The sequence below is a fragment of the Symphalangus syndactylus genome, chromosome 23, assembly GCF_028878055.3.
Source record: "Symphalangus syndactylus isolate Jambi chromosome 23, NHGRI_mSymSyn1-v2.1_pri, whole genome shotgun sequence".
Lineage (NCBI taxonomy): Eukaryota > Metazoa > Chordata > Mammalia > Primates > Hylobatidae > Symphalangus > Symphalangus syndactylus.
This window is the reverse complement of record NC_072445.2, coordinates 47458543-47602721: the sequence shown is the minus strand read 5'-3', so window position 1 is coordinate 47602721 and position 144179 is coordinate 47458543. Positions and strand designations below refer to the sequence as shown.

General features: G+C 37.3%; 1 long non-coding RNA gene across 1 annotated transcript; it reads left to right on the top strand.

Annotated features, from left to right (window-relative positions):
* Nucleotides 1-41550: 41550 nt before the first annotated feature.
* Nucleotides 41551-103225, top strand: LOC134735748 (uncharacterized). The gene is made up of 3 exons (XR_010119171.1): nt 41551-41591; nt 45545-45654; nt 103106-103225. It is a non-coding gene; the product is annotated as an uncharacterized lncRNA (long non-coding RNA).
* The last annotated feature ends 40954 nt before the right edge of the window (nt 103226-144179 follow it).

Genomic DNA, 144179 nt, shown 5'->3' with positions numbered 1-144179 from the left:
TGAAAACAGAACAAAGGGCACTGTTACCTGGAAGGAGCCTTCACTGCCTAGTCCAGGGTTGAGAAAGCCCCACCTAATTGCTTCTGCTGAGAAGCAGCAGTCTCCTTCTCACTGACTGTCTGACATTTAGACATTTCTCCCCTCACCTCTTCCCGTTGGTGTGAAAAGGAACTGAATACAAAATGAAAGTCCACTTTGCTAGTGAATTTCCTACCCATCACAAAGTTAGGCCATGGATATGTGGTGTGTCACTCTAACTGTGGCATTTTTCTCTCCAATTAAAAATAATGGATGATATTGGCCTGTCAGCCTGCATGGTATTCCTGTAGGGAGAAAATTAGTTGGTATCTCTATAGAGCTATTGTCCACTAATTTGAAGTTCAAGGTCTGACTGCGATCCATCTCTATGTCTCCCTGTGTTTCAGTGTGTCACTGAGAATCTGTGTTTCTCATGGGAAGAGTCTGACAGGCACTATTATAGGTGAACCCATTTTTCCTGGAACGATTTTCATGCAAACTGGGAGTGAAGAAAGATGATCACGTCTTTCAATTACTCAACTATATTTCCTGGAACAGTCTTCTGAATTTGTTAGTAGCTACTTCATCACTGAGATGTTAATGTATTGTATTGGCCAATTTTAGATGACAATTACATTTTGAGAATAACAAAAGATAATTTCTTAATATATGAGACATTAGAAGAAAATAAAGAATATTCAGCCACCATTTAGTCAAAGGGAACAAACTATTCTACTTACGTGTGTATGTATGCTCTTTATACATTGATTCCTCAGTTTGGAGAAGGATATACAAATTTTTGGTTTGTCCTCTATTGTTAGCAGAAAAAAATGCTGACAATTTTAATGTTGGATACAAATGGTTGAAGAGGTACAAACTACATTTAATTAAATCTTGTAAGCCAAATGTGATTTTTATTAGTTAAAAACATTTCATTCCTCTTCAATTACTCCTACTTAGCCTTCAGGGTCTTCTCTTTCAAAGGGAGTGCTATTGCTGAGGCAGACAACTTTCTTCGAAGAGAATTATGTCTTGGGTTATAAATGGAGTCCATTTTAACTACTGTTTGAAAAATCACCATTATATCCTCATCTCCAAAGATAGCAAAACAAATCTAAAAGCAATATAAAAGGAAGAAAAAAACAATAAAACATTAAAAGGATAAAACAAATTATTTCAAGATATAACCAATAACCACAAACTCAGCAGTATTGCAATAACTAGAATACACAATGCTCAGATAGAGCATTGTGAATGGGGAGTCTTTGACTATGTCTACCTAAATATACAGAGGTTTTTAAACTTTATATTACATAACATAGTTCTTTAAAAATGTATTGAATTACCTTCAAGCTATGAGCTACAATTTCAAACATATAGCATGAGTAAAGACAAATTTGCAATAAAAATGTCTTTAATTCATTAGTTATGTTTTCTTATATTCAACAAATATGTTTAATATGTTTATAAAGTTGCAGCCAAAATACTTAGATACTTATGATGCTTTAATTTATTTAAAAATTATATCTTAAACATTTCTTCGTGTTCTTAAGGGTCCTAACATTTATTTTAAAGTTTACTTAAAGAAACTTAATTTTCATTTGTTTATAAGTACAGATAATTTCACAATGAACATTTGTTTGTAAGTATTATATATCTTCTTCAACTTATTAATGTTCAGGTAGATAGCCTCAGATAAGATCTCATAAATTTAAAATCTATCTCAAAGTTACAAGAATAATAATAACCTTGAATATTAGAGGCTTGTGCTACCTTAACTACCACCCGAGAAAATATTGAAAAAAAATTGTGAAATTGAGAGAGGAGGATGGAATAAACTGGTTAGACAGGCAGTTAGGATGGGTCTTCAGCTGAATTATTTCAAACAAAAGAACAGCCTGCAGGCATAGATAAGCGAACTTGCACAGGGAGGCTTGCCTGAGACATGCCCACAGCCTCATAGATAAGAAAGGCTACACAGGAGATTTACCCAGACATGCCCAAAATGGAAAATTTTGTCCCCTCACACATACACAGTAAGGGGAGCAAAGCAATATGGAGTAACTCAAGCTAAGGGACCGCATGCATACTAGGAGGATGGTGTGGAGCTACCAGAAATCTGCACGTTATGCAAATGAGATGCCTAGCCCTCATTGGTTTCTTTTACAAGCTTCTGTATTCAACTGTGAAATGGAACCCCTTTTTCAGGACCCCTGTCTGTGGCAGACAGCTTTCTCTCTTGTGATTATTTAACTTCTGCTCCAACCTCACCCTTGGCATGTCTGCATCCTTGATTTCCTAGGCCATGAGACAGAGAACTTCTGGTGGTACCCCAGACAATGAGGCTGTTTCAAAATGTTTTGAAGAGGATAATTATAGACCAATTGCTTTGTGGATTTTTCCACTATCTTTCCTAGTTTTAACAGACTAGTGAAATATTCTGTGTGAGACAAAATCAAGTAGCACTTCACAGCAAGCAGTGAAATATTTTTGTTCATGAGTTCCACATTTACCCTAAAAACATCCCAAGAGCAGGAACATAGGAGAGTAAATCTACCTACTTCAATTGTCTAATTTTACAGAATAAACTGAGGCCCAGCTAAGAGAAAGTTCTTGTGAACGCTTTGTTTCCTGCTTCCCAGTTCATTAGTCTTTGGCCTGTAACTATATTACCCCTTCAAAGAGGGCAAAAAAACTAATTTCTGTAAAAAAATGTGGTTTAGTTTTCGTTGTGTTTAGAAAAATCAGGCTATGGAGGCTGTGGATTAGATATGAGTCATTAATGCAGTAATATTATAAGAAATATGACAATGACACAGATAACAGCAACTAAGACATCTTAATATCATTTGATTCATAATGATCACAATTGAATTAGGATATAGTACCTTATTTGTATTCCACAATTGGTCTATAGGGTACGTCCATGAGAGAAAAATAAAACTGATTGTTGAATTTTCCTTACAAGTTAAAAAAACATGTTAGCTTCTATTAAGCTTGGAAATAACAAAACTGTGGCTGATTGAGGGTGAAGACTTAAGAAGACTTCAAGTATAAAAAGGAGGATGACTCAGAAGATATAGAGCTGTTACATATTACTGGGAAGACCAGAATAGGAAGTGAATTTTAAATGGATTAGAAGGGACTTAGATTAGACATAACAAAACATGGTGTAATGGATTTGAAGTACAACTTCACATTATTTTTATGTGCTATGAAAATGTATTCCCAGGAAAACTGGAAAAGCCAAAAGAAAAAAGGAAAAGGACAATATCTGGCTAAAACATTAGTGTAGATGTCTACAAAAAGAGAAGTTAGAGAATTCTGATTTCCCTTCCAATCCTGTAATTCAGATTTTCAGTGACTAAAAATGCAAAACCTCCAGGCTAAGCATATCTCTATTAAGATGTAAGTCTTCACATATTTAAGCTTAGAGCAATAAATCACATGCAGAATCCATACAAAGTCATTTAACTCAAAAATAGAAATAGAGTGGTTTCCACTCTTTCAGAAATTGGTTAGAACAAAAACGGAAAGGAATTTAATGTATAAAGTGAGAGGTAGTTGCAAGGAAAATGACTTATGGCATGTAAATGCAGATTTTTATGAGACACACATTTAGTAGATGGATTTATAACATAGAAAAAGTTTCAGATGGCATTTAATCTTATTTAGTTAAATAGGATATTGAAACACACTATTTTTTATTTTACAAAAGGAAAAGCATATTAAAAATAATACCTTTGAAATCAGATTCTCTTTTTCTAGATTAAACTAAAGTTAGATAATATTTTATGTGATACCAATGTGTTGCCATGGTTAACATTGCAGAGGGGAATTGAAATGGAAAATTTTCAAGGAGACGGTTCTTTGGTGACATGATGCTCTTCTAAGCTAGCATTGTATTTCATTTCAAAACCCTCTCTCCACTCCTGCAACTGCACCGTTACCACAGTCTGTTTGACACCCACTATGCCAATAGTGTAGGACACAATTACATAACATTCTAGGATGGAACTACAGGAAATCTTTATTAATTTCCTGTTTCCACCATAAGAACTTTACCAAAATCTTAGTGGCTTAAAATAACATGAATTTGTTATTTTACACTTCTGGAAGTCAGAAGTCTGAAATAGTCACATGGGGTTAAAAATCAAGATGCTTCCCTTTCTGGAGGTTCTAGAAAAAAAATCCATTTTCTTGCCTTTCACCCTTCTAGAGTCTGCTCACATTCCTTGATGGTGGCTCCTTTAACACTCAGCAATGGTGTGGGCTAGGCCCTTCTCACAACATGTTACTCTGACCTCTTCTCATTCATCCCTCTCCTGTTAAGTATCTTTGCGATTATATTGGGGCCACCTAGATAATTAAGAATAATCACCCATCTGAAAGTTGGTGATTAGAAATGTTAATTTCATTTGCAACTTTATTTTTTATTTATTTTTTATTTTTTATTATACTTTAGGTTTTAGGGTACATGTGCACAATGTGCAGGTTTGTTACATATGTATCCATGTGCCATGTTGCTTTGCTGCACCCATTAACTCGTCATTTAGCATTAGGTATATCTCCTAATGCTGTCACTTCCCCCTTCCCCCCCACCCCACAACAGTCCCCGGAGTGTGATGTTCCCCTTCCTGTGTCCATGAGTTCTCGTTGTTCAATTCCCACCTATGAGTGAGAACACGTGGTGTTTGGTTTTTTGTCCTTGCGATAGTTTACTGAGAATGATGTTTTCCAGTTTCATCCATGTCCCTACAAAGGACATGAACTCATCATTTTTTATGGCTGCATAGTATTCCATGGTGTATATGTGCCACATTTTCTTAATCTAGTCTATCGTTGTTGGACATTTGGGTTGGTTCCAAGTCTTTGCTATTGTGAATAGTGCCGCAATAAACATACGTGTGCATGTGTCTTTATAGCAGCATGATTTATAGTCCTTTGGGTATATGCCCAGTAATGGGATGGCTGGGTCAAATGATATTTCTAGTTCTAGATCCCTGAGGAATCGCCACACTGACTTCCACAGTGGTTGAACTAGTTTACAGTCCCACCAACAGTGTAAAAGTGTTCCTATTTCTCCACATCCTCTCCAGCACCTGTTGTTTCCTGACTTTTTAATGATGGCCATTCTAACTGGTGTGAGATGGTATCTCATTGTGGTTTTGATTTGCATTTCTCTGATGGCCAGTGATGATGAGCATTTTTTCATGTGTTTTTTGGCTGCATAAATGTCTTCTTTTGAGAAGTGTCTGTTCATGTCCTTCGTCCACTTTTTGATGGGGTTGTTTGTTTTTTTCTTGTAAATTTGTTTGAGTTCATTGTAGATTCTGGATATTAGCCCTTTGTCAGATGAGTAGGTTGCAAAAATTTTCTCCCATTCTGTAGGTTGCCTGTTCACTCTGATGGTAGTTTCTTTTGCTGTGCAGAAGCTCTTTAGTTTAATTAGATCCCATTTGTCAATTTTGGCTTTTGTTGCCATTGCTTTTGGTGTTTTAGACATGAAGTCCTTGCCCACGCCTATGTCCTGAATGGTATTGCCTAGGTTTTCTTGTAGGGTTTTAATGGTTTTAGGTCTAACATTTAAGTCTTTAATCCATCTTGAATTAATTTTTGTATAAGGTGTAAGGAAGGGATCCAGGTTCAGCTTTCTACATGTGGCTAGCCAGTTTTCCCAGCACCATTTATTAAATAGGGAATCCTTTCCCCATTTCTTGTTTTTGTCAGGTTTGTCAAAGATCAGATAGTTGTAGATATGCAGCATTATTTCTGAGGGCTCTGTTCTGTTCCATTGATCTATGTCTCTGTTGTGGTACCAGTACCATGCTGTTTTGGTTACTGTAGCCTTGTAGTATAGTTTGAAGTCAGGTAGGATGATGCCTCCAGCTTTGTTCTTTTGGCTTAGGATTGACTTGGCGATGCAGGCTCTTTTTTGGTTCCATATGAACTTTAAAGTAGTTTTTTCCAATTCTGTGAAGAAAGTCATTGGTAGCTTGATGGGGATGGCATTGAATCTATAAATTACCTTGGACAGTATGGCCATTTTCATGATATTGATTCTTCCAACCCATGAGCATGGAATGTTCTTCCATTTGTTTGTATCCTCTTTTATTTCATTGAGCAGTGGTTTGTAGTTCTCCTTGAAGAGGTCCTTCATATCCCTTGTAAGTTGGATTCCTAGGTATTTTATTCTCTTTGAAGCAATTGTGAATGGGAGTTCACTCATGATTTGGCTCTCTGTTTGTCTGTTATTGGTGTACAAGAATGCTTGTGATTTTTGTACATTGATTTTGTATCCTGAGACTTTGCTAAAGTTGCTAATCAGCTTAAGGAGATTTTGGGCTGAGACAATGGGGTTTTCAACTTTAAATACCCTTTGCAATGTAACCTAACATATTCTTACAGGCAGGCACACACACACACACACACACACACACGCACACATACAGGAAACTGAATCTACAAATAAACTTGGGGACTTTTCTCTGCCACAATTTTAGATAAAATAGGAGTTCCTTTTGCAAAACTGTGTCAAAACTATCATCATTCTCAGCAAACTATCGCAAGGACAAAAATCCAAAAACCGCATGTTCTCACTCATAGGTGGGAATTGAACAGTGAGAACACATAGACACAGGAAGGGGAACATCACTCACAGGGGCCTGTTGTGGGGTTGGGGGAGGGGGGAAGGATAGCATTAGGAGATATACCTAATGTTAAATGATGAGTTAATGGGTGCAGCACACCAACATGGCACATGTATACATATGTAACAAACCTGCACATTGTGCACATGTACCCTAAAACTTAAAAGTATAATAATAAAAAAAAACAAAAAAACTAGGGCTGCTGACTCATATTTTAGCCAGATCCCTGTCTCACAGTCATTCTCTAAATGACATAGCCAAAGTGAAAGAAAAGAGGAAATTGATATAAATCCTGAAGACCCTTTTGTGAACACTGAGTTTTCCTTTTGTTTACTGACTTTGAAATTCACTGGAAACCTGATGCTGTGGACAGGGAAGGTATGGAAGAAATTTGCAATAGTAATATTGTTGTAAAAGTGGAAGGATTCTGTTATTCAATGTTATAAAAATTGTTACCGATGAAATTAAAGGGCAAGAATCTCACTGAAATAATTTATCAATTCAATTATTTTATGGGACATGCTCAGGAATACAAAGAAACCTAGAAGAAAGACATCTGGGTTCAATTAAAGTGGTAGGCAGCACTAGTTAGGGAGGTAGTCTTTGTGTGAGCAAATGGCCAAGTGTTTGATTCATGGGAAGAGAGCTATAAATATTTTTAATGAAGATAAAAATAGCTGAACCACTTTAATATTGTGGTTTTCTTGTTTGTTTCACTAGCGATTCCTGAGGAATCTCATCCACACTACCCTCTGGACTAAAAGGAAAAGCTCTGTAAGTATATTTGGAAAGGCTTCTATGCCTTTGTAGTTGCATTTTAGTTGACCAACCATGTCGTGTCACACTGGATGATGTGCAATTTGGACCTTTTATGACCTTGGGCAATTCACTAAATCTAATTCTAGAGGATCTGGCAAAGGCAAAATTTACATTCCTGATTCACTAGATGGAGAAAATTTGACCATATATTAAGATACTAATGATTCTATCAGTAATTTATTAAAACTGGTATGGGTAAAATGGAATGTCATGTTGAATGATATGTGCTTTCTATAGTCCTTGTCAGAATATCCTGGAGAGTACCATTTTTTTTAGCATTATTACTCCAGCATTCTTAAATCCAGATTCAGACTCATTATCAGTTTTTTTGAAAACTCTACATCCATCAAGACATTTAAAAGTGTTCTATAAAATCAAATAGATTAATGATCAGTACTTTATTTCTACATCCAAAGAAATAGACAGTTATGCCAAATGATAATGTTCATCTCCTTTACATCCCACAGAGCAGGTGACATTTCAAAAACTATCCACAGTTATTGCAAAGTATACATTTTTCATATCCTGCTTGTGTTTGTATTATATTCAGCATGTTTGTAAGATACAGATTTTTTTTAATGTGTGATGTTCCTTGAAGGACATCAATAAAAGCTGATGTTTGGAGTGATTCTGATATGCAATCTAAATAATAGGATTATAGAGTCAAGACAAGAATCAGATATATGCACTGAGAATAGTAATTTTTGTACAAGATATTTTTCTATGGGTAAAGTTGAAATCTTTAAAGAAATATTAAAATCTGACAAACAGTCTACTTTCATGAATCCTGCAAATTCATCCCATGACATGCTCTCAAGTGAAGAATGAATGTCAGTGCTTTTTTCATGTGAAAAATATTTGGGCTGCATAGACTATCCGGAACATAGCAAAACATAGCAAACTTGTGTTCACAATATTTTTTGTTTTCTTTAACATAAAATGAAACATCTTGACATTTAAATTCAAGACAAATTGATCAATTAAGAGTACGCTGAAGTTTTTATTTAAGATTTAGCACCTGCTAAAGTTCCTGAGTGAAGTCTGTACTTAGAAGCTTCCTGCATTTCCTGAGCAAGGCGTTGTATTTCCTTAATGCATTCCAACATTTAAACAAAAAATTCACCTTATTTTTGGAAAAGCTATATTGAACAGTACTGAAAATCAGTGAAGAGCCAAGACTAATTTGATGTGTCCTTTTATTCATTGCAAATTACTCATTACTTTCTTATCTTTGCTGAATATTCAGGATACAATTAAAGGGACCGTGGGTGGACTTTCATCTTGTCCACTTCACTCACCATTTTGTGTTGAGAAAAACACACATTGTTAGCGTATTAGATATTTATTACCCAGGTGAGCTCTGGTCCATTAGTGTGAACCAGTGCAAACTAAAAGCAGCAAGTACTCAAAGTTATTATGCACTTGACTGGAAAACAAATTGATAAAAAGCAAATACACCATAAACTCGTGCTCAAGAGACCATTTGCTGGTGTTGCATGTGGCAGTAAGGATCATCGTCCAAGGTTCAAAGGTTAATTGGGTTGGTGAATGTGGCCTTAAGTTCTCATCACTCAACTGTGTTTATTCGATATTCCTTGGAGAGGGTATAAGGGCCAGCATTGCTATGTTCTGGTTTTGAGATACTGGATGTGAAAGAAATAGAGGAAAGTGAGACAGAGCAAGAGAACCCTGACGCAAATGTCACTTTTTAATGTGTTCTAAAGTGTAAACGATGAATATGGATACTTTGGCTGTTTACACAGCCTGAATAGTTGCCACATAAGTTACTGACATTCAGCCAGTGCCTATCGACATAAAAGCACAAGGAAAAAAATGTTTTGAGAAGTTAAAGTTCACAAATGTCTGTACATGCTAAGCTTTACTTTGGACTGGGCAACTTTGCTCATTAAATTTCAGGCCTTTGAACAGAGTTAGGACTAGATAAAGATTATTCTTTCATTGAAATATATGAATGGCTGCCTTCCAGATATATGGGTGTGCTTTTCTGGAGGGACATCTAATATATGCAAACTTGGGTTTAAAAGTATATAATTTGAGATGGAATACTATGTGCATTCATAAAATAATGCCCTTAAATATGGCATTTAAGTTGTAGTTGAATTTCCAAATTGAATTAACTATATTAAATTTCAGTAAAAACATGCTATAGCCACTGGACTCTATCTGTCTATCTATCTATCTATCTTGATCATCACCATCATTTTCTATAACTATTTTAGCTCTTTGATGCTTATTTGTTACTAAGGTTCTAGGCATTCTATACCTAGAATAGATTCGTTTGTAAACAATAGATTAATTTATAAAATAATATTTTGTCATGTCCAAGCTTTAGAACAATATTGTAATATCCTCATTTATAAGAAAACTGACTCTCAAAAAAGATAAGCAACTTGCTGAAAGCCACACAGATAATAAGCACCATGATTCAAATACTCTTGCCAAGACGTGTTGAAAGCAGTCTGCCTTCCACAAGGGACAGCTTCATCTAAACCAAAAGAAGGGAAAGGCAACTCTCTTCATAAATTTATCTATACTTCAGTTCTCTTAGGGCAAATCCAGTTTTTAATCTCGATTTATTCAGGTCGGCTTTTTGTGAAAACACAATTTAAAGGAGAGCTGCTAACTAATTCCTATTTGTGTTGTGCTGGAGCCATGTGGCTTAAGATGCTTATGATATAAAAATACGACATTGTTAAAATACATTTATTAAATGTATTTTTTTCTCCTCCTCCTCCAAGTGGAGAAAAATGATGTGTCATCAGTATTGACATGCTTTTACTATACTGTTATTCCTGAACCACCTTGAAGGGAGGATACAATGAAGGTTCATTTGTTATATGCCTACAACAATAGATAAATTTAAATGGCTTCTCTCCATTATTGTATTCACAGCAGATTTCCTATTGTGTGATATAACATGATATATACAAGCAAGGAGAAAAATTCCCAATCTTATTTATCTTTTTTTCTGGAAGGTTAAGCAGTATTATGTTTTACTACCTGTCTTGGTTTCCCATTGTTTTGATATACTTTATTGTAAATAGTGTGCTATTGTTCATTTCCAGCTTGTTTTTAATCTTAACACAAAGAAAAAAAGTAGTAGTGGTCATTTGTATACTTTATCAGAAACATTTAGCCAACTCAAATGGATTTTTAACAGTTGTGTATTTTTTTTTCTGAATCTTTATTATATATAACTTTAACTCCAAAAAAATACCCTAGAAACAAATAATTTCCCAAAGAATCAGTTAGGAAATCTTTATAAATATTCCACTAAAACTATTACTGTTCTTAAAACCAAAACATAGATGATCAAATATTATGATTTATACTTTAGTTCAATCATTTTCCCATGCAAACGTCCCACTGCTAATTTTTTCAGAACCTCTGATGGTTGATTATTGTTAAAAGCACATTTAGGGGAAATGAGAATAAGCCAAGAAGAGCTGGAAAACCATTTAGATGAAGTTGATCAATGATACAATATTCCATGCAACTTAAGTACAAGTCCTCTGTTTTTAATGATAGATTATTAAACTTCGATTATTATTTAAAATTTCTACTTATTTTTGATTGCTTAGATATGGCAGGAGTAATTGTGTTAACAAAATAGTAGACCACGTCTACTGCTGCAATCTTCTGACAATGGGTTTGCTTATATAAATAAGTACAGACACGCTAGGCTCAAGGCGATCGCCACCGGTAAGTGATCAGTCTTCAAGTGGAAAGAGCTGACAAAAAACGCCAGGCTCTCTCCCCCTTTGTTAAATCAATATTCTTGAGTACAAAGTTAAAACTCCAACACTCTGCCTAGGAAAAACCTCTGCAGCAAAAGCTTAACAGTTGAAAATGATGAAGTATGTTTTTGCCACATTCATATACCCATGCATTTTCACTTTCAAAGGATCATAAAATGCAGTTTGTGATTTTCAGCAAATGGCATTAAGAATTTATTAAAGTGTACTGCACACGCTGATAATTAAGAAGTAAAAAAAATAGTTTGCATTTTAAAGTAAATAAGAGTATAATTGGATTATTTGTAACATAAAAGATAAAGGCTTGAGGTGATGGATACCCCATTTAGCTGGTTGTACTTATTATACATTGCATGCCTGTATCAAAATATCTCATGTACGCCATAAACATGTACACTATAGTGTGTATAAACATATACACTCTTCCACTGACAAGAATTAAAAATCTTTAAAAAATGGTTTGAAGAACATTGACCAAAATATAGTGTTCATACTTCTTGGAAGTAAAACTAGAAGTCCTCAGACATCACATTAACTATCAGCTTCAAAGCAATAAAACTGAAGTTATTCCCATTGGCAGAAAAAGGAGCATATATTTATGTGATTGGTGTCTGTCTGGTCAAACAGGTTATACAGCCTAGTGTACCAGGCACCCCAATGACAGGACTGATTAAAAGTCAGTGTTTTGGGTCAGTTACTGGGAGTTGATAGGGCATGTAAAAATGTTATCATTTGAGGAAGAGTGATCAAAAGTGAATTAAAGATCTAATTAACAGGAAGTCAGGACAGCAACTATCAAGGAGTCAAAACAAAAGGAGATGTGGTCCAAGAAGTAGACAGTGAAAGCAGAGATAAGAGGGTTAAGTCCAGGACACAAGAAATCGGTGTTCTGCGTGTCTACTGCACAAGATGGAACTATTCATGCTGTAGACATAAAGTGGTTCTTAATGGCAGTGGGCACATGACATGGAGGTTCCAAGGCTCCCAACCAAGTTCTGGAATGGAAGGGGAGAAAGCTCTTCTTCTGTAAATCCTCAGGAACACTCCTGGCCATGCACACATGTGCACACATGGGAGAGAATGTGAACGCACACTCACTGGTGACTACATGGATGTGGCTGTGCCCTGGGCTGTCACACTGTCTTAGTGTGCCCTGCTGTCACACTCTCTTAGTGTGTCTGCTACTCCCCCAGGCCCAATCCCCATTGGATTATGAATCCAGCATTGTGGTCAGGGCAGGGGAAAGAGAAAGTAGGGCCAGGAGCATCCTGTTGCCCATGGCTTGTGTGCCCTGCTATGTAATGATGAGTGGGCAAGATCATTTGCGAGAAGCTAGGGTCACTGTCCTCCGTACTAGAAGTCACCCCAGCACAGAGCAGTTGAGTGTAATCCATAATACAGTAACTTAAAAATGTATTATTTGAGGAATGAATATCTTATGACCATATAAGCTAGTAGAGATCTTGGGTCAATTTCATGGTCTTAATGTCCAAGAATAGGTCACAGATCCAGGTACCATTAGAAAAGGTGATGGTTAATAGAGTATTAGGCATTCATTTCCAGGAGCAACTCATAGATGGGGATATCATTTGCTTAAGGGCCTTGTGTGTCAGCTCTGCATACTGCACAACTGTATTTATTTTTGTTTTGTTTTGTTTTCTATTCTTTAAGTATGTTCCCTCTTAATCCCAGAACAGATGCATAGTCTTCCTGCTACCTGGAGACTTCTTTCCCCATCCCCTGTCTTCTGCTTCCCCACATAAATCCTTTTCCTTCTACTGAATGCTTAAACATACTTTAGCTTTCGGCTCAAGAACCATGTTCTTGTGGTAAACCTGCCTGACATATCCAGTGGAGGCCGACGTCCTTTATTATCAGAACATAGCAGCCTGTTCCTTTCTTTCATATCAGTTTATAGCCACATGTGCACTGAGTGGTCTGTTGGCCACTGAGATTATGGAGGGGTTCCAGGTATTAATAACAAAGTCAAGGTAAGACTATGAGAATGAGTTGATGGGAAAGGGTACAATAGAATACAAGGGAATAGAGTATAAGGTTCTTGGAGGTCAAGGAATGAAAAGCCAACCTGTAGGAAGAGTCATCTCTGTGCATATTCAAATAACCATGAAGGATCATGGCAATAGTTTTGGAGAGAGCGAAAGTGAGCCAGGAGCTCAATTCTTCAAAGAATGAAGTTCCATGACTTGAAGAGGGGAAGTATTTATCTGCAAAACCAGGGGGATGGTTGATATTACCTGATGACAGGAGAGTCCAAGGTGAATGATTACATGGTAAAGAGAAGAACAATGGTCTGAAAATGGTGATAAGCAGCAAGGAAGACACTTATCGCATGGACAGGCCCCAAGGGTATGAGAAGCCATGAGAAGGTTGTAGGGAAAGCAGTTGTTTGAGGGGAGAGTCACATTTCAGTTAGAGCAAGAAGATAAAGTGAATGCTCGAAGAAGCAGAAGATATAGGAGGGTTCACTAACGATCGATTTCAAGTTCCAGAAGCTCTGTGAATTAAGATAACACATTGGGGCAAGGTAGGAGAGAAAGTCAGAAAAAGGCTAAGGTCTTGGTGGTATCAGGATTAGAGTTAAAGGGATGAGCATGAGTTCCGAGCTTCCACTGGTGACCTCCTCAAATAGGACAAGATGTGTGATGAAATTAAACCTGGGTAGTCCTCACCATTCTAAGACTGTACATGTGGAGGCGGGGGCAGGGGGCTGTAGAGTGTTCCTAAGACAGGAAGAGTTCTTGCATACCTTCTTGGCTTCTGCAAAGAGAGGTAAGGTTTCTTGAAGAGAGGTGCTCATACTTTGAATATTTAGACAATCATGATGCCTGCCAATGGTAGTCTGTAGAGGTTCTACTCCAGATATGTGGGTACCCTTCACAGTGGGCAGGAGGTCTTATTTTGGGTCATAAACTGCCTCTTACCTGTTACTGATGGCAGCCCTCAGGGTGGTAATTGGCCAATAACTGGGAATTACTGTACTACTCTGTTCTACATTCTGGTAACTCAAAGGCTGACTTCGTGGTTTCCAAGGCCCTTCATTGTGTCTTTGGTGCTGAAGCCTGGAGTTGAACTAGCCAAATTCAATCTCAGAGTAATAAATAGGCTTAATTTCTTTTTTATCAACAGTGTCTTAATATGACATCTTCCGACCTCCCTGTTTTGTATCTGCTGGGCATCATCAAACCTGTCCTGCCATTGGAATTCTTACTCCATGAATAGCTTCCTTGTAAACTGCTTATTTGAATTCAGCCTTTTGTTTATTATTTCTCATCTTTTGACTTACTTTACAATGAGAAAATGCTGACAGCAATACTGGGCTCCCCACTTTCCCATCACCCCACAATTGATTATGGCTGGATTTGATCCATTAGTACTTTCTATATCCCTCTGAAAGTAAAGAATAACAGGGCCTATGTTTCCTGTCTCACTGAAGTTCACCTAGCTCAGCCTATCTGTAATGCAAAATATGACACTTTTCCTAAACACTCACAAAACTCTTCTCTAAATATAGAAGATATGACTCTGGTGCAATACAATTCATTTCCATGACTAAACTCTACCCAAAGCCACAACAAAACAACAACAACAACAAAAATCCTATAGGGTTATTTTTATCTGGGTATTTATTTTTAATAAAGATTTTTGTCTTTTTAGTGATGGCCTTCCCCTGGAGACTTTGCTAACTCAACAAAAATTTGTCAAATTTAGGTGAAGAAATAAAATCTTTCTAATTTCTGATCTTTGTTTTTGAAAACATCTTGAACTGTTCAAGTTGCTTGCTGGTGTTGATGACTTAATTACTTGTGTTGTGAGTAGGGATTTAACCCAAAACAGCTACTGAAAACTTGGTATAAGCTGTGTATCAAAATTTTATAAATCAATTTTTAGATACTGTTTACTAAATCTGGGATTAGAAGCCGATATTGTTTCAGTATTCTTTTTAATTCTTAGCCATAACCTTCTAGGGTCATCAAGCCTATTATTAATGGCTCACTAGAGAAATTAAAGAAAACTGCTTCCAAGTTTTCTTAACTTGCCCAAATGGCCAAGTTGAGTGTTCAATGCCAGAAACAAAAAAATAAAAAAATAAAAATAAAAATAAAAATAAAAAAAGAAAGAAAGAGTATTGTAGATAAAGCAAAAGTAATATGAACTGCCTTGGCCCCCACTCTTCACTCAGGCCTGGTTCCAGGATTTTATTCTCCAGCGACCAGGCATGCTCTTCCTCCAGGTAGAAATGGCTGATAAAGAACATGGTATTATTGGCTTTTTCTGAAGTATGATTCTGCTTCCCCCAGTATTTTTCACTTGGGGTAGAGAGGAGAGATAGCTCCATCTCAATGTTTCACCTGAACAATGAAACTAATAATGGAACTCAGCAATTTCACTTCTTTATCAGGATTTATTTGTTCATTTATTCAACAAATATTTGTTAAACACTTATTCATTCATTCATTCATTCATTTATTCAACAAATACTTACCAAGTGTCAACTAGGTACCAGGCCTTCTCCCAGGTGTTAGGAACATAATAATGCATAAACTCAGACATAGTCCCTCTTCATAAATACCTTGAAGTCTAGTGGACAACACAGTAAACATAAAAATAAGTGAACAATTACAAAGACAAGGTGAACTTTTCTGTTACAGCATTTAGCAGCATAACTTTTCCTAGCCTGAGTGGCTGGGTAACGAGAGAATGGTTGCTTGCAGAAATGATCTAAGCAATGAATAAGGATTAACCAGGAAAAGGGGCGTGCAAATGGCAGGTACAAAAGTCTTGAGGTGGGAAGTAGCCTGGCATGATGAAAGAAGGAAATAAGAGAGGTCAGAAACCAAAAAAATAGTGGCAGTAGGAGCCTGCTAGAGATCTGAATTGTGTCTCTCCAAAATTCATATGTTGAAGCTCTAATCTCCAACGTGACTGTATTTGGAGATAGGGCCTTTAGGAGATCATTAAGGTTAAATGTGGTATTAAGGGTGGGATCTTAACTCCACAGGATTTGTGTACTCAAGAGGTGTGCCTTCTCTCTCTCCCTGGCCCCCTCTCCTCCCCACTCCCCATTTCTCTACTTGCAAGCACCTAGGAGAGGCCTAGTGAGGACACAGTCAGAAATTGAAGCCTTCACCAGAACCTAAACATGCTGGCACTCTGTCCAGGACTTCTGGCCTCCAGAAATGTGAGGAAACAAATTTCTTGTTTAAACCACCCAGTATATGGTATTTTGTTATAGTGGCCCAAGCAGATTAAGACAGAGCCAGATCCTATAATGCCTTACAGGCTAATGGTCCCAGAAGCAGGGAGAAGCCATGTAGGTTTTTGGCCATGGTGGGCACAGGGGCTAGGCAGGAGTTGGTGAGAGATGAGTGACAGGATGAGATTTGACTTTGAAAAGATTACTTTAATGACAGAAAGAGAAATGATTGAAAGGGAGAAGAATGAATGCAAGGAGATCATTTAGGAGGTCATTGTATAATTTAGAAAAAGGATGATCCTGCTTTGAAGCAGCAGATAAACATTCATGTATGAAATAGAGAAATAGTAAAAAATAGACAAACTCGGAGATGAGTGGGATTCTGAGAAAGGTGATGAAAAGGTGCTGCTACTCCACTCAATAAATGGTGGTGACATTTACTACAATGAGGGACACTGGAGGATCGGTAGCCTGGGTGGGTGCAGAGGAGAGACTATTGATTTAGTTTAGGCATGTTGATTTTCTTTATACAGAGACACGGAGTATATAATCTCACTGCTTACTTTTCATAAGTAAGCATAAGTAGTTCTCTTGTATTTCATAAGGGAGATCTGAACTGATTGTAAGAATTTGTGAGTCATTATCAGATAGATGATAATTGAGTCCATGGATTTAAATGAAATTGTCTAGGGGCTATAAAATGAGAAGTGAGGGGGGTTGTATGATGGATTCTTGAGTAACTCCCACACGTAAAATAATTTTCAATTATTTATGCCCCCACCCCTATTGCCATCCTTTTGCCTCTCTGTGCATGCATGTGCGTGCACACACACACACACACACACACACACTTCTGACTTTCAAAAGAAGAGCTCAATCCCAATGTTTTCATTATTTATAAAGTTGTCCCATTTGAAGTGGGGGATACTCACTGTCAATATATTTTGAAGGCCAGATCATTCTTACTGAAGCAAAATTATCTCTGATATGCGTTTGTTATAATACTTAGCGTTTCCTTTCTCCAAGGTGATGTAATGTTTGGTGGTAAATTTTCCATAAAAAAAATCATAAGATTTGTGATCTATTTTCCTGTGATGGTGAAGGACTGCTTTGGGAATGCAACAAATGGGGCAGGCACATCCCTTCTCTGAAGTGGTGGTTCATCTTTTAGGAAAATTCTATTTTTTATCCAAATATGTGGTGTATATGTATTTAAATCTCAGTTAATTTTAGATACCTCCCAAGACAGCATAGTATCTGATCCTAAAATGACTCCGAGCAAATGTTAAAAGTTCCTGAATAATTTTTATATTCTCTAAAGAAATGAAAGTCAGTTGTATCAATTGTATCAATTGTAAAATGGAGTCTTCATAATCCTGATCATGAATTAAATCTAAGCTCCTCTTCAGGGCAAGGCCTTTCCTGTTCTCACCTTGCTCTCTAGCTTCCTTCCTTTCTGTTCCTGCATGGGAATGTAAAACTTTACCAATAGCCAGTGAATTGTAACAGCTTGACTTTGCTATTGATTCCATCTCTGGGCCAGGCTCACACTAGTCCTTTTGCCTGGAAGACCCTTTCCTTGTTGGTTTACCTGATGCAGTACTCATGCGACCTGCCCTCAGGTCTCAGTGTGAGGGCAGTTCCCTCTCTGAAAGCCCCCTACTCCCTGAGTTGGCCCTGAGACATCCCTTCCCCTGTATGCCCATTATATCTTCTAAGTTCACCATTCTACTCCTCTTCACATTATAGTTAATTTTTTTTCTTCTCTACCCCTCTATGAAACAGTAGCAACATGAGGACAGGCATCAGGTCTTTTTTATTCTTTGAATTTCCAGCATCCAGCTTTTTTTTTTTTCTTACCCTATGCCCTGTAACCTACTGTATTTGTCTGTTCTCACTTCTGTAAAGTAAGAACTATACATAAAGGACTGCCCAAGATTGGATAATTTACAAAGGAAAGAGGTTTAGTTGACACACAGTTCTGCATGGCTAGGGAAGCCTCAGGAAACTTACAATCATGGGAGAGGGGAAGTAAACACGTCCTTCTTCACATGATGCAGGATAGAGAAGTGCCAAGCAAAAGAGGGAAAAGCCCCTTATAAAACCATCAGATCTCACGGAAACTATCCCGAGAACAGCAGCATGGGGGTAACTGCCCCCATGATTCAATTACCTCTTACTGGGTTCCTCCCACGACACGTAGGGATTATGGGAACTACAATTCAAGATGAGATTTGGGTGAGGACACAGCCGAACTGTATCACCTACTTAAAATAATTAAATAACAAACCATAGAAATGAATAGACCATTTGGTCATGCTCTGCCTTTGAATTGACAAATATCTGAAGTTGCCAGTGTTTAAAATTATTGTTCCCCTAAAAGAGAAAAAAAAAGGATCAATCTTGACTCATTATCTAAAATATTTAAATATAAAAATGAAGACACCATTTGTTCATCTAGTCAACATATATTTATTGAGTATCTATTGTGTACCAGGCATTGTTCTGAGCTCTGGAAAATGGAAATTTAAAAAAGAGAGAAACATGGTTTTTATCCTCATAGAACTTAGTGAGAGAGACATAAATGTATGAAAGAATTTTACAAATAAATGTAAAATGATAGCCGTGATAAAAGCTCTGCAGGATACTTAATGGACAATTACTGGGTGCTGTGGAAGTGATTAATAGAAGCTATAGATCTATTCAATGGTGGCAGGGAAGCATCCAAGGGGAAGTGAGGCTTCAACAGGTTTTGAAGGAAGGGTAGGTGGTAACCAGGCTGAGAAGGGAGGAGGGATGGGCAAAGCGAGAACGTAGACAGGAAGGAAGGGCACCCATTAGGCAGGCCTTTGCAGCAGCGGTGAGAATTTGCCTCTTTATTTTCAGAGCAATGACAGGCTGTTACAGCCACATCTTCTTAATGATGTGATCATGAGAGTTAACATTTATCTGCAGTAGAGCACTATTTAATATGTTAGGATGGTAAAATACATTGAGTTTTTCTTATACCAGGCACTGTACTGTGTACTAGAGATAAAAATGTGAACAAACATGGTTCCTGACTTCCAGAATTTCACATTCATGTGGAAGAAAAGGTATAGAAAAAAATATATTTGTGAGAAGTTATAATAACAGAAGAATATATAAATTCAGAATGTTAAACAAAGCTGAAGCTTGAGGTCTGTGAGGTTCAGGAAAGGCTAATGTCAGCAGTTATTCTCTAGAGCAGATATTGAAGAATGAATAGGTATGTTTGCAGGGGGTGCTGATCAGGCAGAGGGAACAGCATGAGGAAAGGAATGAGGGTATGGAACAGTATGGTGTGCATGTGTGTGGAGCTCAGAGTGCATGGCAAGTAAGCACTTCAAGAGCATAAAGTACACAAAGAGGATGAATCAGGCAGGAAATTCAGATCTGTGCGGGAGGTGATAAGTATTATTTGCTATAACATGAAGCTTTTCCTAAAAAAACAAAAAGAAAACTTTGCTATAGACAGTTGGAAGGGAAGTGGGTCAAGCAAGGTGATAAGAAGAAACAGGAAACAAAGTTGATAGTATAATTTTTTTCTCCCATAGGCAAAGTTGCTGTACATAAATATACTTTACTTTTGTGTTCTGGGAGTTTCAGAGCCTTTATCTGTTCTGTCTTCTTTAGCTTCCTCTGTATGATTTTCTCCTCTCTGTCCTCTCAATTTCACTGACTTTTATTCTACTTTCAAAACCTGACTCCCTGGTGCTTTGGAGAAGAGGTATTCAGCTGGAGAAGATTCAGCCCCTCTTCTTGCATTTCTTTATCTCTTCTGAATGCTGATTTCACATCCCTACTTTGTTCACAGAACACCTGGCATTCTTCCATCATATTTCCAAATTTCTCTATAAATAACCAGCTATGGGAATTTTATTGTCTACAGGACACACAAACAAAGATTTTCTTGACAGTCTACCAAATGGGTGTGAGGTATATCTGTGATCAGACCATCTCCAAGGAGTAGGTGGCCTGCATCCATGAGGGAACAATGAGAAGTCGAGCATTTGGGGGGATATTTGCAATTTTAAAAGACATGTAAACCACACTTTAAAAAAATACAAGCTTTTCTTCTTGATATGTATAACTTTCCTAACTCTCAGTTAGCTTCATACCTTCGGGCAGGAAGGAAGAAATGCAATATTGGCAAAAAAATAATTCACTAGAATTGGCTGGGAATGATGTGTTCCTGGCACTCTGAGATACTTAACACCTTTCAGAATAGAGGAAAAAGTTGCTTTGAAAATGTTTTCAGCAAGGCACACATGGAGAATATTCCTGATGAAGACAGGCTGTTAGCACTGTATTTTACCACTGCTTTCCTCCACCCAATTCCATCATTAAATATGCTGTTATTCTCCCATTTGGGGTCAAAAGTCTAGAAACTGGCTAGGGTTTCTGCCCTGTTTCAAATAAACTTATTTGTAAATTGCATAGAAAAAGAGTTTCTTTCAAAACAATACACATATACAGATATACATGGACTGGTATCAGTATCCAATTAGGCAGATGAGGATGGTACTGCATTGACAACAGGCCAGAACATACACATGGATTTAAAAAAAAAAAAAAAAAAAGGCTCAAATAAAATAACCTAAATCAGGCTCACAATACTTCTCTCTTTTAAAGACATATTCTGGTACATTTTCTAGAGTAATATTTGATCTCTTGATTGCATTATGATTTATTTTCAACAGGTGTACACTTTGACACAAAGAACCAGAGCTCAAATTGAGTGTGTTGGGTTCCATTAATTGAACTGGACCATATTTGCAAAAATTATTTGTCCAGAGAGTGGTAGGCAGCACTTTGGATCTGATCTGGTAGATTTAGTCCAAAATTTTAACGCCACACTTTGTGGAAAGTGATAAACAGCTGGGAGTAATCAAATAAGACTGAACACAACTTGAATCTTTTTTGACGAGCAGTTGTGATGTAAAGTGAAAAAGATGTTGGGCATGGAGTCAGCAGATTTGGTTGTAAATTTGAAGTCTGTTTCACGTATTAGATGCTTAATTTTGAGCAACTTCCTTAACCTCTCTAAACTCCAGTATTCTCAACTGTAAAATGATGTAATAATGCCTATCACAGAGTGGTTTTGAAGGCCTTAAATTGCTTTTGCATATTAAAGTACCTAGCAAAGACCTGGGGTACAGAAAGCTTTCAATAATTGACTATCGGATAAAAATATGAATGAGTTTAATTTCACTGTTTGGAAGCACCTTTTTCTCAGATGAAACAGCCATTAACTTGCAAAACATGGGGGGCAGTGACTGAGATGAAGACAGAGGAGCATGGCCAGCCTAGTGCAGACAGTGTATTGAAGTCCTTACAAAGTGTTTACAGAATGCCTGCCCTGTCTTGAGGTAAGAAGATCCTTCCCAAATGTCACCTTGGGTTCTCAGTGTCATACTGGGCCACTCAGAGCCCAAGGAAACTACCCAGACTCTTGAAATGATTTGTTTCAGTAACTGTGAGATGAGCTCCTGCAAAACAGGGAAAGCATAAATTGCTTCTCTGCAGATTAATCAAATGTAATCCAATCTCACTAATAATGACCAAAAGCTTCCTATGCACCAAGACTCTACTAAAAATAAACATATATGTCAATAAATGCATAATGTGGTGCTGCACAAAGCAACAAATAAAGTATATGATAAAGCAGAAGAGTAAACAAAGTTTTATTTGCTCAATGAGAAGAAGAATTAAAGAGGAAGATGGTACTTTTCTTGGATGACATTACATTTGAAGGGCAGAGGTTCCCATAAATGGAGATGCTCGAAAGCATTAGAATTTAGGGTCTAGAGTGAGTGAGCAGAGGCATGAAATCACTAAAAAAAAAAAGATCCCCTCCTAAGCAGACATTCTCAATGTAGCTTTTGTAATTTCAGCCTCTTCTTTCACTCCCTTTTATCCCTTTTATCTTTAATTTTTTTTCACCTAGAATTCCAATACAACCAACATCTGCATTTGCATCCTTTCCTGGTCTCTCCAGTCAGAAGGAAATACATTCCATAAGGTGAATTAGATTAGAGTTGCCCCCTAGGGAGGATTTGCACTGTACAAGAGGAACCCTTGGAATGGAAAATGAAATGAAACCGTGTTCCATAGTTTTCCCAAATCGAATGGTTCTGGGTGAAGGCTATGTTGGAGGCAGGGCAGTGGAGCTTGGGGGATGGGACAGAATGCTTTCCACATGGCCCATTGGGAGCTGGCTGCATCTCCAGAAATAACTTAGCCCTGTGCTTTTCCCAAACGAAGGCTGCTGAAAAGGCCTGGCTTCTTCAGAAGGGGCTAAATGAAGCCACTGAATGCTCAACAAAAACGGGCTCTAACATTTTTATAAATTTCTTTCTTTCTTTTTTTTAGAGACAGAGAGAGTCTCACTATGTTGCCCAGGCTGGTCTCAAAATCCTAGCCTCAAGCTATCCTCCTGCCTCAGCCTCCCAAGGAGCTGGGACTACAGGCACTTGCCACCATCCCCAGCTTTTTATCATTTTTAAACAGCAAGATTCCAGGTTGATTTGGCAGCCATCATTGTGAAGAGGGTTTCCTGAAGAGGGCCAGGAAGAGGGGTGATGCCTGTCACCCACCAGGGGTCATGAAAGGCTGTGCGTCAGGAGCTGAAGGGGACAGAGGGGTGCTGTTACAAAGTCCTTTCTGCATGTTAATTCCGTGTTCCAAATTTGTTCACAGAACACCTGACAGAAAAACAATTCTTACATTTCTATGATAGCAGGTTGAGATTCACACGCACCTTCACTTCCTGCCCTTCGTTGCAGTATCCATGTACTTCATTAAACTACTGTCATATTTTCTCCAGAGATGACTGCATTTCAGTTCTGGGTGAAGTGACAGCTAAATATAATGGAGCATAAATCAATCTGCAAACATCTGCTCCTGGGGCCTTTGGACGGAAAGGTGAGGGAAGTGTATGTATATATGTAAGCTCTCTGTAGCAAGACTGAATTTACCACAATGCTCCCGTATCCTTTGGAGATCCCAGGACATGAAAAATCCATTGTAACAGGACACAGGAAACCCTGCCTCTTCAGGGTCAGCCTTCAAATCATTGCATCAGGAAACATTTCATTAAAGTTTTCTAGTAGAGGAGGTAACCTTGTGTTTTAAGTAAAAGAACATAACCTAAAGCATATGTAGGGAATAATACTTAATGGAAGAATACATTATTAAATAGCTGCTCAAAAATAACCTTGGTTCTACCAAGAAAAGTATATTATGGGACACTGTATAACTGTACCCCAAGCATAAAACTCAAATCTCAATGTTCATGATTTTTTGTTTGTTTGCCTCTCTCTTTGTCTTTTTCTCTCTCTCTGAAGAGAAGAAAATTTAGGTGATTTTAAAGCTACAGTTCTCACAAAAGGTTTATGCTCATCTTTTCACTGATGCTCCTAAATGCACTGTTGTGCATTTAAGTTTCTGCTTCATTCCATCAGCATGCCAAAAGAAATCAATTTATAAGCATTACAGACTTTCTGTCTGAGTTATTGAAAATAACTGCTAATTCGTGGGAAAATTGCAAACATGATACAAGGTACAGGTAATATCTTTTAGTGCATGTTGTGAAAGTATGCTGAACCATATGAGCTGGGCTCATAGTTTTATGTACTGTGGGTATAAAAGCCCCCGGTATGTTTGCTAGGAAATATGGAGGCAATTCAGGAGGGTGCTTTGCTACAGAGCATGCATTTTATGTTTGTCTTCCTAAATCTTGCCAATAGATACTGGTTATAAGCCTCAGGATAAATTTGCAATAGAATTTTCTGTCTTACTAGAAAATCAAATTGGCAAAGCTCTTGGCTAGTAGATAGGGTTTGGGGATTGCGCAACGTTAAGGTTGTAAATGAGTTTGGAGTACATACCCATTATGATCTGTTTCAAAATCAGGAATATACAAACTTAATAAAGGACAGAAAGTAAAAATCCTGCAGGACACATATCACAAGCCAAGAGCAAAGATGTTTTTCTCATTCTTGAACTGAGTGAAGCAAGCCTAGTTTACAATGACCACTGCCCCTACTCTCACAATGCTGCTATGCTTGTAACCTCTGTGATAGGAGCTCAAATCTGGGGGACAGATCTGGGTTTAAATTCAATGCTGTCAAATCCTGAACAAGTTGCTTGTTCTCTGATTCCTCAGTTATAAAACCTTTCCACATGATTTTTGTGATTACTAAATGTGACACAGTAAATGATGTCCTGACCCAAAGTGAGCACCGGCTACTTTTCATTCTTATCTCTTGATTGGAAATTAGTCATACTTGCTCTCAAGGTACAAAAAAAAAAAAAAAAAAAAAAAAAAAAAAAAAAAAGGCAGTTCAATTAGTAATTGTTGAGCATTCACTAGTGCTAGAAAATGTTCTAAATATAGGGATATAATTGTGAAGACTATAACAATAAGAAGAAATAACATTTATCTAAGATTGCCAGACACTAATCTAGGTACTTGATACAGTAGTAAGTCTGCCTTCCAGGATCTTACAGTTTAATGGGCATACAGGTGAGAAAATGGGCAGAGGCTGCACACTGTGATGAGGGCTAAGAGAGAGTTTGTTCAAGGGCCTAAGGGATCATATTTCTATGGTCAATTAACCAGAACTTGAGAGGAGGAGGAAGATTTCTTAGAGAAGATGCTATCACTGTGACCTGCTTATGAGAAAGAGATGGCCTTACTGTCTGAATTTTTGAGTGGTAAGATAAAAGACTTAGCAGACTGCATACTGTACCCAGAAAAATGGTCTTTAGATCATTAGGGTAAGAAAGTGTGTGTCTGTGTCTTGGTACAGGGAATGGGGGGGATATGCAGATATAGAATACCCAAGACTGGCAGTCAGTGGTATGGCTTCATACAGAGAGAATGTTTCCTCTATAAATCAAATAAATAACCAAAAAAATAAGGGAAGCCCTAGTAAACAAAGAAACTATGAGAATTAGAGTGTTAGAACAAGAAAATGGGTAACATGCCATTTGAAGAAAGGCTGGCTACTCTAAAGGAAAGCCCCATAAAGTCACTTAAACATGAGAGAGCTAATGAATTGGTGCTTGTGGTGGATGGTATTACTTGCCCACAATTCTTTGTTCACTCCTTACCCTTGCCATGACTTCCCTGCACCATTGGCTCTGATCTTGAACATGACTTGCTTTGGCCAATGGAATATAAGCCATTTTGCTGTGAACACGGGCTGAAGTATGCATATGCAGTTTGTCGTGGCTGTTATACTTCTAGCGTCTGCCATGAGAAGAACATGTCCTGGACACCTCTTTATCAGGGTGACTCACATGTGGAAGATCCCACAACTTTATCTGAAGCAGAGCCATCTCAGTCAGCCCATAGGCCTGTCCACAGGAAAAAATTATAGATATGTTAATCATTAAAAACCACTTAGACGGCAAGGCGTGGTGGCTCATGCCTGTAATCCCAGCACTTTGGTAATCCTAACACTTTGGGAGGCTGAGGTGAGCGGATCACAAGGTCAGGAGATCGAGACCATCCTGGCTAACACAGTGAAACCCTGTCTCTACTAAAAATACAAAAAAAATTAGCTGGGCGTGGTGGCAGGTGCCTGTAGTCCCAGCTACTCGGGAGGCTGAGGCAGGAGAATGGTGTGAATCCAGGAGGTGGAGCTTGCAGTGAGCCGAGATCACACCACTGCACTCCAGCCTGGGCGACAAAGTGAGACTCGGTCTCAAAAACAAAAAAAACAAAAACAAAACCACTTAGATTTTGGGAGCTTTTTATTATGTAGTATTATTGCAGAAAAGAAATATAACTAATGAAATATCCTTTTAAACAAATATTCTTATTGTTTCATTGTATTTATTTAGTAAAGAGGCTGAGTGTTATGGCACGGAAGAGCAAAGAAGGTGCTCTACTGGTGGCAGTGCCTAGCTTAGATATTTCATTTAGCAAATCAGAAGTTCGGAATTACCTGAACTAACATTCCTTAGTAGCTGCTGTGTCAGATTTTTTGAGTACCATGTTTAAAAGTTCAAGCTTTGGAATCAGCCTTCCTTGGGTGAAAACTTAATTCTGCCACTTTCTCACTAAGACAACCTTGGGCGCAAATTACTTGACTTTTCTTGACGTACCTTTTTCTTCTCATTTGCATATAAAATAGTATTTCTTTTACAAGGTAATGAGGATTAAGATAAAGGTACAGTGCTTAGGACAGTTTCTAGCAAATAGTAAATTGTTAAAAATTAGGTATCACTGTTCACAATAGCAAAGACATGGAATCAACCTAGATGCCCATCAACAGTAGACCAGATAAAGAAAATGTGGGACATATACACCATGGAATAGTATGCAGCCATGAAAAGAATGAGATCATGTCCTTTGCAGCAACATGGATGGGCCTGAAGGTCATTATCCTAAGCAAACTAACACAGAAACAAAACCAAATACCACATGTTCTCACTTATAAGTGGGAGCTAAACACTGAATACACATGGACACCAAGAAGGGAACAATAGACACTGGCACCTACTTGAGAGTGAAGGGTGACAAGGGGTTAAGGATTGAAAAACTACCTATCAGGTACTATCCTTATTACCTGGGTGACAAAATAATCTGTACACCAAACCCCCACAACACGCAATTTACCATGTAACAAACCTGCACGTGTACCCCTGAACCTAAAAGTTCAAAAAATATATACACATAAGAAATCAGACATTTCTAGATCATAACTCTTCTGTACCTATGTTAAGTTAAATTTTTAGAATGTTTCATCCAACCTTCTTCTTCATACCACTGTGTCTCTTTTGTGTGCTGCCATACGACTTTTTAGTAGCCCTGGAATAATGGCACCCTGAAGAAGTGCCTGGATTTCCACTCTTTAATTTGGGTTCGGTTTTAAGGGCCTAAAAAAGTGGTTTTCACTATCTTCTTTGCTCATTTATTTATTTATTTATTTATTTCTATTTCTAAAGAGACAGGGTCTCATTTTATTGCCCATGCTGATCTTGAACTCTTGGGCTCAATCCTTCCACCTCTGCCTCCCAAAGTGCTAGGATTATAGGTGTGAGCTACCATGCCCAGCCAATTATTTACACTTATTGAATAAACAATGCTAAAATCAAGTGACAGCTAGTTGACCACTTGAGAAGACCAGTTTCTGAGATTAATTTTGGACTGTTGCTGATTTGGAAACTCTGAAAAGAAGAAAACGTGGCTGTAGCTTTCTTTAATGGAATTACCTCTGGCAAATATTCTCTTGAATTGCATAGCAGTATTTAATTCACAAAATGTCAGCGAGAAATAGTGTTAGCTCACTTGGCCCTCCAGAAGAAACTGTTTTGTCTAAGATCAGGTATCCTAATGACAGAGGCTTTTTATTAATATATATTCCTAGGCAGTACAGCCACATGTCACTATATAGGAAGGTTATGTTTCAGAAATATGAGTGCCTTATAATAAAGATATTTTCTTCATGAGGCAATGTTCCTAAAATGTATGCTGGGTAATCCATGATCCACTAAATCCATGAAGTAATGGGTCTGAGATATATGCCATAAACCACAGCAATTCCTTGATGGGAAAACTCGATGTGGATTTGTATATTTCCCTGAATGTCAAGGGTGGTCAGGATGACTAAAGTTAACTTTTTTTCGCTTTTCTCCTTTCCCTTCACAAAATAGACAAAGTTAACTCTACCTGTTATTTCAGAAGAAGAAGTTACTTATTAAAAAAATCCTTCTGCAAAAAAAGAAGCAATAAAAACAATTTCATAGTTTGACATGTGATAATCCCAACACACACACACACACACACACACACAAACCATTCACGTAAGTTCTTATATATTATTTCAATTATAGAAATGAGAAAAATTGTTCACTTTGATGGAAAAAGGCAATAATATAAAATCAAGACCAATTAATTTCAACATAAATTATATTTTCCTTAGAAAGAGTCACACCCTCACCAATGATATTCCTTCTGGAGGCACAAGTGAAGTTACTAAAGAGACAAATACATAAACATGCACATATTATACTTCAAGAACCTTAATAACCAACTGGCTGAAGCTTTTCATTCTGTAGCTGATTAGACAGAGAACTAAAGTATTTAAATGCCATCTATGGTAGTTCTAAAATAAGTCCACAAGTTTTTATAAGCTACACTCAAACAGTGGAGCCCAATTTCCCTGTCCTTGAGGGTAGAGCAGATTTAGCAACTTATTAATATTTTCAAAAAATAGAATGTGGCAGAAGTAGTGGTACAGGGCTTGTGAGACTAGGTCATAAATAGCACGGCAGCTTCTCCCTGCTGTCTCTTGGATAGCTTGGTCTGGGAGTAGTCAGCTGCCATGTCCATGTCAACAGAGAATTCTAACAGGGCCCCAAGCTTCCAACTCATTAGTGGATCATAGAATACCCAGCATATATTTTAGGAACATTGCCTCGTGAAGAAAACATCTTTATTATAAGACACTCATATTTCTGAAACGTAACCTTCCTATATAGTGGCTACGTGTGGCCAATTCTAACAGGCCCCAAGCTTCCTAACCCCTGATGTGCATGCCCTGCCCCATGAGTGTGGGCAGAACATATGACTACCATCAGACATGCATGAACAAATAACCATATATGGAAAAGCTAAAGGGACAGTTACCCCTTTGTTATATTATGTTATGTAACACTGTGATAGCAGACTGGAAGGAGATTCTCCTGCAGCCTCTGAAGAAGTAAGTTGCCACACTGCGAGAAGGCCACAGGCTAGGACCTGAGGACAGCCTCCAGGAGCTGGGAGAGATGCCTGGCCAACAATCAGCAAGGAAACAGGGACCTCATCCCTGCAACCATAAGGAACTGTATTTGACAAACAACCTGAGTGAGCTTGGAGAAGGACCCTGAGCCGAGTGAGAACACAGCCCAGCCAATGTCTTGATTTCGGCTTCAGAAGAAACTGAGCAGAGGCCTCCATCTAACCTTGCCCTGACTCCTGACCCATGGAAACTGTGAGATAACAAGTGTGTGTTCATTTGGGTCATTACATTTGTAGTACTTTGTTTTAGAGCAATACAAAACTAATACTGAAAGGCACTCAGGCCTTCTGCCAATAACCACCATCATATGAATGAACCATCTTGGAAGTGGATCCTCCCACCCCCATCAAACTCTCAAGGACTGCAATCCTGGCTGACATCTTAACTGGAATCTCATGAGAGACTCTAAGTCAGAACGGCACAACTAGGCTGCTGTATACATCCTGTTTGGTTAAAAATATGTTCTATAATGTTTTAACATCTTCAGAGGCCTAGCTGGCAGGATAAACTCCTCCTCCTATGGCTAGCAAATTCAGAGATAATAAACAACTCACAGATGATCAAAAATGCATATTTCCTATGTGAACCAGCCAATCTGAATCTCAAGTCAATACCTCCAACCACCTGCTTTATTTGACACACACACCAAGCCAATATTTTCCTGCCCTAAATCAACCCAAGGCCAGGAAGGTATCACACAACTAGAGACCACTCCTACAGCGCAGAAACCCCCATTATTCTAATCAGTCAGTGCTAAATGTTATCCCTGACCTGCTTTGCCTCTTCCACAGAAAACACAGTAAAGACTCTGGGCCATAGTTTCTCCTCCCGTCTTTCCTCTGCCTCCTGACGAACTCTGGCACTTCCCCACATGACCCTGTGTAGAGTAGCCTACCCACCTTCTCTGGGGAAATGCAAGTAATACATTCTTCCTTCAATGAATAAACCTCCCTGTGCCATCACTCAAAAAATTAAAAATCGACCATCCTGGCTAACACAGTGAAACCCCGTCTCTACTCAAAAAAAAAAAAAAAAAAAAAATTAGCAAGGCATGGTCCAGGCACCTGTAGTCCCAGCTACTCGGGAGGCTGAGGCAGGAGGATGGGGTGAACCCAGGAGGCAGAGCTTGCATGAGCCGAGATCGCACCACTGCACTCCAGCCTGGGCAACAGAGTGAGACTCCGTCGCAAAAAAATAAAAATAAAATTTTGTGGATGCATTTTTAACAAAGCTACTCCCTGATGTCTGATCCACAGAAATTATGTAAAATAAATGTTTACTTCTATGTTAAGCTGTAATTATTGGGATAATTTGTTACACAGCAATAGATGACCAATGCACCATCATTGCCACCACTCATTGACAGGGCCACAAAAGTGAATTCAGGTTACTGATCCTCCTGCATGTAGGATAAAGTAGCAAAAAGAGCACAGACTCTGACTTCAGACAGATCTCAGTTTGAATTAAAACACTGCTGTCTACTTTCTCTTTAGGCTTGGCCAAGGGCCTTTTTCCTCAGTGAGTCTCAATTTCCTTATCTTTAAAATGGAAATAATACCAAAGTCATTAGCATTCTATGAAATGTTTGAGAACTAAGCAAGAGAAAAGTAAAAAGGGCTTATCATGGAATTGGAGTTAAGTAAATATTAGATCTTCATTTCTAATCTTGTGTTCTTCTCACTGTCAGTATGACAACCAAGTTAATAATCAGTTGCTAACAGAAATAAATTTTGTCAGTCTTAAGATCCCTGACAACCTCTCTTTGTATAAGCAACTAACATTTGAAGATAATGGTAAAGGCATCAGAAGAGGGAAATTCACAAGAGATTGATATGCATAGGAACAAAGAGATTATTTTTAATGAGAATGGCAAAACAGGCTACTTAAACTACCTGATTTCAAAACATGATAAAGTTCCTGTAATGAAGATGATATGGTATTGACATCAGAATAGACATATAGGTAAATGAAATAGAATAGTGAGTTCAAAAATAGACATATATAGTCATTTGATTTTTGACAGTGTTGCCCAAGTAAATTAATGGGGAAAGAGTAGCTTTTCAATAAATGGTGCTGAAACAATGGAATATTTGTACTTAATTATACCATATACAAAAATTAATACACTATCACCATCTTGAAGAGTTTCAGTGTCCTTTCTGGTATACTTTGTAATTCTTGGTTGAGGAAGTGAAGGGAGCCAGGTGGTTCAAATAGAGCCTGAGCACTGTGCCAGAACACCACTGTGAGAAAAGGAGGAAAACATAGCGCTCTTGTTTTCTCTTATCTTTGCTAAGACCCATATCTCTCCCTCGCTGTCTTTTCCTTTCTCTTTTCTGAGAGATATGTAAGAAAAATATGAACAAATGCCAGTTGGCCCACTAATATATCCCTTCGGCTAATAAATCATGTCAACAAGCATATAGCAAGGATGATTCTCAACGTTTATATCTACTTGAGAAAAAAGTTATGACATATTGAAAAGTTTAAAATCATAAGATGAAGATATAACTAGACCTCAACATTGATAATGAAATCTCAAATAGGGGCTTCAGATAGGTTATTCTGAGATGGATTGTACTCTAAAATCTTTATGAAACAAAAATTCTGAAAAAAAAATTAAAAATTTTGATATTCATCTTCTTTTAAATGCTGAGAATATGGAAATAGTGAAACTCCACCCCATCCTATACCATATACAAAATCAGTTTTTCTCTCATATGCTTTGTGTCATAAAGATTTTTTGGCTTAAGCAAATGCCAACATTTTTTCTTCCACGTATTCTAGAAGTTTTGTAGTTTTAAATATAATGTTTAGGCCTATGCTTCATTTTAATTTAATTTTTGTATATGGTATAATTAAGTACCAATATTCTATTGTTCCAGCACCATTTATTGAAAAGCTACTCTTTCCCCATTAATTTACTTGGGCAACATTGTCAAAAATCAAGTGACTATACTGTATATGTCTATTTTTGAACTCACTATTCTATTTCATTTACCTATATGTCTATTCTTATGTCAATACCATATCATCTTCATTACAGTTATCATGTTTTGAAATCAGGTAGTGTAAGTAGTCTGTTTTGCCATTCTCATTAAAAATCATCTTGGTTCTCTATTGCTTTTGTATTGTCATGTAAATTTAAGAATCAAATTGCCTGTTGTTACAAAAATTATGTATCAATGTTGATTGAAATGTTTTTGAGTTTATATTTCACTGTGGGGAGAATAAACATCCTAATAATATATAGACTCCCAGTCCACAAACACAGTGTATGTCTTTATTGGTTTAGGTCTTCTTCAATTTCTCTCAGCAATATTTTGTAATCTTAAGGTAAATGTATTGCACACATTCTATTAAAGTCATCCCTAAATTATCACATTATGATGCTATCACAGCTGTTTTTTCAATTTCCAATTTTTCATTGTTAGCATACAGAAGTACAATTTACTTTTATATATAGACCTTGTATCCTGTGATATTGCTAAACCTGCCTATTCGTTCTAGCAGCATGTTTGTTCAACTCAGAAATAGCAGAGAAATAATTCATTACCTATAGTTTCTTCAAATCATTCATATATTTGTACCTACTTCTTCTGTCTACATTAAAATCATTAGGAGTGTGCATAAAAACTAGAAAATGCCTGTTAAAAGAGAAGCTGCTGCCTGCTGTCTACCAGAGGAATATATGTTTGATGAGAGATGCTTGGTTTGGGAAATCTGTTCTTGCTGTCAAATGCAGTTCTGGCTATATGCAAATAGAAATATGAACCTATTGCTCACTGCCTCCTGTGGTTCTGTGTGTCCCAGGAATGCCACTCTGACTGCCAGCCTCCATCTGGCTTCTCAATTAGAGCCCAATAGGACAACTGATTTTCTGTTGTTCTAATGAGAAGGCAATCAGTTGTGTGTTTCTTTCCATCAAAACTTGATTTGTTTATGGAATAGTACGACTTTTATTATTGCTATTTTAATATGCCCTGGGATATTTGGTATTTATAATCTTTTTTTTTTTTTTTTTTTTTAAAGAAAACGCAACAATTTGTATTTGTTTAATCCTGGTAGCCCTTCTCTTTACAGGTCACTCATATTCATTACTGACAGGCTTCAGCTTTAAAACATTACACCCTCCTCTAACCCACTAATATGGCCTCTCCCAATATCCCACCAGAATGCTTATGAAAATACACTAAAGACAAGAGAATCTATAACATAACTGAAAGTGCAGACTAATAAACGTTGGCGATGGCAAAAACAAAGTTAGATAGAAAGTAATTTGCCCAATGTAAGTCACAAGGCCTAGCTACATGGTTCTTCAGAAAAGCATCTGTAAAGAGGTAAAAAAGGCTCTTTCTATCCCATGAGACTCTTTATAAGAAGCTTCTTTATATCAGAAAGCCAGGGATCATACAGACTGGAAATTCTCACTCCAAATAATCAGATGCATGTTTGAAATTACATGGATATAAAAAAATACTGCAAGCAGCCAAGCAAATAAAAGTGTCTACAAATGTTGGAACAATATCTATAGAGTTATCAAAGGAAGAGTTGAGACTAATAAACTGTACATCTAGAGAATATAAAAAGACAAAGGCAGATATTTTCAAGATTCAGGAAATACCCTACTGTGGAAACTTTTCTAACTGGATAAGTACTTTGATCTTGGAATGAAGATGACAACTGGTATTTATAATCTTTATTCTTCATGTCTATTTCTTATCCCCTAACACATTTATAGCCAATTTTCTGAATTATCGAAGTTAAGGAATAGTTATTTTTATATTGGGATTGTGAAAGAAAACCAGATAGTTTAATAAATACAGTGTTAAAAGGGCATTACCAGGACATAATTATATAAGTTGAACTCCTATAATTGAACACCATGGATAACTACAGGCAATATGCTAAAAAAAGGTTAACTGGCTGCCTGTATTAGTCTGTTCTCCAACTGCATAAGGTCATACATGAGACTGGGTAATTTATAAAGGAAAGAGGTTTAAGTGACTCACAGTTCTGCAGGGCTGGTGAGGCCTCAGGAAACTTACTATCATGGTGGAAGGGAAGCAAATATGTCCTTCTTCACAATGGCAGCAGGAAGAAGAAGAATGAGTGCCCAGCAAAAGGGGAAGCCCTTTATAAAACCATCAGATCTCATGAGAACTCATTATCACAAGAACAGAATGCGGGAAACCGCCCCATGATTCAATTATGTCCACCTAGTGCCTCCTACAATATGTGGGGATTACGGGAACTACAATTAAAGAGGAGATTTGGGTGAGGACACAGCCAAACCATATCATTGCCAATGATCTTTGTTTTGTAAGCCTGTTCAAAAACAGGGCATGCAAGAAATTAAAGTTTGAGAACTGCTTGCACAATCTAAACCAATCATAATGAAATTAATGAAGATTCTGTGTTTCATTTTCTACTGTGTTCTTTAGAAGAGCTGCTAGAGTAACTATTTTAAATAGTAAAATAGTTATAATAGGATTTTACCTCTTTTCCCACCCCATGCCTTTTGGGGAGATGATGGTCTCAAGGACATTGCCATGAGGTGAGAACAGAGAGACAAAAGAAAATTATTGACAAAAGTGATTAATTCATTTTAAACTAATCCATAGCAATAAGATGATGTATGCTTTATTATGTCTTTTCCTCTGAAGGAAACCTTACACCATAGCCTTTGAGACTGACAGATTTATGTTAGTAACCGGGAGCCTGGATCCAACAGGTAAAATGAGATGAAGACACTCGCTTAAGAGAACAGAAATGCATTGCCTATATTACTATAAGTCCATATCTTTTTCTCAGACATAAGTGATTTGCATATCTAGTTAGCTATATATCTAGATCTAGATCTGATGATATAGTGTCTACATATGGATAGACAGATAGATAAAATAAGCACACACACATGCTTTTTCTTCTAGTGTTAACTTTCTTACATATGGGGTGTGCCTAGGCTAGGGGTATTTATGTATGTATGTGTGTCTAATGAAAAAAAATCTCTCTATAAGGTTAAAATGTATTTCTGACTAATAAAATGAATCAGATACCTCAGTGATAGAAAGTGAAGCCACTCACTCATTATGGCTTCTCACTGGAATTTGATGTGAGTCAATCAAACAAAGAAATATTTGCCATAATTTCAATAGCTAGCTAGTGTTTCTGCAGCTGAAAAAATATCAGAATTCAGGAGTCCAACAGCATTGGTCTTTGTAAAATGGTTTTGAAACATACGTAAAAACAACTGAATGTAGCTTTGAATCCGTAAGAAACAAAGACAAAATATATACAATAAATTGGTGTAGATGAACTTCTGAAAGCCATCTCCAGAGGGCAATAAAAATAAAATGACAGAAAAGTTCCCTGAATATTATGACAGAATCAGAACCAGAGACAGGTTTTTTTGAATGTTATAAAATAATTTGGTAAGAATAATTTAGTAGAATGCACAAACCCAAGTACAGTGTGACTACAAAGTAATGAAACCTATTTAACCAATCTCACCTACAACTGTGTTTCCATTCAGATGCTATAAATTGAAAAGTGTCAACTTTCCTAGGAATCTTTATGGCATCTATGTAGAAGCAGGCACTTTACTGGGATGTTGATTTGCTCTATTCCTGGTTTCTATCGGAACTATTATGTATTTTCCAGTCAAGCTTAAAATAGGTCACACTGAAACTTTAATGAGATTCCTTCTCCTAAGGAACTTCTCTCTAATGACTTCAAGTCCGCCTTTCTAACCAAAGAACAGGAACAATTCTTTACACCCAAACATTCAGATTCTTTTAGTTAATAAATTGATTATCCAGATGTTCTCCTCCATGTGAGGCCAAATCTTTGAATGCTATTAATTATTTTCTCATGCTTCACATCACATAGGCAAAACAGTTTCATGTGGTAGTGCATGGATATAATTGTGAGCCTTATATAGTTTAAATAGACTTTGGGATTTTCTTCCCTCGAGTGGAGTTTTAAAATTTCTGAAATTCAGTTCTTTGGAATTCTGTGATGATCTTTGAAACCTGACTAAATATTACCTGAAGAAAATAGCAGAAGCCTATATTTTGGTCATCTGCCACTAGGTGAATAACAAGAGCAATATTCTTGGCAAGTCTCGCTCAAGAAAGTCATGTCCGATCACATCTGATTATATTCAGGAAGTCTGGAATTTAAATGGTTTGAAAACTAATGTCTGCAATTAAATAATCAAATAAGTTAGCAAATTAACAATATCCTCTAAATTACCTCCTCAAGTAATTGTAACATTTATAATCAAATACATTTGCAGAAAATATTTTTGCATCTTTGCTTTTATCAAAAAGCATCTTAAAGTGATGGCTCACCTGCTTTGATGAGTGTGAAGTACTCATAGTCTATTCATTCTTTTCAATATTTTGTTTCTAGAGCAGGTACCAAACCTTGCAGATTTCAGTTTTTGTATTTTTTTTCACCTTTTTTGATCTTTCCTTACAAGCCTTTCTGCGTATTTCTTAGCTAAAAGGAGAGATATTATATGTTAAAAACAAACTGATACAGGAATCCTGAGGATTTACTTCAACAGGTAGCCTTCACTAAAAACCACTGATTATGCCTATGGTCCCTGCTTTTATTTAGTTTGATCACTTTTTCTGATATTTGCTTCTGAAAAATACTGTATCTTTCAGAAACAGTGTGGGGTTATTAGGAAATTATTAAGATGTCAACTCAGCTTGTGCTAGTAACCTAACAAGGTTTCTACCTCTTCAATGATACATGAATCCTTGCCCAGGAGAAGAAAGCAATCTGCAGACACATCTATGAAGAGAGACAGGGAACTCTTTCTTCTTTATGTAGAAAACTAGTTGATTAACTACTAAAAGCATCTGCAATTTTAGTGAAAGTTTTTAATTATATCAGTCATATATGGCCCGGAAATTAGTTCATGTGGTAACTCCAAAAGTCTATAGACTGTTTCCTGACACACACAACACTCCATTGGTAACCCTGAGCCTCAGTGCAATTAAACCAGAATTGACACTGCTATAGGGCTTGGAGAATATATGTTATTGCTTACTTCATGGTTTAAATCTATCATTTTCTATTTATGTAACTTTGTTCAGGCGATTGCCCCTTTCTGTTTCCTCATCTACAAAATAGATAATAATACCTATTTTGCTAAAATGATTTAACAAGATAACCTGTATTTCTCAGTGCCCTAGTGACCAGGACTTAACATGATCTTCCTACAAACCATTCTCAATGCAGCAAACATAGCTCTTATAAACACTGAAGTCATCTTATGCCACCCCTCTGCTCAAAATTATTTAATGGATGTCCCCTCAATACTTTGAGTGAAAGCGAAAGTCCTGACAGTGGCCCAGAAGACCCTGCCCTATCTGTCCTCATTGCTGGCCTGTTATCTCCTCATCTTCGTTTCCTATAACCCTCTCTTGGCTCAGGCTGCTCCGATGGCCTGTTCTTGATTCTTCACAAACCTTATAGCCATGTTCGTGTCTCAGAACCTTTGCACTGTTTCCCTGCAGGGAATAACCTTCCTCCAAAAAGCCACATAGCTCGCTTCCTCTCCTCCTTCAACTCTTGGCTCAGTCGCCACCTTCTAGGTGTGGCTCCATTTAAAACGATAGTCCTTCTCTTAGCCTGCCTGTTTCCCTCCATCCTGTTCTGTTTTTTTCTATAACACCTGACGCTCTCTAATATACTATATGATTGATTTGTTATGCTTTTTATTTTTTCCCTCACTAAAATGTTGCATCATAAAAATATATTTTTTGTTGTTGTTGTCAGTTTTGTTCACTCATTTATCCCCCATACCTACAAGAGTGCTTGGCATAAAGTAGGTGCTCAAAAAATATTTGATGAATGAATAATTAGTAAGTGGTAGTGAGTTTTTGCGTTAGTACTTGGCCTAATTTACTTTCTTAAGACTTAGTTCATAGCCACTTCTTGTCTCATTCTTCTCCGGAGTGCCACATATGGCAGGGTAATTATTCTTCCCAAGGAAGTGCAGCCTGGTTGTGAGCCCAGACAGCCTCCAGCTACCTTGGAACATGATCATTTCCCATTTCTCCACTTTTACAAAATAGCTGCGCAGCAGTATGCCTTTGAGTGAGCATTCAAGAGTCTCCAAAGAGCACTGCTTGTTTCTTTTTGTAGTCTTGCTGTGGGGGGAAAAAAATCTCCACAAAACTCGATCTTGCCAAGGGCCACATTTTCTCTCTTTTTTATGCCCTGCAATATGAAGTCAGCTTAGGATTTACTTTTCAGCCATAGCTGACAGTGCCTGGGTCCCTCTGTCTCCACCAGACACCAGGGACCATTGGCTTAGCCTCTGACACACTACGCCCAGCTTAACTGCTGGTAATGAGAAAGGAAGAGTCACACCACAGTCAAATAATGTGCTCCTGGATGGAACTGAACATACAAAGGATGTTGGAGGTAAGGTAAATAGTGAGGAGTTGAAAGATTACTTTCTCCTAAATGATATTCTGCAGATTACCTCTTCTCTTTTCCTATAAATACAAGGAGCATAAATTAAGGTGAGGAAGATGACAGATGGTGGTTTCAGAAAGAAAACATGAACAACAGTTGCTTTGTTTTTATTTGGGCAGACATGATGGGAGAGGCTCGTGTCACAGAATGAGAGGGTCAGGTATGGCTGCTGAGGAATGATTCACAGTATTCTAATGAGACTCTCTTGGATTAAAAATAGATGGCTGCACATGGAAACTACACAGCTCTACTGTTAAGGAGAATTGAGAATAAACAAAACCACTTTGCCCAGCAACTGACTTGAAGAGGATACTTCCCTAAGTTACCACTTCAAGTTTAAAATTGCAGAAGAGCACACGGCTGTGTATGAATACCGATGTATGAAATGATGGTAGTCTGCGCTTCTTCAAAGGGCATAGTTCCAAGCCCCCACCCTCCCCAGTGAATGCCTGAAACCACCATAAATTGGAACATTTCTATTCTTGTCTTCCACCCACAAATTTAATGCCTTTCCATCTTAACTAAGCACTTATCATGCACTGTGGCCGTAACTTTTGTGGTTTGAGGTGTGACAGCAAAATTAGCTTGAATTTCTTTTTCTTCCTTCACAATTTCACGTATAGAAGATTCCTTCTAACTGTAGATCTCAGCAACCTCGGCATAGGATTTTTTTTTCTTTCCTTATTAAATATTTGCACTTTGGGCCCATTATCAAGTAACACAAGAGTTACTTGAAAACAAGCACTGTGATGCCACAACAGTCGATCTGATCACAGATGGCTACTGAGTGACTCATGGGTGGAGAGCATCTACAGCTTGCATTTATTGGACAAAGGGATGATTCCCATCCCAGGCAGAGTAGAGCAGGAGGGCACGAGGTTTCATCATGCTACACAGAAGGGTGGGCAGTTTAAAACTTATAAATTGTTTATTGCTGGAATTTTTCATTTAATATTTTTGGACTGCTATTGACTGTGGGTAACTGAAACTGCAGAAGGTGAAATTGTGACTGGGGGAACTACTATATTCCAACAGCGCAATACCTGTAAGCATGTGGAAATGTAAATCAGCATAATATTGGTACAACGTATCGATTTGCTTGCCGACCTTGTGAGTTAGTAATGTACTAAGCTCATTCATAATTGCAAAGTATTAAACTTCCTCTATGGGTAGCATTGCACTATACTTTGGGGGAAAAGATGCAGGAAACTGTCTTTCTCTCCAGAGAAGTCACAGATGAATGTGGGAGAAAGACAAGAAATAGAATAACTTATCATATATTGTGGTTACAATCAATGACAAGATAAGTTTCTGAGTGTTAAGGGAACATAAAGAGACATTGGGGGCTGGGCACGGTGGCTCATGCCTGTAATCCCAGCACTTTGGGAGGCCGAGGGGAGTGGATCACGAGGTCAAGAAATCGAGACCATCCTGGCCAACATGGTGAAACCGCGTCTGTACTAAAAATACAAAAATTAGCTGGGCATGTCAGCTGTGAGCATGCCTCTTGTCCGAGCTACTCAGGAGGCTGAGGCAGGAGAATCGCTTGAACCCAGGAGGGAGAGGTTGCAGTGAGCTGAGATGGTGCCACTGCATTCCAGCCTGGCGACAGAGCCAGACTCCATCTCAAAAAAAAAAAAAAAAAAAAAAGATACATTGATTGGAGATGCGGATCTCAAGTAGAAAGGCAAAGAATGCTGCATATTTCCAAGAAGATGTTACTTTGTCACCTTGAAGAATGCCTAAGTTGGAGTTAGCTAAATGGACCTGTGGTTGAGTGAGAGGGGCCATGATTAGCAAAAGAAAGAGCTTGAGCCAAGAGGTGAGGGCAAGAAAGTGTATCCTGAAGGACACAGAAGGGACAAGAGGCAGGAACCGGCTTTCTCTGGTATCCTAAAGAGTTTGGGCTTGACCCTGGATGGAGAGTTGCTAGGAGAATTTGGGTAAGGCAAAGACACAACTATTACATTTTAGAAAAAATGATACCACTGGCAATACAGAAAATGTATCAAAGTTGAAGCCACTGGGTACATCATGGTTCAAGTTGCTGAGAATGAGAACTGATACAGACCTAAAGGGGTGGCAGGTAGAGGGGAATTCATGATGAACTCAGTTTGGAATATGTTGAATTCACATATTCAGAGAAATGTTTAGGGTAGTGGGAAAGACAAGATTTGGGCATAAGAGAGAAAATAAAAATTTGAGAGGTTGAGATTGTGCAGTGCTTTATCATAGCATATATGATCTCTTGACACATTCTTTATTTCATGTCTTCCCTGACTAGAAATAAACTTCACGAGGGTGAGAACTTTGCTTTATTCTTTATTTCCACCACCTAGAACTGTGCCTGAACCACAGGGATCACTCAGGAAAAATTTACTGAAAAGATGAATTATTCAGAATTGTAGTTGAAAAGATGTCCTCAGAGGAGTTTACTTCTTATACACAATGGACATGAAATAGGGCATAGAGTGAAACCATAGGCAAAACATTGGGTGGATAATGTCATTTGATGCCAAAAAAGAAGCATTGAGGAATTAGGAAAAACAAGAGATAATGAGGTCCTAGGTGACAATGGAAGCAGTTGTGGAAAACTGCTTTAAATGTCATAGAGCACTCAGAAGGAATTCCTAAATGACCTCATAAAGAAGTCCACTGTGGTTTCCCTGCAGAGGTGGGAATAGAATCAGAGTGCTAAGGATGGAGGGATTAAGAGGAGGTGATTGTATTATTCCTCTTTTCAGATAATTGAGAGAGAGAAGAGAACAGCAGTAGCTGTTGCCAGAAATATTGAGTAAGGAATAATTTTGTCTATATTTTTACATTTTTATTGAGTGCTGTTAAGTTATGATTAAGTAAGAAATTAGTAGTGAAGTTGAGGTTGAAGACAGGACAGACTGGTAACAGGAGGAAGAAGATGTACAGAGGGTGTAAGACCAGATCTGTTTCATTTCCAGCTGTAACCTGAGTTCCATGCAAGCACTGGCTACATAATACACACTCAGTAAATCATTATTAATTGAATGAATATATTTTTGAAGGAGATAATGATGAAACAAGTGAATATACGTGGGTCAGAATCCGGAAACAGGTAGAATAGTAGTTTTGACTGGTGGGGGAGGGGTCTTGTCTGTGTCTTTATCTTTCTTCTTCCAGGCAAACAGAGCTTGACTCCCATGCGTTTTTGTCGTTTTCTGGATATTAAGGGGCTAGTGGCTTTCTTGGCCCTAAACTTACCACACCTTTGGTGTTCTTCTCTCTGCACTTACATACAATTAGACATGATGTGATCACATGTCTGTCTCCACTTTCCTTCTCCTCCAGCCTAAGTTTTTTAGTTCCACTTAATTCCACCATGCCTTGAATGATTCATTTTATTTTATTTACATGTATACATCCTCATCTCACCCTCTTAACCAACTCACCTACATTCTGCCTGGTCTCCCTGTTCCACCTCTGAGCATTGCATAGATTATCTGAGATTTCAAGGCCACCTTTCTGCCTGTTTTGCAATCAAACTTGTCTCTTGCAAATCCACGAGAAAACCTCACCTCCTTTATGAAGTTGTCAGAGACTCCTTACAAAATACTAACTCAATGGTATAACTCATCTGCTATTTTTATGAGTGGATTAGCTTCAGATTGTTTTTCCGTGGAGACACAGAGGATGTATGGTATTTACTAGGATAGCACACTCCTCATGAGGACACCTTGGAATGCTCATCTTTTCCCTGAGCACTTGCAGTAAATTCTCCGTTTTCCTCCTGTTCATAATGAATATGAATTGTTATAGGAATAACATTAAATCATCTCTAAGTTAGTACTTTTATAAATTCTAACATAGCTGTTAGTAACAAATGTTTTTTAAAAATCACACCAGTGCTCCAGACTCTTTGAATAGGTTAGAGCACAATTAAGGTAGACTTAAATATTCGAACGGACAGAAAGCTTCTCCCTGTATGGCTGCAGACTGTACCTTTCTGACCAGCCATCTTATCAGTTTGAATTTCTGGTGATGAGGGGATTTAGACAAGGTGTCCCTTCACTAAGTTTACCACAAATCATATGACAGCAATTCAAAGATTATGCCTTATTCTTAAGTACAATGTGGATAATGTTGATTTATAATATAGAAGTTGTATTCGTTACCTATTAATCATTGCATAATAAATTACTCGATGACATAGAAGCTTAATGTATTTATTAAAACTGTCTCATACAGTCTCCATGGGTCAGAAATTCAGGAGGAGCTTACCTGGGTGATTCTGGTTCTAGCTGTCTCATGAGGTTTCAGTCAAGATGTCAGCAGGGCCTGCAGTCATCTAAAGGGTCCCCAGGGGCTGAAGATGCGCTTCCAGGTGGCTCACTTTCATGCCTGACAAGTTAGTGCTGGCTTTTAGTAGGAGGCCTCAGTTCCTCATCATGAGGCCTCTCTTCCCTCCACCCTCATGAGGCTGCTGGAGTGTCTTCATGTTATCTAGCAGGCAGCTTTTCCTGGAGAGCGCTACAAGAGGGCAAGGCAGAAGTCTCAGAGTCATTTATGTCCAGCCTGAGCACATACGCCATCATTCCTGCAATGTCTTGTGAGTTACACAGGTCAGCTTAATTCAGTGCGGGAGGAAACTACACAAAAGCATGAATACCAGAACCTGGTGATTGATGGGTCTTCTTGACCTGGGTTTTGCAGAACTGATATAAGACAGAACTACATGTATGCCTATAGAGGTATTCCTGTGTATGTAAATATTTCTAGATCATGTGTTTGTGATGGTTACTTTTATCTGTCAACTGGACTGCATCATAGGGTGCCCAGATTAAACATTATTTTTGGGTATGTCTGTGAGGGTGTCTCCTGAAGAGATTAGCATTTGAATCAATTGACCCAATAAAGTAGATTGCCTCCCCAGTGTAGGTGAACAGCATCTAACATAGGTGGCAGAAGGAGGAATTTGCCTGTTTTCATTTCTGCCTGCCTACTTGAGTTGGAACATTGGTCTTCTGCTCTTGGACTGGAAATTACACCATCTGGGATTACCCAGGCTCCTATTGATTCTGTTTTATATATCTGTTTTCCTATTAGGATACCTCTTATATTAAAATGCTTTGTTTACCTCAAACGCTTTACATTTTTATTACTTGCCTTAGCACCTTCACTGCAATTAGTGCTAAATATTTACTGAAAACAAAGAAGAGACATCAATATACGTATTTTGGCATACTTATTTTTTACATTTATTTTCAAGCATTTCAGGGATAGTGAAAAGTACTGATCAGTTTGCATTCGGCCAAGTCTGTTGGCTATATTTACTCCAAATGCCCATGCATGATTTCAAGGGCATAATGGATATTGCAGGGACTTAGAATCCTCTTCCAAGAAAACTGGAACCCCTGCCGGGATGTGGATAGCAGATGTGTAGTCCTGACAACGGGCACTGTGTTGTATTGCTGGATTAGATGTTCATTAAGGGAAAGTGGCGTATATGAGCTTTATACTCAAGATTTACCACTAATGCTTTCCAGACCCACAGGAATCTTCTGCACTTGTTTTTCTCCACTAACTTTAAGAGACGTAAAATCAGCCATGGGAAGTCAGAGACCAGTCCCGTGTCTCAAAGATGTGGAGATTTTGGCATCTATCCTTCTAACTGACTTGCGGTAGAATAATGGCCTAACAAAACCTTGTTCATGTTACACGTGCCCATTTGCCCGGAACACAGATATGAAATCCAGAAAAATGACTGCAAGCACGCTGGAACAAGGTTCAGCAACCTCCACCCCCAGCCGATTGCAGTGACATTGTGTGTAACAGGCTAGCAAAGACTTGGAGCCCAGGGGCAAATCGTTTAATGTATCCGTGTCTCTTTTGCCTCCCTGCCTTGTAAAAATAGAGCAATGACGGCTGGTACATCTTACAGGACTCTTGTGACAAATGGCTAATAAAAATCCAAGCAAAAGCACTGTGTAAAAAAGGGGACTGTAGAAGGCACGGTGTAACATGATGATAGAGCCTAAGAGACCCAAGTGCTTTGGGGTTAATTAGCAGATTTTGGCAATATCTTCAATGTCACTAAGGTCTGAGTAACCACAACTTCAAGAAGTTCATTCTGTGGTTCACTCAGGTACAGACTCTTTCACTTTATCAGGATCCACTTTCTCACTTTTTCTGATAGCAAGACCAATGTTGTTCAATTGGGTCAGGTCATAGGTGGTAGGGCCAAAGAAACATAAGGAGTCAGGCCAACCAAAAGGATGAATTCAGGCCTGTTTCGTCACACTGATGGACTTTGGCCCTGGTGTCTTTTTACGCTGCTTTATTAATAATGATACTTTAAATTTTTCTGGTAGAGAAGAGTGCTGGCTCTCAACTGGAATGTTTTCTGCTCTCTTTTGTACACAAGATAACTCACGGGGTATAGTGGCTCACCTCTATAATCCCAACACTCTGGAAAGCTGAGGCAGGTGGATCACTTGAGGCCAGGAGTTCAAGATCAGCCTGGGCAAATGGTGAAACGTCATATCTACTAAAAATACAAAAATTAGCAGGGCATGGTGGCATGCACCTGTAGTCCCAGCTACCCAGGAGGCTGAGGCAGGAGAGTCGGTTGAACCTGGGAGGCAGAGGCTGAAGTGAGGCAAGATTGCACCACTGCGCTCCAGCATAGGCAACAGAGCAAGACTCTTTCCATAAATAATAATAATAATATAATAATAATAATTCATGGGAGACTTGCACATTTATTCCCTATAGGCAAGGAAGATTTATTAGATGAAGATTTCAAAATACTTTCCATTGAGGAAACAGGTTGGAGGTGGGAGGCTGTAACCATGCTTGATTTTGTACCACCCTAACCTTTGCTTGTAAGTATACTTTTTGAAAACACATTTTATTAAACTGAAATGTATTTTGTTCTGAAGGGTTGAAAAAGGCTAAAGAAGTGGGAAGGAATTTGTGTTAAAATTTATACAATAAAGGAAAATTTTCCAGCAACATGGAAATACATCAGAATTGAAATCCTAGTGAACTACTAACTATGTGAAATGGACAAGTGGCTTATTATTCCAATTTTACAGAAAAGAAAATTGAGACATAAATGTTAACATCTATATGTGTATGATGATTACGTGAGGTAAATTTGGGTCTCTATTTTGAGTGTTTTGAGGGCAGGAAGAGATTAGGACTTTCTAAAATATTAAATGGGCCAATCTAAATATGTGATCAAAATTTTTCAGAGGTATATTGTGTGGTATTTACAGCAAGATGAGAATGTATTTTAAATTGATCTTTGATCATATTTTTATTCTTTTAAACATGTTCTGCCTCATTTTCTCTGTAATAATAACTATAATTATATCCATTCCCCATTATAAAGCTGCTCTTTTTTCTTTTCTGACATTCTGCCTTCATTGACTAACGATGGTGAGGCTACCCCCTGAGGTTACTTACAAAATTAAAGAGATTGGGAAGGAATGTTACATGCAGTCCACATTGTATGTGATACAGACAGGAGACAGGAGGGCAGAGTCCCTGACGACAGCTCCACCCTCAAGCCTAGAACTGTGGCCCTGAATGAGAACAGGCATTGCTGTTTTCCTGCCCAAAGGTTGCTTTTTCCAAAACCACCCTGGCCCGCCATGCCCCCTATCCTGTACCTATAAAAACCCCAAACTCCACTGGCAGAGGAAGAGTGGCACGGCAGAGAAGGAAAGAATAGAAGTGTCTGAATGTCGAAGAGCGAGCTGGACAGTCAGAGAGGAGTTCGGCTGGGGACAGCTGAGCTCCAGGGAAGATCATCTTCCCACTCCATCCCCTTTCCAGCCCCCAACCCACAGACAGCCACCTCCATCACTCAGTAAAACCTCTGCATTCGCCATCCTTCAAGTCTGTGTAACCTGATTCTTCTTGTATGCTGGACAAGAATCCAGGTTCCAAGAGGGCAGGGTATATGTCACCCTAATTCTCCACTGGTTGTTTAACACCTAGCCATCTGTGAACAGTAACTGCTAAAAGAGCATTAATTGTAACACATGCCCTCTGGGGCTCCAGAGGTTGTGGGCAACTGCTAGATGCTGCCCCTGGCACCCAAAGGCACTAGCCCTGGTTCCTGCACCAACCTACCTGCATGCTCCCCCTCCTGCAAGTGGTTTGAGTTCAGCAACAAAGCAAAACAAGTTACCACCAACCCCCAATACCCTCCCTGTGGCAAGACTCACAGGAGGGTCAGGGAACTCTCCTCCCTCATATGCATTATTCCAGTTTAGTTACCTACAAAATAAACTTGCCAGAATTAGTGTTACTACATAAGCGAAGCACCTATTTCAACATATGTGAGCTTCTAAAAATCAAATCAATGCACTTCTGTCCAATTTTGGCCAAGGCTTCATGATCTCTTTCCTTAAAACGTCAACTTAAATTTTACCATTACTTTTCTCTCTTCCTTCCCCTTATCCTATTCAACTATTATTAGAGACATTTTTAAAAAATTCCTTTCCTTTTCCATGCCTGGTTTTCTCAATCGCAATTTTATATAGAAAACATTTGACATTGTAGTCTAGCTTTTCCTAGTTAAAATTAAATATTTCATTAAAAAGAGGAGTCTATTTTTTCAGACTTGTAGGGCTCTGGGAAGTGGACTTATGGGAAAAAATGACTTTGTATTTACTTACAAATAAATAACCATGAGATCCACTGTATGTATTTATCTTTTTCTTATGTGTTACCTGTTAAAGATGACCTTGTGTTTCCCGACATACTGTCAAGTGAAAGATTTTATAAGAATGGTCCTGTATTCCTACATTATTTTATTGCATTGCTCATCGGTTTTGCATTTTCTCCCTCTCTTATGATCCTAGCCTTTCCTTTATTTGAAGTAATTATCTAGTGCATAGAACATTGTTTAATTTGGTTATTTTAGTTACTTCAAAGAAATTCTAATGTAGAATGATTTTTTATATATCTCTTACAGACTCAAAATACACATCACTATTATAAAAATCTTCCCTGCCTAGCTCATATTACCCCCGACTCCTACCCCATGGTTCCCTAGCTTATTGAATGTACTCATAGCATCTCTTTTAGTCTGTATTGCTATCATGTGTTCTTCTAATCTGTTCCCCATAGTAACACTGAAATCCTTGAGGGCACTGGTCTTATCTTTTTCAACTCTATTTTCAGCACCTCGCAGTGTGAGTGGTTGTAACTAGTTCAATAAATAACTAGATATCAAAATAAATAAATGTCAACTAATTTTTATTTATATTCAAAGATAAAATTTTATTTATTGTCATAATTGCCTTTACCCAATCTATTTTTTATTGTTTGTTTCAAATTACATCAATAAAAATGTGACAATAACCACGCTCATCCTTAGACTAACACTAATGTTTAGAAGCAGTTTCACCATATAGTTCCATTTTTAAAAATTCAGAATATTTGCTATATTCTTTAATTGAGTCTTCCCAAAGAAATCTTTGAACTAATTGTTGATTTCTCAGATTTCTATTTTGTTATCTTTAAGACACTCTTTAAATCTCATCAAAAATCTTCATGGAAATTAATTACATTGTACCCACACATTATAAAATCTTACCATTTAAAGATACTTTAGAGTTCATCTGAACCATTCTTCAAAAAATTAGCAACGAAATTCTTTTGGACTGATATTCATGTACCCAAGAAAGATAGGTAGAATATTAATTCATTTTATTATTTCCAAAGAGAAGGTGTGAAAATAAACTAGAACACAATTGAGTTGGCAGAACTGAGTTTGTGTTTACAAAACTGAAAAGGCTGGACCACAATGTGGTTTAGTGGTGATATATTAATTTAGATAACAATTAAATCTCAGAGACTTACCATACTGAAAGTTTATTTTTTGGTTCACACAAATCTGATATACTGGATAGGGGCTTTTCTCCATTCATTTACTCAGGGATCCAGGTTCCAGTCCAGTATGCACCATTCAGCATGGTTGCAGCATGGTAAGCAGCCCTGGAGGCAGCAGGTGAGCTCTTCATTGCCTTGGACCAAAATTATATGTCAGTGTTGGTGTCCTTTATTTGGCTAAAACTAGTCATAAAGACCTGCTAGACCCTACCTTGGCCAGTCTCTACCTAATTATCCCCCCTTGTCACCATGTATTAATTAAATGCACTCTCCTTTCCATATGCATAATGGACTGACCTCTCTCCAAGTGACCCAACACAAAGGCATCCGGTCTCTGCATCTAGTTCAAAGGTCAGGGTCACTGGTTGTGCTTGTTAAGGAGTATAGAACCAGACATGGGAATTCATGGCAGTCTCTACCACAGGATGTTTTGATCAAGTATGCTACATTGAATGCCTTTCACAATCAAAACACAGTCCTAGGTGGTCAGTTATATTTTTACATATCACAATTCGATTAAATGTAGAGACTAAGAACAGAACAGAAAACAAAAAATAACTGTAGCATTGCTTTTTAAATCAGTTTTCACAGAAAATATCAGTATTGTTAGTTCAAATCTTTGGAAAGACCAGATTTGATCAGTTAAGATTGAACATCCACAGAGTTAGGACCTTTGGCTTCCTTAACTGTTTTATTTTTCGAAATTTTCAGTAAAAGCTCAATGAGCATTTTTATTTACTAAGAAAAAACTGTAAGGTCATTTTACTAGCTATGAAATGATCACGATATCTCACTAGTCAAGTGGTACAGTTCAAAATAAGATAATGAAAGAACAGTTAAAATTCATACTTTTTAAATGGAGGTATTGAACTAATAAAATTTTAAAAAGTAGCTTAAAGATAATTTGCTGTATGTTTTTCCTTTTCTTCACTTTCGATCAGATCCCCATAATATCCATTCAAACCACAGGCTAAAACTGTGGCAAGGGATGGCCCCACAGCAATGCATGTTTTAAGGTTTAGCTTCCCTGAGCTCTTTGAGGCGGAATAAACATGGTTACAAATGGAATATTTCTGAGCTTGTATTTGACTAAAACATAGGCTCAAATCAATTAGCAAAAATCAGCTATACAATAGGAGGATTAGAGAAATGATTATTTCTAGAACCATTTAACACCTCTTTAGGAAAACAGCAGCTGTTAACCCAAATCCATTACTTAGAACTTTTCTAACAATAACATGTAGCTCAGTCTGAATTTTCAGTCTAATAGTTTCTTGTGTAAGGCATAAAATATATTTTTAAATGGGACTCCAGCATTGAGTTGAAAAACTGCTCGTTTCATTCAGGTAAGAGTAGCGGCTTTTTGCACAACTAAAAAAACATTTCTTTCTGTCTCTGCCTTTGTTTATCCATTTGTAAAAAGGAATTCTTTAAATTTTCATAGCATAATTGGGAAAAACGTATTTAGATCCCAATTTCCAATAACATAAAATTCTGAAAACTTTGAAAATGAAAATGAATTCATTTAACAATTTTATGTTTTGTCTCATTCTGCAAAAATATACCAAATAAACATGAGGGATCCTATGAAGCAACTTTCAGACATTCAGAACCAAAAAGACAAAAACAAAGAGAATTAAAGTAAAATATGATGTACCCAGGAGTTACAACAGTGAACCAAATACAGCCTCGAATTTCGATCTGTGCTTCACAGCAGCCAGCAGAATGAACAAAACATATTTTGTTAGTTCATATAAATAAATTAAAAATGCATGAATAAATAAATAAACCAGTTTCTCGATTCTGAAATATTTTCTGGAAGTGAGAACTGAAAGGAATTTCCACCATGGACACACAAGCAGGGAGGTTGGATTAAGTCTTTAAAACCTCCTGGTCATAGATGTGATATGAAGTTTCTTTTGACTTTTTATTTTAATGTTTAATGATTATGACAATAATGGCTAATAATTTCCCATGACCCATTTATTCAACAGTTGTTGGTGGCATATATAATGAGTGCTGGGTGTTAAGGAAGCAATGGTGAAGGAGAGACACCCTCCCTACCCTCATGGTGCTTGCAGCCTAGTGGAGCTATGAAAAGCTAGGCAAGTGAGTCCTGTGATTGGAGAAGTAATGAGAAGGGTCTTCTAAGCATAGGGGTAAAGCCTGCAAAGACCCTGAAGGGAGAAAGTAATGGCCATTCTGAGAACTGAAAGTTTGCACAGTGCACAGAGGTCATGAAGAACGAAGGAAAGGTGAGATTATAGAGGTATGCTGGTAACTAGATCATAAAGGGCTTCACAAGCCATGTTAACGAATCTGGCCTTCCACATGAGGACAGTGAACCAAAGCAAAGTTTAATGAAAATGATTCTGAGGTTTGCCAAAACAAAACACTCAAAAAACCACCAACAAAGAAACTGAACTCCAGCAATGCCATTGGATGAACTCTAACATAATGAAATGCTTATAAAGTGTGAGATGAACAGGGAAATGTAATGCTTATTCTGTGTGACCTGCTACTAGTCCCTAATACAGCAATTGGTTTCTACTCCAAGAGGGACCAGACTGCAAGAGACACAGCTCATTCCTTTGCAGTCTTGAGTCTCTTCCAACAGATAGATACATACTCCATTAGCCTAGCAGAGGTCACACATCTGGCATGGCTGCTTGTATCAGCAACAGCAGTAAAGATGCACCATGGGCCAAGGAGAATCTATCTTGGTGACTTTGTGATAATACTAAATGCCTCATGGCCTCTGCCTTCTAGTGAAGAAGGATAGTTTCTGCTATCAAAATTAAAACAAGGCTGGGTGCGGTGGCTCACACTTGTAATCTCAGCACTCTGGGAGGCCAAGGCGGGCAGATCACCTGTGGTCAAGAGATCGAGACCATCCCGGCCAACATGGTGAAACCCTATCTCTACTAAAAATGCAAAAATTAGCCAGGCATGGTGGCATGTGCCTGTAGTCCCAGCTACTCGGGAGGCTGAGGCAGGAGAATCGCTTGAATCCAGGAGGCAGAAGTTGCAGTGAGCCAAGATTGCACCACTACACTCCAGCCCGGCAACAAAGTGAGACTCCGGTCTAAAAAAAAAAAAAAAAAAAAATTAAAAGCTTGACAGATTGTCAGAAAATTTTTTGTTATAGTTAGGTCTTCAGTGAACTGAGGACAGTGAGCTTTGCTTTCCTTAGAAGACAGGGGCTAAGAAGATTCTCTTCCATGTGTGTTACAAGAGAGGAAAAATGCATGTCTTCTCAATGCAAACCTCACCCTTTCCAACTATGCGCCCAGGTCTCCTCCACACAGCAACCCCTTCCCTGACCAGACACATCACTTTTTAGAGCTGGAATTTAATTTCCTTACCCAGTGAAAAATTAAAATGCTTAAGTAATAACATTCAGCAACATTGTCTGCTCTCTGGTAATTCACAAAAACAGGGCAATTATGCTTTGCCTCGGGTGGCTGATGAGGCCACTTTGAATTTCAGGCATTATTTAATAACATCCATGCTTGCATGTAAGTGCATTGTTATAATTATTGGCCATAAAGCTGGTGGGGGGGGGGCATGTATGTATGGGGGAAATAGTTTTAACTATTTAATTTGATGATGTAACAACACACTCTTGCCATTACCATTCCTGCAAATTCATATCTAGCAACAGCATGCAACACCTTTATAACTCAGTATTTCTTTATAACTCAGTATTTCTCTGCGTGCATTCTAGTTTAAACTTTGAAAAACCATACAATTACCACTTCAAGTGAAGAGGGCTTTAGGGTGCAGCCACCATCAAGGATATATTAAAATTAAAATGAAAACACATTGAGGGACCAGAGAGAAGATTGCGACATGTGGGGCAATGAAACTGCATGAGGAATTTCAGTGCCTGAATTATTCACAGATTATCCATTTTGGCAGCCTTCTTTTCTTTTATAAGAAAACCCACTCATAGATGTCTTAATTTTCCTTTTGGCTGATATAGTTTGGGGAAGGAGTCATCTTTAATAAGGTGGTCATATGTGTTGAGGGGACTATGGAATAGTGTTAGGGCAGTTGACTTTGAACCCAGTAAGCAATGGTTCAAACCCCAATATAATCTCCTTCGTAACCTCATAAGTCACAAGGCTTCAGAGTACTTCTTCAGGAAACTGAATTTCCAAATACAATCTGTTCCACAGATATGTGAGGTTACGCTATTTGGCTCATGAAAAGAATTGGAAATAACAAAGCTGTGCTTGTTAATCTTAGAAAAAGTGAATTTAGAGGATATAGTTGTTTTAGATTGTCTGCCAGGTTTGTCAAAAAGAAATTGGGATTTGATTTATTGATCTTCATTGCTCCAGTGGGTAAAATATCTCCAAGAGATAAAATATACAGAAAGCAAATTTCCACTGAATATAAGATGTATTTTTACATTTGAGTCTGTGATAACCATTTGTCATAATTATTTTCTAGAGATGTTTTTTTTTTTTTTTTGCCCCAGATGGCAAGTTGCTTAAAACCTAAGGCTCCTTTCAGTTCTTTACAATCCAAGATTATATGCAATGGACTGGGAACAAAGAGAGGGACTGGCATTTAAAGTCTTTTAGTAAGTTTAAATTTACTTCATTGAAATGGGTCTCTGTAGGATAGGAACCCAACTTTCCCCATCTGTATCTCCATCTCCTTCTCCCACGACACACCCCACTAATGGTTTCCAGTGGCAGAAGTCCAAGATACAGTAATCCTGTTTGTTTGATGACTAAACATCCTTTTATGCCTGGAGGATCAACTCTAACAGTCAAACAAACTGAATTAGTGCCTAATGCCGAAACCAGAGCACTCTCTGGACTTTAAAGAGAGGCCTGAATCACCAATATTTCTATTCTAATTAGTGACTCCCTAGAGGAAAAATCACTTTGCTTCACTTCAGTTGATTATGACAAACTTTTGGGAATATAATTGACCAAAAAAGCACTGAGTTTAAAATGCATGTTGAGGTTCTTGGGTAGCATGAATCCATACCAAGTATACATAGAGACCATGAACTGGCATATGTTTCCCACTTTCTCAAAGTAAATGTTTTGATTTGACTTGATTTGCATTTAGAGTAAGTAAAATTGAAACTGAGATGAATGTGTGAGCTGTTTAGAAAGATGTGCCTAAGTCTGATCTGGATTTTACCTAATGTTAATTAACCCTTTAGGGAGAAGAATTTTGCATTATTTATTTGTCCTACTCATATATAGCCTGGCTAGAGCTTATGGTTGCCAACATATTATTATTTCATGAAATCTCCCTCTTACTATGTGAAAATCTTTCACATGTTCAGATCGTTTGCCCTCTTGACCTGGAAGAGAAGACCTGCTCTCTGGAAAGGTGATGTCCCAAGGAAGACCTGACACTGGGGATTCTGTTATAGTTGTTTATTCTAGGAAGGAATAGCAAACCCCCTGGATCTTCTGTGGCATGGAAAGCAAATTGTGAACTAGAAGTAAAGAACAGAGAGTGAGATGGAGCCCAAGATAGAGTATTTCTCCTTCACAATGTAGTTTCAGGCAGACTTCTATGATATAATCCTAACATAGAGATTTGTGATTTAGGAAGTAACATTATTCAATGACATCCTCTTCCCCACTCTTCTAAGGTGCTTTCCAAGTTCCAGGAACTGCGTTTTTAGATAAATAAGACCATAGGGAAAGGAATTATGTCATCATGACTATGCACATAGAAAAACCAATAGTAAAGAGAAAAGTTTTATCTCGTATGTCAGACTTTCATTATTTTTCTTTTTCATATGAAACCACCAATATTTAGAAGAGTATTGGGCATCATTTCTTGCCACAGACTGAGTACTTCACTGTTATTAACTATGGTTGGACTCCAGTTGAACCTGTTCTGAATTAATCTGAAGTTCTTATTGAAATGGAAAGAATATTTAAGAGTCAACTCCTGGTTCTGCTGACAAGAATAAAGTATGCATAGAAAGTCCTGTCATCATCACAGGTAGCCCTGATAGTCACATTCTACCAACACCATGTCATCTGTTATGTTTGGAATAGATCATCTTTCAACAACCTCCCAACTACTCACCCTGCTGTGAACCATCTTTGTCACTCCCTGCTCTGAAAAATTGTGTAGTTTTTTTTTTTTTTTTTTTTTCAGAAAGAGGGAGGTAAAAAATTAGAGTAATTTAAGCTTCACATTTACTCAGAATATGTTGCTTTTTAATTTCCAGTTCAACATTTGTCTTTAATTAGGAAGAAAGAATACATATGTTACATTGTCATAGCTAGTTAATCTTATCATTTTTTTCTTTGTCCCAATACACTTTGGAACAAATGTTATTCTCCATTCATCCTGACACTAAATTGGTTAGCCAAACCCAAAGATCTACTAATAATCCTGCTTTGGCATGGGAGAGTGAGTGAGATAAGGAGGCAATAGAGGAGATGAATTGACAAATGGAAGGAATAGAATTCTGGTTGATGTCCTTGTCTCTAAGCTGTAGCAGCAAGTATTTATCCTAAGTACATAAGATTGTTAAATAATGATGAATGCCGTTTGATTATCACCTCTTGCAGTAGAAGTCTAACTCCAGATTGCATTAATCTCTTTCTCTATTTGTCTCCTCTAGTATCTTATATATAGATAAGGTATATGTGCACGTATGTGGTTGAAAAGGAATATCCATCTATTCAGATTCAGAGATTAATGGAATAAAAAACCACTGTTTTTTTCTTTATTTAAAAAAGCCACATTTTTTTATAGTATAGCCTTCTTGGTTCTCTTTCTTAAGAAAAGGTATTAAAATTTGAACCTGTTCAGAGAATGTTAATTTTAACCATCGGTTAGAATTCAAATATCAGTTAGAATCACAAATAAGTGATTCCTCAGATTCATATGCAACTTGTAATGCAGTTTCAAGTTTGGTTGTGGCAAAATCCTAAATTATTGTATATCTGGACAGTGGGAATGCCCAAAAATCTTTTAGATGATTGACCAGAATGGGAGAGGGTTTTTATACTATAACCTGAGATTTCAAAATAATAGCATCCTAATCCTACTAATTCAAATAATTACCAAGTTAATATAAACAAAGAGTTTTAGAGATTTCAGAAAACCTATAGCAAAGACATGACCACATCATAATTCATAATCTATAATTTTCAGAGCTATAAGGATAAAATTATAATTCTTCCTTATCTAATACGACTAATATATATTAGTACAAAGATATCCAGGGTTGTTCACCAGATTGTTAAAAACTTTGATATGTGTCTATGTTTCTGTTTTTGTATTAGTACCATGCTCTTTTGGTTATTGTATCCTTATAGTTTGAAGTCAGTGTGATGCCTCCAGCTTTGTTCTTTTTGCTTTAGATTGCTTTGGCTATACAAGCTCTTTTTTTTGGCTCCATGTTAATTTTAGAATAGTTTTTTCTAGTTCTGTGAAAAATGATGTGTGTAGTTTTTTTTTTTTTTTTTTTTTGAGATGGCGTCTCGCTCTGTCGCCCAGGCTGGAGTGCAGTGGCGCCATCTTGGCTCACTGCAAGCTCCGCCTTCCAGGTCCACGCCATTCTCCTGCCTCAGCCTCCCGAGTAGCTGGAACTACAGGCACCCGCCACCACGCCCGGCTAATTTTTTGTTTTTTAATAGAGACAGGGTTTCACCATGTTAGCCAGGATGGTCTTGATCTCCTGACGTCGTGATCCGTCTGACTCGGCCTCCCAAAGTGCTGGGATTACAGGCGTGAGCCACCGCGCCCAGCCGATGTGCGTAGTTTTATAGTGATAGCATTGAATCTGTAGATTGCTTTGGACAATATGACCATTTTAACGATATTGATTCTTCCAATCCATGGATGTGGAATGTTTTTCCGTTTTGTGTGTGTGTGTGTGCCATCTATGATTTATTTCATAGTAGTGTTTTGTAGTTCTCCTTATCGAGATCTTTTTCATCCGTGGTTAGATGTATTCCTTGGGATTTTATTTTGTGGTTAATTGTAAATGGGATTGTGTTCTTGATTTGTCACTCAGCTTGGACGTTATTGGTGTATAGAAATGCTACTGATTTTTGTACATTTATTTTGTATCCTGAAACTTTACTGAAACTGTGTATCAGTTCCAGAAACCTTTTGGCAGAGTCTTTAGGGTTTTTTTTTGTATAAAATCATGTTGTCAGCAAAGAGAGATCGTTTGACTACTTCTGGATGCCTTTTATTTCTTTCTCTTGCCTGATTACTCTGGTTAGGCCTTCCACTATTAATATTTTAAAGACAGATCCTGATGTCTATCTTCCAATAAGTTGTGTTATAATAAATTAATGTGTGTTACATGACACAATTTTTAATAGAATGCTTTGTGTATATATTATATAATCCATTTTCTTTCAACCTTTTATGTGTTTTTGTTTGTAAATACCTTGAACAATGCCTTGCACATAATATAGTCAGTAATTACATACTACTTTATATTGTAATTCTTTTTTATGAGAAAGCTAAAAAAATACAACTATAGTCTTCAGTCTTTTTTACTTCTATTAAAACGACCAAAAGAATTTAGATCAGCATTCTCTTTTTATATAAAATAAAAGATAACAGCTATTTCTTGCTTTTGGTGGTGGTGGTGTTTTGTTTTGTTGGTCCTCATCCAAGTGTTATTTTTGTTAAACCAAAAACAATTTAAGAGGGGGGGAAAAATTCCTGTCATTTAACAAAGTGTATATCTGTCTATCCAGTTCAAACTAAATTAAATAAACAAACATCTATTGAGTATCTAATATGTGAGCAACAATATGCTGGGTGCTGAATAGGGTTCAAGGAAATACGTGCTCTCCGAAAATACTGTAATTTTTGCTTTACAGAAACAGGCCACATAAAATGAGATGTTATATGATTCTTTACATTTTACATATGATCCAGAATTTGCATTTGTGGTTTCTTGCATGTGTCATGACTATAAATTACTTAGGAATATAAATATATATGTGTGTATATATATATCTGTTATACATATGCATACATAATTTTAATGTAATATTAAAAAATAATGACACTTAAAAAGGCTTTAAATATAATATTTGTGAGAATCAGTGCTGAAAAACTTATCAGTTTGCTAGGTGCTCATATACATAAATTGAGATAAAGCAAATGTCTTGATCTGACATGTTTATTGTATTCAAGCCGGTCTAATAACTGAGCTGTGAAAGCTTAGAACCATTTGGTCCACTTGATTTAATCTCTGTTCTTTATAGTTTGACACTGTACTTCATTTGAGTGAAAGTTCTATTGAAATGATCTTTCTTTTAATGTATCTTGGCATCTTAGGAGCATGTTCCACGAGAAAATTTTTGATTGCTGTACATTTTTTATATCAACAACTACATAAAAAACCTCTCAGTGATTGAAATGAATTAAGCCATAATTGTCCTTGACTTTCATGTTTTGGTAAAGCCACAGAATTAAACACCTTGGAGATTTTCTTAAACCTTAAGTTTATTTTCTCCATTTAACATTTCTGAAGTTAAAAGAATTAACCACAAAAAAAGTCAAGGGCAATTGCAGAAGTAAACTCAGAACAATAAAGAACGAGTTTAAAGAGCACCTGGAATTGATGATAAAAGAGAAAATATCAACCATCTATATTTTTCCTCGTATAATGTAAAATATCAGTTGATAAGCCTGTCACAAACTGGAGTGACAATTAATTGAATTATTGAGCATTAGTGACTGGATTTTCTTAAATGTACGGATATTCAATATGATATAAATATGCAATATACTTTCCACCTGAATGGGTCGGAATTTAGCAACTTTTTGTATTTTTACACTTTCCATTAATTTGACAGCATTGAATGTAAATCAGCTTGAGTTTATTGCTCTAAGAGAGTATCAGTTAAAAACTGTACAATTACGAATTCATCTAAGAGGACATTAAAAGTGACTTTTAAACTAAGGAAGTACATGTCCAGACATTGTGGCTCTGGTCTCTCTCACCACTACTCCCTGCCACCAGGGTTAACCTGTAATTCCTAATACCCATAAAAGTAAGGTTCTGTCGTGATGTCATTTGCTATAGCTTTTTTTTTTTTTTTTTTTTTTTTTTTTTTAAGTATTGCATGAACATATCAACTGGTATAAATGAATTCTGATTTTAAAAATCCATTTAATCTTCAACTCTGTTGTTTTATGGTAAATAGTGATTTAAAACAAATATTCTACATTTTAAAAATTTTGTTTTATTATAACTAAGTTCTGGGATACACGTGCAGAACATGCAGGTTTGTTACATAGGTATACACTTGCCATGGTGGTTTGCTGCACCTGTCAACCCATCATCTACATTAGGAATATTCTACTTTTTAATCCAATATTTCTGCATTGGTTAATAATTTTAAGAAGAATAAAAATTATCTATACACTATGAAGATTAAATGATAAATTACGTAATGATAAGAGAATTCTTGAAACTGATGGGATATTGATTCAGTTGGTCAAAAATAAATCACTCCTTCCATAAACAGAGGAAATGTCAAAGCCCTATATTCATAATGCCCATGAAAATATTTCTAGATGTTGAGAGGGGAATACAAGGGAGTAAGAGAGTACAGGGCTGGAGAAAGAATTGAACCACTCAATAGTATTTAATGGGAAAAGTTTAAAGTTTTCATTGATCCACCATTGTTTTGACACATATGGTTAAAAGTATGCATTCTTATTTTTATATTTTACCTTTTATTAGGGCAGATACATTTTTCATCTCAGTGTTTAGTTTCCTGACAAAATGTCTCTGTGATCTCTGCCAGGCCACACATAGTGCTCTTTAGGAATAATTGTTCCTGTTATGAACTGAATTGTGTCCCTCTCCCACCAAGTTGTTATATTGAAGTCCTGATCTTCAGGACCTCAGAATGTGACTTTATTTGGAGACAGGGTTTATACAAAAGTATAATTATTAAGCTAAAACAATGTCACTAGGGGTGCCCCAATACAATATAACTGGTGTCCTTTTAAGAAGGAAGATTAGGACACAGATGCACACAGGGAAGGCCATGTAAAGATAAAGGGAAGAGAAGATGGCCATCTTCAAGCCAAGGAGAGAGGCCTCAGAAGAAACCAGTCCTGTTGACAACTTAATCTCAGACTTCCAGCCTCCAGAATTGTGAGAAAACAAATTTCTGTTTCTGTTGCTGAAGCCACCTAGTCTGTGGTACCTTGTAATGGCAGCCCTAGAAAACTAATATAGTTCTCTCTCTATATTTTATATATATAATTATAATATATAATTATTATATAATATATATAGTTCTTCATATATAATATATAAATTTATAATATACCTAAATATATAATATATAAAGAACTATATATTATATATTGAATTATTGAGCATTAGTGACTGGATTTTCTTAAATGTACGGACTATAATATATATATTATATATTTATATATAATTATAATATATATTATATATTTATATATAATTATAATATATATTATATATTTATATATAATTATAATATATATTCTATATTTATATATATTATAATATATATTATATATTTATATATAATTATATAATATATATTATATAATTATATATAATTATATAATATATATTATATATTTATATATAATTATATAATATATATTATTATATATAATATCTATTATATATTTTTTATATATAATTATATATAATATCTATTATATATTTTTTATATATAATTATATATAATATCTATTATATATAAATATATTATATATATAATTATATAAATATATTATATATTAATATAATTATATATAATCTATATTATATTTATATATAATTATATTTATATTAATTATATATAATTATATATAATATATATAAATATATATATACGGACTATATATAATATAAGAAAATATATATATATGGACCATAATATATAGTCAAGAACCATATATTATAATATATAATTATATATTAAATATATAATTATATATTATACAATATGTAATATATAAAGAACTATATTATATATATAATTTATATATAATATATGCAAATCTAAACCAAGACAGGTAGAATTGTGCTAGGAAGAGAAGAGTCTTAATAAAATTATCATTATGACCTAAGTTCTTCTGAGAGTTAAGACAGGAATAATATTTTTTTCACTCGGTTTATACTATTCCTGCTCCATGATACTGTGCTGAAATGGTAAACCTATCCAAGGGAATCTAATTATTTCTCCTAAATTATTAATATATTTGGATATTAAGCTTTTGATATTTCCATAGCATTAGAAATGCCCTGATATTAGTTCATGACTTTTACCACTATAGCTTTAAAGCCTGGAATAATGCTTAATATAATGATTTTTTTTTCTGGCTTTAGTATAATGCAAAAGAAATAGGAATACCTGCCATGAAATCAAAGGAAGACATTGATTTATGCTCTGGGAAGAATGAATTGAAAATTGAATAAAGACAAGAGAAAATAAAATTTCCTAGACCCAGAACAAATGGAAATTGATTTAATTTACTGAAAAGAAATCACCTCTTTGAGTAGTCAAGCAAAGCATTAGGATCTTGCTGACTACCAGGAAAGGACAAATTAGAATTAGAAGAATCTATGAGTATGTGGACTCCAAATTACTATAGTATCTTTCTGGTAAATTTCTCCATTTTACACAAAACATTATGTAACATTTCAGGGAATCATGACTTTTTTCCACCAGTAACGTATAATTATATTAAAATATTTTCTTTGCCTTGCCTTTTAAAAAAAGATTAAATTATATTCTGTCTTGCAGGCACACACCACATGCATTTTTGATAGTGGTGTTTGAAACATATGGGCATTTCAGATGTCTACAGTTTTCCTAATAACTTTTGACTCCTCTAAAAAAAACTTCATTTCCAGAGCCATGGCTAAGAATCCTTGGACAGTGAAAGATGGGGATGGTCACATGTATCAGGACATAGACTTCTTGCTAGTATAGGACTGACCCCAAGCAACACTTTTAGATTTATAACGAATGGGTCGGGGAAACTGCCTGCCTGACAACTGTAAGAAAGTGACAACAAGGGAAGTTTAAAAAAATTATATTTAAATATCCTCTGTACTGAAAAACAATGTGGCAGAATTGAAATAAAAGTATAGTACCTAAAAATCCTAATGATTTGAACTTATTTTTGATCTCACCTTAGAGGGGAATTTTGACAAAAAACTGCACAGGACTTAATGTAGCACAAAATACATTGAACTATTAGCATCATGTGAATGACATAATTTAAGACAGAATAGGACAGACATTTGGAAATATGCATGTCTTTCTATCTGAAGACCATCTCCATGATTGTGATGAGTGATTTCCCCTGAGTGGAGTGGCTAGTCTCATATCATTTATCTTAGAGCAGGAAAGGAGGGAGATGGGCTTGAAGTGGTGAATGAGAGGTTCACCTTGTCCCCAAGTTAGCCTAGAGGACAGGTCCCAGCAATTGTAGTTTCTCTTGGTATTTTACTTTTGTTATTTTCCAGTGACCTCTAAAGTTGCAATAGAGAGAGCTTAGTGTAAGCTGTGCTCTGGGGAATGGAGGGACTAGTTATGTCGATGCTTGGGGCAAGCAGTTCCCAGCAAAGCAACTGGCAGACATATGGAGAAGCCTGTTGTAAGAATTAATCTACAAAGATCCAAGATGAAATGCTCTGGCAGGTTAGGAGGCTAAGTTAGTGACAACTGATGACCAGCATAAACTTTGGGAGTTCACGATAATTTTTCTCAAGAGGATTCAGTAGAAGAAAGCCTTTTGAAATCTGTGGTTTAGAAGCTTGTATCATTAATCTTTGGGCATTATGGGAATAAGTTTCTAAAGACCTTGGAGGGGGCCAAAGATTATTAGCTTAAACTATATCTCTGGACTTGAAGTTCATCCTGTTCCCCAAGAACTTAGAAAATGGATAACAACTTATCTTTGGTTAAAATGTAAAAGCAAAGCCCAATCAGTTAGAGTTGAAGCTTCTGGACCGGGGAGACATCCATAGTAACAGTAGTGTGAAGAAGGGGAGGGTTAATCAAAACAAGGATGGTCAGGCAGTAAAAGCATGGAAAAAAAACAAAATTAGTTGTTGATCGTGTCCTCGGAGGAGTGTTTCAGATATAGAAAACCTAAATTAAAATTAATCTTATCCTGATGTCATTGACAAGATTATCCCTATTCTATTATTATTATTATTATTATACTTTAAGTTTTAGGGTACATGTGTACAACATGCAGGTTTGTTACATATGTATACATGTGCCATGTTGGTGTGTTGCACCCATTAACTCATCATTTAACATTAGGTATATCTCCTAATGCTATCCCTCCCCGCTCCCCCAACCCCACAACAGGCCCCAGAGTGTGATGTTCCCCTTGTGTCCATGTGTTCTCATTGTTCAATTCCCACCTATGAGTGAGAACATGCGGTATTTGGTTTTTTGGCCTTTTGACAGTGTGCAGAGAATGATGGTTTCCAGCTTCATCCATGTCCCTACAAAGGACACGAACTCATCATTTTTTATGGCTGCATAGTATTCCATGGTGTATATGTGCCACATTTTCTTAATCCAGTCTATCATTGTTGGATATTTAGGTTGGTTCCAAGTCTTTGCTATTGTGAATAGTGCCACAATAAACATATGTGTGCATGTGTCTTTATAGCAGCATGATTTGTATTCCTTTGGATATATACCCAGTAATGAGATGGCTGGGTCAAATGGTATTTCTAGTTCTAGGTCCCTGAGGAATCACCACACTGACTTCCACAACGGTTGAACTAGTCTACAGTCCCCCCAACAGTGTAAAAGTGTTCGTATTTCTCCACATCCTCTCCAGCACCTGTTGTTTCCCTGACTTTTTAATGATTGCCATTCTAACTGGTGTGAGATGGTATCTCACTGTGGTTTTGATTTGCATTTCTCTGATGACCAGTGATGATGAGCACTTTTTCATGTGTCTTTTGCCTGCATAAATGTCTTCTTTTGAGGAGTGTCTGTTCATATCTTTTGCCCACTTTTTGATGGGGTTGTTTGTTTTTTTCTTGTAAATTTGTTTCAGTTCATTGTAGATTCTGGATATTAGCCCTTTGTCAGATGAGTAGATTGCAAAAAATTTCTCCCATTCTGTAGGTTGCCTGTTCTCTCTGATGGTAGTTTATTTTGCTGTGCAGAAGCTCTTTAGTTTAATTAGATCCCATTTGTCAATTTTGGCTTTTGTTGCCATTGCTTTTGGTGTTTTAGACATGAAGTCCTTGCCCATGCCTATGTCCTGAATGGACATAGGTTTTCTTCTAGGGTTTTTATGGTTTTAGCTCTAACATTTAAGTCTTTAATCCTTCTCAAATTAATTTTTGTATAAGGTGTAAGGAAGGGATCCAGGTTCAGCTTTCTACATGTGGCTAGCCAGTTTTCCCAGCACCATTTATTAAATAGGGAATCTTTTCGCCATTTCTTGTTTTTGTCAGGTTTGTCAAAGATCAGATAGTTATAGATATGTGGCATTATTTCTGAGGGCTCTGTTCTGTTCCATTGGTCTATATGTCTATTTTGGTACCAGTACCATGCTGTTTTGGTTACTGTAGCCTTGTAGTATAGTTTGAAGTCAGGTAGCATGATGCCTCCAGCTTTGTTCTTTTGGCTTAGGATTGACTTCATGATGTGGCCCTTTTTTGGTTCCATATGAACTTTAAAGTAGTTTTTTCCATTTCTGTGAAGAAAGTCATTGGTAGCTTGATGGAGATGGCATTGAATCTATAAATGACCTTGGGCAGTATGGCCATTTTCCATCTTCCTACCCATGAGCATGGAATGTTCTTCCATTTGTTTGTATCCTCTTTTATTTCATTGAGCAGTGGTTTGTAGTTGTCCTTGAAGAGGTCCTTCACATCCCTTGTAAGTTGGATTCCTAGGTATTTTATTCCCTTTGAAGCAATTGTGAATGGGAGTTCACTCATGATTTGGCTCTCTGTTTGTCTGTTATTGGTGTACAAGAATGCTTGTGATTTTTGTACATTGATTTTGTATCCTGGGACTTTGCTGAAGTTGCCTATCAGCTTAAGGAGATTTTGGGCTGAGACGATGGGGTTTTCTAGATATACAATCATGTCATCTGCAAACAGGGACAATTTGACTTCCTCTTTTCCTAATTGAATGCCCTTTATTTCCTTCTCCTGCCTGATTGCCCTGGCCAGAACTTCCAACACTATGTTGAATAGGAGTGGTGAGAGAGGGCATCCCTGTCTTGTGCCAGTTTTCAAAGGGAATGCTTCCAGTTTTGGCCATTCAGTATGATATTGGCTGTGGGTTTGTCATAGATAGCTCTTATTATTTTGAGATACATCCCATCAATACTTAATTTATTGAGAGTTTTTAGCATGAAGGTTGTTGAATTTTGTCAAAGGCCTTTTCTGCATCTATTGAGATAATCATGTGGTTTTTGTCATTGGTTCTGTTTATACGGTGGATTACGTTTATTGATTTGCATATGTTGAACCAGCATTGCATCCCAGGGATGAAGCCCACTTGATCATGGTGGATAAGCTTTTTGATGTGCTGCTGGATTTTGTTTGCCAGTATTTTATTGAGGATTTTTGCATCGATGTTCATCAGGGATATTGGTCTAAAATTCTTTTTTGTTGTGTCTCTGCCAGGCTTTGGTATCAGGATGATGCTGGCCTCATAAAATGAGTTAGAGAGGATTCCTTCTTTTTCTATTGATTGGAATAGTTTCAGAAGGAATGGTACCAGCTACTCTTTGTACCTCTGGTAGAATTGAGCTGTGAATCCATCTGGTCCTGGACTTTTTTCGGTTGGTAAGCTATTAATTATTGCCTCAATTTCAGATCCTGTTATTAGTCTATTCAGGGATTCAACTTCTTCCTGGTTTAGTCTTGGGAGGGTGTATGTGTCCAGGAATTTATCCATTTCTTCTAGATTTTCTAGTTTATTTGCGTAGAGGTGTTTATAGTATTCTCTGGTGGTAGTTTGTATTTCTGTGGGATCAGTGGTGATATTCCCTTTATCATTTTTTATTGCATCTACTTGATTCTTCTTTCTTTTCTTATTAGTCTGGCTAGTGGTCTATCAATTTTGTTGATCTTCTCAAAAAACCAGCTCCTGGATTCATTGATTTTTTGAAGGGTTTTTTTGTGTCTGTATTTCCCTCAGTTCTGCTCTGATCTTAGTTATTTCTTGCCTTCTGCTAGCTTTTGAATGTGTTTGCTCTTGCTTTTCTAGTTCTTTTAATTGTGATGTTAGTTTGTCAATTTTAGATCTTTCCTGATTTCTCTTGTGGGCATTTAGTGCTATAAATTTCCCTCTACACACTGCTTTGAATGTGTCCCAGAGATTCTGGTATGTTGTGTCTTTGTTCTCGTTGGTTTCAAAGAACATCTTTATTTCTGCCTTCATTTCATTATGTACCCAGTAGTTATTCAGGAGCAGGTTGCTCAGTTTCCATGTAGTTGAGCGATTTTGAGTGAGTTTCTTAATCCTGAGTTCTAGTTTGATTGCACTATGGTCTGAGAGACAGTTTGTTATAATTTCTGTTCTTTTACATTTGCTGAAGAGTGCCTTACTTCCAACTATGTGGTCAGTTTTGGAATAGGTGTGGTGTGGTGCTGAAAAGAATGTATATTCTGTTGGTTTGGGGTGGAGAGTTCTGTAGATGTCTATTAGGTCTGCTTGGTGCAGAGCTGAGTTCAATTCCTGGATATCCTTGTTAACTTCCCGTCTCGTTGATCTGTCTAATGTTGACAGTGGGGTGTCAAAGTCTCTCATTATTATTTTGTGGGTGTCTAAGTCTCTTTGTAGGTCTCTAAGGGCTTGCTTTATGAATCTGGGTGCTCCTGTATTGGGTGCATATATATTTAGGATAGTTAGCTCTTCTTGTTGAATTGATCCCTTTACCATTATGTGATGGCCTTCTTTGTCTCTTTTGATCTTTGTTGATTTAAAGTCTGTTTTATCAGAGACTAGGATTGCAACCCCTGCCTTTTTTTTGTTTTCCATTTGCTTGGTAGATCTTCCTTCATCCCCTTATTTTAAGCCTGTGTGTCTCTGCACGTGAGATGGTTTCCTGAATACAGCACACTGATGGCTCTTGACTCTTTATCCAATTTGCCAGTCTGTGTCTTTTAATTGGAGTATTTAGCCCATTTACATTTAAGGTTAATATTGTTATGTGTGAAGTTGATCCTGTCATTATGATGTTAGCTGGTTATTTTGCTCGTTAGTTGATGCAGTTTCTTCCTAGCCTCGATGTTCTTTACAATTTGGCATGTTTTTGCAGTGGATGGTACTGGTTGTTCCTTTCCATGTTTAGTGCTTCCTTCAGGAGCTCCTGTAGGCCAGGCCTGGTGGTGATAAAATCACTCAGCATTTGCTTGTCTGTAAAGCATTTTATTTCTCCTTTACTTATGAAGCTTACTTTCGCTGGATAAGAAATTCTGGGTTGAAAATTCTTTTCTTTAAGAATGTTGAATATTGGCCCCCACTCTCTTCTGGCTTGTAGAGTTTCTGCTGAGAGATCAGCTGTTAGTCTGATGGGCTTCCCTTTGTGGGTAACCCGACTTTTCTCTCTGGCTGCCCTTAACATTTTTTCCTTCCTTTCAACTTTGGTGAATCTGACAATTATGTGTCTTGGAGTTGCTCTTCTCGAGGAGTATCATTGTGGTGTTCTCTGTATTTCCTGAATCTGAATGTTGGCCTGCCTTGCTAGATTGGGGAAGTTCTCCTGGATAATTATCCTGCAGAGTGTTTTCCAACTTGGTTCCATTCTCCCCATCACTTTCAGGTACACCAATCAGATGTAGATTTGGTCTTTTCACATAGTCCCATATTTCTTGGATGCTGTGTTCATTTCTTTTTATTCTTTTTTCTCTAAAGTTGTCTTCTTGCTTCATTTAATTCATTTGATCTTCCATCACTGATATCTCTTCTTCCAGTTGATTGAATCGGCTACTGAGGCTGGTGCATTTGTCACATAGTTCTTGTGCCGTAGTTTTCAGCTCCATCAGGTCCTTTAAGGACTTCTCTGCATTGGTTATTCTAGTTAGCCATTCATCTAATCTTTTTTCAAGGTTTTTAACTTCTTTGCCATGGGTTCAAACTTCCTCCTTTAGCTTGGAGTAGTTTAATCGTCTGAAGCCTTCTTCTCTCAACTCGTCAAAGTCATTCTCTGTCCAGCTTTGTTCCGTTGCTGGTGAGGAGCTGCGCTCCTTTGGAGGAGGAGAGGCACTCTGATTTTTAGAATTTTCAGCTTTTCTGCTCTGTTTTTTCCCCATCTTTGTGGTTTTATCTACCTTTGGTCTTTGATGATGGTGACGTACAGATGAGGTTTTGGTGTGGCTGTCCTTTCTGTTTTTAGTTTTCCTTCTAACAGTCAGGACCCTCAGCTGCAGGTCTGTTGGAGTTTGCTGGAGGTCCACTCCAGACTCTGTTTGCCTGGGTATCACCAGTGGAGGCTGCAGAACAGCGGATACTGGTCAACAGCAAATGTTGCTTGCCTGATCGTTCCTCTGGAAGTTTTGTCTCAGAGGAGTACCTGGCCGTGTGAGGCATCAGTCTGCCCCTACTGGGGGATGCCTCCCAGTTAGGCTACTCGGGGGTCAGGGACCCACTTGAGGAGGAAGTCTGTCAGTTCTCAGATCTCAAGCTGCGTGTTGGGAGAACCACTACTCTCTTCAAAGCTGTCAGACAGGGACATTTAAGTCTGCAGAGGTTTCTGCTACCTTTTGTTTGGCTATGCCCTGCCCCCAGTGGTGGAGTCTACAGAGGCAGGCAGGCCTCCTTGAGCTGTGGTGGGCTCCACCCAGTTCGAGCTTCCCAGCCACTTTGTTTACCTACTCAAGCCTCAGCTATGGCGGGTGCCCCTCCTGCAGCCTCGCTGCCACCTTGCAGTTTGATCTCGGACTGCTGTTCTAGCAATGAGTGAGGCTCTGTGGGCCTAGGACCCTCCAAGCCAGGAGCGGGATACAATCTCATGGTGTGCCATTTGCTAAGACCGTTGGAAAAGCACAGTATTAGGGTGGGAGTGACCCGATTTTCCAGGTGCCATCTTGTCACCCCTTTCCTTGGCTAGGAAAGGGAATTCCCTGACCTCTTGCGCTTCCCGGGTGAGGTGACGCCTCACCCTACTTCTGCTCATGCTCGGTGCACTGCACCCAGTGTCCTGCACCCACTGTCCAACAATCCCCAGTGAGATGAACCTGGTACCTCAGTTGGAAATGCAGAAATCATTCGTCTTCTGTGTCGCTCACGCTGGGAGCTGTAGACTGGAGCTGTTCCTATTTGGCCATCTTGGCTCCACTCACACATGTCCCTATTCTATTAGTAAATAAATATATTTGTCCATCTTTTCCTGATAAATACTTAATTCACTCAGTTCTCTCTGCTCCAAATATGTGTTCACCAAGCAACATTTTGATTATGTTTTAGCTTCTTATACATATCTATATTAGAAGCTTTAAAATTTCAATCTGGGAAGATATTAGCTGGAAGTATAGAACTGAAGGGAAGACTCAAGGCTGCATTCAAATAATGTGAAAATTTAAAATAATATTTGGTTGCATTTAAATTGGGGAAGTTTGCAGTTGGAATTTATGGAAACCTTAGTAGGCTCAAGCTGGTGTTCTCACTGGTGTTCTGTTTTATATTTCAGAACAGAAAGATTAATGCAAATCTACTTATTTGATAGATTAACAATGATGGCTTAGAAAGAATAAATATTTAGTTCTTATTCACTTAACAGTCCAGGAATAACAAAACAGTATGTATGCAGATGTAGCTCTTAGATCATTTGGAACAGTTTTTATTCAACTCAGTAAAAGAGAAAAGAACATAGAGAAGTATGCCTGGGATATTTTTAGATGCCAGCACTGGAATGGGCATACATCACTTCCACTGCTTCTTGCCACATATAACTGCAAAGGAGATGGGCAATATAGTCTAGTATGTCCCCAAGAAGAAAAAAAATAGCCTTGCTCAACCACTAACAGTCTATCACAATATAGGCTCATTGTACTGACAAAATCCATTTTCTGAGACCATAAGGCTGACAGCCAACCTTTGAATGAATAGAAAATTCCACAAATTAATAGATGTCACATAATGAGGTGCTTGTGGGAATAGACTGTGATAGATGACAGACAGACAGATAGATATATAGATAGATAGATAGATAGACAGACAGCTGACTGTAGAGATAGGCTTCTCTAGAAAAGAAACACTAATTTACACTTCTATGATATTTTTCTTCTTTAGATATACATATGAACAGCTTTTTCATACAGTGGCTAGTTTTTCTTTACAGAGAGTATTAGTATCTTTAATATTATACAATATTAATACATGTACATATGCATATGTGTATATAAAAGAGTGTGCATATATACCCACGCATGCATAGCTACAGTGACTGGACATCTGCACATTTATTAAGATACAGTGGTTCAATTGTATCCTTGGGAGATTGGTTCTAGGACCCCCAGAGATAACAAAATCCAGGGATGCTCAAGTCCCTTATATAAATTGGTGTAGTATTTACATTTAAGCTATATACAACCTCCCATATACTTTAAGTCATCTCTAGATTACTTATAATACCTACTATAATGTAATACTATGTAAATAGTTGTTATACCATTTTTAAAATCTGTACTTTTTTATTGTGTTATTTACTTATTGAATATTTTTCTACCTATGCTTAGTTGAATCTAGAGATGTGGGAACCCAGCCCACACATACAAAGGGCTGTCTGTATATAAAATCATGACAAAATCATTTGATGTTTTAGTTTTACTTTTTAAAAAAATTACTATAAAGGTTTCATTCAATGATATCATCATCGCTCATGGATTTAACTCTTTAATTACCATATATATGCTGATGAGTCTCAAAATTTATATTTTGCCCAGATCTCTCTTCTGAATTTCAGACTTTTCTAACTAACTGCCTTTTTAAGAAATGCAGCTGGAGGTTTAATTTGGAATTGCGAATTTGACATTTCTAAAAGAGGAGAACCTGATCTTAACCTAACCACGCCCCCAAACAAACTCCTCCCCCATCTCAGGAAATGGGGTGTCTCTTCTTCTCAGTGTTCAGGCTTCAAAGGCTATGGTGCCATCTTTGACTTTTTTCTTTCACTCACAACTTACAGAAAATCTCTCAGCCAATACCGTCAGCTCTGTCTTCAAAATGCATCTGTAATGCAACCATTTATTTCCATCCTCACAGTCGTACTCCTGGTTCAGACCAGCAGCATGAGCATGTGGAGTTTTGAAGTCACCCTTTAATTATTTTCTCAAGTGCTACCTTTCAATGCATCCCAACCCTGTAGTCAGAGAGAACCTTACAATCTAAGACAGGTAACATTACTCCTCTGTTTCAACCCTCTGGTGGATTGTCATTTGGGGGTAAAGGACAAAATCCATACAATGACTGCAAAGCCCTACTGGATCTACTCAACTTCTCGTTATCTTTCTGAGGTCATCCCCAACTACTCTCTATTTTGTTCCTGCTGCCCTGGACATGCTGGCCTCTGGCTTTTCCTTGACAAGCCATGCACACTTCTACCTCAAGTGTGCATTGAGGTAGAAGATTTTCTATTCCTGGAATGGTCTTCTCTCAGATACTCTTTCGGATCACTCACTTTTTCTTCAGTCATTTGCAAAAATAGTTACTTTGTTAGTGATGTCTTCTCTTGGCGCCCATCTAAGATGTTGGCTCCTGTTCCCTGACACTGCATATCTCATTGTATATTTTACTTTTTCCCTTGGGTGCTTATTGCTTCTAGCATACTATACATTTTAGTTAATGATCCTTTAATTGCTGATGTCTTGTATTAGAACACAGACTCCATTAAGTCAGGGATTTTTTTTTTTTTTTTTGGTTTTGTTTGTTGATATTTCCCTACTACCCAGAAAAATGCCTTGGACAGAGTAGGTATTCATAAATATTTGTTAAATTAATCCTATACTCATATACCTATTAATACCATGCCTTCTTTGACATGGGGAGCCACAAACAGGATATTTCATATTTTTGTGTTTCAGCATAGAATATCTCCTGTTGTGAGATATACTATTGTTCAGAATAACTTTGACACTTTTACTATCTACCTTTTAGCTGTTAACAATCCATTTTTTGCTTATGTAGAAATATGTTTATGTTTATACTCAAAATTTTATTTATTGATACGTTTTAATTTCTTAAGGCCAAAGTTCTTCCTACTTTCTCTGTTTTTTCCTTCTTCTTACTTTTACTTACTTTAGATTGAAGGCATTGTTAGTCTAGATTATATTTAGAGGGATTGTATGTTTGTCAACCAAAATCTCTCTTTTCCCAGTAATTTTGAGGGAATGATGTTTCTGTTATGATTTTGTAGATATTTCTAATTCCTTTTTGCCTTCCAACTACATGAGAATTCTATTTGCTTAATCTTGTAGGAAGTTCTCAGAATCTCTACATCTCTATCATGATCTGTAACTGCTAATTTAGAGTTAAAAGCATAAGAAGGCTGCATGAAAATATATAGAAATATAAACATAATTCCTATATTTTCTTTAGCTCATAAACTGTCTTTTTCCTCATTGAGTTTAGATAGATCAAAATGTACGTGTTCTCATTTTCAGGTTAAAAGTTATATTATAATAGGGTAATATTCAAGTCAAAAATTATTTTTTCATTTTAACAGTATCGTGCACCAACATCAAAACTTCTCCCTCTGTTTTTTGTTGCCTGACCCTTATAAAACCATTTTGAGAACTTCCATCATGTATGTGGTTGTGAGATTACAACTGTGGTTAATTTCAACAACAACTTTGCCAATAAAGACTCAAGGGGGCAAGTAGCAAAGGGTTTTCTCCACTTTCTAGCATCCAGGTAGGCCTTTTCCATGACATGGCCTACCTCTGAATAGGGCTTGAACAGGTGGCACTTAGAAGTGGGCATGTGGCATATTTGTTCATAGTCAGCATATACCAATACCATGATGTACTGATGCACGTGCTTTTGAATTTTTCATTTGAATTTTCAATTTCCGTTCAGAATCTGTTAATAGAAAATGAGCATCCCTGGTATTCACCTATGTCACAAATTTGTCCAAGGCAGGAAAGTGGGGTTAGTGATGTTTATCCAGAAATGAAATCAAGGGCATGGAGCTCATTTTCACAAGAAATATATTGTACTCAGTAATGTGAGAGCAGCTAAGTTTAAAAGATATTGGGCATCCACTGAGCCCCAGAGGCTGTATTCTCAATATATAAATGATCTGTCTTTGCTATTTTAGCAGGGTCAATAGCCATTATTTTTGGTAGCCACTTGTCATAGTTCCTTGTGATTAAAAATGCAATGATTATCGTCAGTGTACATTACCTCACTCCTGCCACCTATCCCAGGCCTCTTCTCAGATGACCCAAGGTTCAGACATGGTTGTAGCACAGAATACTGAACTGTGTGGTTAGAGGGTTTTCTTGCATTTGTAACCTCACAAAGTGCAACATTGACTGCCACTGAATCAAAAGAGAATGAATCAGGAGCATGTGAATAAATGTGAAGAATTATAATGTGGTATAAAGAGCACTGCATTTAAAGTTAGAAGACCTGGAATGAAGCTTTTGCGCTAACATTTAACAGCTCTACTGTTAATGACTGCCTACCTAGTTTCTAGGATTGTTGTGAGGATTAGGTAAACTGTGTAAGCAAGACTTATTTTGTATAAGCTATAAAGCACTTAACTATCAATAATACATGTTGACCGGGCACGGTGGCTCACGCCTGTAATCCCAGCACTTTGGGAGGCCGATGTGGGCAGATCACCTGAGGTCAGGGGTTCATCCTGGCCAAAATGGCAAAACACAGTCTCTACTAAAAGTACAAAAATTAGCCAGGCGTGGTGGTGGGCGCCTGTAATCTCACCTACTCAGGAGGCTGAGGCGAGAGAATTGCATGAACCTGGGAGGTGGAGGTTGCTGTGAGCTTAGATCACACCACTGCACTCAAGCCTGGGCGACAGAGCGAAATTCTGTCTCAAATAATAATAATAATACATGCTATTATTGATAATATTATTATTTATGGTTGAATAAGACCACACCCTGTAAAAGTTAGAAAGCTTGTTTTTAGTATCTGGAAGATCCTTAGGGGTATTAAATAGATACCTTTCTTCATCTCTCTATGGATGTTTCAATTCATGCCATCACATCTTTGAAAACTGGCAATTCAACCTTGCCTTGAGCATTTCCATGTACAGGAAACACATTATCTCTTAAGGAGTTCATTTCACCATCAGACAGTTCTGAAGGATGTAAGTGGTTCTCACCTTTGAAACCAGTGCTGGCTCCTGGCTTGAATTTCTGAAGCCACTCCAGTCTGGTTCTTGTGCTCACCATTCCTCCAAATTGGCCACCTATGACTTCTATGACAATAAATCCAATGGGCCCTTGCCAAGCTTATTTTCTCAGAAGCGTTTGACCCAGTTGGCATTCTTGACTTCTTTTTTTTTTTTTTTTTTTTTTTTTTTTTGACACGGAGTCTCGCTCTGTCGCCCAGGCTGGAGTGCAGTGGCGCAATCTCGGCTCACTGCAAGCTCCGCCTCCCGGGTTCACGCCATTCTCCTGCCTCAGCCTTTCCGAGTAGCTGGGACTACAGGCGCCCGCCACCACGCCCGGCTAATTTTTTGTATTTTTAGTAGAGACGGGGTTTCACCGTGGTCTCGATCTCCCGACCTCGTGATCCGCCCGCCTCGGCCTCCCAAAGTGCTGGGATTACAAGCGTGAGCCACCGCGCCCGGCTTCTTGACTTCTTAAAGGCTCCTTCTGTCCTTGATTCCCACTACGTCATTTTCTCCTGGATGCCTGCCTATGTCCCTGGGCATGGCATCCCCGTCTCATTTTGTATCTACCTCAATTCCAAAAAAAAAAATCATAACATAATCTCCAGAAATGCTTTGTCCCACACAAAATATTTACCTAAATGTTAGTTTTCTTTAGGCTTCCAGTCAGCTTACTCAGAAAAGCATGTAATATCATGCATGGGAATAAAAGGAGTTGATAAATAGAAAATACTCACTTTTCTCCTTAAAAGAATAACATAATTTGCATGGATATTCTTTTTTATTAAAATGATATTCTTTTTTATTAAAAATAATATGCAAGCAAAAAAATTGATCTCACTTTGTGTTCATTACTGAATTATATCTGCAAAATTCCCAAGTACTTATGTTAACTGGTAGTTCAAGAAGAATATTATTGAATATTAATGATTTAATTCAATTCAAGATACATGCACATAACACTTTTTTTCAATTTCCAATTATTACTCACACTCTGAATTAACCTGTATTAATTAAAAAGAAAACAAGACCTTTCATAAGGAAGAAAAACCAGTGTAGGACATATAATCTACAAATACAGTAAAATTGCTTTAATGTGTTATCTGTCTTGAGGGGAGAGCCTAATGCAAAGTAGGTGGAAGATTTAAAGGTGAAGCAAACTCCCTTGTTCTTTTTATTTAATAAACACCATCACAATTGACCTTTAAAGCTGATAAAGCTATAAGGGAAGACAAGAACAGATGCAACATTCTGCCAGACCTATTTGAATATATTTAACATATGGCCAAGGAGTGATTCTTTTTCCAAAGAAATTTCAAGTTGATTTTATTTCTGTGTGGGTATTTTGTCATATTAAGGTTTTTTGAATAAAATGAATTGAAATAGAAAGTTAACTGGAAGGGAAAATGAGCCTTTTCTTTTGCTGGTCTTAGAGAGGGTTTGAGATAATGGGAACAATGGCTTCCAATGACATAAAGAGGTGAAATATATAAGCAAGCATCTGTGTTTGCTAATTCTGTGTCATGCTGAGGTATGATCTCAGTACTATCCACAGAGGTGTGGGAATTAAGCTGCCTTTTATTTGACCTCAACATTTTTGATTTGTTATATTGTCATTTAGTCTGTGAAAATGTTCAACCTAATCTTTCCAGCCTCTTATAATCAACCAGAGTGGTATTGATCTTCCTGTCATTCTCTCATGCACCTCGAAAAATCATGTATGAGTGAGAATGTGCACACTCTTATAGATGATCTGAAGCCATTCAGTATGCTCTTAATTATAAATAGCTCTTTCTAAATTTACTACAGCTATAAACATCATATAGTGATACATACATATATATTCCCTCTCTTATCCACACCCGCACATTTATATTCATACTTTTATGGTCACATATGCCACAAATTTCCCTCCCAGATGTCTCTCTGTGATATCTATTCTGTACTCACCCTCTAAACAATCTCAAGCCATTAAGAGATACCTGACTATGAATGAATTGCACACATGGCTTGCAGAGAAACCCTGGAAGGAAACATGCTGCTTTGAGCTGCCTTCAGTTTGTTTGTTTTCAAATATTTTAGCTAAGAGTAGGAGAGATCATTCAGCATCTACTAAATACATGCCTTCAGGAAATGGCAAACATAACAAGCAGTCACATTAACTATGTAGGAGGACACAATTCCTTTTGAGACATCAGGGCAATGTTTCTAAGTGCAAAAACAGTAAACAGAAATGCAACTTCAGGACTCTGTGCAACTTTATTTGTAAGGGATAATTTTCTTGCTACATTTAGTGTTCTTTTTTTCTTCAGTCCCATATTTTGGTTTGAAAGTTCTCAAATCTATGAAAAATTAAAATATAGCACAACGAACATTCATCTATTCTTCACTTAAAAATTAACTCAGTATTTAGCTATTATTGTTTTCTTTATCTTAAATGCTAATACTTTGTTAATGGTGGTGGACAGCCATTTGAAGGTAAGTTGCAGACATTGTGATATTTCACCTCTAAATACTTTGTCATGCATTTCTTGAGAATAAAGGCATTTTTCCATATAACCAGAATACTCACAATTAAACACATGTGAGCAGTAAATCTAATTATACTGATATTTAGTCCATATTTTGAATCATGACTTTTTTTTTGTTTGTTTTTGTGACAGAATCTCACTCTGTTGCCCAGGCTGGAGTGCAGTGGCGCGATCTTAGCTCACTGCAACCTCTGTCCCCCAGGTTCAAGCGATTCTCCTGCCTCAGCCTTCTGAGTAGCTGGGATTACAGGCGCCCGCCACCATGCCCAGATAATTTTTTTTTTTTTTTTTGTATTTTTAGTAGAGGCGGGGTTTCATCATCTTGGTCAGACTGGTCTTAAACTCCTGACCTCGTAATCCACCCGACTCAGCCTCCCAAAGCGCTGAGATTACAAGCGTGAGCCACTGCAGCTGGCCCCGACATGTTTTTTTTAAAAAACATTCAGGCTGGAGTTTGTGTAGACTGTCTCACAGTCTGGGTCTCTGATTGTTTCCTCATAACTGATTACATTTATGTTAACTTTTTGTTTTCAAAAATACCACATTGGGGACCTTGTGTACTTTTTTTATTGCTTCATAGCAAGTAGCACTTAACTTCAATTTTATTTCACTATTGGTGGTGCTAAATTTGATCACTTGGTTAAGGTGGCACTGTGCAATCTGCTTGTTATAAAGGCACCCATTCCGTTAATAAATGAGTGAGTGATATTTTTAAGCCCAGTAAATATGCAGTATCCCAACATCTTGCACTCAATAGTTCTAGCATCCATTGATAACTTGTAGTTGTTTGTATCAAAAGAACTTTTATGCTGGGCATGGTGGCTTACCCCTGTAATCCTAGCACTTTGGGAGGCCAAGGTGGGAGGATTGCTTGAGCCGAGGAGTTGGTGACCAGCCTGGGCAAAATAGGGAGACCTTGTCTCTTAAAAAACAAAAAAACCCCAAAAACAAACAAACAAAAAAATAGCCAGGCATGGTGGCACGTACCTGTGGTCCCAGCTACTTGAGAGTCTGAGGTAGGAGGATCACCTGAACCCAGGAGGTGGAGGTGGCAGTGAGCCATGATCACAGCCTGGGTGACAAGAGTGAGACCCTGTCCCCCACACCAAGAAAGAAAGAAAAAGAGACAGAGAGAGAAAGAAAGTTCCATTTACAAAATTAGTGTGCTTCAATTTAACAAATAAATATATATACATAGATGTAAGACAAAGAAAATGATTAAGGGTTTTAATAATATTTGAATATAATTAATGCCTTTATAATTTTTTTACTCCAGCATAACCTAAACATTGAGGCCAACAAACAAATTTAGCTGTTTGTTGGCATATAAATAAAGACGGGAGTGGGTTCATAGTAAAGCTTTGAGGACCAGAGCTACCTTCTCTATGAACTAGAGCTAATTAGAGATTAAGCATATGCAAAATCCAGATATAACCATAGGAAAATACTATTAACTTTTGAATTTGCTAAAAAATTACTTGAATTATTTTTCTGTGTTTCTCACTTTCTCAAGTGCTGTCCAGACTGTTCATTTATTTGTTTATATATTTGAAGAGAAAATAAAAGCAGAGGGGGCAGGTGGGAAGCAGAGGTGTGATGCCAAAGCCCTCCCTTAAGAGTCCCTTTTTGATTGAGGCATTTTTTTAAAGAGACATTCAAAATAACATCTAATGAATTATCTTAGCCAGGTTTGAAAAAGCAAGAAAACACAATCCACAAACACTTCCTACACAGGTCAGGTCAGCACCCTTACCGAAAACTTTGAAATTGTTCTAAGAAAGACAAATTAAATTATGAAGAGATTTCAGCCATTTCCTGGTACAGAATACACTGAAAAATGAAAGCAAGATCTTTCATTAGGGAAAGTGAAAGACTAAGTGAATACATAATAGCAGTACACAACATTATGGAGGGTATTAAAGGTGATGAAATCTACACTGCAAGGGAAAGAGTTTTAAGATCAGTAAAGTTTTACACAGTTGCAAGTAAACACCTGGAATGTGCTGCTATTAGAAACTCCTAGGCTAAAATAAATTTAAGAACTTTGTCTTAAATTAACAGGTGATAAATTCAAATAAGAGGGTAAATAGAAGCTAATAATATTTGAGTAGAATTGCGTGAACAGCAACTACCCATTTTCCTTTTTTTTTCTATTTTCAGATACTCTCCTTTACAAAGTTATACCATAGAGCAATATAAAAATCCCTGTAGTTCTATGTTTTAGACTATATACATATGTTTTGGAAATTTATGTTACTTCTACTTTCAAAAACAATAAGGAAAAACCACAGTTATCAACTCTTACATGTTGATTTTCAAATTAGTATTTTTCTCATTATAAAATAATACACATTTATTTCTGATACTAGTAATTAAGAGGAGTAATGCATTATCAAACAACTGAAAAGTGGCTGCTATGAACACAATGTATTTCTTTCTTTTTAAAATTACTAACAGTTATATTTGGATTACACTGCCATGTAGCTATATACCCTACCCCATGTATTGATTTTTTAAATATATAAATATGAGTTTGAAACCTATAAGAAGAAGAGCTTCCAGTTGGGCACAGTGGCTCATGCCTGTAATCTCAGCACTTTGGGAGGCCAAGGCGGGTGGATCACCTGAGGCCAGGAGTTCAAGACTAGCCTGGCCAATATGGCAAAACCCCATCTCTACTAAAAATCCAAAAATTATCCAGGCATGATAGTGGGTGCCTGTAATCTCAGGTACTTGGGACGCTGAGGCATGAGGATTACTTGAACCCAGGACACAGAGGTTACAGTGAGCTGAGATCATGGCACTGTACTCCTGCCAGGGTGACAGAGCAAAATCCTGTCTCAAAGGAAAAAAAAAAAGAGCTTATTTTTTGAGTAATTTCAACTTTTATGTTCAGGGGTACATGTGCAGGTTTGTTACATGGGCATACTGCATGATGCTGAGGTTGGGGATATGAATGATCCTGCTACCCAGATAGTGAGCATAGTTTCCATTTGTTTTTCAAACCTTGCCCTGCTCCCTCCCTCCCTCCTCTATTAGTCCACGGTGTCTACTGTTGCCATCTCTATGTCTACGAGTATCCAGAGTTTAGCTCCCACTTATAAATGAGAACATGTGGCATTTGGATTTCTGTCCCTGCATTAATTTGCTTAGGTTAATGGCCTCCAGGTGCATCCTGTTGCTGCAAAGAATATAATTTCATTCTTTTTTATGGTTGTGTTCTATTCCATGTTGTATATGTACTACATTTTCTTTAATCCACCACCAATGGGCACCTAGGTTGATTACATGTCTTTGCTATTGTAAATAGTGCTGTGTTGAACATACAAGTGCATAAGTCTTTTTGGTAGAAACTTTTATTTTCTTTGGGATACATATACACAGTGAAGGGATTGCTCGATCAAATGGTAGTTCCGTTTTAAGTTCTTTGAGCAATCTTCAAACTGCTTTCCACAGTGGCTGAACTAATTTACATTCCCACCAACAGTGTTTAAGCATTTCTTTTTCTCTGCAACTTTGCCCTCATCTGTTGGGTTTTCACCCTTTATTAATAGCCATTCTAACTGGTGTGAGATAGTATCTCATAGTGGGTTTGATTTGCATGTCTCTGATAATTAGTGTTGCGGAGCATTTTGTCATGTGTTTGCTGGCCTCTTGTATGTCTTCCTTTGAGAAATGTCTGTTCATGTCTTTTACGCCTTTATAAAATGGGATTGTTTGGTTTTTGCTTGTACATTTGTTTCAGATCCTTGTAGATCCCGGATATTAGGCATTTGTCAGATTCATAGTTTGGAAAAATCTCCTATTCTGTAGCTTGTCAGTTTACTCTGTTGATAGTTTCTTTTGCGGTGCAGCTCTTTAGTTTAATTAGATCCCACTTGTCAATTTTTGTTTTTGTTACAATTGCTTTTGAGGACTTAATCGTAAATTATTTCCCAAGGTTAATGTCCAGAATGGTATTTCCTAGGTTTTCTTCTAGAATTCTTAGAGTTTGAAGTCTTATATTTAAATACTTAATCCACTTTAATTTTTGTATATGGTGAAAGGTAGGGGTCCAATTTCATCCTTCTCCATATGGTTAGCCGTCTATCCCAGCACCATTTATTGAATAGGGAGTCCTTTCTCCATTGCTTTTTTTTGTCAGTTTAATTGAAGATCAGATGGCTGTAGGTGTGTGGTGTTATTTCTTGGTTCTCTACTTTGTTTCATTGGTCTCTGTTTCTGTTTTTGTACAAGTACTGTGATGTTTTGATCATTGTAACCTTATAATATAGTTTGAAGCCAGGTAATGTGAGGCCTCCAGCTTTGTTCTTTTTTTTTTTTAATTATACTTTAGGTTTTAGGGTACATGTGCACAATGTGCAGGTTTGTTACATGTGTATCCATGTGCCATGTTGGTTTGTTCTTTTTTGCTTAGAATTGCTTTGGTATTTGGGCTCTTTTTTGGTTTCATATTAATTTTAAAATAGTTTTTTCCTAATTCTCTGAAAAATTATGTTGATGGCTTAATAGGAGTATTGTTGAATATGTAGATTCTTTGGCCAGTATGACCACTTTAATGGTATTTATTCTTCCAGTCCATGAGCATGGAAAGTTTTTCCATTTGTTTGTGCCATCTGTGATTTCTATCAGCAGTGTTTTGTAGTTCCGCTTGTAGAGATCCTTCACCTCCTTGGTTAGATGTATTCCTAGGTATTTTCTGTGTTGCTATTGTAAATGGGATTGCATTCTTGATTTGGTTCTCATGTTGAACATTATGGGTGTATAGAAATGGAACCAATTTTTCTGTATTGATTTTGTAAACTGAAACTTTACTGAGGTTACTTATGAGTGTCATATACTGGGGATCTTCACAAATAATAACATAATGAAACAAAAACTCAACTAAGCATATAAAATAGGTCTCCTGGTAAGGTGAGCTTTAAACATCCTGCCAGGTTTCTCTGTTTAGCAACTTAGATAGAAGGTCGTCTGGGTAGAAAACTTTTTTGCCTCCTTCTAAAGTTCTTAAATGTTCATTTTTAGTTATAAAAATGCAAATCTAGGAGGTGTCATTTTCCCTTCTGAAACATTTCTCTAGCTGAACCACTGTTACTATTTCTTACCATTCTTGTTTGGCACATTCCTGCAAGGCAGAGGGTAACTCTTCCCTGGATTCAGGAGACCTTCTGGGTGAAAGTTTCAAGCCTGACTCCATTTTGAGATTCAGTGGATGGATGGGAGTGGCTGTGACTGTGATATGGGGGCAGAAAAGGACAATACAGGCCCCAGAGGAGAACGCCTTGTAGGGAGAGCAGAGCTTGGACTGGCCATCTGAGTTTTTCAGCAAGCTCTGGCATTTTGTGGAGAAGGCTGGATGGCAGCAGAGTCCATGGCTGAAGCTATACACACTCAGGGCTCAGTTACCCTGCCATAATGCCATGACTGGGAGAGAACAGCCAAGTCTGTGAGTCTAAACTAAAAAACCTATTTTTTTTTTGTTGTTACATCCAATTCTGGGGTATCACCAGGTCCTGTGCAGAGAACTGAGCTAATAAGGACATTGTAGTGGACACAGCCCCACACACTGCACCAAGAAAAGAGCCAGGCAAGAATATCACTTTCATTGATTTGACACTCGTTTTCTGCTTCCCTCTGGCACTTGGAAATAGCCCTAATGCCTTTAAACTGAGTATGACTCCATGTGTCTTTAGAGTTTTCAGATGAGCAGTTTGAGAGGAAAATCTTGGACTGCCTATTTATGAGGCTCAATTGTAAAATGTGGGAAAGCAAACAACATGAACGAATAAACAATATATTTGAATTTCAAGGAGATATGTACAGTGATATACAGTTTACACGATTCTCTCCAGGCATGAGGGAGAGCCAGGGAGGCTAACAGACCTAAATGGTTGCTTTTATCCAAGTTTCTATTGCTCTCAGGACAGAAGAAACTAACCAGATAGAACCACCTGACGTCAAAAAATATGTACCCACTCTCTAGCTGGCATTAGCGATTTTTGTTTTCATCTAGACTTTTAAAAAACAGAATTCTAACCACTAAATGTGCAGAAAGTTAGACTGTCTCTTAATTTTGTTTCCTTAGCATGCTTAACTAATACCTTAATTCTACATGAGGAATGCCCAGTCTCCCACTTTTAAAGGGCCTAAGAAACGATTGTCATTATGCTTTTCCTATCTACTTCAGCAAGGTTATATATTTGCCAAAATTTGTACCCTGTTCATTCCGAATCTTTACTTGACTGATTCATAGAAAATTGGTCTTAGCCTGGCTACTGAACTGTTTACGTTTTATTTAAGTATAAAATTATAGTCCTCCAAGTAGCTCATCGTTACCTTTGTTTACTGAATAATTACCTTGGTAAATCCAACTCTCCCTTTTCAGACAATTAAACAAATATTTTCAGAGATATAGAATGTACCCAATCTACGAGGCCTTAAAACTTTTAGCTAAATTTTAACAATTATTAGTAAAAGATTAATGTGTTCCAACGGACCTTCTACTTCTTCCTCCCCTACCTCCAATCTATGAGGATAATTCTTCTTTAGGGAAAAAGGAAATAAACTATCTGTGCACTTAATCAGGCTAGACCAGGCTATTTGGTAGCTGTCACTTGAAATAGATGTGATGTCACCTTTTTGTGAATAAATGAAAACATGCCCCTTAAGTAAATGATAAACAGGAACCAGCAGCCATAGAGTATAAGGAGGAAGGTGAGGGGGAGAGGCAGGTGTAATAAAAATAAATAAATAAGTGAACCAAAAGGATTTTACAAAGTGCAATGATAAATCTCTCTGGGCTCTAGTTGTTGCATTTATTTGAAAGACACGAAGCACCTTTTGGGTGCTCCTTAAACCATTTTATCTTTACCTGTGCACAGTTTGACAATCGCATTTTTACTTCAGGGAAAAAGTAAAGGACGGAAAAGAAAAATTGAAACAAAAAAAGGGCAATAAAAGAAGAGACAGAGCTCACAAACTTGAGTTATTGCTAACATCATAATAACATCCCTTTCAGTTCACGCTTTCACCAGCATAGGATCCAGGAATGAGGAATCTTGCGGGAATTTTGTATCCATGGCTTCCTCAGCATTTGAAGATGGAACAGTCAAGCTGAGTTACTGTCTAGATAGGAAGAAAAATGAACTATTAAAACTGCAGAAAATGGCAAAGCTGATAAATTATATTGTATCCCTGTCAGCTGTTTTCTTACTGTAAACTCTGGGATAGGAGTAGATTGATTTAAAGGATAAGAAAATAAAAGGGACTGGCAACAAGAGCCAAAATTGACAAATGGGATCTAATTAAACTAAAGAGCTTCTGCACAGCAAAAGAAACTACCATCAGAGTGAACAGGCAACCCACAGAATGGGAGAAAATTTTTGCAACATACTCATCTGACAAAGGGCTAATATCCAGAATCTACAATGAACTCAAACAAATTTACAAGAAAAAACAAACAACCCCATCAAAAAGTGGGCAAAGGACATGAACAGACACTTCTCAAAAGAAGACATTTATGCGGCCAAAAAACACATGAAAAAATGCTCCTCATCACTGGCCATCAGAGAAATGCAAATCAAAACCACAGTGAGATACCATCTCACACCAGTTAGAATGGCCATCATTAAAAAGTCAGGAAACAACAGGTGCTGGAGAGGATGTGGAGAAATAGGAACACTTTTACACTGTTGGGGGGACTGTAAACTAGTTCAACCATTGTGGAAGTCAGTGTGGCGATTCCTCAGGGATCTAGAACTAGACATACCATTTGACCCAGCCATCCCATTACTGGGTGTATACCCAAAGGACTATAAATCATGCTGCTATAAAGACACATGCACACGTATGTTTATTGCGGCACTATTCACAATAGCAAAGACTTGGAACCAACCCAAATGTCCAACAACAATAGACTGGATTAAGAAAATGTGGCACATATACACCATGGAATACTATGCAGCCATAAAAAATGATGAGTTCATGTCCTTTGTAGGGACATGGATGAAACTGGAAAACATCATTCTCAGTAAACTATCGCAAGGACAAAAAACCAAACACCGCATGTTCTCACTCATAGGTGGGAATTGAACAATGAGAACTCATGGACACAGGAAGGGGAACATCACACTCCGGGGACTGTTGTGGGGTGGGGGGAGGGGGGAGGGACAACATTAGGAGATATACCTAATGCTAAATGACGAGTTAATGGGTGCAGCAAAACAACATGGCACATGGATACATATGTAACAAACCTGCACATTGTGCACATGTACCCTAAAACCTAAAGTATAATAATAAAAAAAAAATAAAAAAAAAATAAAAGGGACTTGAAGGAGAGGAAAATGTTTATTGAGAAAGTGATAGAATCACATATAGGGAGTGATCTCTTATCACTTGAGAAAACAACGAAATTCAAAATATCACATTCTTTCTTTATCAAATACTATATCTCTGAACCAAAAGTAGACAAAGCAAGGCTCAGAAGGATAGAAAATATAGTAAACAGGAAGTCAGTCATAATGCTGTCAATAAGAAAGTTATTTCCCAGTAACCATGCCCAAACTCCCATCTTTCTATTTCCCATCAGATCTGGAAGCACTTCAAGGCATCATCGAAACCATAGACACTTGTCAGTTCCTGTTGTTACTTTGGGCTGAGTGGGCCACACCTGGGGAACACTCTCCAAGTTCCTTCAGACTGGGCAGCCACTTAGTCGCCAAAGTACTGCTACTTTTTAGGGTTTGTAATGGTAGACCCCCAGTAGTTCCAAGTACCCAAATCTCTTCCAGTTACTATGGCTGCATAACAAAGCATCCCAAAACTTAGTGGCATAAAGCAACCATTTCTATGTTCATGGATTGAGTTGTTCAGGTGTTTGGACCAAATACAGCAGAGATAGCTTCCTCTGTTCCCTGATGTGTTCTGGGGTCTCACTGGAAGACTGGAAGTCTGGAACTAGGATCATCTGAAGGTACTGAAGTCACTTAATGTGTGGTTGTTGATGCTGACTGGTCTGGGAGCCTTGATTTCTCTCCCTTTGGGCCTCTTCGTTTGACCTCTCTAAGTGAACTTGTTTGGGCTTCCCTTCAGCATGGTTGCTGTATTCCAAGGGCAAACATCCCAAGAGAAAGACAGCCAAGAGGAAGCTGTGTGGCCTTTCCTAATCTAGCTGTGGAAGTCATGTAGTATTATTTCTGCTCAGAAATAAAAGTCAAAAACCTGCCCAGGTCCAAGCAGAAAGGGAGGATGAGAGGAGGCTTCACCTCTTGATAGGAAGTTGGCGAGGTTCTGGAAGAGCACGAGGGATCAGAAATATTGCCATGATGTTTTTTTGAAAATATAATATGCTCCAATGAGGAAACTATAGTACAGAGTAGTTAAGAGATTTACTCAGCAGATCCACAGCTGGTAAGGTCTGGGGCAGAGAACAAATCCTTCTTTCAATTACGCAACAGTAAGGACATACTAACCCCAGCTGAATGAGAGTTGCCCTTTGTGATGGTTAATACCCAGTGTCAACTTGACTGGATTGAAGGATGCAAAGTATAATCCTGGGTGTGTCTGTGAGGGTGTTGACAAAGGAGATTAATATTTGAGTCAGTGCATTGGGGAATGAAGACCCACCCTTAATCTGGGTGGGCACCATCTAATCAGTTGCCAGTGAATATAAAGCAGGCAGAAAAACATGAAAAGGCTAGACAGGCTTAGCCACCCAGCCTACATCTTCCTCCTATGCTGGATGCTTCCTGCCTTCGAACATCAAACTCCAAGTTCTTCAGCTTTGGGACTCAAACTGGCTTCCTTGCTTCTCAGCTTGCAGACAGCCTATTGTGGGACATTGTGATTGTGTGAGTTAATACTACCTAATAAATTCCCCTTTCTATATACGTAGATATCCTATTAGTTCTGTCCCTCTAGAAAACCCTGAGTAATACATCCTGATGGAGAGGTGACATCTTCAGGGAAATAAAATTTCATAAAGAGACAAAATGAAAGCAAACTTGGGTACTTCACAAAACTGGCATCACACTAGGCTGGCTCATGGGAATTAAATATTATTTGAATGACTTTTTGTCAAGTAGCCATAAAGAAGCTTCCAACTTTAAAATTCTGTAAGTTTTAAGTTTGATCACTATTATGGCTAAGGTTTTTGCAGATGTAAACTGTAATATTGATTTTAATATGTAAATGATGTGAAAGGAATACTCAGCATATGTATAATCACAAATCAGGACCTAAACAGTGAGATATATGCCAATATCAAAGGATTGCGAGTAGACAAAACATTTCTGCAAGTATTCTAACTAGTTAATATATAAAACATGCTGAAATAAAGTTGACCTTTAAAAACCTATGTAGTAATTTCTGATTATGATTGTTTATATCATATAAATCTAAAAAAGATACATAAATTTCAATACAATTATTTTATGTAAGTATTATATTAGGAGGGCAACCTCTTCATTAAAAATACCATAGCTACAAAAGGGTCAGTGATAGGAAAAATATATATCCATACTACTGGGGAGGAGGAGTTACATTTAATAGGACACTTTAGCCTGTTCCCCCATCCCCAAGCAGAGATTGAGACAAATTCTTGTATTCAGTTAGTGTATGTGGTAATGTGTCTTGGGAGTTGGCGATTCAGAGAGTGGTATAAAAGATGTAGCAGAGAAAAGCAACGTGGGTGAGGCTCTGTGTTAGCCACTCTATCCCAAAAGAAGCCTCAGAGGACACTAATGAAATAGACCTTAGATCTCCTTCCCTAGGGAATGAAAGAAGCCAAGCTTTTATCTGCGGCTCCCATCATTTGCTGGACAATGATGTTCAAATGGGCATTCACGGTCCTCCACTCCTGGGTTGCACATGCCTGAGAGCAGAGCAAATTCTCCCCGTTCCCCTATTTCAGCCCTTCAGAAGAGCTACAGCAGAGAATGGAGGTATGCAGTACAGGAGTGAGGCAATGTGTCACCCACATATACCTGTGCAAGACTAGAGTAAATTTCTCCTTTAAATTTACGTAAAATGCACAGATCATAAGGGTTCATTTAAAAGGGTGTTGAGCATCTTACAGGCGAAACCATCACCTCATATGACTGTTACCATCACCCTAGAAGGGCTCTAAATTCTCTTTCTCTTCAATTCTTCCCAACTATTTTGACTTCTATTACTGTCAAGTGGGGATTTAATTTTATCTGTTTTATAACAATGTAATAAAAAGTATATGTTCCTCTGTCCGTGGCTTCTGTCACCCAACATAATGTTTTGGAAGTTCATCCATGTGATGATGGGTAGCTGTAGTACACTTTTAAAAAAATTGTTGGCTAGTATTTTTCTGGTGGAATAGATCACTATTTGCTTATCCAGTTCCTTATTGATGGTGTTGTCATTTCCTGTTTTGCGGTATTATGAATAAGTCTGCTCTGAAAATTCTTGTACCAGTCTTTTTGTGGAAATATGTTCATATTTCTTTGGGGGTAAACACTTAGGAATGGAATTCCTGGGTCATAGAGTATATATTTAGCTCTAGCACAATGGTGCCGAGCAGTTTACATATGATGGGGCCATTTTACAGTCCCATGAGTTGTTTCAAATCCTTGCCAATGGAGTATGTTTCCTGTTGTTGTTGTTGTTTTTTCAAACAATAGTCATTCTAGTGAGTGTAGAATGGTATCTCATTCCAGTTTTAGTTTGTGTTTCCCTAAAGACTAATGAAGTGGAGCACCTTGTTTGCTTATTGGTCATTTTTTATCTTTGGTGAAGTATCTGTTCAAGTCTTTGCCCATTTTTCATTTCTGTTGCTGTGTAATAAATTCCCACAAACTTAGTAGCCTAAGACAGCACAAATTTATTTTGTATTACAGTTCTGTAGGTGAGAAGTCTGATGCAGGTCTCAGTGGGCTGAAATCAAGGTGTTGGCAGAGCTGCACTCCTCTCTGCAGGCTCTAGAGCAGAGTCCCTTTCTTTGCTGTTTGCAATTTCTAGAGGCTGCACATATTCCTTTACCTGTGGACCCTTCCTCCGTCTTCAAGCCAAGCCTTTTGCATTTCTCTAACCGTTCTTCTGTAGTCACAAATCCCTGACTAACTAAAGTACAGAGTAGTCACTCAAAGTAATTTGCTCTGAACTCAGCAAGGAAAGGTCCTCCGATTGTAAGAAGCCTTGTGATGAGATTGAGTGCACCCAGGTCCTCCAAGACAATCTTTCCATCTCCAGATCCTCAATTCAATCAATCACATCACATCACATCACATCTACAAGTGCCATTTGCCAAGCAAGGTAACATAGTCACAGGTGCTGGAGGTTATAATATAAGCATCTTTGAAATAGAGGACATTATTCTGCCTACCACAGTGACTTGTTTTTTTGTGGTTGATTTTTACATCTTTAAATTTTCATTTTTATGAATTCCAACTTGTCATTTTTTTCTTTTTTGTCCTTTTCATTTTGGTGCTTCTTATATCCTGTAAAAAATTGTCCTATTCCAATGCTATCAACATATGATCCTTTTTTTTTCTAGAAGCCTTATTGTTCTAGCTTTTATGTTTAGGTTTATAATTCTTCTTGGATTAAAGTTGTGCATTAAGTAACATCTAGGTCACAGTTCTTGTCTTTAGTAAAAATATTTATTTGTTCCAACATTGTATGTTGAAAGATATCCCCATTAAGTTGAATTGGTGATATGGCCATAAATTAGTTCTACAGGGTCTATTTGTGGTGGGTTACATTTATCCATTTTTGTGTGCTTAGTACATTACTACACTCTCACAATTACCATAGCACACACTGTAGCAAATTTTGGAATCAGATAACAAAAAGATCTTTCAATTTTGTACTTCTTTTAAAAATTCCTTTACCTATTTTAGGTGGTTTACAATAGATGGAAATTTTTTAATTAGCTGTTCAATCTTACCAAAACCCTGATGAAATTTTGACAATTTGGAGTGAAAGACTATATTGAAAATACTGACTCTCCAGATCGATGAATGTTGTATTTCTCTTCATTATTTAGGTTTTTCTTATTGTTAAGTTTTGGGAAAATCTTCTAATATTTAACTAATAATGTCAGATGTAGATTTTCCATAGATGTGTTTCATTATTTAAGGAAGTTTATCTCATTTTCTAGTTGCTGAGAGGTTTTATTCTAAATGAGTGTTGAATTTTGTCAAGGCCTCTTTCCAGCATCAGTTGAGATAATCATAGGGGTTTTCTCTTCATTCTATTCATATGGTGAATTATATCAATTGATTTTTCCTAATGTTAAACCAAGCTTACATTTCTGGGGCGAACCCACTGGTCATGGTGTATTTCTTTCATGATGTCATGATGTACTAGAGAGTTTGATTTGCTAATGATTATTATAGAATTTTGCATGTGTATCATGAGAGTTTCTGATCTAAACTCTTTTTGCTTGGCTGAGTTCTCATTGTGAGACTTTGTTTCAACAGTACAGAAACCTCATAAAATGGGTTGGGAGGTATTTCTGACTGCCCCTAAAATTGGTATAATGTTTCAGTTCTTAAGCTAGAAACTAAGATGACTGTACATCATTCTTTTATAATCAATAAACCTATAGCTATAAATTTTCTTCAAAGCATTGTTTCATCATCATTCTACAATTTTTATTGTTACATTCTCATATTTGTTCAGTTGGAAAGTTTTGAATATCCCTTGTGATTTCTCCTTTCACCATAAATTATTTATAAGTAATTTCACTTGTTTTCCAACTTCTTGTTAGTCACAGACATGTTTAAATTTTCATATAAAAGCTTCAAATGCTATAGATTGAAATAATTTTACTAATATGTTTTTGTACATGTTTTATATATAATAAAACATTTAATAATTTAATGCAACATATCCAACATAAATAATTTAAATATATGATCATTATTAATAAGATATTTTACTTTTTTAACTAAGTCTTTAAAATTTTATATGTATTTTATCCTTACATCTCAATTTGATTAAACCACATTTCAAGTTCTTAGCCATATGTGTATACTGGCTACCGTATTTGTGGCAACAAAGGCTGGAGTTAAGAAGTGAAGTAGAGAGGATTTTGGAAGAGAAAAGAGTCCAGAACAGTGGCATTTGTGCAAACACGATCCTCTCTATTTTGTTAGGCCTGAATTTGGTTTTATAAGAGTATTCTGGTTGCTTTTACAACATTGTCGATTGAGGTTTTCATTAAAGAGATATTTGTCAAAAAATAAAGACACATTGAGGACACAAATCTCACATTGAGGACATTGAATATATTTAGTTTGGAGGATCTTTAGAAGGCAGACAGAAAAAGGAAAAACACATAAAATTATTTGCAAGTTGATCCAAGATTTCAATTTTTTTAACTTTTTACTGCCTTGGTATAGAAAAAAATAAATTTGGTTAATTAAAGTAGGTGAAAAAAATGTAAACTTCAATATTCTGTAAACTAGATTACTAACAACCTTTGAAAATGATTTTTCTGTTAGCATGTGTAAAACTTTTGATAATTTATAACTATTTTTCTTTTATTTCAGTGTTAAATAGGATAGTAATGCTAGGTGAGATATGTTTACATCTATTCACCCATTCTTTTTCTTGTATGTCTTTAATCAATGATTATGTTGGAAAAAGTCTATGTTTATAGTTGGAGAAACTGTCGAAGTAATTTCCCAAGACCTTTATTTTATAGCTTTCCAAAACTAGAACAATAAGTTTAATTTCAGTCTGTAAAATGAAAAAGTTACAGCTAGTGTTTAATATTGCTATCAGAGAGATTAGACCCTAATAATTTCAGGGGAATGTTAACTTTTTCTAATAATAAATGACCTCTCTCAATTTACTAAGCTAATGTTACTGATTGACTGTCAGTAGAATGGGAGATAAGAGGATTTTTTCTAGTTTTAGTATTGGCTTTTTAATTTATACTGTAAACTAACTTTCCCGAGTCCAGAACCAAGCCCTTCCTAAGGAGGGGCTCCATAAATGTTTATTGACTTGACTGATACACCCCAAAAGAGAAGAAGCATAGCTGAAGTTAGATTATGGTCAGTAATAATGTAATCACCCGGCCCCTAAGTATGCCGAATCTGTAACCATATTAGTATGTGCCCTCAAACCAGTTAAACAAAGTTGACCCTTGAACAACATGGGTTTGAACTTCATGGGCTCACTCACATGTGGATTTTCTTCTGCCTCTACCACCCTTGAGAAAGCAAAACCAACCATTCCTCTTCCTCTTTCTCCTCCACCTACTCAAAGGGCAGACAACAAGGAGGAAGACCTTTATGTTGATGATCCAGGTCCACTTAATGAATAGTAAATATATTTTCTTTTCTTTTTTCCTTTTTTTTTTTTTTTGAGACAGGGTCTTGCTCTGTCATCCAGCACTAGGGCAATCACAGCTCACTGTAGCCTCAACCTCCTCTGGGCTCAAGTGATCTTCCTGCCTCAGCCTCTGGTGTAGCTAGGACTACAGGCACAAGCCGCCACACGGCTAATTAATTTTTTTCTTTTTTGTGGAGATGGGGGTCTCACTAGGTCGCCCAGGCTGGTATCGAACTCCTGGTCTCAAGTGATCCTCCTGCCTAGGCTTCTCAAAATGCTAGGATTATAGGCATAAGCCTATAAACTGGGTCTGGCCTCTTTTATTAGGACTCTCCTAGTAACATTTTCCTTTTTATAACTTCAGAATAAAGTATATAATACATACAGCATATAAAATAAGTGTTAATCAACTGTTTATGTTATTGGTGAGGCTTCCAGTGAATAGTAGCTTATTAGTAGTTAAGTTTTGGAGTTGTCAAAAGTTATACATAGATTTTCAACTGTGGTGGTGACAGTGTCCCATCCCCCATTTTGTTCAAGGGTCAAGTGTAATTGCATCAAAAAAATCTAACATCTGTATAGATGTATAAAGCATCAGTAATAACATCCACATTTTCTATTAAAATATCCATATAAGACACAATTTAGTAACCCATAGTCCTTAGTTCTAGTTGTGACTGTCACTAATGAAGTAGTAACATAAAGTAGACCTTTGACATCTTTGTTCCTCAGTTACTTTAGCTGCTAAAAGATAAACCACTTTATTATGTTCCTAGGGATTGCTGGACATTTAAAATGAAATAACAGATGTGAAAGCAATTTCTACATTTATAGGTGTATCATATATTCACACAACATGTGTTGTTAATATCATTGCACGTTCTTAGATGATTGATGCACAAAGACGTCACTCTCCAATGCAAATGCTCATTCATATGGATAAAGTCTGTAACGCCATGTGGGTAACAGAGTGAGAGAGGGCTAACATAAGATGTATACCTAAACTTTGGGGATAAAGGACTTTTTTGTGTTTTACTTCCACTCTACAACTGAACTAAATATTTAGTAGACATTCCTATTAGATGTTGCTTTTACATATTAATTATATTTGTGTACACCTGTATATGTGTATACACATATGTCTATATATATACTTATATATATATGCGTATTTATTTAGATTTATTGCATGTTATCAGGAAATATCCACAACTTAACAATGACTGATTCCTAGTTCATAATATGTTTGAGGAGGCAAATCATAAATGAGTATTTAAAATCAGCTACTTTCTGAGTATATGGGAGGAAAATATGAGAATCTCTTATGTGATGTTTGCACAAGATTAAGACAAATTCTTCACTGCTTTAGGTGTCGTGAGTTACCACTCATCAGTCTCCACTATCCCAAATTTCATTTTTTATGTGCATTTATATTGGAAAAAGAAAGAGTTAGCAGTTCCAGCAGCTCGATACCACTCTCAACACTTTCAGTGTGGAGCACCACCACATTTGGATTGCAGCTTAAAGGTCTTGTTGATAGAGTCACCCTATGTAAGACATTCGGGCTTTAAACAAGTCACATTTGCAAGTAACATGCACGTCGTTCTTGCGGCAGCATTCATTTATTTCAACCTTCTCACCTTCCCCTCTCCATCTGCATCCCACCTATATAAATAGCGCTTAGCTTCTTTTGAGCTTAACGAACATTCTTAAATGTTATGAGAAAATAGCAGAGTCAGGGAAAAATACATGCCATAAAAAATGTGCAAGTGAAGTAGCATTGTCACTGCGTCTGTTCCAGTGCAGATCACAACTCGGTGGCCTCAGTGTGAGTCCTTCTGTGCCCAGTAAAAATGAAAACAACATTGTAATAAATTAGCTGGAACTGCACTTCCCTAGGTGTTCAGTGACAGCATGATAAATAACCCCAGGCGCTACAATTTGGCTTTCCCTCTGCCAAGGTTTTCTGCCATAATATTTTCAGGCCTTAAGTCATGGTCATCAACACTTGATTAATACAGGGAGGGCCGGTTAAGATAACATGAGGGATATATTTCCTTGAACAGGATAACGTGGCAACAGTATAATATTTTATATGGGTTAAGCATTTATTGATCATTACAAGAATGAACATTTTTATATGTAATTAGTAACTGTAATGTTCCAATCCTTTGAATAACCCTAGAGGCACATTGTAGGTTTGTTTTTGATGATTGAGATATATTTCCTTGTCTTCTCATTTTCTCATTTTGTGACAGGGGTACTTAAATCTCAAATCTCATAGCACTATTTTTGTGTGTCCAGTTTATTTCTCAGTACATATTCCATTACATATATATATAAAATATATATATACACACACACATATATATGCACACATATACCTGTATATATAAATTATGTATATAATACAATTGTGTTTTATAAATATTTATACCACATTCACTTAACCTCAATCCATCAAATAAATTCAGTTATATTTGTATAAGTTTCACAGGGAAAGAATAACTTAGCATATAACTTTTCTATTTAAACTACTATTGTCAGAAATAAATCTGTATTTACTCTCTGTATCCCAGTCATCTTTATTCTCTGATGAAAAAAAAGTAACCATAAACATTCGTTTTCCATTAATTATTGCACCAGAGAAAAATCAATGTTCAAATAAATAACAATAAAACTGATTTTTACTGAATAGCAAAGCTGGATAAAGGAAGAAGTTATCATTTGTTTTTATTTTTGGAGGGATGGCTTTCATAATTAACTTAACTCTAAGATACTGAACATAATGTAGTCACTCTACACACATTTATTTATTGGAGCACTTCCCATCCCTTAGGCCTTAAAGAATATAATGAGTTTAGACCCCACGCTTCCCTCTACTTGGCCTGAGTGTGTTTGCTGTGTGGGCACAGCTGTGCTGTGTTTCTGCATATGCATTTAAAGAGAGCAATAACAACAACTATTATATATTCAGCAGCTAATATGTACTGGGTACTCTTTTAAAAGTTTTACATTTTTATCTCACTTAGTTTGCAAAATGACTATACTGGGTAGGTATGTTCTATCCCCTTTTTAACGATGAGGAAACGAGAGCAAGTATTTGAATTAGCTGAAATCACCTAATGAGAAAATGGCAAGATGAGATTCAAAACCAGTAAGTCTGTCTCAGGAGGCTGAGCTCCTGAACAACGAGCCACACTTTAGAATAAAGGGATTTGGCATCGGAGGCAGAGGAAAAAAGCATAACAATTGCAAATGGCCTTTCTCCGAAAATACAATTTTTTAAAATTTCTTTAAGTATAACTGGATTTCGTGGAATCCTTGAAAAATCTCATCTAGGAAAATCTTCTGATTAAATTCATCACACTTCCATCATTCCTTTACTATACTCGTTCTAGTTCAATAAAAAGTCAAATTCAAATTGGACAGATCTGAATGATCAGAAAAATTGCTGCAGTATATCCAATCATTGTTAACATGGAAACACACTGTTATTGAATATTGAAGGCTTACCCCGCATTAAAAATGAACAGTAAAGGGAGCTTCTTTCTTTTGTCTGACCCAGAGCAGGACTTGCACTTATTCCTTTTGCAGGAAAAATGTTTGACTGGATAAGATCCATGTCTTACTTGTCTTTGCAGTTCCAGAGCCTAGTTCTGCATATGATACATAACAAGCACTCATTAAATATTTGTTACACCAGACATGCCTAATTACCTCAAGATATTCATCAAAACATTTTATTGCACAATTTAGATAAGTGGAGTGTTCACATAGATTAAGGTCTTAGTTACAAAACCTTTGGGTTACGAATGGCAAAAAACAAAACGAAACAAAAACAAAAACAGAAAACCTTTGTGGCCAGGCATGGTGGCCCATGCCTGTAATCCTAGGACTTTGGGATGCCAAGGCAGGCAGAACACGAGTCCAGGAGTTCGAGAACAGCGTGGGCAACATAGCAAAACCCCATCTCTACAAAAAGTACAAAATTAGCTGGGCATGGTGGTGCATGCCAGTAGTCCTAGCTACTCGAGAGGCTGAGGTGGGAGGATCTGCCTGAGCCCAGGAGGCTGAGGCTGCAGTGAGCCATAACTGCACCACTGCATTCCAGCCTGGGTGACAGACCCTGTCTCAAAAAACAAACAAAAGGCAAACCAAAAATCCCACCTTTGCCTCATCTAAATATAAACTTATGAATTTATTGGAAGGATACCTGGAATTCAAGATCAAAAGCATAAAACAGAGCACCAGTAACAAACTGGAGTGGCCCCAGTAATTCCCCTCTTCCCTCGTTCTTTCAACATTTATTCTCTCTCAGCATCTCTTCATTCTTTGCTTACTTCGTCACCTATATTTTTCTGCTATGTCATACACATGACAGAAAACAGTCACTCCAGCCCAGTTCCTACATGAGCTCACAGCAATAGCGCCGCCAACCAACTGACTCAGTGTCTCTATGTTCTAAGTTCTTGGAAGCAAGAATTCAATTGGTCTAGTTTGAGTCAGGGACCTATCTCTGGGCTGCCTGGCTCACTGTCCACTCAAAAGAGGCCATGGAAACACATTCTATGAAAGGTGAAAGCAAGCAGCTGCTCCAAAAAGAGAGGTGTGGGGTGCTAAGTCTATAATTGCAGAGAAAATGATTGGCATCTTTAATGCATTTGTATTCATCTCAGCAAAACGGTACCTGTTTGAGATTCTGCCATTTTGCAAAGAAATACGGTTATATCCTCACGTGCAATTTTTATCCAAACTAACCTACCAGAAGATTTAGAGAAAAAAATCAACGCAATATTTATTTGAAAACCAAATATTCCAAATTGAGTGAAGTAAAAGTATGTTGCTTCCACTTTGGTCAGTTTATCCGTGTGAAACGGAATAACTATAAAACACCAAAATACTTTCGTCATTTGATCTCTACTTCCGTTGTCATTACTCAAGACAGTTCAAGTCAATATATTCACAACAAGAAAAAAAGTACACAAAATCAAACCACAATCTCATTTATCTGCATTTTAAATGAAACTAGAGAGATGGGGTTATAAATACTAAATAGTAATTTGCCATTCTATTTTCTTTGAAAGAAATGCCTTTATTCTATAATCATATCCATTTTACATTTTTGCATTATTAATAAAATGGATACGGCATCAGTTTTTTTCTTTTTAATATTACTATTTGGCAAGTTAAAAGGCTGAAGTATTAAATATGCACTGCAAATATTATTTTTGTTTACTTGTTAGTGAAGGAAAAAATAAAACCACTACTCATTTGTAGTAAAAGCACAGGTATAATAAGAAACTTAACACATTAAAAACAGCAAATAGATAGGAAAGAGGCAATAGCAGAGAAGAGGTCAAGAAGGCAAAGCAAAACTTGAAGTTAAGACAACTAGGTATATTTCATGGCTCTGAGTTTCATAAAAGCCTAGTCAGGAGAAATTCAACCCTTTTCTCATTCTCATTTTCACATATGGTGGTTGCTGAATAAAAGCTTCCAAAGATGCCCATCCCTTAAGTCTGGTTACCTGTGAACATGTTAGCGTGCATGGCAAAAGGGACTTTGCAGTTATGATTCAAGTTAAGGATCTTGAGATGGGGATTGTCCAGGGGCACCTAATCTAATCATGTGAGTCTTTGAAATTGTGGGGAACATTCCTCAACTGCAGAGAGCCTGAGTGATGGCAGCCTCAGGATTCCACATGTTATTGCTGGTTCTACAACGTAGGGAGCTACCTGCAAGGACAAGAACGAAGGCCAAGAAATTGGAAAAGGAATGGAAATGGATTCTCCCCTACAGTCTCCAGAAAGAACACAACCTTGCTGACACCTTGATTTTAGGACTTCGGATTTCCAGACTGTCAGATAGATAACAAATTTGTGTTGTTTTCAGCCGCTAAATTGGCAGTAATAATTGCAGCAGCGATAGAAAACTAACACAGATATGAAGACGCAAGACTGTTTATGGAAAGGGGGAAAAAAAAGTGTCCTTGCTTCTGAGCTTAGAAAGATAACTTTACTCCTAGAAGCTTTATAAAAGGTTAACTAAGCAAGCTAATGAACAGTGATCCCAATTGCAATTTTTCAAAACAAAACAAGACAAAATAAAAAGCCAAAGAAAATTGCAGAGGCATTCTTCATATGGCCATCCTGTTTATTTTTATTCATTAATTTTATTATGTTTAAGATTCTGTCTTATTATCTTATTTTTAATAATAATTTTAAAGTGAAAAATGACCCACAGTAGGAAGTCAGAGGGATGGGGTTCATAGATGAAACCTGGAGAACTTTAAGGAACAAACAGTTAACATAGCCCCAACTAAAAAAATCCGTAGATATTGAAATGACATTCATCTCTTACAATAAAAATAATGATAGCATCCTACTGTCCTTTAGGATCATAATTTTGGTACCTGAACAGTAGCTTTTTTGACATGAATTCTCTGGAACATACACACTTAGAGAATGGCCTTAAAACAAGGTGTACCTCTGATTTGTAGTAGTCAGTCTACCATGAAGTATACAGTGTGATGTTAAAATGTGGTAAATATTTTAAATAATTAAAGTCTTAATCCAAGAGACCATATTGACAGAACTACAAACATTCCTATATTTTAGACTTTTAGGTACAGGCAGTTCTCACTTGGCTGAGCAGAGTGATGCTATAAATATGACTGTGCAAGGCAAAACTATGCAATATGATCATATTTATCAGTGGGGAAGAGTACAATTGTCATGTGACCTTAAAAAATTTTGCCAACACGTTAAAAACCTTATTGTCAGTTATAAATGTATAGAAAATGAAAAATAGTAAAACTAATATTTTTGTAGTACACTGTCATTTCAAACACTAGATACATTGAAAATTACTGCTTTAGGCTGGGCCCAGTGGCTCATGCCTGTAATCCCAACACTTTGGGAGGGCGAGGAGGGAGAATTGCTGGAACCCAGTAGTTAGAGATCAGCCTACGCAAGGTGACAAGACTCTATCTCGAAAGGAAGGAGGGAAGCGGGGAGGGAGGGAAGGAAGGAAGGGAGGAGGGAGGGAGGGAAGAAAGGGAGAAAGGAAGGGAGGGAAGGAAAAAGGAAAGAAAAAGAAAGAGGGAGGGAGGGAAAGAAGGGAGGGAGTGAAGGAAGAATAAAAGGGAAGGAAAGGAGTGAGGGAAGCAAAAAGGAAAAGGAAAAGGGAAATGAAAGGAAAGAAAGAGAGGAAGGAAGGAAGGGGAAAGGAAAGGAAGGAGTGAGGGAAGAAAAAAGGAAAGGGGAAAGGAAAAGAAGGGAGGGAGGGGAAAGGAAAGGAAAGGAGGGAAGGAGTGAGGGAAGAAAAAAGGGAAAGGAAGCAAGGAAGCAAGAAAGAAAAGGAAGAAAGGAAGAGAGAGAGGAAGGAAGGAAGGAAGGGAGGGGAAAGGAAAGGAGGGAAGGAGTGAGGGAAGGGAAAAGGAAAAGGAAGCAAGAAAGAAGGAAAGAAGGGAAGAAAGGAAGAGAGAGAGGGAGGGAGGAAGGAAGAAGGAAGGAAGGAAGGAAAGGAAGGAAGGAAAAATTAGCTGCGCACTGTGGCGCATGCTTGTAATCCCAGCTCCCTTGAGTCCGGGAGTTTGATGCAGCAGTGAACTATGATCATGCCACTGCATCTAGCCCGGGTGATGAAGTGAGACCTATTCTCTGAGGAAAAGAAAGAAAATTACTGCTTTAGTTCTTTGTAAAATGCTGATCTAGAGTCATTTGAACAATGCTTGCCTTCTAATAGCATAAATTACAGTAAGCAGTGAGCATCTTTTCTACATTTTAGTAGATTGTAATTTTCCTTTGCTAAGTTTCTATTCACTGTAAACATTTTATCATTTAGTTTCCAATGACATAAAATATATCTGAGATTTTTTTGTGTGTGAAGTTTTGTGTTAGCGTCACTTGATCTGGGACATCTTTATCCTTTTGATTACAATTGCTTTCCTCATTAATGTCAGTAAGTTTGCCTTTGCAGTGATTCTCTGTCTGTATATCTAGAGTCCAGGCAGCTTATGCAGAGTGTAAAATCTAGGGCAGCAGGGTCAGCATCCCTAGATCAGCTACTTCTTCTACAATTCCATGTATGTTCAATTCAGATTTCACTTCCAGTGTTAGCATGTTTTGTGTCTTTGCTGCATTTCCATCTTTGATGGCCAGTTCCCAACTTGGAGTATCTATTTTTGGGCAGTCATGTGGTTTTAGCATGGAGACAAGAAAGAAAGAAAGACAACATCATGCTTTGCTTCTGTGTGTGAACTGAATAACAGCTGTGAAGGATCAGTCACCAAAAGACTTTGAAAGAAGAGGCTTGATTGGTCACTGTAATGATGCTCCTCTGGTATGTAGTGATGTGTGAGCTGAAAGGCTAGCAGCAAAGTTTGAAATTTATGCAATTACTTACAGTTAATATGCCATGGTACCTGAAACTTGAACATATCATTGGGAATTGGCATTATTTAACTAAACCAGGATAACTGAAATCTGTGAGTATCACAACTGGGAAAAGCAAGAACTGTCTGTATTGTGATCTTAATGCACAAGGAGTTTGAATAGTGAAAATTGCCAGTTTTACAGATAAAGAGAGAGAGAGGAGAGAAAGGGGGATATTTGTTAAAAACAAGCAAAATTCAATTTTTTAGAAACACATTAAAGGAATTGAAAATGTTATTGAATACATTTAATATAGAGAATTCCATGCAATATGAGATTAAGAAGTACTAAAAAGTAGGCAGATAACATAAAAAGAAATATTCTACTTATCTTCAACTTAAGTGACAAAAAGGGATCCTTAAAAGAAATCAATACAGAAGGCCAGAGAGATAGGGACTGGGGAAAAAGCCAGCCAACAGATGCACACAGGACATAAAGACAGTTTTATAAAAGCAAAACATGCTAGAATTTTTTCCCATAAAGCCCTTGAATAATGATAAATGTGAGTACTATGTATGTATATTTGGAAAACCAACTGTGCCTTCTGCTTTAGTTGCCTTTTTTTGCACCAATAATTTCTTAAACAATATTCTATTTCTACAGCATAACTCTGTCACCATAGTGTAGCCAAGCTTTTCTTTGACAAATCAAGTACTAAATAATTCATTGCTGCTCCGGGGGGAAAATATTCTCAGCATACTGCTACGGAAAGTTTCCCTTCCTCAAAAACAGAACAGTTTAACACGGATCTGCAGAAGCATGTACTCTTCCTGTGCAGGTGTCTTTCAGATGAATCGGGACTGGGTGCACACCTTAGTAAGGGGCTGGACTCTCACCTGGCTGTTCATCTTATTAAAATAGTTTGCTGTCATTATTATTTATCTGAAGTGAATGGCATTCTATTAATGCCATTAGGCATTAATTAGTTTGGCATAAAATATATTCTTTTACTAGAGAAAAATATAATGATTTAATCTAATAATAACTGATAGTAGTTTATTGGGTTTATTTTATGCATTTTATATATTTACATATTTCGTGCATTTCCAATCCCTTTATTTCAAATAGTTTTTATAAAAAGATGGGAGAAGCCAGGATAGTAGGCAGAGAACAGGTGTGCTTGAACAACAACAAAATAATGTTGAGATAGAATGATCTGATGGTTATTTCCAAGAATTAAAATATATTAGGCGTATAGATATTTATTAGTAGTATGGCTACTATGAAAATAAATCATTGATGAGGATACAAAAAAAGTCAAGACCAATTTAAATTATGTTTTTTTCAAAATTCAAAGAATAAAATCTGATTTTATTTTAAAAGAAATTCCTTATAAATTTTTTTAATCAACATATATTTGTATTATATATATTTATGGGATTCAGTTTGATGTTTTGATATGTGTATACATTGTGTAATGATTAAATCAGAAATATCAGTTAGCTGGCTAGACAAATGCATGTATCTTCCTCTCCCATGTACTAGGTACAAAACAAGTTGAAGAAATAATATATACAAACATAACATATTTATGTTGCATATCTCTAGGGGTCTTGAAGAGCTTGCAGAATTCATACCATTAATTCTTACTATATCCCTGTGAGATAGAAAGCAAGCAGATATTATTAGACAATAACAACTAATGTGCACACATGGAAGCAGGAAGGCTGGCAAGTTTTGAGAGGAGCCCTAGATCAGCTGGTTTTCTGCCTTTGAGGGCAGGAGAAGGGCTGCAGGGAAACTGTGCTTGCTCCATAATCTACCAGGCCCTTCCTAGCACTGGGAGTTTTTTTTGCCTCTAGTCCTTTAATAACTAAATTTATCTAAGTAACTCCCTAAACTGAATACAAAGATGAATCTTTAAGCAAGTGAACTTTCTGGCTCACTTTTTCTTACTTCTCAATAGCGGATTGTCCTATAGTTTGAGTCCCTTTGTTTATAGCTCATTTTCCAAGTCAAAACTGTTACCACCTGGTACAACTCCAGCTGTATTCCCACAGGCTACAGAGAAATCCAGAACCTCCTCATTTTGTCTCCAATGTGACTGCAAATCCATAAAAGTTGTCCTTCTCATGTTGATTCCTTGTAAAGTCAAGTCCTTTAGAAATTCGAATGAAGAACTAGGTATTTACACTGCTGCTTCCTTACCACAGGCCATGGAAGTTTAATTGGGAGAAAAGAACATCTGCTTATATGAAAACATTATATTCAGCCATCCCTGCCCTGACTTTGGCCTTTAAAAACAGTGGCATTAATTATCTCAACAAACGAATCTCCGGGATAATAATAATCTAAATATTATTTTACGCTTACTACATATTTGCAATGTGCTAAGCACTTTATGGTTGCTACCACAAAAAACATTTATAATATGAGGCGGGTATTTTTATTATATACATTTTCAGTTTAAAGACAGTAACTTCAGAATGTAACTTGTCCTAGTCACACAAAAGCAGGTGTGGACTAAAACTCAAAACCATGATTCTTTCACTTTAAATGATATGGTTCTGAACCATTAAATTTGAATGCTACTAAGAATGGTGCGTGCTAAGCAATGTTAAGCTACACATTTTTATTATTAACAAGTAATTTCAAAAGGGCAGGAGAGGCAGGTTAAAAATTAAAGGGTTAAGCTGGAATAACATGTCAAATTTCTCATAGTTTTTTGTTTTCATGAAAAAATATATTTTATATTGCAACAGAATGAACTTAACAGTTTAGGTAGCTGATTGCATATATTTTGATAGTCCTATCATATTTCCAACAAATACATTTTCTCCCCACCCCACCTGCAACTGGAGACTTCGCAAGGTTAGGAACAGGCTTCACTTCATTGTGATGTGTGTAAGGTGACAGAGGACACAACGAATACGTGGAAGAACTAGGAATTTGACCTTAGCTTCCAGACATTTTGAGGATGATACACTATGTCCGTCTTGCTTTCCTATCAAGAAAAGTATACCCAGTTTGTGCAGTAGCCCTGTACCAACAGATAGATTACAGCAGGTACTGCTTTGCTCTTTTTTTTTTTTTTTTTTTTTTTTTTACTGCTGCAGTTGAAGTTTTAGGTAAAATATGAGAATAATATTATGGCTATGTCAGGAAAAAAATAACGTATTTGATATCAAGGTCTCACTCACCAGTTAAGTAGTGAATAGAATATGAGCCTGGTGAATTTTGACTGTGCCTTGTAATTTATTTAAATATGCTTTCACTATTCTGGAATCCTTAGGGGATTATTTCCAGAATTACTGTTTTGCAAATATACAGGTAATGCTAGGGTCTTAAGAACTCTTCTTTTAGGGCTTTACACCAGTTTAATTTCATATAATAATAATATGAATGATCACAGACCTGCAGGTTCCCAGCTTTGGGTGTACAGTATAATAAATCCAACCAAGGATGGGTAAAGTGGGCTGCAGGTGTTTGTCAGAATACTCACAGCCATTATTCAAACACTGTGAGTTTAGCCAAAATAGAAAGATGTTTACCAATTTCCTTTTTACTCTCATTTTTATATCCTTCTGAATTTTACTGAAACATAAGTGTATGCATTACTGGTTCTTTTTTACTTAATTCATCACAATTACATTTATTTGATTATAATTTCTAAGAGCTCATTTTGTCTGGAGGAATAGCAAGTTATCTTATGCTTGAAAACCCAATTTTATATATTCAAATAAACAATTACATGATGTTTCTTTTATAAGATTTTTATATTGCAAGGTTTCCTTTCTTAAGGCCGAATAATAGTCCATTGAATATATATACAATTTTTTTATCCTTTCATCCACCAATGAATATGTAGGTTGTTTCCATATTTTGGCTATTGTGACTAGTGCTGCAGTAAACATGGAAGTGCTGCTAAATCTTTGAGATCTTGACTTCAAACAAAAGAAGAAAATCTTGCAACATATGACAACACGGACGAACCTGGAGGACATTGTGCTCAGTGAAATTAGCCAGTCACAGAGTGAAAAATACTTCACGATTCCACTCATGTAAGTAAGTTTTATTTTTTTAACTTTTTACTTCCATAGGTTTTGCGGAACAGGTGGTATTTGGTTACATGAGTAAGTTCTTTGGTTGTGATTTGTGAGATTTTGGTGCACCTGTCTCCTGAGCAGTGTACACTGAACCCAATTTGTAGTTTTTTATCCCTCACCCTCCTCCCACCCTTTCCTTCTTGAGTCCCCAAGGTCCATTGTATCATTCTTGTGCCTTTACATCCTCATAGCTTAGCTCCCACTTAGGAGTGAGAACATATGATGTTTGGTTTTCTATTTCTGAGTTACTTCACTTAGAATTATAGTCTCCAGTTCCGTCCAGGTTGCTGCTATGCCGTTAGTTCATTCTTTTTTATGGCTTAGTATTGCATCATATATATACATACACATATGTGTATGTATATGTATACACACATACATGTGTATATATGTATATGTAGCTATGCACACGTGTGTATATATGCATATGTATGTATACACACGTGTATATATGTGTATGTATACACACGTGTGTATGTGTATATATACACACACACGTATATACACGTGCGTATACACACATACATATATACACGTATACACACTTGTGTATATACACATGTACACGTGTGTAGATACACGTGTATATACATATACATATGTGTATGTATATAGACACATATATGTATGTATATGTATGTATACATGTATATGTACATATGTATACATATGTATATATGTATATATACATGTATATGTACATATGTATACATATGTATATGTATATCTATACACACGTGTATATATGTATATGCACACATATGTATATATACACGTGTGTATATACATATACATATATGTGTATATACACTACACATATACACATGTGTATATACATATATGTATATGGGTGTATACACATACACATGTGTATATACATATGTGTATATGTGTATATACATGGATATATGTATGTGTCTACACACGTGTATATATGTATGTGTCTATATGTATATGTGTCTATACACACGTGTATATATGTATATACACATATTTATGTATATCTCACAATTTTTTTATCTACTCGTTGATTGATGGGCATTTTGGTTGGTTCCACATTTTTGCAATTGTGAATTGTGTTGCTATAAACATGAATGTGTAAGTACCTTGTTTGTATAACGACTTTTCCTCTGGGTAGATACCCCGTAGTGGGATTGCTGGATCAAATAGTAGTTCTAATTTTAGTTCTTTAAGGAATCTCCACACTGTTTTCCATAGTGGTTGTACTAGTTTACATTCCCACCAGCAGTGTAGAACTGTTCTGTTTTTACCACATTCACACCAACATCTAAGGTATCTAAAATAGTTAAATCAATGGAAGCAAAGAATAGAATTATATTTGTCATGGGCTGGGAGAATTGAGAAACTGGGAGTTACTAATCAACGGGTATAAAATTTTAAGTTATAAAGATAAGTTCTCGAGATCTGCTATACAATATTGTGCCTATAGATAACAGTACTGTATTGTACACTTAAAAATCTGTTAAGAGAGTAGATCTCATTTTAAGTGTTCTTTCCTCACTAAAATTTTTAAAAGATATTTATTATATTGTACTTCATGTGTTTCAAGTAAAACTCTGTAATAGCTTATGCTGTACTTCCTATTTTCTGCCACCATATGCTCCTTAGTAATATAAACTAATAAAAAAGCAAAAAAAAATAAAAACCCAAAAAACAAAAAATGAAGCAATAGTTTTAAGTCATAGCAGCCCCTGGCATATATAACAATCCTCTCAAGTATTCGACATAATTTTAGGAAACAATTTACTAATTCCCTGAGTTTCTTAAAAATATTTTTATCAACACCTAATATTTACCAACCTGATGTGACAGACATTAGAAAGCCAATAATGAAGTAGAGCAGGTCATGAGGTCAAACTAATCACTAATTAAGAATTGCTCATTACTAATGAGTAGGTGTACATAAAAGTAAATGATAAGACATAATTGATATTATAATATAGATAATTTTAAATTAATTCAAATAATATTTACTGATCAGTTACTATATGTTCTTGTAAGACCCTGGAAATATAAAGATGAAAAATTATAGTCAGTGGTTAAAGAAATTTATATTGATGAACAAATCATGGTAGATATTCAAAGGATTAAGTCATCAATTATGCTTTGGATGGGATCAGGGAGGGATAACAGTGTTGTTGACAATTGTATCTATCTTAAAAAGTAAAGAATAGCTTATCAGATGAAAGCAGGATTGGTAAATAAAAAGATTATTCTAGACCAACTAAATACTTTTAAAGGGATGAAGCTATAACACAATTCGAGGTCTTTGAATGATTTTGTATGATTGGAACGAATAGAACAGGGTTGGCAGGAAATGAGGGTGGGACAGGGAATAACATAGATTCCTAATTGATGAAGCTATCAGGGACATGCCAGATCTTTTTGTACGGCAAGCTGACGAGTTTAGCATTTATTCTGTGATGACTAAAAGGCACTGAAAGAATAAAACAGCAGTGCATGATACTAAGATTTTTGTCAGGAATAAAATTATAGCAGCAATATAGAGGGTGGATAGATAGAAGGACAAAAAAGACCAGATTCAATGACAGCCCTCAGTTACCTTTACAGTTTTCTAGACAAGAGATGATAAAAGCTCAAGTGAAAGTATCATGAGTAGAAAGAACAGTAAGAACTATTCAGTCATACAATTTGAGAGGAATTAAAAACCAATTAGATGTGGCATATGAAGAAAAAATTGTTAAGGCTAAATTATCTGGTTTAGGTTACTGCATTGATAGTAGTACTCATTTTGAACGGACATGAAATTTCAAACATAAACAGGTTCCAGGGAAAATAAGAAATTCAATTTTTAGAATATTGGGTTTCGTGAAAAGTTAGATTTATAATTTAAAACTCAAGCAAGACATTAGAGTTAGATTTAGGAGACATCAGCATTTATGTGGCAACCAAATCACTGGAATAGGGATGACTTTCCAAGGGATCATATAAAAAAGAGCAACAGAGAACCAAGGGAACACATTCGGAAGCATTGTTACTTTAAAGAACAGGTAAGAAGAATACTGGTCATTAAGACAGAGGTAGAAAGAGAGAGGCGTGTCATGAGAGCAAAGGAGTTATAAAATCCACATAAAGGTCGAGAGAAAGCAAAACTTCGCAAAGACTACATACGGTAAGAATTGAAACACATTCATTGATTTTAGCAATTAAGAGATCACAGATCATCGATTTAGCAACATTGGTAGGATAGAAATCAGATAAAATGATGGGAGAAGTAGATGAGATTTAAATGTGTGGACATAGCAAGGAGACTCCTAGGAGACTGTTGTCTATGAAGGAAGAAAGGGAGGCTGATACCAAGAGGAGAAATATAATTTAGAGAGTAAGAGTGGCTGTATCATGTCCAGGGTTTGAGAAAGAAGACAAAAAAAGAGGGAATGGATTCATGTGCAGGAGAGATGAGATACCTGATGAGAAACCATCAGGGAGAAGCTGGAGTTGAATAGAATCCAGTATAGGTGCAAGGTTAAACCCTGAAGGGGTGAGGGAGAAGACCCAAATGAAATGTTGGTGCTCTCTTGATACTTAGGGCAAGAAAGTGAGGGAAGTCATTCCTCAAGGCCTCTTTCTTCTCTGCGAAGGTGGTTTTTGGGTGGTTTCTGATGTTCATCTGGAGGGCCGTGAGGGAAGGGAAAGGCTTGATCACAATGGATAAGGTTTAGAACAGCTATAGGGAGAAAAGGCAGGACATTTAATCAAGAAAGAATTGGAGGCTTGGCTGAGATTTAATATATGTTTAGTGACATTTGTTCATTCATTTACATAATCATTTATTCATCAAATATTTATTAAGCATCTACTGTGCCTAGGGATTATCTGATTGTTGAGGAGTTATCAATAAACGAAAAAAGAAATTTCCACTCACATGGAATTGGGGGAGTGAATAAAAAATACAATAAGTAAACCATAGCCTATTCGACCCCGTCACTATTCTCTGCCTTTTTCCAAATGAAGATTACAGTTCCTATCTTCACAGGTGGCTGTTAGCTCTAAATCAGCTCATTTATTCTGAAAGCATGATTTAAAGTATAGTTTTAAACTATAAGCATTTCAGAAGTGATGACCCATGACTCAAATCTCAAAAATAAATGCTACAGTTCACAGTTGGAATATGGACACAAGAAAAATAATAGGTGAGTAGAAAAAGATTTTTTACCACAGAACAAAAGTTTATGAAACACAATTATGAATGAATACTAATGTCAACAGAGTGCTTTTTAGATGCCTCCCAAGCTTTGTATGTACCTAAAAGAGATGCAACTCAGCTCAGCTGCTAAGGAATACGCAGACCAGAATGTAGTCAGAGAAATAAACAGTTGAACAGATCATTCTAAAAGGATGTGATAAGTGTTATGGGGGGAATTCGGAGAAAGTGCTGAGGGGTCACACAGGAGAGACCAGCTGTCCCTGGCATAGCTGGTGGAGGTCTTATTAAACAACAACACGAAGGCTGACTCTTGACTGTGAAACGAATTTCACAGAGAAACAAGCAAAAAAGCAATAGAAATATTAATTTGTGTACTCTATTTCATGACAATTATATACAAAAACAGAACATTCAAAGCCTTGGGCAATAAAACTGATATTTCTTGCAACAGGCTTTGGCCAAAAAAAGAGTGCAGTTCTGTGATGAATATCAGCTTCATCAACATGCCCCAGGCACCGTGATGTTTCTCCTCTGCTCTGCTACATAACAGGGTGGAGACCAAATCCAACAGTATGAACAACCATCCATCAAAACCACAGTTCTATTATTGAGACAATTTCTGATTGAATTTCCTCAGCAGACTATCCAAGTCGTCATGTTCATCAAGGTATTCAATTTAAATGATCATTAAAACGAAATTAAGTTGGTATTAACCTTGTCTTTTCAGATGATGCCACTGAAAGGTAAACATACCATTCTGACATGCATGAAAATGAAATGATAAATTGATACACGCAGTGCTTGGAATGGATGGAGTCCTTCTAATGAGTGATTACCTGTGGTATAACTATATTGATTGTGTTTGTACATGTCAAATGGGGCTGGTGAGGATGAACTTGAAGAAATCAATCTTGGAATCTGCTAGGACAGCAGCCCCCTGGTTTCACAGTACTAAATCATGACTTTAAAATTTTGAAGAAAAAGAAAACTGCAAAACTTTGTAAAGGTACCAGTCTCTTCCTGACACTATTTGCCTTGGCAAAAGATTTACTGTCAACTTAAAAGACAAACGTGCTTAGATGATGATTTGTGGAGGACAGATAATTATGAGTACATTTAGAAATACACACTGTTCCAAACGCTACTCTTTCCATATAATGAAGTCATTTATTTCTATTTTTTATTTATTTTTCTTATAATTACAAACATACTTTGGAGACCCACATTCCTCTGTTATTCTTTCAATATACTGAAGAAGAGTTATTTCTATGCTTCTTTCTATGATTAGAAGGAATGTGTGAAAACAAAGGCAGCAAAGTTCATATTTTTATTGGGAGTCACTCCCGGAGTAAGTAGGGATAGTTGTGCACACACGCATTCACACACACACACATTCATGCACACAGAGTGATCAAGTGTGTTATTTAGCAGTGTTTTGCTGGCAGAATAAAGTGTAACTAACTCCTTGTCCGCCCTTTTATTATATTGGGGTTCACACTAAGAGAGTCTGAGGACCTGTGGAACTCCCATTTGCATGAAATAACTTTTGCATCTATTCTGGAGGAAAACTTCCTGAGGCAGATTTGGACAGAAAATTGCTATCGGCGCAAATAAAACAATGCAAAGCCTACTCCGGGGAACGTTGCTCTGCCACCACTACTGAAATGGGTTATCCCCTTGGTTTCTGAATAAAGAATTGTGAAACCTGGGGCTAGAATGCTCAGGGAGGAATTTACCAACCCAAATCTTCCCCTTATGGTAGAGAACAAACTTTCAAGGTTTGTTCTCCACCGTCAGTGTGCGAGGGCTGTTAGGGACTGTAATGTGTGTACCTCCTTGGCTGTACATCATCTCATTTCCAGTTATGATTTTACAATCATCTCTTTCTCAATCTTTGCTTTTAAATATAGGAAGCTACGGCTCACCATGGAGCAGACATTTTCTTCAGGAGCAGTACAGTGTCCTAGATATGCAGAGGTTGTATTCTAATCCTATAACTCCATTCAAACACATGGCTTTTAGCCAGGGATATCCTAAAGGAAAATTACACTATATGCGACCCCTCCTTCCTCCTCAAATATTATCATCTATATTAAACACAGCTGAAATTTGAGAGTGTCCTTACAGGTGAAAATTTAACAATTTAACAAAAGGACACTGCTGAATGTGTGGGGACAAAGGAAGGATGAATCTTTCATCATGACAAAAGACTACTTGCCACATTCTCCCTTAACTTAGAAAAACAGAAAAGAGGCTGGGCGTGGTGGCTTCTGCCTGTAACCTCAGCACTTTGGGAGGCTGAGATGGGTAGATCATTTGAGGTCAGGAGTTCGAGACCAGCCTGGCCAACATGGTGAAACTCCGCCTCTACTAAAAATTCAAAAACTAGCCAGGCATGGTGGCGGGTGCCTGTAGTTCCGGCTACTCGGGAGGCTGAGGCAGGAGAATCTCCTGAACCCAGGAGGCGGAGGTTGCAGTGAGCCGAGATCGCACCACTGCACTCCAGCAACAGAGCAAGGCTCTGTCTCAAAAAAAAAAAAGAAAAGAAAAAGAAATAGATGTACCTTATTTGGTTTTTCCGATTAACAGGCATGTTAGTTAATCCCACATTCATTACTAAATAGTCTAGCAATGTGAAAAAAAATCATCTGCAATCTTAGGTGCTCAAGAATCTTCTCTTTCTTCTTCACTTCATTGAATTTATAAATGCTCTAAAATAAGATAATCACTTCCCCAGTGAAGTACTATTCATATGTGTTACATATCTGGGCATACTTTTATCCTTTTAAAATTCAGCTAAACAACTGAACCAAAGTTTTTCCATTTCCCATTTTTGGATCAATAAGGGTGTAAAATTCATTTTTAGTTTTTAAAAAGCTATTTATGCAATTAAATTATAGCGACTGTGAATTTTCAATTCGATCAACATGTATGCATCTATAAAATGGGGTGTGTTTATTTTTTAAATATATTAGAATGGTGTTTGTACGGGGATAGTATGTTTACCTGAATCTATGCCCATTTTGAAGCCTGATGGTCCTAAAGGCTGCTGGAAAATACCGATCGGTCTTGGAGGCACTGCTGAGTTATCCATAAAGTAAAATCTGGGACTGGGTAGAAATACAGTAAAATAAAAATTAAGAATCTACACTGATGTCTAAGGTTTCAAAGAATCCTAAGAAGTAGTCACTGTGCTATGAAATACAGATTTTACTCTCCTTGTCACTTGGATAGGAATAACAACAGCAGCAATATATTCTCATTAAATAATGATATAATGTAAAGGTAGTATGTTCATTGTAGAAAATTTGAAGAATGCATAGAAGCACTAAGAAAAGAAATTAAAATCATATATAATCCATTGTGTACCAGAGAGCTAAGGTGCGCGCATGCATAAACGTTATGCTTTCTATGTCTGCTTCCAGTGTTTTCCTATCCACAATTTCCACAGAACCCTAAAAACTACAGTGGTCTGTATTCTGCTATCTCATGAAAATTATTAGGGAAGCATTTCCCAGGCTGTTGAAAATTAGATAACGGGATGTTGAATCTCAAAGAGAGGTAGAGATAGAGAGAGGTGATTCACGGCATGGCTTTATTAAGCAGTGAATTTTTCTCTGTGTGTGTGTGCATGCGAGACAGAGGGAGAGAGAGAAAGGGAGAGAGAGAAAGGGAGAGAGAGACAGACAGAATGTCACATTCAAGGCGCTTATTTGTGTGTATCCTGTATTTCCTTTTTGGTAGAATGTGAGAATTAACTCAAAAATAAATTTAGGGCCATAGTGGTCAGACACCTGGAGTATAGAAGGTAAAACTTTTATAAACAAACAACCCATAATAACTAATTCACTGTTATAGAATGCAGCATCTAAATTCACAATAATATGCCAAAGAATTTCTGCTATTATAGCTATACATCTATTTCTACAGTTCTAAACTTTTGCATAGGAGTCCCTGTCTGTGTCCTCAGTTGACCATTACCACTTGCTTGTTCTTAATTGCCCCATATCAAATTTTAAACCAAAGAAAATAACATATGGGTCTTCTTCACAAAGCTCCAATTGTTTGTCCTAAAAATCCAAAATGAACTATCACCATTAATTTCCTAGCCACATCTTTCTCAATAATGACATTTTGATGACCAACTATAAAAATAACTTTACTGTTAAAAGTTGAATTCTACAAGTCAATAAAATTATAGTTGAATCTAAAAGACCTACTGTTTCCTTCCTCTTATTTAGGTCTTCTCTAGTTTACTTCTTCCCTTTGTTCTCCCATTTATATTTCTTCTACCCTTTTTCATTCCTGCCTGCCTTTCTTGTTTCATTAATTCTTCCTTTATTCTCTTTCCATTTTTTGCACCTTTATTCAGTAAACTCACTTGAATGTGCTGAATTTATTGAAATGTATGGAATACTCACCATATATGCACAGCTGTGTTTTTCTGCTGTGTGCAACCTGAAAGCATTGCTTATTTCATCACAGTTGCAGCGATGAGCGTTGATATCAGGGATGAATATACCAGTGCACCAAAGTGTCTATTATAAACTCAACTGCTCTTATGTAGACAGAACGACAAATGAACTGAAAATTCCACCAACCTTGGAGAGCCCTCTAGGTGCTAATGCTTGACAGTCAGGATTCTAAGCAGGCTGCCTGGCAAAGCAATAAAAGCCTTAAATGGTTTGGGGACCACCAGTCCCTGCTTTGTAAAGTATTCATGAAGTGGAATGACGATGACCTGCCACCTTGATATGATTTTCGGTCGCCTCAAGCTCTTTCTGCATTCAGTTTGACCTCCTTTGCTACCTTTGACATTGATCTATTCTTGAGATTGTAGCTATAGGCTTTAGGTTTGAGCCTGAGATTAAAGTTGGATATAAAAGTCACCATAATGTCTCTGTCTATAACTTGATGGGCTGCTATTGCAGTCCTTTGTACTAATCAGAGTGGCCACTGAAAAGTCCATTTGGAAAACAAGATCTTCCGGGACTTGAGTTGCGATAAAACCATTGCAGAAGGTTGAGGGGAAAGGGGAAAGAAAAAGAACAGTTGCGACACTAGAGACCATTCCTGAATTATAGAAGGAAATCAGAGGGAGTTGCTAAAAATAGCCACAAGCACTTTGTATTTGATATTGGTTCATCCAATACATTCAGCTAGAAATGACAAAATCATTATTTTCCCTTCTCCTCGTGGGTCTCACTTACTAAGATGCCTCAACGTGTTTCATTTCTATTACTGTTTTCCCTTCTGCTTGCTTTACCACCAGCAAGCTTTTTTATTCTACGTCTCATCCCCAATATAGTCGGGAATATTTACCATTCTCTGTGCTTAATAGTAATTTTCTACATTCTCCAGTGTCCTTCGTGGCTTTTCACCATAATGAGTACTTTGCAAAAGGTAATGAATTTCTGACTTTTTTTTCTCTTGCTGTCTCTGTCTTTCATTTCGTCTTCCTCTCCCCCTTTTTTCTGGGACTATTCTTGAGTTATTCAGAATAAAGGAAAAACTACATAATGAAGAATGTAAGCCAGTAGGAAAATACAATTGTGCCTTCCAGGTACTAAAAGAGGAGAGAGGAAGATGGCACAGCACAGCTGATAACGTGGGTGCCTGCCTCTCCTGGAAAGGGGATCTTTTCTCTAGCTAATTTCTACTTAGAAACAAAAGATTTTTCAGAGAATGGGGAGAGAGGACTGAATGATGCTCCAGTTTGCATTTCTGTTCACATAATACCCATGTTCAGTTGACTAGAGAAAGGTTCTTTTTTCCCCTTGTTTCAGATGGAAGCACCTGTTTAAAAATACTTGAATCAAATTTTATTCACAATTACTCTTTTTCTCAAACCTGTCTCTGATTGCCAAAGACATACATTCTGAAATCTATTGGGTGCTTTTTTTTTTAAGTCTGCACTAAATAACTTACAGTAGCACGGCATAGTAAGAAAAAACGTTGTTTCAGGAACTGAAGATATAGATTATAATCTAAGCTATGTCATTAATGAAGTGTTATTAAGTAAATAATTTAAGCATCTTGGTCATCATTTATTTTCTTATAAAATTAGGAGTTTGTGTCAGATCATCTGTAACTTACTTCCCAGTTTTAAAAACAAGTCTGGTCTTCTGTCACTCTTGCAATTCAAAAACCGTGTCTCTGAAGCAGATCATGTGCGTAGCCCAGCCTGTGGTAGGAAAGTCAGCCCTCCTCTCAGGATGAAAGGTGTTTGCAGAACCTCCACCCACACACCTTCCACACAGGGGTTTCTGATGCTTTTGCAGAACTGCAAGAATTGGAATAGAGATACACTGATTTCCACAGAAATTCTAAGGGAATCACTGTAAATTGTCTAAAACCACTTTAAGTACTGTGATCTAACAACCACATTTTCAAACTCATGTGTTTTTGGACTGCTTTGGCTGCTATCTGCTATGGCTGACAGAATTCTGAAACACACATTAGTGCTTTTAAAGTGTGCACAGGAATCACTAGCTCATTACTACTTAATTCTGTTGCATCATTTCTTAAGGAGTTGTTACTGAGATAGGAAACTGGAAATGAGAATTATATTAGTAACAATTTTTTTAAAGATAAAATATATATATATATATATATATATATATATATATATATATATATATTTTTTTTTTTTTGGAGACGGAGTCTTGCTCTGTCGCCCAGGATGGAGTGCAGTGGCGTGATCTCAGCTCACTGCAAGCTACACCTTCCAGGTTCACGCCATTCTCCTGCCTCAGCCTCCCAAGTAGCTGGAACTACAGGTGCACGCCACCACGTCTGGCTAATTTTTTGTATTTTTAGTAGAGACGGGGTTTCACCATTTTAGCCAGGATGGTCTTGATCTCCTGACCTTGTGATCTGTCCTCCTCGGCCTCCCAAAGTGCTGGGATTACAGGCGTGAGCCACCGCACCCGGCCGAGAAAATACATTTTAAAAATTACCAGTTAAAATAGTGATTCCTTGTCAAACTAGACTATAGGCTCCTTGAAGGCATGAAAATAATTTTGTTATCTATATCTCCTGATTACCAAATTCGGTGTCAGGCACTCGAAACTAATCATAGGCCATCAAAATATGTTAGATTGATAGCTGAGAAAGGCTGAATCATTTTGATATTTTAAAAATAATTCAAAGTAATGGTGTCTTGAAAGTGATAACTGAGTTTTAAAATATTCAATATGCCATTTATTCTGTGGAAAAGAACTAATAGTCTGCTAAACATTTGCTTATTACTTTTATCTGACTTTCCTCTCTTTTCCCCTTCCACCTTCCCTTTCCATTTTTTTTTTCTACCTTTGCTGCTCCCTTACAAAAAGATTCAGGGCAGACCTAAGTGGAATGGACAGGATCCAATTCCCTCTGTTGGAAACACCCATGCCTCTTGCATGACTCCTTCCACTCCTGCCCCCACTCCCACTCCCCTAGCTAACTCCTAGTTTTCTTTATCGCTCAGCTCTGACTTTGCTTCTTCATGGAAACCTTTTTTGATAGCTCCAGCCTGCTAAGATGGCTTCATGTGTGTTAAGACAGCATCTTGCACTTAGCTTTTTCCGTAGCGCTCATCACAACTAATATGAATGCTTTATTTGTAAAAATTGTGGAACTCTATTTCCATGCACAAATGATCTCCGGAATATGCTTAATATGACATCTGACAACACCGATAACATTTCCATGAAAAACCATCATCCTAGTCCCTTTTCTTTCTCCAATTTTTTCCGCTGTTGGGAATACCATTTCCTCTTCTCGACACATTTGTAATGTTTAGTCTTGCGACTCTCTGTAACTTTTCATGGAAAAACAATCTTCATATTTTTCTCTGAATCCTATCCTTTTAATTCTTCTTTCCCTATCTGGCTCATAGGCAAGAAGATAGTGAAGGTGGCCAGGCATGGTGGCTCATGCATGTAATCTCAGCACTTTTGGAGGCCAAGGTGGGAGGATCACTTGAGGTCAGGAGTTTGAGACCAGCCTAACCAACATGGTGAAGCCCTATCTCTACTAAAAATACAGAAATAAAAATTAGCCAGGCTTGGTGGCGGGCGCCTGTAATCCCAGTTACTCGGGAGGCTGAGGCAGAAGAATCACTTGAACCCAGGAAGTGGAGGTTGCAGTGAGCCGAGATCAAGCCACTGCACTTCAGCCTGGGTCTCTGCCCTTTCCACCTTTATTCAAGAAGCCCCTGTGGTGTCTGGTCGTCCTTAAGATTAAACACAAATTTCTATGCATGAATTTTTGGGGCTACATCACACAATGCCATGCTACTGATACCCTTAGCTACTCTAAACTGCTCTTTCTTGTCTAGGCTAGAATTCAACAACCCTCTCTTCAGGATGGGCACATGACTTTGTGTCTTTTCAGCTTTTAAAACTCAAGTCATAAGACACTTTTTTTTTTTTTTTTTTTTTTTTTTTTTTTTGGTGAGACAGTCTCGCTGTCAGCCAGGCTGGAGTGCAGTGGCATGATCTCGGCTCACTGCAACCTCCACCTCTTGGGTTCAAGCGATTCTCCTGCCTCAGCCTCCTGAGTAGCTGGGACTACAGGCGTGTGCCACCACGCCTGGCAATTTTTTTTTTTTTTTGTACTTTTAGTAGAGATCGGGTTTCACTGTGTTAGCCAGGATGGTCTCAATCTGCTGATCTCATGATCTGCCCACCTCGGCCTCCCAAAGTGCTGGGATTACACGCGTGAGCCACTGTGCCCAGCGAAGACACTTTTATCAGTCTCACTCTATCCAAGAAAGTAATCACATATGAGAAAAATAAATCTCCCTGAATGGCCAGATTTCCAATATTACTGGAAAATGATTGAAGACTTACTAGAGCCTGCACCCATGAAAACAAAACAATAACAAACAGAGGAAAGAAAATTATCTTAGTAGGTGTTGTAGGCACAGCCATAGATGATGTAATAAAGTTATTCTTTTTGTTTTGTTTTGTTTTCGAGATGGAGTTTCACTCTTGTCTCCCAGGCTGAAGTGCAGTGGCGCGATCTTGGCTCACTGAAACCTCTGCTTCCTGGGTTCAAGCAATTCTCCTACCTCAGCCTCCCAAGTTGCTGGGATTACAGGCATGCACCACCACACCCAGCTAATTTTGTATTTTTAGTAGAGATGGGGTTTCACCATGATGGACAGGCTGGTCTTGAACTCCTGACCTCAGGTGATCCACCCACCACAGCCTCCCAAAGTGACAGGATTACAGGCGTGAGCCACCACACCGGGCCGATATATTTTTTTTATTTCTGTACTTTAAAGTGGTCATATTTCCCTTTTAAATTCATTGATAACTTTGAGATATATTCTCACATCTAATCCTGCTGTGATGAAGCACACAGCTGGGAGTAAAAATTTATACATGCTACTGGAAGGTTTCTGTTAATTCAGGTCATGTGGCATTCTGTAATGAATTCATTTTCATTACTCTAATATTGTATAATAAGACACACCTGTAATATAAGTTAAAACATTTATAATAAGATATACATTACAAGGACCCTTTGACATTACAAATAAAGAAAAAGTACATATTAGTGATAATTTTAACAAGTGGATATATAAACCTTATATTTTCTCACATATGCTAATTACTGTACTATGAATAGCCAATGACTGATTGCAAAATATTTTGCAGATATCAAATCTGTGCAAATACTTATCATCCTAAGAATTTCAAAAATGACAGTCAAAGGCATAGACAGAAAAAAGAGAAACACTCCAATTATGACTAATAAATGAACAAAGGAAATATATTACCTATGAAACACTAAAAGCAAATGTGTTTTTTATTACATCTAATGAGGCTATGACTGATAACATAGGAATCTAATATGGCAAGCTGCCTTTAATTCACAAACAGGGGGGTCTTGCTGGTTATTAAAATGCTATCTGTGAGGAAAGCCAAGCTGGTAAATGTATGTCATGCCAAAAATGACATCGTTTTGAAATTTATGAAGTATCTGTAAAATGTATGGAATGGTGTTAAAAGAAAAAACTACATTGTCTATAAAAATATTACTACTTTTGATCAGCTCTTTGATATGTTCAGGTGTGTTAGTGTTAGGTTAATCCAGCTTTAAAATTAGGTAAAGGAAAGAAGAAACTTCTTTATTGAGCACTCTGTATGCCACTTGTTATCAATAGGTGACTTATGCCCCCCAATCTATTTATTCATCTGTCTATCTTATATTTATCTATCTTCTCATGTCTGTGAGGCAGGTATCATTCCCCAGTATTAAAGATGAAGACACAGCAGCGATGGCCCATAAAACTTGTCTAATGTCACCAGAGCAAACTGGGAGCTTGGACTCAGACCTGCTGGTTTCCAGCCTAGGTAACTTCTTCTGTGATGACAGCTTTATTTGCAGTGATGACCACATTGCATCACGATGGTCTTTTTGGCTGCTACCCTCTCCAACAGATTATAGGTTCTTAGTTGCAGGGTAGTCACATAATAATTATGATATCCACATCCACTAGCAACATGGCTGGCACATAGCAGGCCCTCAGCAAATACATGTTTAATTGAACTGAAAACATAACATGTTGCCTGCACTGGTATAACAGCATTATAAATCCAGATATTTCAACAGTCTACATCTTGCAAAATACAGTGAAATGGAGACAAGGACTGGTGTGAACTAACCTAAATGCTATGTAGTGGCCAATTCTTTACCAGCATCCTCATTGTTCAGTTAAACATCACCTGACATCGACTCAATTCACATGAGAACAAAGGGAACTTTCACCCATTACTTTTATTTTGGCAAATGTGGTTTCCATGTCCTTTTTTTCCCACCCAAATATTTATTTCCTCAACACTAGGAAAATTGTATTTCTCCTGTTTCCAAACAATAGTAGTCACCGGTTCGGCTTGTTAAAATTTTGTATCTTCACAATGTGCTAGTATGCCTGAAATTCGCACAAAGTAAATAAATTCTATTAGCACGAGGTAGTTATTTTTATCATCCCAGTCATACATGTAAGGAAATGTTACAATTCACAGTGAATGTTGCTGGCATGCAGACAGAGACCACAGGAAACAGAGATATATTTAAACTGACAGGGGCTTTATGCCTTAAGCTTTATCAGGACATACAGGGGAAAGTCCCCTTTTTAACCAGAGTTCATTGCCCTGACTTGTACAAAAATTATTTTCCCTGTAGCTACCCCTGCAGGCCAGTAAAGTAAAAATTTAGCTCAAGTAAAAATCATCACCAAGGCCCCCCTAGGACCTTCCAGTCTGTAATATTTTGTTCCCACTGGCCACCAGCCTACTGCTGGATACCACACCAATCAGAGCAACAGAAAGACACTGGAGAGGGAATAAATGCATTTTCTCCTTTCCCCCTTAACGAACAACCCCTCTCTTTTAACATAAGGTGAGGATATTAAGCTGATAGTTTTCACATTTACCAATCATAAAAAAAAATTAAAATTCCACTGTGTCTGTTGGGATTGAAGCTAGAAAATGACTTTATTGGCCAGGTGCTCATGCCTGTAATCTCAGCACTTTGAGAGGCTGGAGGATCACTTGAGGCCAAGTTTGAGGCCAGCTGGCCAACATGGTAAAACCCCATCTCTACCAAAAAATATAAAAATTAGCTGGGAGTGGTGGCACACGCCTGTAGTCCCAGCTACTTTGGAGGCTGAGGAAATAGAATCACTTGAACCCAGGAGACGGAGGTTGCAGCGAGCTGAGATGGTACCACTGCACTCCAAGCCTGGGCAACAGAGCATGACCTGAAAAAAAAAAGAATGAAAGAGAGAGAGAGGGAGGGAGGGAGGGAGGGAAGAAAGGAAGGGGAAAAAAAGAAAAAAGAAAAGAGGACTTTATTTCTAAAGTAAGTAAACAGCCCTGAACGGGAGATGACAAACTATGGCTTCAGGCCAAATCTAGCCCTCCACCTCCTTTTGTATGTTTCACAAACTAGGTTTTTTGTTGTTATCGTTTGTTTCTTTTTTAAAGGCTTTAGTAGAAGAATGAAGAAGGTATGAGCTGTTAAGGCGTTTACCTGATCACATTTAATCTGTCTGTAATCTAAGGCCTTGACTCTTGACCAGGGAACAGCAAATTTTTTTTTCTTTCTGTAAAGGGCCAGATATAAAATATTTTCAGTTTTTTAAACTATACACATTTGCATATTTTTCTCCCACCCCCAAACGCTTAAATAATGTAAAAAAAAAAAAAATTGCTGGGCGCTATACAATATCAGAAAAACGTCTGTGGGCCAGATTTGGCCAGCAGGTGGGTTTTTGCTGGTCCCTGGCCTAGGGAATGGTTGACCTTAAGATAGAATAGAAACTGAATCACCACATGCAGGAAAGCTCCCCACCAACCAAGGATTCTTCACATCAGCAGCCTCTGCCATGGACCACTGTGTGACTGAGAAATAAACATCTTCTGTATTTGAGCCAGGATGTATGTTTAGGTCTAGGTGTTACAGAAGCTAGGTTAACCTAACTAATACAGAGAAGATAGCTAAGGCAGGGCATCCCAAAAGATGACAGGTAAACACAAATCTGAAGGAGAAAGCCAGGCAGATTTTGGGAGAAGAGAATTCCAAGCAGAGGCCCCGGAGTTAGGAGCACATCTCTAGTGTTTGAGGAACAGAGAGAAGCAAGTGAGTCTGGATTAGAAGGCTATGGGGATTTGAGTTTACAGAAGAAAGAGGCAACTAAATTTGTAGAACCTCACAGATCATGGCTTGGTTTTATTTAGAGGGAAATGGGAAGCTTCTAGAAGGTTCTGAGTTGAGTGGTGACATGACAAGGCTGTAGTAACAGTGGTTTCACTCTGACTGCCTTACTGAAAATGCATAAAGGGGATCTCTGGTGGAACTGGGAGACCAGTTAGGAGACTACTGAAATCATTCAAGAGAAAGATGATGGAGACTGGGAATAAAATTGCAGCAATGGAGAAGGTAAAGCCCACAGGACGTGCTGAAGATGGGGTGTGGCATAAGAGAAAAAGAGAGAACTTCAAGATGACTTCATTTTTCTCGTCCTAGGTAAAGGTGGTATTTACTGAATTGAAAACGAATAGAGAAAGAGGAGGTTTGGGAAGTATAAGGTGCTCAGTTTCCTGTATGTTAAGTGTGAGATGTCTGTTGGATATCAAAAGGAGGTCACATTAGCAGTTGGATATGCAAGTCTAGGATTCAAGGGAGAGGGTAATGGGATTCCTGTCTAATATATATTCTTTTCTGCACTACTCCTATGATAATTTTTATTGAATTGGTCTATATATTCGTTGCATTATTTTCCTCTCCTAGTTTGCTTACTCACTGAAGAAAGGCCCAATTATTAAAAACAATTTTGTATACTGTATGGCACACAGTACAGGTAATAAATGTTTAAAAAATAAATTAATACGTGTATTTAGGCAAGTCCACAAGCACTGGAGAAAGTGCGTTCCTGGGTAAAGTTGTCAGATCTGTAAAAAATAGTAATTGTCCATAATGTTTCTACTCTGAAATAGCAACATTTTATTTAAAATGGGGAGGATCAAAGAGCTTTAGAAAATAATGAAGAGCCTATGTCCAAAAACTTCACAATTCCTCTGGGTAAATGTAATCTTAACTAAAATTTAGGATCATTGCTATAAAACTAAAATCATATTTGTTGTGTGAAAATATCAATACAATTATATTTGATGTCCAACTTTTATGGGAACCTACCACCCATTAAGCATTTATTCCCTCTCTTGCTCTTGAGATCTATTTGTGAGGGTTATATCTACTCAATAGTGAAAAATAATCTGAACTGTTATATTTTTCCAAGAGAAATAAGAAAAAATTGAAAGGCAGAAATCACTATCACACTATATGATGAGTCTTTGCATCTTCTGAAATAATATAGACTACATTTATTTTATTTTCAGGAACAAAACCAATTCTGCTACAAATGAATTAGGGTTCATAGCTCTCCTTAGGAAAATAAATCATAGCAGGTATTAAATAACATTTTGGATTCTCAACTGTATTTCAGCATCTTTTTTCTAGCATCTTAATGAGGACCTTTGAGCAATGTGGTGTTTCTTGCCATTTGCACCTGTGAGTAGGCTGTGGCGGGTGGAAATGAAACTTCGTGTTTTAAATAGATTGAGGAGTAAGAAGGGATCTTTTGCAGGTTAAGGCAATTACTTAGGTTTCCTGGATGTGACAAATTTTCATTGTTACAGAACATAACCCTCCGCACAAAATGGAGGTACATACTTACTTGTTTTGCAGCTTAAGCAACTGACTCGTTCTTCTTTTCCCCATCCTCCACAACCATCAGACACAGGTACACATTCCTCCCTACCCACCCTCTCCAACACATAAAATCCAAACAGCCTATTGTCCTGGCATTTCATCTGGTTTAGAATTATTTACGGTTTCTGCATTTTTAATTAATGAATGCTTTGGAAAACGTCCTACTCCACTGAATAAATATATTAGTAATAGCATAATACATATATTGTTTATGGATATTTTTATAGAATTTTGGATATCAGATCTTTGGTGAAAAATGCAACTTCATAGGATAAAACTACTTCAGAAACTCATTTGATATAATGAATGCTTTTTAAACTTAGATGCCTCTCCAAGGAATTAACTGAAGGCACTGAAGACATACATGCCAAGTTTAAATAACACTTTGGTTACAAAGAAAGATTTTCTTACATTGTTTATCTTTTTGAATTAAATAGATATCTGTTAGAAAATCTAGTATTTTAAACAATTATTTTGTAAAGCAAGATTGCATACTGAGTTCTCTGGAAAGCAGGCCCTACAGTGGGGTTTAGTGTTTAAGATGTTTTTAAAGCAGCGTGCTCTGCATATGCCTGAGACCTCTAGCAGGGAGGGAGAGAAACTGGCATAGGAAGAAAGAGAAGATGGACTGAGGTACAGGCCTGGCAGCCTCAGCCCAACCAGGCGCTCTGGAGCTTCATTAGGCTATCACAGTTTTCCCACTTTAGGACTGAATGGCCACATTATTATACCTATGCTTTGAACACCAAAGCATGTGGCCTCCCCAAAGGCTGTGACCTTGAGTAGCGTGTCTCTGCAGCTGAAGCAATCCCAGGAGGTGCTGACAGCTGAATGCTGTCATACTCTCAGCAGTGAGGTCCACAAGCCTTCCCTAAAGGGGATCTGCATGGTACATCTTCATATTCACCACTAGCAACTTATTATTTCATTATTTTACCTTGATATCTTTAAATAAAAATGATTACTATTATTTATTAAGTATCAGCTATGGGCAGACACTCTAGAAAGGTTCTACATGAAGTATGTCATTTAATAGCTATACAACTCTATAACCTAACATTATTTTAGCTCCATTTTATGAATAAGGAAACTTGGACACATAACACTGAAATTTATAAAGGTCACATGAATAGAATTTGAACCTGGGGACTCTAGCTGCAAATATGGAAATTTTTAACCCTACAGTACAGGTGCCTTCCAAAAGGAATACAAAACAGAACATAAGGCAATAAATCATCCTGAATGTCCCAAATTCATTTTTGGTTAAGTGTACCTGTTTCCATTTAGATTTTGTAAGCTGAATTATATTTGTATAAAGAAAATTTTCTCTAATTATGCTATTGGACACAAGAGGGTGACCCTCATAGTGATTTATGTTTGATGTCAAAGATAGGACAAACACAAATGAATATATAAAAACTGATGTGGAGAAAAAGCAAATAAACCAACATCTCCATTTAATAGTACAACCTGTTTAACCAGCAGTCAAAAAAGGCTGAATGATTGCAGATCCTTGAAATAAACTTTTTTATTTTTATACTTTATCAGGTGACTGATAGGAGACATAATACTCAGTGTAATAAATATATAACAATAAAATTTAATTTAAAGATCTAATTCTCAAAGAAATGGAAAGTGTTAATGAAACAACTTAAAATATATTACCATGTATTTTGCAGGTATTTAAAAATGCCTTGTAAATTTGAAAATGTACAATGCACGTATTCCCCAAAAGAATATACTGTATAAACTTCAACCAATATTTTTTATTAAATACAAATTAAATATTAAATTTATTTATTATAAATTAAAAACTAATTTATAATATTAGAAAGGAAATATCTAAACATTTGAGAGCTATCAGTTTGTAGACTACTTTCACACAGGATGTGACACACACTAACACTAGAGTTACTAAAGCCAAGACTAGGCAAAACATGTATACTGGGAATAGAAAGAGCAGAGGACAAGTCGCCCAAATGGTTCATTTCTATTTCTGAATTTCTAGAGTGAGCGGTTATAAAGGACTCATTAAATAGATACAGAACATATTTTTAATAAAGTTTATTAAACATTACAATCTCTTTTTAAAAAGTTTTATTTTGTTTTATTTCCAAGATGGTAAAAAAGAGGATTTTAGTGTGTCTCAGACACTTGGAAATAGCACGATAGTGCATAAAGATCAACTCTGTGAGATTTTTTTTTTTTCAAGATGGAGTCTTGCTCTGTCACCTAGGCTGGAGCTCAATGGCACGATCTTGGCCTACTGCAACCTTCGCCTCCCGGGTTCATGCGATTCTCCTGCCTCAGCCTCCCAAGCAGCTGGGATTACAAGCATGTGCCACCACGTCTGGCTAAGTTTTGTATTTTCAGTAGAGATGACATTTCACCATGTTGGCCAGGCTGGTCTTGAACTCCTGACCTCAGGTGATCCCCCTGTCTCAGCCTCCCAAAATGCTGGGATTACAAGCATGAGCCACTGTGCCTGGCTCAAGCTTTAATTAAAGAAGGAAAATGGGAATCCACCAGAATCATAAAGGACACCCCACACTCTGGGGAGGAAAACACCAGCATACAGTCCGTGTGATGGTATGCAGCTGATAAAAGAGAGTGAAGCTCCAGTACGTGAGAGGGGAAGACAGTCTCCCTCTGTGACTCACCCTATCACTGGGAATCTATTCCAGGCCGAGGGAGAGCACTTTGTTTCTTCCAAGCCCTTGAGCTAATTTGGGGAAAGGCTTGGAGATACTGTGAGGGAAAGATACTGGGAAAAGCTGCAGACATTTTCCCAGACCCAGGAGCAAGAGCAGGACATCATTTTTCATCTGAGAGCATAAAAAGTCAGTCTTTCTTTGGTGACCTGGCAGCACGGCTGTGCAGGCGTTTTAGTCTCAGGTCAGAAATTGCAGCATCTGTTCTGGAGTAGGGTAGGAGTCTCCATAGCCAGAACTGTGGAAAGTACCTCAGCAGAAGATGCTAGAATTGTGTTGTCCCCCACTGCATGCCTGGGGGAGGAGAGCTGCTACAGCTGCAGTTTCTCTTTAGTGACAAGACTTTCAGCCAGGGCCACCTTGGCAACCTGGAACCAGTCGGCACGTGCCATTGCTTGGTGCCCCCGGCTGTTTTCCTGAGTTCATGGTGCAGTGGGGCCCTCTCCACTCCACTCCTAGACAGGAATCCAAGCATTTGGATCCACTACTTACCTGGATCAGCAGCTTGAGCTGCCCCAACCTTCATGGAACCTTCATGGACATAGATTGTGGTATAGTAAGGATTCTGGGATCCACACCCAGGCAGATTTCTAGGTTTTCAAATCACCCTTTGGCCTGAATCAGCAGCCTGAGCTGCCCTGCCCTTCCTGTGCATAGATCAAAATGCAGTGGGGCTTTTGCTCCACATGTAGGCAGATCTTCAGACATTCAGAGCACCCACTTGCATGGACTAGCAACCTGAGTTGTCTTACCCTTCCTGTGCAGATATCCTGGTACGGAGGGGCCCTCTCTTCTTTACATCCAGACAGATCACCAGGCACTCAGAGCACTCTTTCACCTAGTCCAACAGTCCTATCCCCACCTTTCCTGGGCATAGACTGTGATGCAGTGGGGCCCTCTCTGCTCTATGCCTAGGCAGATCTCGAGGCATTCAGAGCACTCACACACCTGAATCAGCAATCTGACTCACCCTACCCTTTCTGTGCAGAGATCTTGGTGCAGCGGGGCTCTCTCTGCTCCACGACCAGACAGATTTCCAGGGATTTGGAACACCTACTCACCAGGAACAGTAACCTGACCTGCCCTACCCTTCCTGTGCAGAGATTCTTGTGCAAGGGGATCTCTTCATTCCACTCTCAGGCAGATATCCAGGTATTTGGAGCACCTACTCTCCTGGATTAGGAGTTCAGGCTGTCCCTCTTCCCACATAGAGAACTTGGAGCCAAGGAGGTTTCCCAGCTCCACACCTAGGCACACCTCTTGGTGTTTGGTGGCCAACCACTGGATTCTCTCTCAGAGAAGGTGCTTGTGCCTGCCATTACAGGACCTATAGGCAGACCTGCCCAGTCTTGTCCCACCCATCTTGGCCCCTGCCTCCCAGGGCTGAGCAGGGAGCTCAGACTACTGTGCACTCCACAAATCAGCCCATTGCATGAAGCAACGGAGAGCTTTTCCCAATAAACAGGGATCAAGTATATACCCAGCCACATTGGCCACAGCTGGCTCTTCCTAAAAGTGCCATTGACTGGCTTGTAGATAAAACTGCACATTCCAAAACAAAGCAGAAGTGCATGGAAGCTATAGAAGCAAAGCCAAAAGACCCTACTCACCATTCTCTAGTCACATGCCCTAGGGAGAAAGGGAAAGAAAAAAATAATAATAATATAGAAAAAGAGAAGGGTTCAATTCAACTTGAAAACTTAACTATCCTAAATTAAACAACTTGCTCCTGAATGACTTTAGGTAAATAACAAAATGAAGGCAGAAATAAAAGAAAAATCTTTGAAATAAACAAAAACAGAAACATAACATACCAAAATTTCTGGCATGCAGCAAAAGCAGTGTTAACAGGAATTATTTATAGTGCTGAATGGCTACCTCAAAGAGGTAGAGAGATCTCAAATTAATGGCCTAACACCACACTTAGAGGAATTAGAAATGAGGAACAAATTAACCCTTACCTTAAAAGAAGAAAAGAAACAAGTAAAATCAGAGCAGAAATGAAGGAAACTGAGACTCAAAAATCAACACAAAGAGCAATGAAAGCAAAAGTTTGTTTTTTGAAAGGATAAGATCAATAGGTAGCTAGCTAGATTAACCAAGGAAAAAATGAGAGAGAAGGCCGGGCGCGGTGGCTCACGCTTGTAATCCCAGCACTTTGGGAGGCCGAGGCGGGCAGATCACGAGGTCAGGAGATCAAGGCCATCCTGGCTAACATGGTGAAACCCCGTCTCTACTAAAAAAATACAAAAAATTAGCTGGGCATGGTGGCGGGCGCCTGTAGTCCCAGCTACTCGGGCGGCTGAGCCAGGAGAATGGCGTGAACCCGGGAGGCGGAGCTTGCAGTGAGCTGAGATTGCGCCTCGGCACTCAAGCCTGGGCGACAGAGCGAGACTCTGTCTCAAAAAAAAAAAAAAAAAAAAAAAAAAATTAGAGAAGATCCAAATAATTACAATCAGAAATGACAAAGGTGACGTTACGACTAATCCCACAGAACTACAAAATATCCTCAGACACTATTATGAATACCTCTATTCACACAAACTAGAAAATCCAGTGGAAATAAATAAATTCCTGGAAACACACAATCTCCCAAGATTGAACCATGTGTTAGTCTGTTCTAATGCTGCTCAAAAAACATACCTGAGACTGGGTAGTTGATAAAGGAAAGCGGTTTAATGGACTCAGCTCCACATGGCTGAAGAGGCCTCACAATTATGGTGAAAGATGAAGGAAGAGCAAAGGGATGTCTTACATGGCAGCAGGCAAGAGTGCTTGTGCAAAGGAACTCTCATTTATAAAACCATCAGATCTCATGAGACTTATTCACTACCATGAGAAGAGTATGAGGGAGCCACCCCCATGATTCAATTATCTCCACCTGTCCCCACCTTGATATGTGGGGATTATTACAATTCAAGGTGAGATTTGAATGGGGACACAGCCAAACCATATGAAATCAGGAAAAAATTAAAACCTTGAGCAGACCAATATGAGTTCCAAAGTCAAATCAGTAATAATAAGTCTACCAACCAAAAAAGACCCAGGCCAGATGGATTTACAGACAAATTCTACCAGATTTACAAAGAAGAGCTGGTACCCATCCTACTGAAAATATTCCAAAAAATCAAGGAGAAGGACTCCTCTCTAACTCATTCTATGAAGCCAGTGTCACCTGGAGACCAAAACATGGCAAAGACACAATGAATAGAAAAATCCTCAGGCCAATATCTCTAATGAACATAGACCAAAAAAAAAAAAAAATCCTCAACAAAATACTAGTGAATTTAATTCAGGAGCACATCAAAAATTAATTCACCATAATTAAGTTGTCTTTATTCCAGGGAATGCAAGCTTGGTTCAACATATGCAAATCAATAAATGTGATTCACCAGATAAAATTGAAAACAAAAATTATATGATTATTTTAATAGATGTAGAAAAATCTTTAGACAAAATCTAACATCACTTCATGAAAAAAACCCTCAAGAAACTAGGCCTCAAAGGAACATACTTCAGCATACTGCATGGGCAAAAAGTGAAAGTATTCCCCCTGAAAATTGGAACAAGACAAGGATGTTTACTTTCACTACTCCTATTCAAGATAGTACTGGAAGTGCTAGCCAGAGAAATCAGACAAGAGAAATAAATAAAAGACAAGAGAAATAAATAAAAGGCATCCAACTAGGAAAAGAAGAAGTTAAACGATCTCTCTTTGGAGACTATAGGATTCTATACCTAGAAAAACCTGAAGACTGCACCAAAAGGCTCCTGGAACTGATATATGACTTCACTAAAGTTTCAGGATAAAAAAACTTAATGTAAAAGTATTGGTAGCATTTTCATACATCAATAACACTCAAGCTGAGAGCCAAATCAAGAATGTAATCCCATTTTTAATAGCCACACACAAAAATAAAATACCTAGGAATACATCTAAGCAAGGAGGTGAAAGATCTCTACAGGAAAAACTATGATACACTGCTGAAATAACTCAGATGTGACACAAACAAATAGAAAAACATTCCATGCTCATGGATTGGAAGAATCGATATCATTAAAATGGGCACACTGCTCAAAGAATCTGCATATTTAACAATACTTCTATCAATCTACCAACATAATTTTTCAGAGAACTAGAAAAAAGCTATTCTAAATTCATATAGAACCAGTAAAGAGCCTAAATAGCTAAAGCAATTCTAAGCAAAAAGAACAAAGCTTAAGACGTCACCTTACTTGCCTTTGAACTATACTATGAGGTATGATAATCCAAACAGCAATGTCCTGGTTCAAAAACAGACACACAGAGCAATAGAACAGAATAGAGAACCCAGAAATAACACCACACACCTACAGCCATCTGATCTTCAACAAAATAAGCAATGGGGAAAGAACTCCCTATTTGATAAATGATGCTGGCACGGCTGACTAGCCAAGTGCAGAAAGACAAAAGTGGACTCCTCCCTTTCACCATTTAAAAATTAACTCAAAGTGGATTAAATATTTAAATGTGAGACCTCAAACTTTAATAATCCTAGAAGAAAACCTAGGAAATACCATTCTAGACATTGACCTTGGGAAATAATTTATAACTAAGTTCTCAAAAGCAACTGCAACAAAAACAAAAATTGACAAGTGGGACCCAATTAAACTGCTGCACAGCAAAAGAAACTATCAACAGAGTAAACAGACAACCTACAGAACGGGAGGAGATATTTTCAAACTTTATCTGACAAAGGTCTAGTGTCCAGAATCTATAAAGAACTTAAACAATGCAACAAGCAAAAAACAAATAACCCCACTTAAAAAATAGTCAAAAGACATGAACAGACACTTCTCAAAAGAAGACATACAAGTGGCCAAAAAACATGAAAAAAAAAAATGCTCCACATCACTAATCAGCAGAGAAATGAAAATGTGAAATGACATAGCATTTCACACCAATTAGAATGGCTGAGTGTAATGGCTCATGCCTGTAATCCCAGCACTTTGGGAGACCAACATGAGTTGATTGCTTGAGCTCAGGAGTTCCAGACCAGCCTGGGAAACATGGTGAAACCCCTACTCTACAAAAAACAAAAAACAAAAAACAAAAAACAAAAAAAAAAAAAACAGAAAAACAATTAGCTAGCCTTGGTAGCACGTGCCTGTAGTCCCAGCTACGGGGGAGGCTGAGGTGGGAGGATCTCTTGAACCTAGGAAGCAGAGGTTGCAGTGAGCAGAGATCACACCACTGCACTACAGCCCAGGCAACAGAGTGAGACTGTCTCAAAAAAAAAAAGGTTAATACTAAAAAGTCAAAAAACCACAGATGCTGGAGAAGCTGAGGAGAAAAAAGGTAATGCATATACACTGTTGGTGGGGAACATAATTTATTTGAGCCACTGTGAAAAGCAGTTTGGAGATTTCTCAAAAAGAAAAAAAAAAGCTCAGAACTACCATATGATCTAGCAATCCCATTACTGGGTATATATCCAAAGGAAAATAAATTGTTCTGCCAAAAAGACACATGTATTTGCCTGTTCATCACAGCACTAGTCACAACAGCCAAGACTAGAATCAATCTAGGTGCCCATCAATGGTGGATTGGATTTAAAAAATGTGATACATGTATACCATGGAATGCTATGCATCCATAAAAAGAATGAAATTATATCCTTTGAAGCAACATGAATGCAACTGGAGGCCATTATCTTAAGCAAAATAATGCAGGAACAGGAAACCAAATATCACATGCTTTCACTCTTAAGTGGGAACTAAACTTTCAGTACCTGTGGACAGAAAGATGGCAACAATATAAACTGGCATCTACTAAAGGAGGGAAGAAAGTGTGGAAAAGGGCTGGAAAAGTACTTGGCTACTGTGCTCAGTACCTGGTGATTGGATCAATCATACTTCAAACCTCAGCATTATGTAATATACCTAGGTAACAAACTTGCACATGTACCCCATGAATCTAAGAGGAAATTTGAAATTATAAAAAAATTACAACCCATGAACAACCACTAAAATATATTTATTTTATTTTATGGGTTACTCATTTCATTATAAAGGCTTTATGAACTTACCTAAGGAATTTACAATATAGTGGGCAATCTTTTTTTGCTGTTTTGTTTCTTTTGTTGTTGTTTTAAATACAATTATTTATTTAAGCAATTATTAAGGAAATAAGGCAAATTGTTAAGCTAAAGAGCCTTCATAACAATGCTTGTTCTTCTGGCTTGGAAAGATTGCAGCATAATCAGAGAGCCTATGTTTTACTACTTGAATCAACTTCCCTTGTGTACTCTGGACAGCCTCAAAATTATTCAATTATCACATCTCTCAAACTGCATGTTCTTAAATCAGGCACAGAAACTCACTTTGGTGAGAAAGTAAGAGGGCCTTGTGCAAAAGCCTTTTCTTTTGTAAAGCAGTACAACCAAGTTTAGGGTCTGACCAAACAATACAGAATACAGCTATTTCAGCAGACATTTTACAACTTGCTAACTTATCAAAACTCTCCCTCCTTCCCCAGCCCTCACCTCCACCCCACACACAGAGTTAACTCTGCTTGAGAACACATCTAGTCATTCCCCCTCAGGACCACACTTGAAATATAAATGACCATTAAAAATTGGCTATATTCAAAAGCACTAGAGATGTGTATCTTTCAGAAAGAATGCTAGGAGATGTAGATTTCATACTACAATGTGAGCCTTTTGCCCTTTTTCTGTCTTCATTGGAATTAGGAAAAATTTTCCACTTTGTTTTGGTGATCATTTTTTCATTTGGTCACGATGACCCCAATATTATGCTACTTCCCCTTTTTAGCTGTGTGCTGAATAATTGCAAACTTTTAAACTTGCCTTATTTTTCTATTTTTTAAATGATACTTTAAATTCTGAGATACATGTGCAGAACGTGCAGGTTTCTTACATAGGTAAACATGTGCTATGGTGGTTTGCTGCACCCATCAACCCATCGTCCACATTAGGTATTTCTCCTAATGCTATCCCTCCCCTATCCCCTCACCTGCCAACAGGCCCTGCTGTGTGATGTTCCCCTCCCTGTGTCCATGTGTTCTCATTGTTCAACTCCCACTTATGAGTGAGAACATGTGGTGTTTCATTTGCTGTTCCTGTGTTAGTTTGCCAAGAATGATGGTTTCCAGCTTCATCCATGTCTCTCCAAAGGACATGAACTCATCCTTTTTATGGCTGCATAGTATTCCATGGTTTATATGTGCCACATTTTCTTTATCCAGTCTATCATTGATGGGCATTTGGGTTGGTTCCAAGTCTTTGCTATTGTGAATAGTGCTGCAATAAACATACATGTGGCATGTGTCTTTACAGTAGAATGATTAATATCCTTTGGGTAACTTCTGGTTCTAGATCCTTGAGGAATCACCACACTGTCTTCCAAATGGTTGAACTAATTCACTCTCCCACCAACAGTGTAAAAGCGTTGCTATTTCTCCATTTCCTCTTCAGCATCTGTTGTTTCCTGACTTTTTATTGATAGCCATTCTAACTGGCATGAGATGGTATCTCATTATGGTTTTGATTTGCATTTCTCTAATGACCAGTAGCTTTTTTTCATATGTTTTTTGTCCGCATAAATGTCTTCTTTTGAAAAGTATCTGTTCATATCCTTTGCCCACTTTTTGATGGGGTTTTTTTTCTTCTTGTAAATTTAAGTTTCTTGTAGATTCTGGATATCAGCCCTTCGTCAGATGAATACATTGCAAAAATTTTCTCCCATTCTGTAGGTTGCCTGTTCCCTCTGATGATAGTTTCTTTTGCTGTGCAGAAGCTCTTTAGTTTAATTAGATCCCATTTGTCAATTTTGGCTTTTGTTGCCATTGGTTTTGCTGTTTTAGTCATGAAGTCCTTGCCCATGACTATGTCCTGAATGGTATTGCCTAGGTTTTCTTCTAGGGTTTTTATGGTTTTAGGTCTTACATTTAAGTCTTTAATCCATCTTGATTTAATTTTTGTATAAGGTGTAAGGAAGGGGTCCAGTTTCAGTTTTCTGCACATGGCTAGCCAGTTTTCCCAACATCATTTATTAAATAGGGAATCCTTTCCCCATTGCTTGTTTTTGTCAGGTTTTTCAAAGATCAGATGGTTGTAGAGGTGTGGCATTATTTCTGAGGCCTCTGTTCTGTTTCATTGGTCTATATATCTGTTTTGGTACCAGTACCGTGCTGTTTTGGTGACTGTAATCTTGTAGTATAGTTTGAAATCAGGTAGCATGATGCCTCCAGCTTTGTTCTTTTTGCTTAGGATTGTTTTGGCTATAGCAGCTATTTTCTGGTTCTATGTGAAATTTAAAGTAATTTTTTCTAATTCTGTGAAGAAAGTCATTGGTAGCTTGATGGGTATAGCATTGAATCTATAAATTACTTTGGGCAGTATGGCCATTTTCACAATATGGATTCTTCCTATCCATTAGCATGGAATGTTTTTTTCCATTTGTTCGTGTCCTCTCTTTTTTCCTTCAGCAGCAGTTTGTAGTTCTCCTTGAAGAGGTCCTTCATGTCCCTTCTAAGTGGTATTCCCAGGTATTTTGTTCTCTTTGTAGCAATTGTGAATGGGAGTTGACTCATGATTTGGCTCTCCGTTTCTCTATTTTTGGTGTACAGGAATGATTTTTGCGCATTGATTTTGTATCCTGAGACTTTGGCTGGAGTTGTTTATCAGCTTAAGGAGATTTTGGGCTGAGACAATGGGGTTTTCTAAATATACAATCATGTCATCTGCAAACAGACAATTTGACTTCCTCTCTTTCTATGTGAATATGCTTTTCTTCTTTCTCTTGCCTGATTGCCCTGGCCAGAATTTCCGATACTGTGTTGAATAGGAGTGGTGAGAGAGGGCATCCTTGTCTTGTGCCAGTTTTCAAAGGGAATACTTCCAGCTTTTGCCCATTCAGTATGATATTGGCTGTGGGTCTGTCATAAATAGCTCTTATTATTTTGAGATATGTTCCATCAATACCTAGTTTATTGAGAGATTTTAGCATGAAGGGGTGTTGAATTTTATCGAAGGCTTTATCTGCATCTATTGAGATAATCATATGGTTTTTGTCATTGTTTCTGTTTATGTGATGGATTACATTTATTGATTTGTGTATGTTGAACCAGACTTGCATCCCAGGGATGAAGCCAACTTGATCGTGGTGGATAAGCTTTTTGATGCACTCCTGGATTTGGTTTGCCAGTATTTTATTGAGGATTTTTGCATCAATGTTCATCAGGGATATTGGTCTAAAATTTTCTTTTTTTGTTGTGCCTCTGCCAGGTTTTGGTATCAGGATGATGCTTGCCTTATAAAATAAGTTAGGGAGGAGTCCCTCTTTTTCTATTGTTTGGAATAGTTTCATAAGGAATGGTACAAGCTGCTTTTTGTACCTCTGGTAGAATTTGGCTGTGAATCCATCTGGTCCTGGACTTTTTTTGGTTGGTAGGCTATTAATTACTGCCTCAATTTTAGAACTTGTTATTGGTCTATTCAGGGATTTAACTTCTTCCTAGTTCAGTCTTGGGAGGGGGTATGTGTCCAGGAATTTATCCATTTCTTCTAGATTTTCTAGTTTATTTGCATAGAGGTGTTTATAGTATTCTCTGATGGCAGTTTGTATTTCTGTGGGATCAGTGGTGATACCCGTTTTATCATTTTTTGTTGTGTCTGTTTGATTCTTCTCTCTTTTCTTCATTAGTCTGTCTAGTGGTCTATTTTTTTGTTTGTTTGTTTGTTTTTGTTTTTTGAGACAGGGTCTCGCTCTGTCACCCAGGCTGGAGTGTGGTCTATCTATTTTGTTGATCTTTTGAATAAACCAGCTCCTGGATTCCTTGATTTTTTTTGAAGGCTTTTTCATGTGTTCATCTCCTTCAGTTCTGCTCTTAGTTATTTCTTGTCTTCTGCTAGCCTTTGAATTTTTTGCTCTTGCTTCTGTAGTTCTTTTAATTGTGATGTTAGGGTGTCAATTTTAGATCTTTCCAGCTTTCTCCTGTGGGCATTTAGTGCTATAAATTTCCCTCTAAACACTGCTTTGAATGTGTCCCAGAGATTCTGGTACATCGTGTCTTTGTTCTCCTTGGTTTCAAAGAACTTACTTGTTTCTGCCTTAATTTCGTTATTTACCCAGTAGTCATTCAGGAGCAGGTTGTTCAGCTTCCATGTAGTTGTGCAGTTTTGAGTGAGTTTCTTAATCCTGAATTCTAATTTGATTGCACTGTGGTCTGAGAGACTATTTGTTATGATTTCTGTTCTTTTGCATTTGCTGAGCGGTGTTTTACTTCCAATTTTGTGGTCAATTATGGAATAAGTGCGATGTAGTGCTTAGAAGAACGTATATTCTGTTGATTTAGGGTGGAGAGTTCTGTAGATGTCTATTAGTTCCGCTTGGTCCAGAGCTGAGTTCAAGTCCTGAATATCCTTGTTAATTTTCTGTCTTGTTGATCTGTCTAATATTGACAGTGGTTGTTAAAGTCTCTTATTATTATTGTGTGGGAGTCTAAGTCTCTTTGTAGGTCTCTAAGAACTTGCTTTATGAATCTGTATTGGGTGCATATATATTTAGGATAGTTAGCTCTTCTTGTTGCGTTGATCCCTTTACCATTATGTAATGCCCTTCTTTGTCTCTTTTGATCTTTGTTGGTTTAAAGTCTGGTTTATCAGAGACTAGAATTGCAACCTTTGCTTTTTTTTTTTTTTTTTTTTTTTTTTGCTTTCCATTTGCTTGGTAAATCTTCCTCCATCCCTTTATTTTGAGCCTATGCGTGTCTCTGCACGTGAGATGGGTCTCCCAAATATGGCACACTGATGGGTCTTGACTCGTTCTCCAATTTGCCAGTCGGTGTCTTTTAATTGGGGCATCTAGCCCATTTACATTTAAGGTTAATATTGTTATGTGTGAATTTGATTCTGTCATTATGACGCTCGCTGGTTATTTTGGCCATAAGTTGATGCAGTTTCTTCATGGTGTCAATGGTCTTTACAATTTGGTATGTTTTTGCGGTGGCTGGTACCGGTTGTTCCTTTCCATGTTTAGTGCTTCCTTCAGGAACTCTTGTAAGACAGTCCTGGTGGTGACAAAATTTCTCAGCATTTGCTTGTCTGTAAAGGATTTTATTTCTTCTTTGCTTATAAAGCTTAGTTTGGCTGGATATGAAATTCCAGGTTGAAAATTATTTTAAGAATGTTGAACATTGGCACCCACTCTCTTCTGGCTCATAGGGTTTCTGCAGAGATATCCGTTGTTAGTCTGATGGGCCTGCCTTTGTGGGTAACCTGAGCTTTCTCTCTGGCTGCCCTTAACATTTTTTCCTTCATTTCAACCTTGGTGAATCTGACGATTATGTGTCTTGGGGTTGCTCTTCTCGAGGAGTATCTTTGCGGTGTTCTCTGTGTTTCCTGAATTTGAATTTTGGCCTGTCTTGCTAGGTTGGGGAAGTTCTCCTGGATAATATCCGGAAGGGTGTTTTCCAACTTGGTCCCATTCTCCCCATCACTTTCAGGTACAACAATCAAATGTAGGTTTGGCCTTTTCACATAGTCTCATATTTCTTGGAGGCCTTGTTAATTCTTTTTCATTTTTTTTCCTCTAATCTTGTCTTCACGCTTTATTTCATTCTTCAGTCTCTGATGTCCTTTCTTCCACTTGATCAATTCAGCTACTTAGTTGTCTATGCTTCAAGAATTTCTTGCGCTGTGTTTTTCATCTCCGTCAGGTCATTTATGTTCTTCTCTAAACTGGTTATTCTAGTTAGCAATTTCTCTAACCATTTTACAAGGTTCTTAGCTTCCTTGCATTGGGTTAGAACATGCTCCTTTAGCTTGGAGGAGTTTGTTATTACCCACCTTCTGAATCCTACTTCTGTCAATTCGTCAAACTCATTCTCCATCCATTTTTGTTTCCTTGCTGGAAGGGAGTTGTGATCCTTTGGAGGAGAAGAGGCATTCTGGTTTTTGGAATTTTCAGCCTTTTTGTGCTGGTTTTTCCTCATCTTCGCGGATTTATCTACCTTTGGTCTTTGATGTTGGTGACTTTCGGATGGGGATTTTGTGTAGACATCCTTTCTATTGATGTTGGTGATATTCTTTTCTCTTTGTTAGTTTTCCTTCTAACAGTCAGGACCCTCTGCTGCAGGTCTGCTGGAGTTTGCTAGAGGTCCACTCCAGACCCTCTTTGCCTGGGTATCACCATCAGAGGCTGCAGAACAGCAAAGATTGCTGCCTGTTCCTTCCTCTGGAAGCTTTGTCCCAGAGGGACACCCGCCAGATGCCAGCCAGAGCTCTCCTGTATGAGGTGTCTCCCAGTCAGGAGGCACAGGGGTCAGGGACCCACTTGAGGAGGCAGTCTGTCCTTTAGCCGAGTTCGACCGCTGTGCTGGGAGATCCACTGCTCTGTTCGGAGCCCACAGGCGGGAACGTTTAAGTCTGCTGAAGCTGCACCCACAGCTGCCCCTTGCCCCAGGTGCTTTGCCCCAGGGAGATGGGAGTTTTATATATAAGCCCCCGACTTTAGCTGCTGTCTTTCAGAGATGCCTGGCCCAGAGAGGAGGAATCTAGAGAGGCAGTCTGGCTACAGTGGCTCTGCCGAGCTGCAGTGGGCTTTGCCTAGTTTGAATTTCCCGGCAGCTTTGTTTACACTGTGAGGGGAAAACCGCCTACCCAAGTCTCAGTGATGGCAGATGCCCCTCCTCCAACCAAGCTTGAGCTTCCCAAGTTGACTTCAGACTGCTGTGCTGGCAGTGAGAATTTCAAGCCAGTGGATCTTAGCTTGCTGGGCTCTGTGGGGGTGGGATCTGCTGAGCTAGACCACTTGGCTCCCTGGCTTCAGCCCCCTTTCCAGGGGAGTGAACGGTTCTGTCTCACTGGCATTCCAGGTGCCACTAGGGTATGAAAAAAAAACTCCTGCAGCTAGCTCGGTGTCTGTCCAAATGGCCACAATGGGCAATCTTTAAAAAGAAGGTAAACGCATTTGAAAGGGCTTGATATGTTATAACTGTCATGTTCCCAAATAAATTATTTCCAAGATTTTTATATACAACTAAACTCTAGTCACACCATCCTTATAAATATAGTATTATATCCTCATAATTTATATGCAACAGTAAAATAGCACAGCTACTTCAATGAAAATAAAAAATGGACGTTGAAGGTTGAATAGACTTAAAATGGATCTTAGGACTATAAACTGTGTACCTTTGTATATGTCATACATACAGTCTTTGTTGCCTGTGAACATTGTTCTTTTGAAAAGATTCATAATATTCCTAACATACTAATACCAAGTATATTGGAAATCAAAAGTGGCCAATAGATAATAATGCTTAAAAGCTGCTTCTTTCACCCAAATAAATTTCACGAATGCATAGAAGTTTTGCCATTAAACTTTCCACCAGAACTAGCTCCAAAATTCTGCAGCAGATATCTATGATTACCTTGAACTCCTTGAAACATTAACTAAACACATTACAAAAGCATTACTCTAAGAGAGACAGTGGAGAAAACTGGGTACCATTGTATTTTTGTGCAAATCCATTCTGTTCCCTTTCACTCATTTTTCAGTCTTTGCAAAATATCTCTTGAGCTTCCCTTTTGCTTCCACCATAATCCTGCAATGCCCTACTCTCCACCATGCATTAAATTCATATCCTTATACATCTAGGTATCACCTGAGTTGCTTCAAAATCAAATCTTATCAAGAAGAGATTTGGCAATCTCTCAAGAACCATTCAGTCAAACACGTTACTACAACTTGCTCTCTCCCTTGAGTATCCACATAACAAGTGACATGCTATCTTTCCTCTTTCTTTCTGCCTCAATGTTCTTCATTATAAGTTTCCAGAGCAGACAGGCTTTTTTTTCTCCTTTATTTAATTCATTTTGCATTACATTTAACTCAGTGACATGCACAGTCTGGTGCTAATTCTTACTGTGAATAATAGAAAATACACTGAAATTCTATTTCCTATAGGGTCTCAATTTGGGTCTGTTTTCTCAGTAATACATTTTTTAATAGCAATTCAATAGTGAGCTAAAGAATTCCTTTGAGTTCAGGAATATCCCATTTGTCAATTTAGAGTAAAATACCTGAGCTCTTTTTTTCCCCTTTTTTCTATGAGCTTTTCTTTACTGCTGCATGCTGTGCCTCCAATTTGCAGCCTAGCCTGTGAAAATACCACATTTATATATCTAAACACACCCAAAAATAAGAATAGAAGAGATTTGTGGATGACAAAACACTGCTGTCTGGATTAAACTCTGTGGGCATGACTACAGGGAAGCCTGCACAGCTGATAAGGGTGGATGTTTAATTTCTGCCTTATAGGAATCTTAGTGGGAGAGGGCATATCTCTGAAAACTTCAGAGGTAAAAAGCTGGTGATCATAATTTTACCCAAGTGGCTTTTTTTTTTTTTGTATCCCAACTAACGTTGAGTAAAATGCCTTTAAATGGGTTATTCTCATTACAGGGGTTCTATGCAGAACGGATCATCCTTCTCCAACATTGATCTGAATTGTTGAACAAAACTCCAGATTATCTTAGAAATATTTTTGTTATAACTTGGCAACAGGATGCTATAGAAAACGGGAGTGTAAACAGAAGTATAGAAGTCAGTTAAATTTTTCTCTTCAGAGTATCATCTATCCCATCACTGCAATGACTACCTCATTGCCCTAATATTGGGTGACTATTTTATTATTCTTTAAATCTAAGAGTAAGGTGTCTGAATAGAAGACAGGGAAATGCAGAGTAATGGTGCTTCATTTTCTTTCTTTCCTTCCTCCATTTTAAAAATTATTTTCTAGCTTTAGTGGAAGCAATTCCATGCAATAAAAACAATTTTACTTCTAACATGCATTAATTCATTCACCAAATACATGGTTAAATAGCTGGTTCCAACATCACAGTAAATGAAGCTAAAAGAATAGATAAATGGATGGTATTGAGAGACTTTGAAAGTCTATGCTGAGCTTAGCTATTTATTTATATGCACACAGTGTGAAATTAATGAACATACTTTTGATGGCTAAGATTTCTATTACTTTGAAATACTGTAATGTAGGTAAGTACACAAGAGTGTGTTTTAAAACACTATTACTGGAATCCATATCTTGTCTTTTCAGGGTATAAATTCAGATTTATTTGCTTCATTAATGAGAAACCTAATTTCATTTACGGTTGTGGAAAGCACACTCCAATGATAAGGCATATAGGCAGTTTTGCTTCATAGAAGTTTAATTCCACCTCTTAAATGGAACAATACTTAAAATGCAATCGTTCTAAAATTTCTTGGCAAACAGTTTCCCCAAGCATTGGCCCAATTTTTTTCATCACTGCATTTAAGTAAGTTCCCAGCTTTATTAAGACTCCAGGCTCTTTTTTGCCAAGAAAAAACCCTACTGAAAAAGCAAACAATAAGAGTTGGGTTTTCAAATAAATTTTGGTTGGCTTAGACTGTTTAAAATTTGGTTTGGAAGGAATCAAACATTATCCAAGCTTCGAGAGAGATGAATTGTGTCAGAATACCCTTTTTTATGAGCTTTTCAATTGTTATTGCCTTTGGACTGAAAAAATATACTTTCATAATCATCGCATCAACCATCACATTATTTTAACTAGTCTTTAACAAGTAAAAAGGTGAAATTCAGCCAAATTACTTCAGATTTTCTATTCTACAAAAAATATCAGAAGATACTAAGTGGAAGATAAATTGTAATCCCCAAGGAAGTAATTTTTATTGCCAGTCTGGCTTCATATACCAGAGGATTACATATCATCTACCAATGAACAATCAAATACTTCCTAAAGAAAACAATGAATCCCTTTGTGACATTTTGGTGTGCCTGATTATAAGTGGATACAAAATACCAAGCACTTAAAATTTCAATCTGTAGAGATAATTAGTGTTACATAAAAATTAAAGTTGAGAGGAAAAGTTGCCAGATTTTCTACTCAAAGTTAATGCTAAGCTTATTGTAAAGTTCAGTAAATTCTGGCAAAAGGTCCAAGGGTCACATACCTGGAAGACAGTTTGAGAAATCATCCAGTGCTGTAGCCAATAGAAATGGCTTCCTTTCGCTCTCTACCTTTGCTTTTCAGCTGTATACATTTCTTCTCTGTTTTTAAAGATTAAATACACCAGGAAGAAAATATGATTTCACACTTTGACCATCCATATTATCATCAATCTCTGAAAACTCCCCCTTACTATACGTATAACTCAAATCTCTCAGATAGCATATTTTTTTTTTTGCATTTCTTCCAGTTCCAGAGAATAGCTAGCCACCATTATCAATTAGCTAACATTGTGTATTTTTTGAAGCTATTATGAAACCACTTTTTAATCACCTCACTTTCAAACTAAGTAATCCCAATTCCTTTAACCTGTCCTCAAAGGTCCCATTTTACAACTCTTTAATCATCGCTGTGGCTCTTCTCTGGGTTCCCTACAAGTTCCCCATATCCCTAAGAGGCTTTGGAGCCCAAAACTCAGTAATAATTTGTCTTTCTTTCATCTGGTGTCATGTGGTGGCAGTTGTGGTTTTGGCTTCTCCTATGACCTAGATTGTAGACAATTTGAGGATAAACATTATGTTTCTTTGCTTATGAAGTATGTCTGCTGATCGTAATTTCCTACAGAATTAGGTATATCACGGATGCTTACTCATTTGTTTTTTTCTTCTGTTTGGTTTTGTTTACTGTAGCAGTCTCATTATCATTGAGTATAAAAGAAGCACCTCATGGCTTTTGTGTTACATAAACTTATCTATGTACTTTGAACCCCTTTCTTATTTTGATCTTACCATATAAAAGTCAAATGTCCATTCTGCTGAGGAGGCTCTCCACACAAGTTCTATAGAATTTATCAGTTTTCAGTTAAGACTTTAGGTTTTTTATTTGTCTTCAAGTAAACTAAAGGGAAACCAAGATATTTGTTAGTAAATTTTTGCCAATTTCTTTTCAAATTGGAAATGTGTGATTTTATCAATTCAAACTGTGATGAAGACAGGGGAAAAAAAAGCCAAAACATTAATTTCTCTTTTATTTAAACACACTTGTACTAAAACTGGGTATGCGGAACACATGGAAAAAACCAGCACACGCCAAGGAGCAGCATTTCTTAATTTGGGGTAAAGAGCTAAGGAAGAAACAGGAAGCCTATTAAGCATGGAATCTAGACTATTAAAGTAATAGTAATAAATCATGGAAAATAAAATGATGACCAATGTACTATAGAGTTGAATAAAGAGTTTTCCCTAGAGAGAACTTTGGAGGACTGGACAAAAAACAAACAAAAACAATTGGCTTACATTAAAGGCAAAAAAAATAGCAATACTTCATACAACCTAAATTACTTATTAAAAGTACTTTCAAAACACATTCAGAGAAGGCAGAACTTTGTTGATCTGTCAAGAATTTTTTAGATTCTGAGTTGGACGTCAAGGCCATACCTTTATTGAATTTATTCATTAAACATTTATGCATTGAGTACCTATGATACAACAGGGACTATTCTAGATTTTAGAAATTTAGCCAGAAATAAAACAGACAAAATCTCTGCCCACATGGAAGTTAAATTCTACTTATAGAATAAGTAAATAAAGAAGAAAATATATAACTAACTAGTAGGTTGCATGTACCAAATGGAGAGAAAAAGATAAAGCAGGTAGAGAATGCCAGGGAGGGGCAGATTGTTATTTTTATAGAGGATGGTCAGGAAAGGTCTCTCTGACATGATGCCATATTAGCAGAGAACTGCAGGAGTAAGAAACTGAATCTTCTCAATCTTTGGGAAAAGGTGTTTTCTAGCATAAGTACAAAAACTAGGAGGCTAGAGCATATTTGGCATGTTCAAGAAACATCAAGGAAGGCAGTATGACTTCAGAACAATCAATAAGAGAGAGAGGGAGACAGAGAGACAGAGAGAGAAGAGAGAGAGGAGAGATAGTGAGGGCCAGATCAGATCATGTAAGATCGTTTAAACCCCTGGTCATCACTTTAGTTTATATTCTCAGTGAGACGGGAAGCCATTTGAGGACTTTTAGGCCAAAGATGGGTATAATCTCTTTTAACTTGCAAAATGATCACTTTGGCAACAGTATGGATAATGGACTATATGGCAGCCAAGTGTGAAAGTACTGAAATCATTAAGTCTATTGGAAATCTAAACAAGAGGTAATGGTCCAAACTGCAGTGTGAACACTAGAGAAGTTGAGAAGTAATCAGATTCTGGAAGAGCTGATAGGATTTTCTAATAGGTTAAATAAAGATGTGAGAGGAAGAGCAGAATCAGGATGATTCTAGTTTTAGACTTGACTAACTGAAAGAATGAAGATGCAAAAGAGAGAACAATAGTCCTTTCTTTGCCAAAAATCAGCTCTGCATAGCTGTGTCTATTTTGTTCCATTGATCTGTGTGTCTGTCCCTCTACCAGGACCACTCTGTTTGGATTACTGTAGACATAAAATCACATTGGGTTTGTGATTTCTCCAACCTTATTCTTTGTTTTCAAAATTGCTTTAGTAATTCTATTTTGCCTTTCCATACTCATTTTAGAATGAGCTTGTCAAAAAATCATGCTGGGATTATGTTCGCAATTGCATGAAATCTATAGATCCATTTGGTAAATATTACTGTCTTTACTGTGTTGGTCACTC